A 144179-nucleotide genomic window follows, 5' to 3' on the forward strand; every position below is an offset into this window, starting at 1 on the left:
GGAACTTTAGCCTGTGCAGAAGTAAGCCAAGTCAATGGCTGATCCAAAGTAAATGGTACCAGGTAGGTTCCTGAATTCACCTTGCATTGGAGTATTCCATGGCACTGAGCACTCTACATCCAATATCTATACAGTTCCAAACCACCCAGTGTAGTTATGTACACAACCTTACCACAGAATGCATTGAATATAAAGTAATGCATTCAACTCAATGGAGTGTACAGTTCAATTTTGCTGATAACTACTATGTGCTAACATGATGTAAACATTGTTAGCACACTAACCATATGATTTAGAGTTGTCTGCAACCAATTTTATGTGTGCTACCTAATCTCCAGAAGTTACTTTCAGTAACATTACCTTCTCTACACAGTGGAACTTTAACCTGTTCAGAAGTAAACCAAGTCAATGGCTGATCCAAAGTAAATGGTACCAGGTAGGTTACTGAATTCACCTTGCATTGGAGTATTCCATGTCACTGAGCACTCTACATGCAATATCTATACAGTTCCAAACCACCCAGACTAGTTATGTACACAACTTTACCACAGAATACATTGAATAGAAAGTAATGCATTCAACTCAAAAGAGTGTACAGTTCAATTTTGCTGATAACCACTATGTGCTGACATGATGTAAACATTGCTAGCAAACTAACCATATGATTTAGAGTTGTCTGCAACCAATTTTATGAGTGTGTTACCTATGCTCCAGAAGTTACTTTCAGTAACTTTACCTTCTCTACACAGTGGAACTTTAGCCTGTGCAGAAGTAAGCCAAGTCAATGGCTGATCCAAAGTAAATGGTACCAGGTAGGTTCCTGAATTCACCTTGCATTGGAGTATTCCATGGCACTGAGCACTCTACATCCAATATCTATACAGTTCCAAACCACCCAGTGTAGTTATGTACACAACCTTACCACAGAATGCATTGAATATAAAGTAATGCATTCAACTCAATGGAGTGTACACTTCAATTTTGCTGATAACTACTATGTGCTAACATGATGTAAACATTGTTAGCACACTAACCATATGATTTAGAGTTGTCTGCAACCAATTTTATGAGTGTGCTACCTATTCTCAAGAAGTTACTTTCAGTAACATTACCTTCTCTACACAGTGGAACTTTAGCCTTTGCAGAAGTAAGCCAAGTCAATGGCTGATCCAAAGTAAATGGTACCAGGTAGGTTCCTGAATTCACCTTGCATTGGAGTATTCCATGGCACTGAGCACTCTACATGCAATATCTATACAGTTCCAAACCACCCAGAGTAGTTATGTACACAACCTTACCACAGAATGCATTGAATAGAAAGTAATGCATTCAACTCAATGGAGTGTACAGTTCAATTTTGCTAATAAGCACTATGTGCTAACATGATTAAACATTGTTAGCACACTCACCATATGACTTAGAGTTGTGTGCAACCAATTTTATGAGTGTGTTACCTATGCTCCAGAAGTTACTTTCAGTAACTTTACCTTCTCTACACAGTGGAACTTTAGCCTTTGCAGAAGTAAGCCAAGTCAATGGCTGATCCAAAGTAAATGGTACCAGGTAGGTTCCTGAATTCACCTTGCATTGGAGTATTCCATGGCACTGAGCACTCTACATGCAATATCTATACAGTTCCAAACCACCCAGTGTAGTTATGTACACAACGTTACCACAGAATGCATTGAAAAGAAAGTAATGCATTCAACTCAATGGAGTGTACAGTTCAATTTTGCTGATAACTTCTATGTGCTGACATGATGTAAACATTGCTAGCACACTAACCATGTGATTCAGAGTTGTCTGCAACCAATTTTATGAGTGTGCTCCCTACGCTCCAGAAGTTACTTTCAGTAACTTTACCTTCTCTACACAGTGGAAATTTAGCCTTTGCAGAAGTAAGCCAAGTCAATGGCTGATCCAAAGTAAATGGTACCAGGTAGGTTACTGAATTCACCTTGCATTGGAGTATTCCATGGCACTGAGCACTCTACATGCAATATCTATACAGTTCCAAACCACCCAGTGTAGTTATGTACACAACCTTACCACAGAATGCATTGAATATAAAGTAATGCATTCGACTCAATGGAGTGTACAGTTCAATTTTGCTGATAACTACTATGTGCTAACATGATGTAAACATTGTTAGCACACTAACCATATGATTTAGAGTTGTCTGCAACCAATTTTATGAGTGTGCTACCTATTCTCCAGAAGTTACTTTCAGTAACATTACCTTCTCTACACAGTGGAACTTTAGCCTTTGCAGAAGTAAGCCAAGTCAATGGCTGATCCAAAGTAAATGGTACCAGGTAGGTTACTGAATTCACCTTGCATTGGAGTATTCCATGGCACTGAGCACTCTACATGCAATATCTATACAGTTCCAAACCACCCAGACTAGTTATGTACACAACTTTACCACAGAATACATTGAATAGAAAGTAATGCATTCAACTCAATGGAGTGTACAGTTCAATTTTGCTGATAACCACTATGTGCTGACATGATGTAAACATTGCTAGCAAACTAACCATATGATTTAGAGTTGTCTGCAACCAATTTTATGAGTGTGTTACCTATGCTCCAGAAGTTACTTTCAGTAACTTTACCTTCTCTACACAGTGGAACTTTAGCCTGTGCAGAAGTAAGCCAAGTCAATGGCTGATCCAAAGTAAATGGTACCAGGTAGGTTCCTGAATTCACCTTGCATTGGAGTATTCCATGGCACTGAGCACTCTACATCCAATATCTATACAGTTCCAAACCACCCAGTGTAGTTATGTACACAACCTTACCACAGAATGCATTGAATATAAAGTAATGCATTCAACTCAATGGAGTGTACAGTTCAATTTTGCTGATAACTACTATGTGCTAACATGATGTAAACATTGTTAGCACACTAACCATATGATTTAGAGTTGTCTGCAACCAATTTTATGTGTGCTACCTAATCTCCAGAAGTTACTTTCAGTAACATTACCTTCTCTACACAGTGGAACTTTAACCTGTTCAGAAGTAAACCAAGTCAATGGCTGATCCAAAGTAAATGGTACCAGGTAGGTTACTGAATTCACCTTGCATTGGAGTATTCCATGTCACTGAGCACTCTACATGCAATATCTATACAGTTCCAAACCACCCAGACTAGTTATGTACACAACTTTACCACAGAATACATTGAATAGAAAGTAATGCATTCAACTCAAAAGAGTGTACAGTTCAATTTTGCTGATAACCACTATGTGCTGACATGATGTAAACATTGCTAGCAAACTAACCATATGATTTAGAGTTGTCTGCAACCAATTTTATGAGTGTGTTACCTATGCTCCAGAAGTTACTTTCAGTAACTTTACCTTCTCTACACAGTGGAACTTTAGCCTGTGCAGAAGTAAGCCAAGTCAATGGCTGATCCAAAGTAAATGGTACCAGGTAGGTTCCTGAATTCACCTTGCATTGGAGTATTCCATGGCACTGAGCACTCTACATCCAATATCTATACAGTTCCAAACCACCCAGTGTAGTTATGTACACAACCTTACCACAGAATGCATTGAATATAAAGTAATGCATTCAACTCAATGGAGTGTACACTTCAATTTTGCTGATAACTACTATGTGCTAACATGATGTAAACATTGTTAGCACACTAACCATATGATTTAGAGTTGTCTGCAACCAATTTTATGAGTGTGCTACCTATTCTCAAGAAGTTACTTTCAGTAACATTACCTTCTCTACACAGTGGAACTTTAGCCTTTGCAGAAGTAAGCCAAGTCAATGGCTGATCCAAAGTAAATGGTACCAGGTAGGTTCCTGAATTCACCTTGCATTGGAGTATTCCATGGCACTGAGCACTCTACATGCAATATCTATACAGTTCCAAACCACCCAGAGTAGTTATGTACACAACCTTACCACAGAATGCATTGAATAGAAAGTAATGCATTCAACTCAATGGAGTGTACAGTTCAATTTTGCTAATAAGCACTATGTGCTAACATGATTAAACATTGTTAGCACACTCACCATATGACTTAGAGTTGTGTGCAACCAATTTTATGAGTGTGTTACCTATGCTCCAGAAGTTACTTTCAGTAACTTTACCTTCTCTACACAGTGGAACTTTAGCCTTTGCAGAAGTAAGCCAAGTCAATGGCTGATCCAAAGTAAATGGTACCAGGTAGGTTCCTGAATTCACCTTGCATTGGAGTATTCCATGGCACTGAGCACTCTACATGCAATATCTATACAGTTCCAAACCACCCAGTGTAGTTATGTACACAACGTTACCACAGAATGCATTGAAAAGAAAGTAATGCATTCAACTCAATGGAGTGTACAGTTCAATTTTGCTGATAACTTCTATGTGCTGACATGATGTAAACATTGCTAGCACACTAACCATGTGATTCAGAGTTGTCTGCAACCAATTTTATGAGTGTGCTCCCTACGCTCCAGAAGTTACTTTCAGTAACTTTACCTTCTCTACACAGTGGAACTTTAGCCTTTGCAGAAGTAAGCCAAGTCAATGGCTGATCCAAAGTAAATGGTACCAGGTAGGTTCCTGAATTCACCTTGCATTGGAGTATTCCATGGCACTGAGCACTCTACATGCAATATCTATACAGTTCCAAACCACCCAGTGTAGTTATGTACACAACGTTACCACAGAATGCATTGAATAGAAAGTAATGCATTCAACTCAATGGAGTGTACAGTTCAATTTTGCTGATAACTACTATGTGCTGACATGATGTAAACATTGCTAGCACACTAACCATGTGATTTAGAGTTGTATGCAACCAATTATATGAGTGTGCTACCTATGCTCCAGAAGTTAGTTTCAGTAACATTACCTTCTCTACACAGTGGAACTTTAGCTTTTGCAGAATTGAACCTAGTCAATGGCTGTTCCACTGTAAATGGTACCAGGTAGGTTACTGAATTCAGCTTGCATTGGAGTATTCCATGGCACTGAGCACTCTACATGCAATATCTATACAGTTCCAAACCACCCAGAGTAGTTATGTACACAACCTTACCACAGAATGCATTGAATAGAAAGTAATGCATTCTACTCGAAGGAGTGTACAGTTCAATTTTGCTGATAACTACTATGTTCTAACATGATGTAAACATTGTTAGCACACTAACCATATGATGTAGAGTTGTCTGCAACCAATTTTATGAGTGTGCTACCTATTCTCCAGAAGTTACTTTCAGTAACATTACCTTCTCTACACAGTGGAACTTTAGCCTTTGCAGAAGTAAGCCAAGTCAATGGCTGATCCAAAGTAAATGGTACCAGGTAGGTTACTGAATTCACCTTGCATTGGAGTATTCCATGGCACTGAGCACTCTACATGCAATATCTATACAGTTCCAAACCACCCAGAGTAGTTATGTACACAACCTTACCACAGAATGCATTGAATAGAAAGTAATGCATTCAACTCAATGGAGTGTACAGTTCAATTTTGCTAATAAGCACTATGTGCTAACATGATTAAACATTGTTAGCACACTCACCATATGACTTAGAGTTGTGTGCAACCAATTTTATGAGTGTGCTACCTATGCTCCAGAAGTTACTTTCAGTAACTTTACCTTCTCTACACAGTGGAACTTTAGCCTTTGCAGAAGTAAGCCAAGTCAATGGCTGATCCAAAGTAAATGGTACCAGGTAGGTTCCTGAATTCACCTTGCATTGGAGTATTCCATGGCACTGAGCACTCTACATGCAATATCTATACAGTTCCAAACCACCCAGAGTAGTTATGTACACAACCTTACCACAGAATGCATTGAATAGAAAGTAATGCATTCTACTCGAAGGAGTGTACAGTTCAATTTTGCTGATAACTACTATGTTCTAACATGATGTAAACATTGTTAGCACACTAACCATATGATTTAGAGTTGTCTGCAACCAATTTTATGTGTGCTACCTAATCTCCAGAAGTTACTTTCAGTAACATTACCTTCTCTACACAGTGGAACTTTAACCTGTTCAGAAGTAAACCAACTCAATGGCTGATCCAAAGTAAATGGTACCAGGTAGGTTACTGAATTCACCTTGCATTGGAGTATTCCATGGCACTGAGCACTCTACATGCAATATCTATACAGTTCCAAACCACCCAGAGTAGTTATGTACACAACCTTACCACAGAATGCATTGAATAGAAAGTAATGCATTCAACTCAATGGAGTGTACAGTTCAATTTTGCTAATAAGCACTATGTGCTAACATGATTAAACATTGTTAGCACACTCACCATATGACTTAGAGTTGTGTGCAACCAATTTTATGAGTGTGTTACCTATGCTCCAGAAGTTACTTTCAGTAACTTTACCTTCTCTACACAGTGGAACTTTAGCCTTTGCAGAAGTAAGCCAAGTCAATGGCTGATCCAAAGTAAATGGTACCAGGTAGGTTCCTGAATTCACCTTGCATTGGAGTATTCCATGGCACTGAGCACTCTACATGCAATATCTATACAGTTCCAAACCACCCAGTGTAGTTATGTACACAACGTTACCACAGAATGCATTGAAAAGAAAGTAATGCATTCAACTCAATGGAGTGTACAGTTCAATTTTGCTGATAACTTCTATGTGCTGACATGATGTAAACATTGCTAGCACACTAACCATGTGATTCAGAGTTGTCTGCAACCAATTTTATGAGTGTGCTCCCTACGCTCCAGAAGTTACTTTCAGTAACTTTACCTTCTCTACACAGTGGAACTTTAGCCTTTGCAGAAGTAAGCCAAGTCAATGGCTGATCCAAAGTAAATCGTACCAGGTAGGTTTTCTGAATTCACCTTGCATTGGAGTATTCCATGGCACTGAGCACTCTACATGCAATATCTATACAGTTCCAAACCACCCAGTGTAGTTATGTACACAACGATACCACAGAATGCATGGAATAGAAAGTAATGCATTCAACTCAATGGAGTGTACAGTTCAATTTTACTGATAACTACTATGTGCTGACATGATGTAAACATTGCTAGCACACTAACCATGTGATTTAGAGTTGTATGCAACCAATTATATGAGTGTGCTACCTATGCTCCAGAAGTTAGTTTCAGTAACATTACCTTCTCTACACAGTGGAACTTTAGCTTTTGCAGAATTGAACCAAGTCAATGGCTGTTCCACTGTAAATGGTACCAGGTAGGTTACTGAATTCAGCTTGCATTGGAGTATTCCATGGCACTGAGCACTCTACATGCAATATCTATACAGTTCCAAACCACCCAGAGTAGTTATGTACACAACCTTACCACAGAATGCATTGAATAGAAAGTAATGCATTCTACTCGAAGGAGTGTACAGTTCAATTTTGCTGATAACTACTATGTTCTAACATGATGTAAACATTGTTAGCACACTAACCATATGATTTAGAGTTGTCTGCAACCAATTTTATGTGTGCTACCTAATCTCCAGAAGTTACTTTCAGTAACATTACCTTCTCTACACAGTGGAACTTTAACCAGTTCAGAAGTAAACCAAGTCAATGGCTGATCCAAAGTAAATGGTACCAGGTAGGTTACTGAATTCACCTTGCATTGGAGTATTCCATGGCACTGAGCACTCTACATGCAATATCTATACAGTTCCAAACCACCCAGACTAGTTATGTACACAACTTTACCACAGAATACATTGAATAGAAAGTAATGCATTCAACTCAAAAGAGTGTACAGTTCAATTTTGCTGATAACCACTATGTGCTGACATGATGTAAACATTGCTAGCAAACTAACCATATGATTTAGAGTTGTCTGCAACCAATTTTATGAGTGTGTTACCTATGCTCCAGAAGTTACTTTCAGTAACTTTACCTTCTCTACACAGTGGAACTTTAGCCTGTGCAGAAGTAAGCCAAGTCAATGGCTGATCCAAAGTAAATGGTACCAGGTAGGTTCCTGAATTCACCTTGCATTGGAGTATTCCATGGCACTGAGCACTCTACATCCAATATCTATACAGTTCCAAACCACCCAGTGTAGTTATGTACACAACCTTACCACAGAATGCATTGAATATAAAGTAATGCATTCGACTCAATGGAGTGTACAGTTCAATTTTGCTGATAACTACTATGTGCTAACATGATGTAAACATTGTTAGCACACTAACCATATGATGTAGAGTTGTCTGCAACCAATTTTATGAGTGTGCTACCTATTCTCCAGAAGTTACTTTCAGTAACATTACCTTCTTTACACAGTGGAACTTTAGCCTTTGCAGAAGTAAGCCAAGTCAATGGCTGATCCAAAGTAAATGGTACCAGGTAGGTTACTGAATTCACCTTGCATTGGAGTATTCCATGGCACTGAGCACTCTACATGCAATATCTATACAGTTCCAAACCACCCAGAGTAGTTATGTACACAACCTTACCACAGAATGCATTGAATAGAAAGTAATGCATTCAACTCAATGGAGTGTACAGTTCAATTTTGCTAATAAGCACTATGTGCTAACATGATTAAACATTGTTAGCACACTCACCATATGACTTAGAGTTGTGTGCAACCAATTTTATGAGTGTGCTACCTATGCTCCAGAAGTTACTTTCAGTAACTTTACCTTCTCTACACAGTGGAACTTTAGCCTTTGCAGAAGTAAGCCAAGTCAATGGCTGATCCAAAGTAAATGGTACCAGGTAGGTTCCTGAATTCACCTTGCATTGGAGTATTCCATGGCACTGAGCACTCTACATGCAATATCTATACAGTTCCAAACTACCCAGAGTAGTTATGTACACAACCTTACCACAGAATGCATTGAATAGAAAGTAATGCATTCTACTCGAAGGAGTGTACAGTTCAATTTTGCTGATAACTACTATGTTCTAACATGATGTAAACATTGTTAGCACACTAACCATATGATTTAGAGTTGTCTGCAACCAATTTTATGTGTGCTACCTAATCTCCAGAAGTTACTTTCAGTAACATTACCTTCTCTACACAGTGGAACTTTAACCTGTTCAGAAGTAAACCAAGTCAATGGCTGATCCAAAGTAAATGGTACCAGGTAGGTTACTGAATTCACCTTGCATTGGAGTATTCCATGGCACTGAGCACTCTACATGCAATATCTATACAGTTCCAAACCACCCAGAGTAGTTATGTACACAACCTTACCACAGAATGCATTGAATAGAAAGTAATGCATTCAACTCAATGGAGTGTACAGTTCAATTTTGCTAATAAGCACTATGTGCTAACATGATTAAACATTGTTAGCACACTCACCATATGACTTAGAGTTGTGTGCAAACAATTTTATGAGTGTGTTACCTATGCTCCAGAAGTTACTTTCAGTAACTTTACCTTCTCTACACAGTGGAACTTTAGCCTTTGCAGAAGTAAGCCAAGTCAATGGCTGATCCAAAGTAAATGGTACCAGGTAGGTTCCTGAATTCACCTTGCATTGGAGTATTCCATGGCACTGAGCACTCTACATGCAATATCTATACAGTTCCAAACCACCCAGTGTAGTTATGTACACAACGTTACCACAGAATGCATTGAAAAGAAAGTAATGCATTCAACTCAATGGAGTGTACAGTTCAATTTTGCTGATAACTTCTATGTGCTGACATGATGTAAACATTGCTAGCACACTAACCATGTGATTCAGAGTTGTCTGCAACCAATTTTATGAGTGTGCTCCCTACGCTCCAGAAGTTACTTTCAGTAACTTTACCTTCTCTACACAGTGGAACTTTAGCCTTTGCAGAAGTAAGCCAAGTCAATGGCTGATCCAAAGTAAATCGTACCAGGTAGGTTTTCTGAATTCACCTTGCATTGGAGTATTCCATGGCACTGAGCACTCTACATGCAATATCTATACAGTTCCAAACCACCCAGTGTAGTTATGTACACAACGATACCACAGAATGCATGGAATAGAAAGTAATGCATTCAACTCAATGGAGTGTACAGTTCAATTTTGCTGATAACTACTATGTGCTGACATGATGTAAACATTGCTAGCACACTAACCATATGATTTAGAGTTGTCTGCAACCAATTTTATGAGTGTGCTACCTATTCTCAAGAAGTTACTTTCAGTAACATTACCTTCTCTACACAGTGGAACTTTAGCGTTTGCAGAAGTAAGCCAAGTCAATGGCTGATCCAAAGTAAATGGTACCAGGTAGGTTCCTGAATTCACCTTGCATTGGAGTATTCCATGGCACTGAGCACTCTACATGCAATATCTATACAGTTCCAAACCACCCAGAGTAGTTATGTACACAACCTTACCAGAGAATGCATTGAATAGAAAGTAATGCATTCAACTCAATGGAGTGTACAGTTCAATTTTGCTGATAACTACTATGTGCTAACATGATGTAAACATTGTTAGCACACTAACCATATGATTTAGAGTTGTCTGCAACCAATTTTATGAGTGTGCTACCTATTCTCAAGAAGTTACTTTCAGTAACATTACCTTCTCTACACAGTGGAACTTCAGCCTTTGCAGAAGTAAGCCAAGTCAATGGCTGATCCAAAGTAAATGGTACCAGGTAGGTTCCTGAATTCACCTTGCATTGGAGTATTCCATGGCACTGAGCACTCTACATGCAATATCTATACAGTTCCAAACCACCCAGAGTAGTTATGTACACAACCTTACCACAGAATGCATTGAATAGAAAGTAATGCATTCAACTCAATGGAGTGTACAGTTCAATTTTGCTAATAAACACTATGTGCTAACATGATTAAACATTGTTAGCACACTCACCATATGACTTAGAGTTGTGTGCAACCAATTTTATGAGTGTGCTACCTATTCTCCAGAAGTTACTTTCAGTAACATTACCTTCTCTACACAGTGGAACTTTAGCTTTTGCAGAATTGAACCAAGTCAATGGCTGTTCCACTGTAAATGGTACCAGGTAGGTTCCTGAATTCACATTGCATTGGAGTATTCCATGGCACTGAGCACTCTACATGCAATATCTATACGGTTCCAAACCACCCAGTGTAGTTATGTACACAACGTTACCACAGAATGCATTGAATAGAAAGTAAAGCATTCAACTCAATGGAGTGTACAGTTCAATTTTGCTGATAACTACTATGTGCTGACATGATGTAAACATTGCTAGCACAATAACCATGTGATTTAGAGTTGTCTGCAACCAATTTTATGAGTGTGCTACCTACGCTCCAGAAGTTACTTTCAGTAACTTTACCTTCTCTACACAGTGGAACTTTAGCCTTTGCAGAAGTAAGCCAAGTCAATGGCTGATCCAAAGTAAATGGTACCAGGTAGGTTCCTGAATTCACCTTGCATTGGATTATTCCATGGCACTGAGCACTCTACATGCAATATCTATACAGTTCCAAACCACCCAGTGTAGTTATGTACACAACGTTACCACAGAATGCATTGAATAGAAAGTAAATGCATTCAACTCAATGGAGTGTATAGTTCAATTTTGCTGATAACTACTATGTGCTGACATGATGTAAACATTGCTAGCACACTAACCATATGATTTAGAGTTGTCTGCAACCAATTTTATGAGTGTGTTACCTATGCTCCAGAAGTTACTTTCAGTAACTTTACCTTCTCTACACAGTGGAACTTTAGCCTGTGCAGAAGTAAGCCAAGTCAATGGCTGATCCAAAGTAAATGGTACCAGGTAGGTTCCTGAATTCACCTTGCATTGGAGTATTCCATGGCACTGAGCACTCTACATGCAATATCTATACAGTTCCAAACCACCCAGAGTAGTTATGTACACAACCTTACCACAGAATGCATTGAATAGAAAGTAATGCATTCAACTCAATGGAGTGTACAGTTCAATTTTGCTAATAAACACTATGTGCTAACATGATTAAACATTGTTAGCACACTCACCATATGACTTAGAGTTGTGTGCAACCAATTTTATGAGTGTGCTACCTATGCTCCAGAAGTTACTTTCAGTAACTTTACCTTCTCTACACAGTGGAACTTTAGCCTTTGCAGAAGTAAGCCAAGTCAATGGCTGATCCAAAGTAAATGGTACCAGGTAGGTTCCTGAATTCACCTTGCATTGGAGTATTCCATGGCACTGAGCACTCTACATGCAATATCTATACAGTTCCAAACCACCCAGTGTAGTTATGTACACAACGTTACCACAGAATGCATTGAACAGAAAGTAATGCATTCAACTCAATGGAGTGTACAGTTCAATTTTGCTGATAACTACTATGTGCTGACATGATGTAAACATTGCTAGCACACTAACCATGTGATTTAGAGTTGTCTGCAACCAATTTTATGAGTGTGCTACCTATGCTCCAGAAGTTACTTTCAGTAACTTTACCTTCTCTACACAGTGGAACTTTAGCCTGTGCAGAAGTCAGCCAAGTCAATGGCTGATCCAAAGTAAATGGTACCAGGTAGGTTCCTGAATTCACCTTGCATTGGAGTATTCCATGGCACTGAGCACTCTACATCCAATATCTATACAGTTCCAAACCACCCAGTGTAGTTATGTACACAACCTTACCACAGAATGCATTGAATATAAAGTAATGCATTCAACTCAATGGAGTGTACAGTTCAATTTTGCTGATAACTACTATGTGCTAACATGATGTAAACATTGTTAGCACACTAACCATATGATTTAGAGTTGTCTGCAATCAATTTTATGAGTGTGCTACCTATTCTCCAGAAGTTACTTTCAGTAACATTACCTTCTCTACACAGTGGAACTTTAGCCTTTGCAGAAGTAAGCCAAGTCAATGGCTGATCCAAAGTAAATGGTACAAGATAGGTTCCTGAATTCACCTTGCATTGGAGTATTCCATGGCACTGAGCACTCTACATGCAATATCTATACAGTTCCAAACCACCCAGAGTAGTTATGTACACAACCTTACCACAGAATGCATTGAATAGAAAGTAAAGCATTCAACTCAATGGAGTGTACAGTTCAATTTTGCTGATAACTACTATGTGCTGACATGATGTAAACATTGCTAGCACAATAACCATGTGATTTAGAGTTGTCTGCAACCAATTTTATGAGTGTGCTACCTACGCTCCAGAAGTTACTTTCAGTAACTTTACCTTCTCTACACAGTGGAACTTTAGCCTTTGCAGAAGTAAGCCAAGTCAATGGCTGATCCAAAGTAAATAGTACCAGGTAGGTTCCTGAATTCACCTTGCATTGGAGTATTCCATGGCACTGAGCACTCTACATGCAATATCTATACAGTTCCAAACCACCCAGTGTAGTTATGTACACAACGTTACCACAGAATGCATTGAATAGAAAGTAAATGCATTCAACTCAATGGAGTGTATAGTTCAATTTTGCTGATAACTACTATGTGCTGACATGATGTAAACATTGCTAGCACACTAACCATATGATTTAGAGTTGTCTGCAACCAATTTTATGAGTGTGTTACCTATGCTCCAGAAGTTACTTTCAGTAACTTTACCTTCTCTACACAGTGGAACTTTAGCCTGTGCAGAAGTAAGCCAAGTCAATGGCTGATCCAAAGTAAATGGTACCAGGTAGGTTCCTGAATTCACCTTGCATTGGAGTATTCCATGGCACTGAGCACTCTACATGCAATATCTATACAGTTCCAAACCACCCAGATTAGTTATGTACACAACCTTACCACAGAATGCATTGAATAGAAAGTAATGCATTCAACTCAATGGAGTGTACAGTTCAATTTTGCTAATAAACACTATGTGCTAACATGATTAAACATTGTTAGCACACTCACCATATGACTTAGAGTTGTGTGCAACCAATTTTATGAGTGTGCTACCTATGCTCCAGAAGTTACTTTCAGTAACTTTACCTTCTCTACACAGTGGAACTTTAGCCTTTGCAGAAGTAAGCCAAGTCAATTGCTGATCCAAAGTAAATAGTACCAGGTAGGTTCCTGAATTCACCTTGCATTGGAGTATTCCATTGCACTGAGCACTCTACATGCAATATCTATACAGTTCCAAACCACCCAGTGTAGTTATGTACACAACGTTACCACAGAATGCATTGAATAGAAAGTAATGCATTCAACTCAATGGAGTGTACAGTTCAATTTTGCTGATAACTACTATGTGCTGACATGATGTAAACATTGCTAGCACACTAACCATGTGATTTAGAGTTGTCTGCAACCAATTTTATGAGTGTGCTACCTATGCTCCAGAAGTTACTTTCAGTAACATTACCTTCTCTGCACAGTGGAACTTTAGCGTTTGCAGAAGTAAGCCAAGTCAATGGCTGATCCAAAGTAAATGGTACCAGGTAGGTTCCTGAATTCACCTTGCATTGGAGTATTCCATGGCACTGAGCACTCTACATGCAATATCTATACAGTTCCAAACCACCCAGTGTAGTTATGTACACAACGTTACCACAGAATGCATTGAATAGAAAGTAATGCATTCTACTCGAAGGAGTGTACAGTTCAATTTTGCTGATAACTACTATGTGCTGACATGATGTAAACATTGCTAGCGCACTAACCATGTGATTTAGAGTTGTCTGCAACCAATTTTATGAGTGTGTTACCTATGCTCCAGAAGTTACTTTCAGTAACTTTACCTTCTCTACACAGTGGAACTTTAGCCTGTGCAGAAGTAAGCCAAGTCAATGGCTGATCCAAAGTAAATGGTACCAGGTAGGTTCCTGAATTCACCTTGCATTGGAGTATTCCATGGCACTGAGCACTCTACATCCAATATCTATACAGTTCCAAACCACCCAGTGTAGTTATGTACACAACCTTACCACAGAATGCATTGAATATAAAGTAATGCATTCAACTCAATGGAGTGTACAGTTCAATTTTGCTGATAACTACTATGTGCTAACATGATGTAAACATTGTTAGCACACTAACCATATGATTTAGAGTTGTCTGCAACCAATTTTATGAGTGTGCTACCTATTCTCCAGAAGTTACTTTCAGTAACATTACCTTCTCTACACAGTGGAACTTTAGCCTTTGCAGAAGTAAGCCAAGTCAATGGCTGATCCAAAGTAAATGGTACAAGATAGGTTCCTGAATTCACCTTGCATTGGAGTATTCCATGGCACTGAGCACTCTACATGCAATATCTATACAGTTCCAAACCACCCAGAGTAGTTATGTACACAACCTTACCACAGAATGCATTGAATAGAAAGTAAAGCATTCAACTCAATGGAGTGTACAGTTCAATTTTGCTGATAACTACTATGTGCTGACATGATGTAAACATTGCTAGCACAATAACCATGTGATTTAGAGTTGTCTGCAACCAATTTTATGAGTGTGCTACCTACGCTCCAGAAGTTACTTTCAGTAACTTTACCTTCTCTACACAGTGGAACTTTAGCCTTTGCAGAAGTAAGCCAAGTCAATGGCTGATCCAAAGTAAATGGTACCAGGTAGGTTCCTGAATTCACCTTGCATTGGATTATTCCATGGCACTGAGCACTCTACATGCAATATCTATACAGTTCCAAACCACCCAGTGTAGTTATGTACACAACGTTACCACAGAATGCATTGAATAGAAAGTAAATGCATTCAACTCAATGGAGTGTATAGTTCAATTTTGCTGATAACTACTATGTGCTGACATGATGTAAACATTGCTAGCACACTAACCATATGATTTAGAGTTGTCTGCAACCAATTTTATGAGTGTGTTACCTATGCTCCAGAAGTTACTTTCAGTAACTTTACCTTCTCTACACAGTGGAACTTTAGCCTGTGCAGAAGTAAGCCAAGTCAATGGCTGATCCAAAGTAAATGGTACCAGGTAGGTTCCTGAATTCACCTTGCATTGGAGTATTCCATGGCACTGAGCACTCTACATGCAATATCTATACAGTTCCAAACCACCCAGAGTAGTTATGTACACAACCTTACCACAGAATGCATTGAATAGAAAGTAATGCATTCAACTCAATGGAGTGTACAGTTCAATTTTGCTAATAAACACTATGTGCTAACATGATTAAACATTGTTAGCACACTCACCATATGACTTAGAGTTGTGTGCAACCAATTTTATGAGTGTGCTACCTATGCTCCAGAAGTTACTTTCAGTAACTTTACCTTCTCTACACAGTGGAACTTTAGCCTTTGCAGAAGTAAGCCAAGTCAATGGCTGATCCAAAGTAAATGGTACCAGGTAGGTTCCTGAATTCACCTTGCATTGGAGTATTCCATGGCACTGAGCACTCTACATGCAATATCTATACAGTTCCAAACCACCCAGTGTAGTTATGTACACAACGTTACCACAGAATGCATTGAACAGAAAGTAATGCATTCAACTCAATGGAGTGTACAGTTCAATTTTGCTGATAACTACTATGTGCTGACATGATGTAAACATTGCTAGCACACTAACCATGTGATTTAGAGTTGTCTGCAACCAATTTTATGAGTGTGCTACCTATGCTCCAGAAGTTACTTTCAGTAACTTTACCTTCTCTACACAGTGGAACTTTAGCCTGTGCAGAAGTCAGCCAAGTCAATGGCTGATCCAAAGTAAATGGTACCAGGTAGGTTCCTGAATTCACCTTGCATTGGAGTATTCCATGGCACTGAGCACTCTACATCCAATATCTATACAGTTCCAAACCACCCAGTGTAGTTATGTACACAACCTTACCACAGAATGCATTGAATATAAAGTAATGCATTCAACTCAATGGAGTGTACAGTTCAATTTTGCTGATAACTACTATGTGCTAACATGATGTAAACATTGTTAGCACACTAACCATATGATTTAGAGTTGTCTGCAACCAATTTTATGAGTGTGCTACCTATTCTCCAGAAGTTACTTTCAGTAACATTACCTTCTCTACACAGTGGAACTTTAGCCTTTGCAGAAGTAAGCCAAGTCAATGGCTGATCCAAAGTAAATGGTACAAGATAGGTTCCTGAATTCACCTTGCATTGGAGTATTCCATGGCACTGAGCACTCTACATGCAATATCTATACAGTTCCAAACCACCCAGAGTAGTTATGTACACAACCTTACCACAGAATGCATTGAATAGAAAGTAAAGCATTCAACTCAATGGAGTGTACAGTTCAATTTTGCTGATAACTACTATGTGCTGACATGATGTAAACATTGCTAGCACAATAACCATGTGATTTAGAGTTGTCTGCAACCAATTTTATGAGTGTGCTACCTACGCTCCAGAAGTTACTTTCAGTAACTTTACCTTCTCTACACAGTGGAACTTTAGCCTTTGCAGAAGTAAGCCAAGTCAATGGCTGATCCAAAGTAAATAGTACCAGGTAGGTTCCTGAATTCACCTTGCATTGGAGTATTCCATGGCACTGAGCACTCTACATGCAATATCTATACAGTTCCAAACCACCCAGTGTAGTTATGTACACAACGTTACCACAGAATGCATTGAATAGAAAGTAAATGCATTCAACTCAATGGAGTGTATAGTTCAATTTTGCTGATAACTACTATGTGCTGACATGATGTAAACATTGCTAGCACACTAACCATATGATTTAGAGTTGTCTGCAACCAATTTTATGAGTGTGTTACCTATGCTCCAGAAGTTACTTTCAGTAACTTTACCTTCTCTACACAGTGGAACTTTAGCCTGTGCAGAAGTAAGCCAAGTCAATGGCTGATCCAAAGTAAATGGTACCAGGTAGGTTCCTGAATTCACCTTGCATTGGAGTATTCCATGGCACTGAGCACTCTACATGCAATATCTATACAGTTCCAAACCACCCAGATTAGTTATGTACACAACCTTACCACAGAATGCATTGAATAGAAAGTAATGCATTCAACTCAATGGAGTGTACAGTTCAATTTTGCTAATAAACACTATGTGCTAACATGATTAAACATTGTTAGCACACTCACCATATGACTTAGAGTTGTGTGCAACCAATTTTATGAGTGTGCTACCTATGCTCCAGAAGTTACTTTCAGTAACTTTACCTTCTCTACACAGTGGAACTTTAGCCTTTGCAGAAGTAAGCCAAGTCAATTGCTGATCCAAAGTAAATAGTACCAGGTAGGTTCCTGAATTCACCTTGCATTGGAGTATTCCATTGCACTGAGCACTCTACATGCAATATCTATACAGTTCCAAACCACCCAGTGTAGTTATGTACACAACGTTACCACAGAATGCATTGAATAGAAAGTAATGCATTCAACTCAATGGAGTGTACAGTTCAATTTTGCTGATAACTACTATGTGCTGACATGATGTAAACATTGCTAGCACACTAACCATGTGATTTAGAGTTGTCTGCAACCAATTTTATGAGTGTGCTACCTATGCTCCAGAAGTTACTTTCAGTAACATTACCTTCTCTGCACAGTGGAACTTTAGCGTTTGCAGAAGTAAGCCAAGTCAATGGCTGATCCAAAGTAAATGGTACCAGGTAGGTTCCTGAATTCACCTTGCATTGGAGTATTCCATGGCACTGAGCACTCTACATGCAATATCTATACAGTTCCAAACCACCCAGTGTAGTTATGTACACAACGTTACCACAGAATGCATTGAATAGAAAGTAATGCATTCTACTCGAAGGAGTGTACAGTTCAATTTTGCTGATAACTACTATGTGCTGACATGATGTAAACATTGCTAGCGCACTAACCATGTGATTTAGAGTTGTCTGCAACCAATTTTATGAGTGTGTTACCTATGCTCCAGAAGTTACTTTCAGTAACTTTACCTTCTCTACACAGTGGAACTTTAGCCTGTGCAGAAGTAAGCCAAGTCAATGGCTGATCCAAAGTAAATGGTACCAGGTAGGTTCCTGAATTCACCTTGCATTGGAGTATTCCATGGCACTGAGCACTCTACATCCAATATCTATACAGTTCCAAACCACCCAGTGTAGTTATGTACACAACCTTACCACAGAATGCATTGAATATAAAGTAATGCATTCAACTCAATGGAGTGTACAGTTCAATTTTGCTGATAACTACTATGTGCTAACATGATGTAAACATTGTTAGCACACTAACCATATGATTTAGAGTTGTCTGCAACCAATTTTATGAGTGTGCTACCTATTCTCCAGAAGTTACTTTCAGTAACATTACCTTCTCTACACAGTGGAACTTTAGCCTTTGCAGAAGTAAGCCAAGTCAATGGCTGATCCAAAGTAAATGGTACAAGATAGGTTCCTGAATTCACCTTGCATTGGAGTATTCCATGGCACTGAGCACTCTACATGCAATATCTATACAGTTCCAAACCACCCAGAGTAGTTATGTACACAACCTTACCACAGAATGCATTGAATAGAAAGTAAAGCATTCAACTCAATGGAGTGTACAGTTCAATTTTGCTGATAACTACTATGTGCTGACATGATGTAAACATTGCTAGCACAATAACCATGTGATTTAGAGTTGTCTGCAACCAATTTTATGAGTGTGCTACCTACGCTCCAGAAGTTACTTTCAGTAACTTTACCTTCTCTACACAGTGGAACTTTAGCCTTTGCAGAAGTAAGCCAAGTCAATGGCTGATCCAAAGTAAATAGTACCAGGTAGGTTCCTGAATTCACCTTGCATTGGAGTATTCCATGGCACTGAGCACTCTACATGCAATATCTATACAGTTCCAAACCACCCAGTGTAGTTATGTACACAACGTTACCACAGAATGCATTGAATAGAAAGTAAATGCATTCAACTCAATGGAGTGTATAGTTCAATTTTGCTGATAACTACTATGTGCTGACATGATGTAAACATTGCTAGCACACTAACCATATGATTTAGAGTTGTCTGCAACCAATTTTATGAGTGTGTTACCTATGCTCCAGAAGTTACTTTCAGTAACTTTACCTTCTCTACACAGTGGAACTTTAGCCTGTGCAGAAGTAAGCCAAGTCAATGGCTGATCCAAAGTAAATGGTACCAGGTAGGTTCCTGAATTCACCTTGCATTGGAGTATTCCATGGCACTGAGCACTCTACATGCAATATCTATACAGTTCCAAACCACCCAGAGTAGTTATGTACACAACCTTACCACAGAATGCATTGAATAGAAAGTAATGCATTCAACTCAATGGAGTGTACAGTTCAATTTTGCTAATAAACACTATGTGCTAACATGATTAAACATTGTTAGCACACTCACCATATGACTTAGAGTTGTGTGCAACCAATTTTATGAGTGTGCTACCTATGCTCCAGAAGTTACTTTCAGTAACTTTACCTTCTCTACACAGTGGAACTTTAGCCTTTGCAGAAGTAAGCCAAGTCAATTGCTGATCCAAAGTAAATGGTACCAGGTAGGTTCCTGAATTCACCTTGCATTGGAGTATTCCATTGCACTGAGCACTCTACATGCAATATCTATACAGTTCCAAACCACCCAGTGTAGTTATGTACACAACGTTACCACAGAATGCATTGAATAGAAAGTAATGCATTCAACTCAATGGAGTGTACAGTTCAATTTTGCTGATAACTACTATGTGCTGACATGATGTAAACATTGCTAGCACACTAACCATGTGATTTAGAGTTGTCTGCAACCAATTTTATGAGTGTGCTACCTACGCTCCAGAAGTTACTTTCGGTAACTTTACCTTCTCTACACAGTGGAACTTTAGCCTTTGCAGAAGTAAGCCAAGTCAATGGCTGATCCAAAGTAAATGGTACCAGGTAGGTTCCTGAATTCACCTTGCATTGGAGTATTCCATGGCACTGAGCACTCTACATGCAATATCTATACAGTTCCAAACCACCCAGTGTAGTTATGTACACAACGTTACCACAGAATGCATTGAATAGAAAGTAATGCATTCAACTCAATGGAGTGTACAGTTCAATTTTGCTGATAACTACTATGTGCTGACATGATGTAAACATTGCTAGCACACTAACCATGTGATTTAGAGTTGTCTGCAACCAATTTTATGAGTGTGCTACCTATGCTCCAGAAGTTACTTTCAGTAACATTACCTTCTCTGCACAGTGGAACTTTAGCGTTTGCAGAAGTAAGCCAAGTCAATGGCTGATCCAAAGTAAATGGTACCAGGTAGGTTCCTGAATTCACCTTGCATTGGAGTATTCCATGGCACTGAGCACTCTACATGCAATATCTATACAGTTCCAAACCACCCAGTGTAGTTATGTACACAACGTTACCACAGAATGCATTGAATAGAAAGTAATGCATTCTACTCGAAGGAGTGTACAGTTCAATTTTGCTGATAACTACTATGTTCTAACATGATGTAAACATTGTTAGCACACTAACCATATGATTTAGAGTTGTCTGCAACCAATTTTATGAGTGTGCTACCTATTCTCAAGAAGTTACTTTCAGTAACATTACCTTCTCTACACAGTGGAACTTTAGCCTTTGCAGAAGTAAGCCAAGTCAATGGCTGATCCAAAGTAAATGGTACCAGGTAGGTTCCTGAATTCACCTTGCATTGGAGTATTCCATGGCACTGAGCACTCTACATGCAATATCTATACAGTTCCAAACCACCCAGTGTAGTTATGTACACAACGTTACCACAGAATGCATTGAACAGAAAGTAATGCATTCAACTCAATGGAGTGTACAGTTCAATTTTGCTGATAACTACTATGTGCTGACATGATGTAAACATTGCTAGCACACTAACCATGTGATTTAGAGTTGTCTGCAACCAATTTTATGAGTGTGTTACCTATGCTCCAGAAGTTACTTTCAGTAACTTTACCTTCTCTACACAGTGGAACTTTAGCCTTTGCAGAAGTAAGCCAAGTCAATGGCTGATCCAAAGTAAATGGGACCAGGTAGGTTCCTGAATTCACCTTGCATTGGAGTATTCCATGGCACTGAGCACTCTACATGCAATATCTATACAGTTCCAAACCACCCAGAGTAGTTATGTACACAACCTTACCACAGAATGCATTGAATAGAAAGTAATGCATTCAACTCAATGGAGTGTACAGTTCAATTTTGCTAATAAACACTATGTGTTAACATGATTAAACATTGTTAGCACACTCACCATATGACTTAGAGTTGTGTGCAACCAATTTTATGAGTGTGCTACCTATGCTCCAGAAGTTACTTTCAGTAACTTTACCTTCTCTACACAGTGGAACTTTAGCCTTTGCAGAAGTAAGCCAAGTCAATGGCTGATCCAAAGTAAATGGTACCAGGTAGGTTCCTGAATTCACCTTGCATTGGAGTATTCCATGGCACTGAGCACTCTACATGCAATATCTATACAGTTCCAAACCACCCAGTGTAGTTATGTACACAACCTTACCACAGAATGCATTGAATAGAAAGTAATGCATTCAACTCAATGGAGTGTACAGTTCAATTTTGCTAATAAACACTATGTGCTAACATGATTAAACATTGTTAGCACACTCACCATATGACTTAGAGTTGTGTGCAACCAATTTTATGAGTGTGCTACCTATGCTCCAGAAGTTACTTTCAGTAACTTTACCTTCTCTACACAGTGGAACTTTAGCCTGTGCAGAAGTAAGCCAAGTCAATGGCTGATCCAAAGTAAATGGTACCAGGTAGGTTCCTGAATTCACCTTGCATTGGAGTATTCCATGGCACTGAGCACTCTACATCCAATATCTATACAGTTCCAAACCACCCAGTGTAGTTATGTACACAACCTTACCACAGAATGCATTGAATATAAAGTAATGCATTCAACTCAATGGAGTGTACAGTTTAATTTTGCTGATAACTACTATGTGCTAACATGATGTAAACATTGTTAGCACACTAACCATATGATTTAGAGTTGTCTGCAACCAATTTTATGAGTGTGCTACCTATTCTCCAGAAGTTACTTTCAGTAACATTACCTTCTCTACACAGTGGAACTTTAGCCTTTGCAGAAGTAAGCCAAGTCAATGGCTGATCCAAAGTAAATGGTACAAAATAGGTTCCTGAATTCACCTTGCATTGGAGTATTCCATGGCACTGAGCACTCTACATGCAATATCTATACAGTTCCAAACCACCCAGAGTAGTTATGTACACAACCTTACCACAGAATGCATTGAATAGAAAGTAATGCATTCAACTCAATGGAGTGTACAGTTCAATTTTGCTAATAAGCACTATGTGCTAACATGATTAAACATTGTTAGCACACTCACCATATGACTTAGAGTTGTGTGCAACCAATTTTATGAGTGTGCTACCTATGCTCCAGAAGTTACTTTCAGTAACTTTACCTTCTCTACACAGTGGAACTTTAGCCTTTGCAGAAGTAAGCCAAGTCAATGGCTGATCCAAAGTAAATGGTACCAGGTAGGTTCCTGAATTCACCTTGCATTGGAGTATTCCATGGCACTGAGCACTCTACATGCAATATCTATACAGTTCCAAACCACTCAGTGTAGTTATGTACACAACGTTACCACAGAATGCATTGAATAGAAAGTAAAGCATTCAACTCAATGGAGTGTACAGTTCAATTTTGCTGATAACTACTATGTGCTGACATGATGTAAACATTGCTAGCACAATAACCATGTGATTTAGAGTTGTCTGCAACCAATTTTATGAGTGTGCTACCTACGCTCCAGAAGTTACTTTCAGTAACTTTACCTTCTCTACACAGTGGAACTTTAGCCTTTGCAGAAGTAAGCCAAGTCAATGGCTGATCCAAAGTAAATGGTACCAGGTAGGTTCCTGAATTCACCTTGCATTGGAGTATTCCATGGCACTGAGCACTCTACATGCAATATCTATACAGTTCCAAACCACCCAGTGTAGTTATGTACACAACGTTACCACAGAATGCATTGAATAGAAAGTAAATGCATTCAACTCAATGGAGTGTACAGTTCAATTTTGCTGATAACTACTATGTGCTGACATGATGTAAACATTGCTAGCACACTAACCATATGATTTAGAGTTGTCTGCAACCAATTTTATGAGTGTGTTACCTATGCTCCAGAAGTTACTTTCAGTAACTTTACCTTCTCTACACAGTGGAACTTTAGCCTGTGCAGAAATAAGCCAAGTCAATGGCTGATCCAAAGTAAATGGTACCAGGTAGGTTCCTGAATTCACCTTGCATTGGAGTATTCCATGGCACTGAGCACTCTACATGCAATATCTATACAGTTCCAAACCACCCAGAGTAGTTATGTACACAACCTTACCACAGAATGCATTGAATAGAAAGTAATGCATTCAACTCAATGGAGTGTACAGTTCAATTTTGCTAATAAACACTATGTGCTAACATGATTAAACATTGTTAGCACACTCACCATATGACTTAGAGTTGTGTGCAACCAATTTTATGAGTGTGCTACCTATGCTCCAGAAGTTACTTTCAGTAACTTTACCTTCTCTACACAGTGGAACTTTAGCCTTTGCAGAAGTAAGCCAAGTCAATTGCTGATGCAAAGTAAATGGTACCAGGTAGGTTCCTGAATTCACCTTGCATTGGAGTATTCCATTGCACTGAGCACTCTACATGCAATATCTATACAGTTCCAAACCACCCAGTGTAGTTATGTACACAACGTTACCACAGAATGCATTGAATAGAAAGTAATGCATTCAACTCAATGGAGTGTACAGTTCAATTTTCCTGATAACTACTATGTGCTGACATGATGTAAACATTGCTAGCACACTAACCATGTGATTTAGAGTTGTCTGCAACCAATTTTATGAGTGTGCTACCTACGCTCCAGAAGTTACTTTCAGTAACTTTACCTTCTCTACACAGTGGAACTTTAGCCTTTGCTGAAGTAAGCCAAGTCAATGGCTGATCCAAAGTAAATGGTACCAGGTAGGTTCCTGAATTCACCTTGCATTGGAGTATTCCATGGCACTGAGCACTCTACATGCAATATCTATACAGTTCCAAACCACCCAGTGTAGTTATGTACACAACGTTACCACAGAATGCATTGAATAGAAAGTAATGCATTCTACTCGAAGGAGTGTACAGTTCAATTTTGCTGATAACTACTATGTTCTAACATGATGTAAACATTGTTAGCACACTAACCATATGATTTAGAGTTGTCTGCAACCAATTTTATGAGTGTGCTACCTATTCTCAAGAAGTTACTTTCAGTAACATTACCTTCTCTACATAGTGGAACTTTAGCCTTTGCAGAAGTAAGCCAAGTCAATGGCTGATCCAAAGTAAATGGTACCAGGTAGGTTCCTGAATTCACCTTGCATTGGAGTATTCCATGGCACTGAGCACTCTACATGCAATATCTATACAGTTCCAAACCACCCAGAGTAGTTATGTACACAACCTTACCACAGAATGCATTGAATAGAAAGTAATGCATTCAACTCAATGGAGTGTACAGTTCAATTTTGCTAATAAACACTATGTGCTAACATGATTAAACATTGTTAGCACACTCACCATATGACTTAGAGTTGTGTGCAACCAATTTTATGAGTGTGCTACCTATGCTCCAGAAGTTACTTTCAGTAACTTTACCTTCTCTACACAGTGGAACTTTAGCCTTTGCAGAAGTAAGCCAAGTCAATTGCTGATCCAAAGTAAATGGTACCAGGTAGGTTCCTGAATTCACCTTGCATTGGAGTATTCCATTGCACTGAGCACTCTACATGCAATATCTATACAGTTCCAAACCACCCAGTGTAGTTATGTACACAACGTTACCACAGAATGCATTGAATAGAAAGTAATGCATTCAACTCAATGGAGTGTACAGTTCAATTTTGCTGATAACTACTATGTGCTGACATGATGTAAACATTGCTAGCACACTAACCATGTGATTTAGAGTTGTCTGCAACCAATTTTATGAGTGTGCTACCTACGCTCCAGAAGTTACTTTCGGTAACTTTACCTTCTCTACACAGTGGAACTTTAGCCTTTGCAGAAGTAAGCCAAGTCAATGGCTGATCCAAAGTAAATGGTACCAGGTAGGTTCCTGAATTCACCTTGCATTGGAGTATTCCATGGCACTGAGCACTCTACATGCAATATCTATACAGTTCCAAACCACCCAGTGTAGTTATGTACACAACGTTACCACAGAATGCATTGAATAGAAAGTAATGCATTCAACTCAATGGAGTGTACAGTTCAATTTTGCTGATAACTACTATGTGCTGACATGATGTAAACATTGCTAGCACACTAACCATGTGATTTAGAGTTGTCTGCAACCAATTTTATGAGTGTGCTACCTATGCTCCAGAAGTTACTTTCAGTAACATTACCTTCTCTGCACAGTGGAACTTTAGCGTTTGCAGAAGTAAGCCAAGTCAATGGCTGATCCAAAGTAAATGGTACCAGGTAGGTTCCTGAATTCACCTTGCATTGGAGTATTCCATGGCACTGAGCACTCTACATGCAATATCTATACAGTTCCAAACCACCCAGTGTAGTTATGTACACAACGTTACCACAGAATGCATTGAATAGAAAGTAATGCATTCTACTCGAAGGAGTGTACAGTTCAATTTTGCTGATAACTACTATGTTCTAACATGATGTAAACATTGTTAGCACACTAACCATATGATTTAGAGTTGTCTGCAACCAATTTTATGAGTGTGCTACCTATTCTCAAGAAGTTACTTTCAGTAACATTACCTTCTCTACACAGTGGAACTTTAGCCTTTGCAGAAGTAAGCCAAGTCAATGGCTGATCCAAAGTAAATGGTACCAGGTAGGTTCCTGAATTCACCTTGCATTGGAGTATTCCATGGCACTGAGCACTCTACATGCAATATCTATACAGTTCCAAACCACCCAGTGTAGTTATGTACACAACGTTACCACAGAATGCATTGAACAGAAAGTAATGCATTCAACTCAATGGAGTGTACAGTTCAATTTTGCTGATAACTACTATGTGCTGACATGATGTAAACATTGCTAGCACACTAACCATGTGATTTAGAGTTGTCTGCAACCAATTTTATGAGTGTGTTACCTATGCTCCAGAAGTTACTTTCAGTAACTTTACCTTCTCTACACAGTGGAACTTTAGCCTGTGCAGAAGTAAGCCAAGTCAATGGCTGATCCAAAGTAAATGGTACCAGGTAGGTTCCTGAATTCACCTTGCATTGGAGTATTCCATGGCACTGAGCACTCTACATCCAATATCTATACAGTTCCAAACCACCCAGTGTAGTTATGTACACAACCTTACCACAGAATGCATTGAATATAAAGTAATGCATTCAACTCAATGGAGTGTACAGTTCAATTTTGCTGATAACTACTATGTGCTGACATGATGTAAACATTGCTAGCACACTAACCATGTGATTTAGAGTTGTCTGCAACCAATTTTATGAGTGTGTTACCTATGCTCCAGAAGTTACTTTCAGTAACATTACCTTCTCTACACAGTGGAACTTTAGCCTTTGCAGAAGTAAGCCAAGTCAATGGCTGATCCAAAGTAAATGGTACCAGGTAGGTTCCTGAATTCACCTTGCATTGGAGTATTCCATGGCACTGAGCACTCTACATGCAATATCTATACAGTTCCAAACCACCCAGAGTAGTTATGTACACAACCTTACCACAGAATGCATTGAATAGAAAGTAATGCATTCAACTCAATGGAGTGTACAGTTCAATTTTGCTAATAAACACTATGTGTTAACATGATTAAACATTGTTAGCACACTCACCATATGACTTAGAGTTGTGTGCAACCAATTTTATGAGTGTGCTACCTATGCTCCAGAAGTTACTTTCAGTAACTTTACCTTCTCTACACAGTGGAACTTTAGCCTTTGCAGAAGTAAGCCAAGTCAATGGCTGATCCAAAGTAAATGGTACCAGGTAGGTTCCTGAATTCACCTTGCATTGGAGTATTCCATGGCACTGAGCACTCTACATGCAATATCTATACAGTTCCAAACCACCCAGTGTAGTTATGTACACAACCTTACCACAGAATGCATTGAATAGAAAGTAATGCATTCAACTCAATGGAGTGTACAGTTCAATTTTGCTAATAAACACTATGTGCTAACATGATTAAACATTGTTAGCACACTCACCATATGACTTAGAGTTGTGTGCAACCAATTTTATGAGTGTGCTACCTATGCTCCAGAAGTTACTTTCAGTAACTTTACCTTCTCTACACAGTGGAACTTTAGCCTTTGCAGAAGTAAGCCAAGTCAATGGCTGATCCAAAGTAAATGGTACCAGGTAGGTTCCTGAATTCACCTTGCATTGGAGTATTCCATGGCACTGAGCACTCTACATGCAATATCTATACAGTTCCAAACCACCCAGTGTAGTTATGTACACAACGTTACCACAGAATGCATTGAACAGAAAGTAATGCATTCAACTCAATGGAGTGTACAGTTCAATTTTGCTGATAACTACTATGTGCTGACATGATGTAAACATTGCTAGCACACTAACCATGTGATTTAGAGTTGTCTGCAACCAATTTTATGAGTGTGTTACCTATGCTCCAGAAGTTACTTTCAGTAACTTTACCTTCTCTACACAGTGGAACTTTAGCCTGTGCAGAAGTAAGCCAAGTCAATGGCTGATCCAAAGTAAATGGTACCAGGTAGGTTCCTGAATTCACCTTGCATTGGAGTATTCCATGGCACTGAGCACTCTACATCCAATATCTATACAGTTCCAAACCACCCAGTGTAGTTATGTACACAACCTTACCACAGAATGCATTGAATATAAAGTAATGCATTCAACTCAATGGAGTGTACAGTTTAATTTTGCTGATAACTACTATGTGCTAACATGATGTAAACATTGTTAGCACACTAACCATATGATTTAGAGTTGTCTGCAACCAATTTTATGAGTGTGCTACCTATTCTCCAGAAGTTACTTTCAGTAACATTACCTTCTCTACACAGTGGAACTTTAGCCTTTGCAGAAGTAAGCCAAGTCAATGGCTGATCCAAAGTAAATGGTACAAAATAGGTTCCTGAATTCACCTTGCATTGGAGTATTCCATGGCACTGAGCACTCTACATGCAATATCTATACAGTTCCAAACCACCCAGAGTAGTTATGTACACAACCTTACCACAGAATGCATTGAATAGAAAGTAATGCATTCAACTCAATGGAGTGTACAGTTCAATTTTGCTAATAAGCACTATGTGCTAACATGATTAAACATTGTTAGCACACTCACCATATGACTTAGAGTTGTGTGCAACCAATTTTATGAGTGTGCTACCTATGCTCCAGAAGTTACTTTCAGTAACTTTACCTTCTCTACACAGTGGAACTTTAGCCTTTGCAGAAGTAAGCCAAGTCAATGGCTGATCCAAAGTAAATGGTACCAGGTAGGTTCCTGAATTCACCTTGCATTGGAGTATTCCATGGCACTGAGCACTCTACATGCAATATCTATACAGTTCCAAACCACTCAGTGTAGTTATGTACACAACGTTACCACAGAATGCATTGAATAGAAAGTAAAGCATTCAACTCAATGGAGTGTACAGTTCAATTTTGCTGATAACTACTATGTGCTGACATGATGTAAACATTGCTAGCACAATAACCATGTGATTTAGAGTTGTCTGCAACCAATTTTATGAGTGTGCTACCTACGCTCCAGAAGTTACTTTCAGTAACTTTACCTTCTCTACACAGTGGAACTTTAGCCTTTGCAGAAGTAAGCCAAGTCAATGGCTGATCCAAAGTAAATGGTACCAGGTAGGTTCCTGAATTCACCTTGCATTGGAGTATTCCATGGCACTGAGCACTCTACATGCAATATCTATACAGTTCCAAACCACCCAGTGTAGTTATGTACACAACGTTACCACAGAATGCATTGAATAGAAAGTAAATGCATTCAACTCAATGGAGTGTACAGTTCAATTTTGCTGATAACTACTATGTGCTGACATGATGTAAACATTGCTAGCACACTAACCATATGATTTAGAGTTGTCTGCAACCAATTTTATGAGTGTGTTACCTATGCTCCAGAAGTTACTTTCAGTAACTTTACCTTCTCTACACAGTGGAACTTTAGCCTGTGCAGAAATAAGCCAAGTCAATGGCTGATCCAAAGTAAATGGTACCAGGTAGGTTCCTGAATTCACCTTGCATTGGAGTATTCCATGGCACTGAGCACTCTACATGCAATATCTATACACTTCCAAACCACCCAGAGTAGTTATGTACACAACCTTACCACAGAATGCATTGAATAGAAAGTAATGCATTCAACTCAATGGAGTGTACAGTTCAATTTTGCTAATAAACACTATGTGCTAACATGATTAAACATTGTTAGCACACTCACCATATGACTTAGAGTTGTGTGCAACCAATTTTATGAGTGTGCTACCTATGCTCCAGAAGTTACTTTCAGTAACTTTACCTTCTCTACACAGTGGAACTTTAGCCTTTGCAGAAGTAAGCCAAGTCAATTGCTGATGCAAAGTAAATGGTACCAGGTAGGTTCCTGAATTCACCTTGCATTGGAGTATTCCATTGCACTGAGCACTCTACATGCAATATCTATACAGTTCCAAACCACCCAGTGTAGTTATGTACACAACGTTACCACAGAATGCATTGAATAGAAAGTAATGCATTCAACTCAATGGAGTGTACAGTTCAATTTTCCTGATAACTACTATGTGCTGACATGATGTAAACATTGCTAGCACACTAACCATGTGATTTAGAGTTGTCTGCAACCAATTTTATGAGTGTGCTACCTACGCTCCAGAAGTTACTTTCAGTAACTTTACCTTCTCTACACAGTGGAACTTTAGCCTTTGCTGAAGTAAGCCAAGTCAATGGCTGATCCAAAGTAAATGGTACCAGGTAGGTTCCTGAATTCACCTTGCATTGGAGTATTCCATGGCACTGAGCACTCTACATGCAATATCTATACAGTTCCAAACCACCCAGTGTAGTTATGTACACAACGTTACCACAGAATGCATTGAATAGAAAGTAATGCATTCTACTCGAAGGAGTGTACAGTTCAATTTTGCTGATAACTACTATGTTCTAACATGATGTAAACATTGTTAGCACACTAACCATATGATTTAGAGTTGTCTGCAACCAATTTTATGAGTGTGCTACCTATTCTCAAGAAGTTACTTTCAGTAACATTACCTTCTCTACATAGTGGAACTTTAGCCTTTGCAGAAGTAAGCCAAGTCAATGGCTGATCCAAAGTAAATGGTACCAGGTAGGTTGCTGAATTCACCTTGCATTGGAGTATTCCATGGCACTGAGCACTCTACATGCAATATCTATACAGTTCCAAACCACCCAGAGTAGTTATGTACACAACCTTACCACAGAATGCATTGAATAGAAAGTAATGCATTCAACTCAATGGAGTGTACAGATCAATTTTGCTAATAAACACTATGTGCTATCATGATTAAACATTGTTAGCACACTCACCATATGACTTAGAGTTGTGTGCAACCAATTTTATGAGTGTGCTACCTATGCTCCAGAAGTTACTTTCAGTAACTTTACCTTCTCTACACAGTGGAACTTTAGCCTTTGCAGAAGTAAGCCAAGTCAATGGCTGATCCAAAGTAAATGGTACCAGGTAGGTTCCTGAATTCACCTTGCATTGGAGTATTCCATGGCACTGAGCACTCTACATGCAATATCTATACAGTTCCAAACCACCCAGTGTAGTTATGTACACAACCTTGCCACAGAATGCATTGAATAGAAAGTAATGCATTCAACTCAATGGAGTGTACAGTTCAATTTTGCTAATAAACACTATGTGCTAACATGATTAAACATGGTTAGCACACTCACCATATGACTTAGAGTTGTGTGCAAACAATTTTATGAGTGTGCTACCTATGCTCCAGAAGTTACTTTCAGTAACTTTACCTTCTCTACACAGTGGAACTTTAGCCTTTGCAGAAGTAAGCCAAGTCAATGGCTGATCCAAAGTAAATGGTACCAGGTAGGTTCCTGAATTCACCTTGCATTGGAGTATTCCATGGCACTGAGCACTCTACATGCAATATCTATACAGTTCCAAACCACCCAGAGTAGTTATGTACACAACCTTACCACAGAATGCATTGAATAGAAAGTAATGCATTCAACTCAATGGAGTGTACAGTTCAATTTTGCTGATAACTACTATGTGCTAACATTGTGTAAACATTGTTAGCACACTAACCATATGATTTAGAGTTGTCTGCAACCAATTTTATGAGTGTGCTACCTATTCTGCAGAAGTTACTTTCAGTAACATTACCTTCTCTACACAGTGGAACTTCAGCCTTTGCAGAATTGAACCAAGACAATGGCTGTCACACTGTAAATGGTACCAGGTAGGTTACTGAATTCTGCTTGCATTGGATTATTCCATGGCACTGAGCAGTCTACATGCAATATCTATACAGATCCAAATCACCCAGAGTAGTTATGTACACAACCTTACCACAAAATGCATTCAATAGAAAGTAATGCATTCTACTCGAAGGAGTGTACAGTTAAATTTTGCTGATAACTACTATGTTCTAACATGATGTAAACATTGTTAGCACACTAACCATATGATTTAGAGTTGTCTGCAACCAATTTTATGTGTGTGCTACCTATGCTCCAGAAGTTACTTTCAGTAACTTTACGTTCTCTGCGCAGTGGAAATTTAGCCATTGCAGAATTGAACCAAGTCAATGGCTGTCACACTGTAAATGGTACCAGGTAGGTTACTGAATTCTGCTTGCATTGGATTATTCCATGGCACTGAGCACTCTACATGCAATATCTATACAGTTCCATACCACCCAGTGTAGTTATGTACACAACCTTACCACAGAATGCATTAAATAGAAAGTAATGCATTCAACTCAATGGAGTGTACAGTTCAATTTTGCTAATAAACACTATGTGCTAACATGATCTAAACATTGTTAGCACACTAACCATATGACTTAGAGTTGTGTGCAACCAATTTTATAAGTGTGCTACCTATGCTCCAGAAGTTACTTTTAGTAACTTTACCTTCTCTACACAGTGGAACTTTAGCCTTTGCAGAAGTAAGCCAAGTCAATGGCTGATCCAAAGTAAATGGTACCAGGTAGGTTCCTGAATTCACCTTGCATTGGAGTATTCCATGGTACTGAGCACTCTACATGCAATATCTATACAGCTCCAAACCACCCAGTGTAGTTATGTACACAACCTTACCACAGAATGCATTAAATAGAAAGTAATGCATTCAACTCAATGGAGTGTACAGTTCAATTTTGCTAATAAACACTATGTGCTAACATGATCTAAACATTGTTAGCACACTAACCATATGACTTATAGTTGTGTGCAACCAATTTTATGAGTGTGCTACCGATGCTCCAGAAGTTACTTTCAGTAACTTTACCTTCTCTACACAGTGGAACATTAGCCTTTGCAGAAGTAAGCCAAGTCAATGGCTGATCCAAAGTAAATGGTACCAGGTAGGTTCCTGAATTCACCTTGCATTGGAGTATTCCATGGCACTGAGCACTCTACATGCAATATCTATACAGTTACAAACCACCCAGTGTAGTTATGTACACAACCTTACCACAGAATGCATTGAATAGAAAGTAATGCATTCAACTCAATGGAGTGTACAGTACAATTTTGCTGATAACTACTATGTACTAACATGATGTAAACATTGTTAGCACACTAACCATATGATTTAGAGTTGTCTGCAACCAATTTTATGAGTGTGCTACCTATTCTCAAGAAGTTACTTTCAGTAACATTACCTTCTCTACATAGTGGAACTTTAGCCTTTGCAGAAGTAAGCCAAGTCAATGGCTGATCCAAAGTAAATGGTACCAGGTAGGTTGCTGAATTCACCTTGCATTGGAGTATTCCATGGCACTGAGCACTCTACATGCAATATCTATACAGTTCCAAACCACCCAGAGTAGTTATGTACACAACCTTACCACAGAATGCATTGAATAGAAAGTAATGCATTCAACTCAATGGAGTGTACAGTTCAATTTTGCTAATAAACACTATGTGCTATCATGATTAAACATTGTTAGCACACTCACCATATGACTTAGAGTTGTGTGCAACCAATTTTATGAGTGTGCTACCTATGCTCCAGAAGTTACTTTCAGTAACTTTACCTTCTCTACACAGTGGAACTTTAGCCTTTGCAGAAGTAAGCCAAGTCAATGGCTGATCCAAAGTAAATGGTACCAGGTAGGTTCCTGAATTCACCTTGCATTGGAGTATTCCATGGCACTGAGCACTCTACATGCAATATCTATACAGTTCCAAACCACCCAGTGTAGTTATGTACACAACCTTACCACAGAATGCATTGAATAGAAAGTAATGCATTCAACTGAATGGAGTGTACAGTTCAATTTTGCTAATAAACACTATGTGCTAACATGATTAAACATTGTTAGCACACTCACCATATGACTTAGAGTTGTGTGCAAACAATTTTATGAGTGTGCTACCTATGCTCCAGAAGTTACTTTCAGTAACTTTACCTTCTCTACACAGTGGAACTTTAGCCTTTGCAGAAGTAAGCCAAGTCAATGGCTGATCCAAAGTAAATGGTACCAGGTAGGTTCCTGAATTCACCTTGCATTGGAGTATTCCATGGCACTGAGCACTCTACATGCAATATCTATACAGTTCCAAACCACCCAGTGCAGTTATGTGCACAACGTTACCACAGAATGCATTGAACAGAAAGTAATGCATTCAACTCAATGGAGTGTACAGTTCAATTTTGCTGATAACTACTATGTGCTGACATGATGTAAACATTGCTAGCACACTAACCATGTGATTTAGAGTTGTCTGCAACCAATTTTATGAGTGTGCTACCTATGCTCCAGAAGTTACTTTCAGTAACTTTACCTTCTCTACACAGTGGAACTTTAGCCTTTGCAGAAGTAAGCCAAGTCAATGGCTGATCCAAAGTAAATGGTACCAGGTAGGTTCCTGAATTCACCTTGCATTGGAGTATTCCATGGCACTGAGCACTCTACATGCAATATCTATACAGTTCCAAACCACCCAGTGTAGTTATGTACACAACGTTACCACAGAATGCATTGAATAGAAAGTAATGCATTCAACTCAATGGAGTGTACAGTTCAATTTTGCTGATAACTACTATGTGCTGACATGATGTAAACATTGCTAGCACACTAACCATGTGATTTAGAGTTGTCTGCAACCAATTTTATGAGTGTGCTACCTATGCTCCAGAAGTTACTTTCAGTAACATTACCTTCTTTACACAGTGGAACTTTAGCTTTTGCAGAATTGAACCAAGTCAATGGCTGTTCCACTGTAAATGGTACCAGGTAGGTTACTGAATTCAGCTTGCATTGGAATATTCCATGGCACTGAGCACTCTACATGCAATATCTATACAGTTCCAAACCACCCAGAGTAGTTATGTACACAACCTTACCACAGAATGCATTGAATAGAAAGTAATGCATTCTACTCGAAGGAGTGTACAGTTCAATTTTGCTGATAACTACTATGTTCTAACATGATGTAAACATTGTTAGCACACTAACCATATGATTTAGAGTTGTCTGCAACCAATTTTATGAGTGTGCTACCTATTCTCAAGAAGTTACTTTCAGTAACATTACCTTCTCTACACAGTGGAACTTTAGCCTTTGCAGAAGTAAGCCAAGTCAATGGCTGATCCAAAGTAAATGGTACCAGGTAGGTTACTGAATTCACCTTGCATTGGAGTATTCCATGGCACTGAGCACTCTACATGCAATATCTATACAGTTCCAAACCACCCAGAGTAGTTATGTACACAACCTTACCACAGAATGCATTGAATAGAAAGTAAAGCATTCAACTCAATGGAGTGTACAGTTCAATTTTGCTGATAACTACTATGTGCTGACATGATGTAAACATTGCTAGCACACTAACCATATGATTTAGAGTTGTCTGCAACCAATTTTATGAGTGTGTTACCTATGCTCCAGAAGTTACTTTCAGTAACTTTACCTTCTCTACACATTGGAACTTTAGCCTGTGCAGAAGTAAGCCAAGTCAATGGCTGATCCAAAGTAAATGGTACCAGGTAGGTTCCTGAATTCACCTTGCATTGGAGTATTCCATGGCACTGAGCACTCTACATCCAATATCTATACAGTTCCAAACCACCCTGTGTAGTTATGTACACAACCTTACCACAGAATGCATTGAATAGAAAGTAATGCATTCAACTCAATGGAGTGTACAGTTCAATTTTGCTGATAACTACTATGTGCTGACATGATGTAAACATTGCTAGCACACTATCCATGTGATTTAGAGTTGTCTGCAACCAATTTTATGAGTGTGCTACCTACGCTCCAGAAGTTACTTTCAGTAACTTTACCTTCTCTACACAGTGGAACTTTAGCCTTTGCAGAAGTAAGCCAAGTCAGTGGCTGATCCAAAGTAAATGGTACCAGGTAGGTTCCTGAATTCACCTTGCATTGGAGTATTCCATGGCACTGAGCACTCTACATGCAATATCTATACAGTTCCAAACCACCCAGAGTAGTTATGTACACAACCTTACCACAGAATGCATTGAATAGAAAGTAATGCATTCAACTCAATGGAGTGTACAGTTCAATTTTGCTGATAACTACTATGTGCTGACATGATGTAAACATTGCTAGCACACTAACCATGTGATTTAGAGTTGTCTGCAACCAATTTTATGAGTGTGCTACCTATGCTCCAGAAGTTACTTTCAGTAACATTACCTTCTCTACACAGTGGAACTTTAGCTTTTGCAGAATTGAACCAAGTCAATGGCTGTTCCACTGTAAATGGTACCAGGTAAGTTACTGAATTCAGCTTGCATTGGAGTATTCCATGGCACTGAGCACTCTACATGCAATATCTATACAGTTCCAAACCACCCAGAGTAGTTATGTACACAACCTTAACACAGAATGCATTCAATAGAAAGTAATGCATTCAACTCAATGGAGTGTACAGTTCAATTTTGCTAATAAACACTATGTGCTAACATGATTAAACATTGTTAGCACACTAACCATATTATTTAGAGTTGTCTGCAACCAATTTTATGAGTGTGCTACCTATTCTCAAGAAGTTACTTTCAGTAACATTACCTTCTCTACACAGTGGAACTTTAGCCATTGCAGAAGTAAGCCAAGTCAATGGCTGATCCAAAGTAAATTGTACCAGGTAGGTTCCTGAATTCACCTTGCATTGGAGTATTCCATGGCACTGAGCACTCTACATGCAATATCTATACAGCTCCAAACCACCCAGTGTAGTTATGTACACAACCTTACCACAGAATGCATTGAATAGAAAGTAATGCATTCAACACAATGGAGTGTACAGTTCCATTTTGCTGATAACTACTATGTGCTAACATGATGTAAACATTGTTAGAACACTAACCATATGATTTAGAGTTGTCTGCAACCAATTTTATGTGTGCTACCTAATCTCCAGAAGTTACTTTCAGTAACATTACCTTCTCTACACAGTGGAACTTTAACCTGTTCAGAAGTAAACCAAGTCAATGGCTGATCCAAAGTAAATGGTACCAGGTAGGTTACTGAATTCACCTTGCATTGGAGTATTCCATGGCACTGAGCACTCTACATGCAATATCTATACAGTTCCAAACCACCCAGAGTAGTTATGTACACAACCTTACCACAGAATGCATTGAATAGAAAGTAATGCATTCAACTCAATGGAGTGTACAGTTCAATTTTGCTGATAACTACTATGTGCTAACATTGTGTAAACATTGTTAGCACACTAACCATATGATTTAGAGTTGTCTGCAACCAATTTTATGAGTGTGCTACCTATTCTGCAGAAGTTACTTTCAGTAACATTACCTTCTCTACACAGTGGAACTTCAGCCTTTGCAGAATTGAACCAAGACAATGGCTGTCACACTGTAAATGGTACCAGGTAGGTTACTGAATTCTGCTTGCATTGGATTATTCCATGGCACTGAGCAGTCTACATGCAATATCTATACAGATCCAAATCACCCAGAGTAGTTATGTACACAACCTTACCACAAAATGCATTCAATAGAAAGTAATGCATTCTACTCGAAGGAGTGTACAGTTAAATTTTGCTGATAACTACTATGTTCTAACATGATGTAAACATTGTTAGCACACTAACCATATGATTTAGAGTTGTCTGCAACCAATTTTATGTGTGTGCTACCTATGCTCCAGAAGTTACTTTCAGTAACTTTACGTTCTCTGCGCAGTGGAAATTTAGCCATTGCAGAATTGAACCAAGTCAATGGCTGTCACACTGTAAATGGTACCAGGTAGGTTACTGAATTCTGCTTGCATTGGATTATTCCATGGCACTGAGCACTCTACATGCAATATCTATACAGTTCCATACCACCCAGTGTAGTTATGTACACAACCTTACCACAGAATGCATTAAATAGAAAGTAATGCATTCAACTCAATGGAGTGTACAGTTCAATTTTGCTGATAACTACTGTGTGCTAACATGAAGTAACCATTGTTAGCACACTAACCATATGATTTAGAGTTGTCTGCAACCAATTTTATGAGTGTGCTACCTATTCTCCAGAAGTTACTTTCAGTAACACTACCTTGTCTACACAGTGAAACTTTAGCCTGTGCAGAAGTACACCAAGTCAATGGCTGTTCCACTCTAAATAGTAACAGGTAGGTTATTGCATTCAGCTTGCATTGGAATATTCCATGGCACTGAGCACTCTACATGCAATATCTATACAGTTCAAAACCACCCAGAGTAGTTATGTACACAACCTTACCACAGAATGTATTGAATACAAAGTCATGCATTCAACTCAATGGAGTGTACAGTTCAATTTTGCTGATAACTACTATGTGCTAACATGATGTAAACATTGTTAGCACACTAACCATATGATTTAGAGTTGTGTGCAACCAATTTTATGAGTGTGCTACCTATTCTCCAGAAGTTACTTTCAGTAACATTACCTTCTCTACACAGTGGAACTTTAGCTTTTGCAGAATTGAACCAAGTCAATGGCTGTTCCACTGTAAATGGTACCAGGTAGGTTCCTGAATTCACCTTGCATTGGAGTATTCCATGGCACTGAGCACTCTACATGCAATATCTATACAGTTCCAAACCACCCAGTGTAGTTATGTACACAACCTTACCACAGAATGCATTGAATAGAAAGTAATGCATTCAACTCAATGGAGTGTACAGTTCAATTTTGCTGATAACTACTATGTGCTAACATGGTGTAAACATTGTTAGCACACTAACCATATGATTTAGAGTTGTCTGCAACCAATTTTATGAGTGTGCTACCTATTCTCCAGAAGTTACTTTCAGTAACATTACCTTCTCTACACAGTGGAACTTTAGCCTTTGCAGAAGTAAGCCAAGTCAATGGCTGATCCAAAGTAAATGGTACCAGGTAGGTTCCTGAATTCACCTTGCATTGGAGTATTCCATGGCACTGAGCACTCTACATGCAATATCTATACTGTTCCAAACCACCCAGAGTCGTTATGTACACAACCTTACCACAGAATGCATTGAATAGAAAGTAATGCATTCAACTCAATGGAGTGTACAGTTCAATTTTGCTAATAAACACTATGTGCTAACATGATCTAAACATTGTTAGCACACTAACCATATGACTTAGAGTTGTGTGCAACCAATTTTATGAGTGTGCTACCTATGCTCCAGAAGTTACTTTTAGTAACTTTACCTTCTCTACACAGTGGAACTTTAGCCTTTGCAGAAGTAAGCCAAGTCAATGGCTGATCCAAAGTAAATGGTACCAGGTAGGTTCCTGAATTCACCTTGCATTGGAGGATTCCATGGCACTGAGCACTCTACATGCAATATCTATACAGCTCCAAACCACCCGTTGTAGTTATGTACACAACCTTACCACAGAATGCATTGAATAGAAAGTAATGCATTCAACACAATGGAGTGTACAGTTCAATTTTGCTGATAACTACTATGTGCTAACATGATGTAAACATTGTTAGCACACTACCCATATGATTTAGAGTTGTCTGCAACCAATTTTATGAGTGTGCTACCTATTCTCGAGAAGTTACTTTCAGTAACATTACCTTCTCTACACAGTGGAACTTTAGCTTTTGCAGAATTGAACCAAGTCAATGGCTGTTCCACTGTAAATGGTACCAGGTAGGTTACTGAATTCAGCTTGCATTGGAGTATTCCATGGCACTGAGCACTCTACATGCAATATCTATACAGTTCCAAACCACCCAGAGTAGTTATGTACACAACCTTACCACAGAATGCATTGAATAGAAAGTAATGCATTCAACTCAATGGAGTGTACAGTTCAATTTTGCTGATAACTACTATGTGCTAACATGGTGTAAACATTGTTAGCACACTAACCATATGATTTAGAGTTGACTGCAACCAATTTTATGAGTGTGCTACCTATGCTCCAGAAGTTACTTTCAGTAACTTTACCTTCTCTACACAGTGGAACTTTAGCCTTTGCAGAAGTAAGCCAAGTCAATGGCTGATCCATAGTAAATGGTACCAGGTGGGTTCCTGAATTCACCTTGCATTGGAGTATTCCATGGCACTGAGCACTCTACATGCAATATCTATACAGTTCCAAACCACCCAGAGTAGTTATGTACACAACCTTACCACAGAATGCATTGAATAGAAAGTAATGCATTCTACTCGAAGGAGTGTACAGTTAACTTTTGCTGATAACTACTATGTTCTAACATGATGTAAACATTGTTAGCACACTAACCATATGATTTAGAGTTGTCTGCAACCAATTTTATGAGTGAGCTACCTATTCTCCAGAAGTTACTTTCAGTAACACTACCTTGTCTACACAGTGAAACTTTAGCCTGTGCAGAAGTACACCAAGTCAATGGCTGTTCCACTCTAAATAGTAACAGGTAGGTTATTGCATTCAGCTTGCATTGGAATATTCCATGGCACTGAGCACTCTACATGCAATATCTATACAGTTCCATACCACCCAGTGTAGTTATGTACACAACCTTACCACAGAATGCATTAAATAGAAAGTAATGCATTCAACTCAATGGAGTGTACAGTTCAATTTTGCTGATAACTACTGTGTGCTAACATGAAGTAACCATTGTTAGCACACTAACCATATGATTTAGAGTTGTCTGCAACCAATTTTATGAGTGTGCTACCTATTCTCCAGAAGTTACTTTCAGTAACACTACCTTGTCTACACAGTGAAACTTTAGCCTGTGCAGAAGTACACCAAGTCAATGGCTGTTCCACTCTAAATAGTAACAGGTAGGTTATTGCATTCAGCTTGCATTGGAATATTCCATGGCACTGAGCACTCTACATGCAATATCTATACAGTTCAAAACCACCCAGAGTAGTTATGTACACAACCTTACCACAGAATGTATTGAATACAAAGTCATGCATTCAACTCAATGGAGTGTACAGTTCAATTTTGCTGATAACTACTATGTGCTAACATGATGTAAACATTGTTAGCACACTAACCATATGATTTAGAGTTGTGTGCAACCAATTTTATGAGTGTGCTACCTATTCTCCAGAAGTTACTTTCAGTAACATTACCTTCTCTACACAGTGGAACTTTAGCTTTTGCAGAATTGAACCAAGTCAATGGCTGTTCCACTGTAAATGGTACCAGGTAGGTTCCTGAATTCACCTTGCATTGGAGTATTCCATGGCACTGAGCACTCTACATGCAATATCTATACAGTTCCAAACCACCCAGTGTAGTTATGTACACAACCTTACCACAGAATGCATTGAATAGAAAGTAATGCATTCAACTCAATGGAGTGTACAGTTCAATTTTGCTGATAACTACTATGTGCTAACATGGTGTAAACATTGCTAGCACACTAACCATGTGATTTAGAGTTGTCTGCAACCAATTTTATGAGTGTGCTACCTATGCTCCAGAAGTTACTTTCAGTAACTTTACCTTCTCTACACAGTGGAACTTTAGCCTTTGCAGAAGTAAGCCAAGTCAATGGCTGATCCAAAGTAAATGGTACCAGGTAGGTTCCTGAATTCACCTTGCATTGGAGTATTCCATGGCACTGAGCACTCTACATGCAATATCTATACAGTTCCAAACCACCCAGTGTAGTTATGTACACAACGTTACCACAGAATGCATTGAATAGAAAGTAATGCATTCAACTCAATGGAGTGTACAGTTCAATTTTGCTGATAACTACTATGTGCTGACATGATGTAAACATTGCTAGCACACTAACCATGTGATTTAGAGTTGTCTGCAACCAATTTTATGAGTGTGCTACCTATGCTCCAGAAGTTACTTTCAGTAACATTACCTTCTTTACACAGTGGAACTTTAGCTTTTGCAGAATTGAACCAAGTCAATGGCTGTTCCACTGTAAATGGTACCAGGTAGGTTACTGAATTCAGCTTGCATTGGAATATTCCATGGCACTGAGCACTCTACATGCAATATCTATACAGTTCCAAACCACCCAGAGTAGTTATGTACACAACCTTACCACAGAATGCATTGAATAGAAAGTAATGCATTCTACTCGAAGGAGTGTACAGTTCAATTTTGCTGATAACTACTATGTTCTAACATGATGTAAACATTGTTAGCACACTAACCATATGATTTAGAGTTGTCTGCAACCAATTTTATGAGTGTGCTACCTATTCTCAAGAAGTTACTTTCAGTAACATTACCTTCTCTACACAGTGGAACTTTAGCCTTTGCAGAAGTAAGCCAAGTCAATGGCTGATCCAAAGTAAATGGTACCAGGTAGGTTACTGAATTCACCTTGCATTGGAGTATTCCATGGCACTGAGCACTCTACATGCAATATCTATACAGTTCCAAACCACCCAGAGTAGTTATGTACACAACCTTACCACAGAATGCATTGAATAGAAAGTAAAGCATTCAACTCAATGGAGTGTACAGTTCAATTTTGCTGATAACTACTATGTGCTGACATGATGTAAACATTGCTAGCACACTAACCATATGATTTAGAGTTGTCTGCAACCAATTTTATGAGTGTGTTACCTATGCTCCAGAAGTTACTTTCAGTAACTTTACCTTCTCTACACATTGGAACTTTAGCCTGTGCAGAAGTAAGCCAAGTCAATGGCTGATCCAAAGTAAATGGTACCAGGTAGGTTCCTGAATTCACCTTGCATTGGAGTATTCCATGGCACTGAGCACTCTACATCCAATATCTATACAGTTCCAAACCACCCTGTGTAGTTATGTACACAACCTTACCACAGAATGCATTGAATAGAAAGTAATGCATTCAACTCAATGGAGTGTACAGTTCAATTTTGCTGATAACTACTATGTGCTGACATGATGTAAACATTGCTAGCACACTATCCATGTGATTTAGAGTTGTCTGCAACCAATTTTATGAGTGTGCTACCTACGCTCCAGAAGTTACTTTCAGTAACTTTACCTTCTCTACACAGTGGAACTTTAGCCTTTGCAGAAGTAAGCCAAGTCAGTGGCTGATCCAAAGTAAATGGTACCAGGTAGGTTCCTGAATTCACCTTGCATTGGAGTATTCCATGGCACTGAGCACTCTACATGCAATATCTATACAGTTCCAAACCACCCAGAGTAGTTATGTACACAACCTTACCACAGAATGCATTGAATAGAAAGTAATGCATTCAACTCAATGGAGTGTACAGTTCAATTTTGCTGATAACTACTATGTGCTGACATGATGTAAACATTGCTAGCACACTAACCATGTGATTTAGAGTTGTCTGCAACCAATTTTATGAGTGTGCTACCTATGCTCCAGAAGTTACTTTCAGTAACATTACCTTCTCTACACAGTGGAACTTTAGCTTTTGCAGAATTGAACCAAGTCAATGGCTGTTCCACTGTAAATGGTACCAGGTAAGTTACTGAATTCAGCTTGCATTGGAGTATTCCATGGCACTGAGCACTCTACATGCAATATCTATACAGTTCCAAACCACCCAGAGTAGTTATGTACACAACCTTAACACAGAATGCATTCAATAGAAAGTAATGCATTCAACTCAATGGAGTGTACAGTTCAATTTTGCTAATAAACACTATGTGCTAACATGATTAAACATTGTTAGCACACTAACCATATTATTTAGAGTTGTCTGCAACCAATTTTATGAGTGTGCTACCTATTCTCAAGAAGTTACTTTCAGTAACATTACCTTCTCTACACAGTGGAACTTTAGCCATTGCAGAAGTAAGCCAAGTCAATGGCTGATCCAAAGTAAATTGTACCAGGTAGGTTCCTGAATTCACCTTGCATTGGAGTATTCCATGGCACTGAGCACTCTACATGCAATATCTATACAGCTCCAAACCACCCAGTGTAGTTATGTACACAACCTTACCACAGAATGCATTGAATAGAAAGTAATGCATTCAACACAATGGAGTGTACAGTTCCATTTTGCTGATAACTACTATGTGCTAACATGATGTAAACATTGTTAGAACACTAACCATATGATTTAGAGTTGTCTGCAACCAATTTTATGTGTGCTACCTAATCTCCAGAAGTTACTTTCAGTAACATTACCTTCTCTACACAGTGGAACTTTAACCTGTTCAGAAGTAAACCAAGTCAATGGCTGATCCAAAGTAAATGGTACCAGGTAGGTTACTGAATTCACCTTGCATTGGAGTATTCCATGGCACTGAGCACTCTACATGCAATATCTATACAGTTCCAAACCACCCAGAGTAGTTATGTACACAACCTTACCACAGAATGCATTGAATAGAAAGTAATGCATTCAACTCAATGGAGTGTACAGTTCAATTTTGCTGATAACTACTATGTGCTAACATTGTGTAAACATTGTTAGCACACTAACCATATGATTTAGAGTTGTCTGCAACCAATTTTATGAGTGTGCTACCTATTCTGCAGAAGTTACTTTCAGTAACATTACCTTCTCTACACAGTGGAACTTCAGCCTTTGCAGAATTGAACCAAGACAATGGCTGTCACACTGTAAATGGTACCAGGTAGGTTACTGAATTCTGCTTGCATTGGATTATTCCATGGCACTGAGCAGTCTACATGCAATATCTATACAGATCCAAATCACCCAGAGTAGTTATGTACACAACCTTACCACAAAATGCATTCAATAGAAAGTAATGCATTCTACTCGAAGGAGTGTACAGTTAAATTTTGCTGATAACTACTATGTTCTAACATGATGTAAACATTGTTAGCACACTAACCATATGATTTAGAGTTGTCTGCAACCAATTTTATGTGTGTGCTACCTATGCTCCAGAAGTTACTTTCAGTAACTTTACGTTCTCTGCGCAGTGGAAATTTAGCCATTGCAGAATTGAACCAAGTCAATGGCTGTCACACTGTAAATGGTACCAGGTAGGTTACTGAATTCTGCTTGCATTGGATTATTCCATGGCACTGAGCACTCTACATGCAATATCTATACAGTTCCATACCACCCAGTGTAGTTATGTACACAACCTTACCACAGAATGCATTAAATAGAAAGTAATGCATTCAACTCAATGGAGTGTACAGTTCAATTTTGCTGATAACTACTGTGTGCTAACATGAAGTAACCATTGTTAGCACACTAACCATATGATTTAGAGTTGTCTGCAACCAATTTTATGAGTGTGCTACCTATTCTCCAGAAGTTACTTTCAGTAACACTACCTTGTCTACACAGTGAAACTTTAGCCTGTGCAGAAGTACACCAAGTCAATGGCTGTTCCACTCTAAATAGTAACAGGTAGGTTATTGCATTCAGCTTGCATTGGAATATTCCATGGCACTGAGCACTCTACATGCAATATCTATACAGTTCAAAACCACCCAGAGTAGTTATGTACACAACCTTACCACAGAATGTATTGAATACAAAGTCATGCATTCAACTCAATGGAGTGTACAGTTCAATTTTGCTGATAACTACTATGTGCTAACATGATGTAAACATTGTTAGCACACTAACCATATGATTTAGAGTTGTGTGCAACCAATTTTATGAGTGTGCTACCTATTCTCCAGAAGTTACTTTCAGTAACATTACCTTCTCTACACAGTGGAACTTTAGCTTTTGCAGAATTGAACCAAGTCAATGGCTGTTCCACTGTAAATGGTACCAGGTAGGTTCCTGAATTCACCTTGCATTGGAGTATTCCATGGCACTGAGCACTCTACATGCAATATCTATACAGTTCCAAACCACCCAGTGTAGTTATGTACACAACCTTACCACAGAATGCATTGAATAGAAAGTAATGCATTCAACTCAATGGAGTGTACAGTTCAATTTTGCTGATAACTACTATGTGCTAACATGGTGTAAACATTGTTAGCACACTAACCATATGATTTAGAGTTGTCTGCAACCAATTTTATGAGTGTGCTACCTATTCTCCAGAAGTTACTTTCAGTAACATTACCTTCTCTACACAGTGGAACTTTAGCCTTTGCAGAAGTAAGCCAAGTCAATGGCTGATCCAAAGTAAATGGTACCAGGTAGGTTCCTGAATTCACCTTGCATTGGAGTATTCCATGGCACTGAGCACTCTACATGCAATATCTATACTGTTCCAAACCACCCAGAGTCGTTATGTACACAACCTTACCACAGAATGCATTGAATAGAAAGTAATGCATTCAACTCAATGGAGTGTACAGTTCAATTTTGCTAATAAACACTATGTGCTAACATGATCTAAACATTGTTAGCACACTAACCATATGACTTAGAGTTGTGTGCAACCAATTTTATGAGTGTGCTACCTATGCTCCAGAAGTTACTTTTAGTAACTTTACCTTCTCTACACAGTGGAACTTTAGCCTTTGCAGAAGTAAGCCAAGTCAATGGCTGATCCAAAGTAAATGGTACCAGGTAGGTTCCTGAATTCACCTTGCATTGGAGGATTCCATGGCACTGAGCACTCTACATGCAATATCTATACAGCTCCAAACCACCCGTTGTAGTTATGTACACAACCTTACCACAGAATGCATTGAATAGAAAGTAATGCATTCAACACAATGGAGTGTACAGTTCAATTTTGCTGATAACTACTATGTGCTAACATGATGTAAACATTGTTAGCACACTACCCATATGATTTAGAGTTGTCTGCAACCAATTTTATGAGTGTGCTACCTATTCTCGAGAAGTTACTTTCAGTAACATTACCTTCTCTACACAGTGGAACTTTAGCTTTTGCAGAATTGAACCAAGTCAATGGCTGTTCCACTGTAAATGGTACCAGGTAGGTTACTGAATTCAGCTTGCATTGGAGTATTCCATGGCACTGAGCACTCTACATGCAATATCTATACAGTTCCAAACCACCCAGAGTAGTTATGTACACAACCTTACCACAGAATGCATTGAATAGAAAGTAATGCATTCAACTCAATGGAGTGTACAGTTCAATTTTGCTGATAACTACTATGTGCTAACATGGTGTAAACATTGTTAGCACACTAACCATATGATTTAGAGTTGACTGCAACCAATTTTATGAGTGTGCTACCTATGCTCCAGAAGTTACTTTCAGTAACTTTACCTTCTCTACACAGTGGAACTTTAGCCTTTGCAGAAGTAAGCCAAGTCAATGGCTGATCCATAGTAAATGGTACCAGGTGGGTTCCTGAATTCACCTTGCATTGGAGTATTCCATGGCACTGAGCACTCTACATGCAATATCTATACAGTTCCAAACCACCCAGAGTAGTTATGTACACAACCTTACCACAGAATGCATTGAATAGAAAGTAATGCATTCTACTCGAAGGAGTGTACAGTTAACTTTTGCTGATAACTACTATGTTCTAACATGATGTAAACATTGTTAGCACACTAACCATATGATTTAGAGTTGTCTGCAACCAATTTTATGAGTGAGCTACCTATTCTCCAGAAGTTACTTTCAGTAACACTACCTTGTCTACACAGTGAAACTTTAGCCTGTGCAGAAGTACACCAAGTCAATGGCTGTTCCACTCTAAATAGTAACAGGTAGGTTATTGCATTCAGCTTGCATTGGAATATTCCATGGCACTGAGCACTCTACATGCAATATCTATACAGTTCCATACCACCCAGTGTAGTTATGTACACAACCTTACCACAGAATGCATTAAATAGAAAGTAATGCATTCAACTCAATGGAGTGTACAGTTCAATTTTGCTGATAACTACTGTGTGCTAACATGAAGTAACCATTGTTAGCACACTAACCATATGATTTAGAGTTGTCTGCAACCAATTTTATGAGTGTGCTACCTATTCTCCAGAAGTTACTTTCAGTAACACTACCTTGTCTACACAGTGAAACTTTAGCCTGTGCAGAAGTACACCAAGTCAATGGCTGTTCCACTCTAAATAGTAACAGGTAGGTTATTGCATTCAGCTTGCATTGGAATATTCCATGGCACTGAGCACTCTACATGCAATATCTATACAGTTCAAAACCACCCAGAGTAGTTATGTACACAACCTTACCACAGAATGTATTGAATACAAAGTCATGCATTCAACTCAATGGAGTGTACAGTTCAATTTTGCTGATAACTACTATGTGCTAACATGATGTAAACATTGTTAGCACACTAACCATATGATTTAGAGTTGTGTGCAACCAATTTTATGAGTGTGCTACCTATTCTCCAGAAGTTACTTTCAGTAACATTACCTTCTCTACACAGTGGAACTTTAGCTTTTGCAGAATTGAACCAAGTCAATGGCTGTTCCACTGTAAATGGTACCAGGTAGGTTCCTGAATTCACCTTGCATTGGAGTATTCCATGGCACTGAGCACTCTACATGCAATATCTATACAGTTCCAAACCACCCAGTGTAGTTATGTACACAACCTTACCACAGAATGCATTGAATAGAAAGTAATGCATTCAACTCAATGGAGTGTACAGTTCAATTTTGCTGATAACTACTATGTGCTAACATGGTGTAAACATTGTTAGCACACTAACCATATGATTTAGAGTTGTCTGCAACCAATTTTATGAGTGTGCTACCTATTCTCCAGAAGTTACTTTCAGTAACATTACCTTCTCTACACAGTGGAACTTTAGCCTTTGCAGAAGTAAGCCAAGTCAATGGCTGATCCAAAGTAAATGGTACCAGGTAGGTTCCTGAATTCACCTTGCATTGGAGTATTCCATGGCACTGAGCACTCTACATGCAATATCTATACTGTTCCAAACCACCCAGAGTCGTTATGTACACAACCTTACCACAGAATGCATTGAATAGAAAGTAATGCATTCAACTCAATGGAGTGTACAGTTCAATTTTGCTAATAAACACTATGTGCTAACATGATCTAAACATTGTTAGCACACTAACCATATGACTTAGAGTTGTGTGCAACCAATTTTATGAGTGTGCTACCTATGCTCCAGAAGTTACTTTTAGTAACTTTACCTTCTCTACACAGTGGAACTTTAGCCTTTGCAGAAGTAAGCCAAGTCAATGGCTGATCCAAAGTAAATGGTACCAGGTAGGTTCCTGAATTCACCTTGCATTGGAGGATTCCATGGCACTGAGCACTCTACATGCAATATCTATACAGCTCCAAACCACCCGTTGTAGTTATGTACACAACCTTACCACAGAATGCATTGAATAGAAAGTAATGCATTCAACACAATGGAGTGTACAGTTCAATTTTGCTGATAACTACTATGTGCTAACATGATGTAAACATTGTTAGCACACTACCCATATGATTTAGAGTTGTCTGCAACCAATTTTATGAGTGTGCTACCTATTCTCGAGAAGTTACTTTCAGTAACATTACCTTCTCTACACAGTGGAACTTTAGCTTTTGCAGAATTGAACCAAGTCAATGGCTGTTCCACTGTAAATGGTACCAGGTAGGTTACTGAATTCAGCTTGCATTGGAGTATTCCATGGCACTGAGCACTCTACATGCAATATCTATACAGTTCCAAACCACCCAGAGTAGTTATGTACACAACCTTACCACAGAATGCATTGAATAGAAAGTAATGCATTCAACTCAATGGAGTGTACAGTTCAATTTTGCTGATAACTACTATGTGCTAACATGGTGTAAACATTGTTAGCACACTAACCATATGATTTAGAGTTGACTGCAACCAATTTTATGAGTGTGCTACCTATGCTCCAGAAGTTACTTTCAGTAACTTTACCTTCTCTACACAGTGGAACTTTAGCCTTTGCAGAAGTAAGCCAAGTCAATGGCTGATCCATAGTAAATGGTACCAGGTGGGTTCCTGAATTCACCTTGCATTGGAGTATTCCATGGCACTGAGCACTCTACATGCAATATCTATACAGTTCCAAACCACCCAGAGTAGTTATGTACACAACCTTACCACAGAATGCATTGAATAGAAAGTAATGCATTCTACTCGAAGGAGTGTACAGTTAACTTTTGCTGATAACTACTATGTTCTAACATGATGTAAACATTGTTAGCACACTAACCATATGATTTAGAGTTGTCTGCAACCAATTTTATGAGTGAGCTACCTATTCTCCAGAAGTTACTTTCAGTAACACTACCTTGTCTACACAGTGAAACTTTAGCCTGTGCAGAAGTACACCAAGTCAATGGCTGTTCCACTCTAAATAGTAACAGGTAGGTTATTGCATTCAGCTTGCATTGGAATATTCCATGGCACTGAGCACTCTACATGCAATATCTATACAGTTCAAAACCACCCAGAGTAGTTATGTACACAACCTTACCACAGACTGCATTGAATAGAAAGTAATGCATTCAACTCAATGGAGTGTACAGTTCAATTTTGCTAATAAACACTATGTGCTAACATGATCTAAACATTGTTAGCACACTAACCATATGACTTAGAGTTGTGTGCAACCAATTTTATGAGTGTGCTACCTATGCTCCAGAAGTTACTTTTAGTAACATTACCTTCTCTACACAGTGGAACTTCAGCCTTTGCAGAAGTAAGCCAAGTCAATGGCTGATCCAAAGTAAATGGTACCAGGTAGGTTCCTGAATTCACCTTGCATTGGAGTATTCCATGGTACTGAGCACTCTACATGCAATATCTATACAGCTCCAAACCACCCAGTGTAGTTATGTACACAACCTTACCACAGAATGCATTGAATAGAAAGTAATGCATTCAACACAATGGAGTGTACAGTTCCATTTTGCTGATAACTACTATGTGCTAACATGATGTAAACATTGTTAGAACACTAACCATATGATTTAGAGTTGTCTGCAACCAATTTTATGTGTGCTACCTAATCTCCAGAAGTTACTTTCAGTAACATTACCTTCTCTACACAGTGGAACTTTAACCTGTTCAGAAGTAAACCAAGTCAATGGCTGATCCAAAGTAAATGGTACCAGGTAGGTTACTGAATTCACCTTGCATTGGAGTATTCCATGGCACTGAGCACTCTACATGCAATATCTATACAGTTCCAAACCACCCAGAGTAGTTATGTACACAACCTTACCACAGAATGCATTGAATAGAAAGTAATGCATTCAACTCAATGGAGTGTACAGTTCAATTTTGCTGATAACTACTATGTGCTAACATTGTGTAAACATTGTTAGCACACTAACCATATGATTTAGAGTTGTCTGCAACCAATTTTATGAGTGTGCTACCTATTCTGCAGAAGTTACTTTCAGTAACATTACCTTCTCTACACAGTGGAACTTCAGCCTTTGCAGAATTGAACCAAGACAATGGCTGTCACACTGTAAATGGTACCAGGTAGGTTACTGAATTCTGCTTGCATTGGATTATTCCATTGCACTGAGCAGTCTACATGCAATATCTATACAGATCCAAATCACCCAGAGTAGTTATGTACACAACCTTACCACAAAATGCATTCAATAGAAAGTAATGCATTCTACTCGAAGGAGTGTACAGTTAAATTTTGCTGATAACTACTATGTTCTAACATGATGTAAACATTGTTAGCACACTAACCATATGATTTAGAGTTGTCTGCAACCAATTTTATGTGTGTGCTACCTATGCTCCAGAAGTTACTTTCAGTAACTTTACGTTCTCTGCGCAGTGGAAATTTAGCCATTGCAGAATTGAACCAAGTCAATGGCTGTCACACTGTAAATGGTACCAGGTAGGTTACTGAATTCTGCTTGCATTGGATTATTCCATGGCACTGAGCACTCTACATGCAATATCTATACAGTTCCATACCACCCAGTGTAGTTATGTACACAACCTTACCACAGAATGCATTAAATAGAAAGTAATGCATTCAACTCAATGGAGTGTACAGTTCAATTTTGCTAATAAACACTATGTGCTAACATGATCTAAACATTGTTAGCACACTAACCATATGACTTAGAGTTGTGTGCAACCAATTTTATAAGTGTGCTACCTATGCTCCAGAAGTTACTTTTAGTAACTTTACCTTCTCTACACAGTGGAACTTTAGCCTTTGCAGAAGTAAGCCAAGTCAATGGCTGATCCAAAGTAAATGGTACCAGGTAGGTTCCTGAATTCACCTTGCATTGGAGTATTCCATGGTACTGAGCACTCTACATGCAATATCTATACAGCTCCAAACCACCCAGTGTAGTTATGTACACAACCTTACCACAGAATGCATTAAATAGAAAGTAATGCATTCAACTCAATGGAGTGTACAGTTCAATTTTGCTAATAAACACTATGTGCTAACATGATCTAAACATTGTTAGCACACTAACCATATGACTTATAGTTGTGTGCAACCAATTTTATGAGTGTGCTACCGATGCTCCAGAAGTTACTTTCAGTAACTTTACCTTCTCTACACAGTGGAACATTAGCCTTTGCAGAAGTAAGCCAAGTCAATGGCTGATCCAAAGTAAATGGTACCAGGTAGGTTCCTGAATTCACCTTGCATTGGAGTATTCCATGGCACTGAGCACTCTACATGCAATATCTATACAGTTACAAACCACCCAGTGTAGTTATGTACACAACCTTACCACAGAATGCATTGAATAGAAAGTAATGCATTCAACTCAATGGAGTGTACAGTACAATTTTGCTGATAACTACTATGTACTAACATGATGTAAACATTGTTAGCACACTAACCATATGATTTAGAGTTGACTGCAACCAATTTTATGAGTGTGCTACCTATTCTCCAGAAGTTACTTTCAGTAACACTACCTTGTCTACACTGTGAAACTTTAGCCTGTGCAGAAGTACACCAAGTCAATGGCTGTTCCACTGTAAATGGTACCATGTAGGTTACTGAATTCTGCTTGCATTGGAGTATTCCATGGCACTGAGCACTCTACATGCAATATCTATGCAGTTCCAAATCACCCAGACTAGTTATGTACACAACCTTACCACAGAATGCATTGAATAGAAAGTAATGCATTCAACACAATGGAGTGTACAGTTCAATTTTGCTGATAACTACAATGTGCTAACATGATGTAAACATTGTTAGCACACTAACCATATGATTTAGAGTTGTCTGCAACCAATTTTATGAGTGTGCTACCTATGCTCCAGAAGTTACTTTCAGTAACTTTACCTTCTCTACACAGTGGAACTTTAACCTTTGCAGAAGTAAGCCAAGTCAATGGCTGATCCAAAGTAAATGGTACCAGGTAGGTTACTGAATTCAGCTTGCATTGGAGTATTCCATGGCACTGAGCACTCTACATGCAATATCTATACAGTTCAAAACCACCCAGTGTAGTTATGTACACAACCTTACCACAGAATGCATTGAATACAAAGTAATGCAATCAACTTAATGGAGTGTACAGTTCAATTTTGCTGATAACTGCTATGTGCTAACATGATGTAAACATTGTTAGCACACTAACCATATGATTTAGAGTTGCCTGCAACCAATTTTATGAGTGTGCTACCTATGCTCCAGAAGTTACTTTCAGTAACTCTACGTTCTCTGCTCAGTGGAACTTTAGCCTTTGCAGAATTGAACCAACTCATTGGCTGACACACTGTAAATGGTACCAGGTAGGTTACTGAATTCAGCTTGCATTGGAGTATTCCATGGCACTGAGCACTCAACATGCAATATCTATACAGTTCCAAATCACCCAGTGTAGTTATGTACACAACCTTACCACAGAATGCCTTGAATAGAAAGTAATGCATTCAACTCAATGGAGTGTACAGTTCAATTTTGCTGATAACTGCTATGTGCTAACATGGTGTAAAGATTGTTAGCACACTGACCATATGATTTAGAGTTGTCTGCAACCAATTTCATGAGTATGCTACCTATTCTACAGAAGTTACTTTCAGTAACACTACCTTGTCTACACAGTGAAACTTTAGCCTGTGCAGAAGTACACCAAGTCAATGGCTGTTCCACTCTAAATAGTAACAGGTAGGTTATTGCATTCAGCTTGCATTGGAATATTCCATGGCACTGAGCACTCTACATGCAATATCTATACAGTTCAAAACCACCCAGAGTAGTTATGTACACAACCTTACCAGAAAATGCATTCAATAGAAAGTAATGCATTCTACTCGAAGGAGTGTACAGTTAAATTTTGCTGATAACTACTATGTTCTAACATGATGTAAACATTGTTAGCACACTAACCATATGATTTAGAGTTGTCTGCAACCAATTTTATGAGTGTGCTACCTATGCTCCAGAAGTTACTTTCTGTAACATTATGTTCTCTACAAAGTGGAACTTTAGCCTTTGCAGAAGTAAACCAAGTGAATGGCTGTTCCACTGTAAATGGTACCAGGTAGTTTACTAAATTCAGCTTGCATTGGTGTAATCCATGACCCTGAGCATTCTACATGCAATATCTAAACAGTTCCAAATCACCCAGAGTAGTTATTTACACAACCTTACCACAGAATGCATTGAATAGAAAGTAATGCATTCAACTCAATGGAGTGTACAGTTCAATTTCGCTGATAACTTCTATGTGCTAACATGATGTAAACATTGTTAGCACACTAACCGTATGATTTAGAGTTGTCTGCAACCAATTTTATGAGTGTGCTACCTATTCTCCAGAAGTTAATTTCAGTAACATTACCTTCTCTACACAGTGGAACTTTAGCCTTTGCAGAAGTAAACCAAGTCAATGGCTGTTCCACTGTAAATGGTACCAGGTAGGTTACTGAATTCAGCTTGCATTGGAGTATTCCATTGCACTGAGCACTCTATATGCAAAATCTATAAAGTTCCAAACCCCCCAGAGTAGTTATCTACACGACCTTACCACAGAATGCATTGAATAGAAAGTAATGCATTCAACTCAATGGAGTGTACAGTTCAATTTTGCTGATAACTACTATGTGATGACATGATGTAAACATTGTTAGCACACTAACCATATGATTTAGAGTTGTCTGCAACGAATTTCATGAGAGTGCTACCTATTCTACAGAAGTTACTTTCAGTAACATTACCTTTTCTACACAGTGGAACTTTAGACTTTGCAGAAGTAAGCCAAGTCAATGGCTGATCCAAAGTAAATGGTACCAGGTAGGTTACTGAATTCAGCTTGCATTGGAGTATTCCATGGCACTGAGCACTCTACATGCAATATCTATACAGTTCAAAACCACCCAGTGTAGTTATGTACACAACGTTACCACAGAATGCATTGAATACAAAGTAATGCAATCAACTTAATGGAGTGTACAGTTCAATTTTGCTGATAACTGCTATGTGCTAACATGATGTAAACATTGTTAGCACACTAACCATATGATTTAGAGTTGTCTGCAACCAATTTTATGAGTGTGCTACCTATGCTCCAGAAGTTACTTTCAGTAACTTTACGTTCTCTGCTCAGTGGAACTTTAGCCTTTGCAGAATTGAACCAAGTCATTGGCTGTCACACTGTAAATGGTACCAGGTAGGTTACTGAATTCTGCTTGCATTGGAGTATTCCATGACCCTGAGCATTCTACATGCAATATCTAAACAGTTCCAAATCACCCAGAGTAGTTATGTACACAACTTTACCACAGAATGCATTGAATAGAAAGTAATGCATTCAACTCAATGGAGTGTACAGTTCACTTTTGCTGATAACTTCTATGTGCTAACATGATGTAAACATTGTTAGCACACTAACCGTATGATTTAGAGTTGCCTGCAACCAATTTTATGAGTGTGCTACCTATTCTCCAGTAGTTAATTTCAGTAACATTACCTTCTCTACACAGTGGAACTTTAGCCTTTGCAGAAGTAAACCAAGTCAATGGCTATTCCACTCTAAATGGTAACAGGTAGGTTACTGATTTCAGCTTTGCATTGAGTATTCCATGGCACTGAGCACTCTACATGCAATATCTATACAGTTCCAAACCACCCAGAGTAGTTATGTACACAACCTTACCACAGAATGCATTGAATAGAAAGTAATGCATTCAACTCAATGGAGTTTTTCGTTCAATTTTACTGATAACTACTATGCGCTAACATGATCTAAACATTGTTAGCACACTAACCGTATGATTTAGAGTTGTCTGCAACCAATTTTATGAGTGTGCTACCTATTCTCCAGAAGTTACTTTAAGTAACATTACCTTCTATAGACAATGGAATTTTAGCCTTTGCAGAAGTAAACGAAGTGAATGGCTGTTCCACTGTACATGGTACCAGGTAGGTTACTGAATTCAGCTTGCATTGGAGTATTCCATGGCACTGAGCACTCTACATGCAATATCTATACAGTTCAAAACCACCCAGTGTAGTTATGTACACAACGTTACCACAGAATGCATTGAATACAAAGTAATGCAATCAACCTAATGGAGTGTACAGTTCAATTTTGCTGATAACTGCTATGTGCTAACATGATGTAAACATTGTTAGCACACTAACCATATGATTTAGAGTTGTCTGCAACCAATTTTATGAGTGTGCTACCTATGCTCCAGAAGTTACTTTCAGTAACTTTACGTTCTCTGCTCAGTGGAACTTTAGCCTTTGCAGAATTGAACCAAGTCATTGGCTGTCACACTGTAAATGGTACCAGGTAGGTTACTGAATTCTGCTTGCATTGGAGTATTCCATGACCCTGAGCATTCTACATGCAATATCTAAACAGTTCCAAATCACCCAGAGTAGTTATGTACACAACTTTACCACAGAATGCATTGAATAGAAAGTAATGCATTCAACTCAATGGAGTGTACAGTTCACTTTTGCTGATAACTTCTATGTGCTAACATGATGTAAACATTGTTAGCACACTAACCGTATGATTTAGAGTTGCCTGCAACCAATTTTATGAGTGTGCTACCTATTCTCCAGTAGTTAATTTCAGTAACATTACCTTCTCTACACAGTGGAACTTTAGCCTTTGCAGAAGTAAACCAAGTCAATGGCTATTCCACTCTAAATGGTAACAGGTAGGTTACTGATTTCAGCTTTGCATTGAGTATTCCATGGCACTGAGCACTCTACATGCAATATCTATACAGTTCCAAACCACCCAGAGTAGTTATGTACACAACCTTACCACAGAATGCATTGAATAGAAAGTAATGCATTCAACTCAATGGAGTTTTTCGTTCAATTTTACTGATAACTACTATGCGCTAACATGATCTAAACATTGTTAGCACACTAACCGTATGATTTAGAGTTGTCTGCAACCAATTTTATGAGTGTGCTACCTATTCTCCAGAAGTTACTTTAAGTAACATTACCTTCTATAGACAATGGAATTTTAGCCTTTGCAGAAGTAAACGAAGTGAATGGCTGTTCCACTGTACATGGTACCAGGTAGGTTACTGAATTCAGCTTGCATTGGAGTATTCCATTGCACTGAGCACTCTATATGCAAAATCTATAAAGTTCCAAACCCCCCAGAGTAGTTATCTACACGACCTTACCACAGAATGCATTGAATAGAAAGTGATGCATTCAACTCAATGGAGTGTACAGTTCAATTTTGCTGATAACTACTATGTGATGACATGATGTAAACATTGTTAGCACACTAACCATATGATTTAGAGTTGTCTGCAACCAATTTCATGAGAGTGCTACCTATTCTACAGAAGTTACTTTCAGTACCATTATCTTTTCTACACAGTGGAACTTTAGCCTTTGCAGAAGTAAGCCAAGTCAATGGCTGATCCAAAGTAAATGGTACCAGGTAGGTTACTGAATTCAGCTTGCATTGGAGTATTCCATGGCACTGAGCACTCTACATGCAATATCTATACAGTTCAAAACCACCCAGTGTAGTTATGTACACAACCTTACCACAGAATGCATTGAATACAAAGTAATGCAATCAACTTAATGGAGTGTACAGTTCAATTTTGCTGATAACTGCTATGTGCTAACATGATGTAAACATTGTTAGCACACTAACCATATGATTTAGAGTTGTCTGCAACCAATTTTATGAGTGTGCTACCTATGCTCCAGAAGTTACTTTCAGTAACTTTACGTTCTCTGCTCAGTGGAACTTTAGCCTTTGCAGAATTGAAACAAGTCATTGCCTGTCACACTGTAAATGGTACCAGGTAGGTTACTGAATTCTGCTTGCATTGGAGTATTCCATGACCCTGAGCATTCAACATGCAATATCTAAACAGTTCCAAATCACCCAGAGTAGTTATGTACACACCTTTACCACAGAATGCATTGAATAGAAAGTAATGCATTCAACTCAATGGAGTGTACAGTTCACTTTTGCTGATAACTTCTATGTGCTAACATGATGTAAACATTGTTAGCACACTAACCGTATGATTTAGAGTTGCCTGCAACCAATTTTATGAGTGTGCTACCTATTCTCCAGAAGTTAATTTCAGTAACATTACCTTATCTACACAGTGGAACTTTAGCCTTTGTAGAAGTAAACCAAGTCAATGGCTGTTCCACTGTAAATGGTACCAGGTAGGTTACTGAATTCAGCTTGCATTGGAGTATTCCATGGCACTGAGCACTCTACATGCAAAATCCATAAAGTTCCAAACCCCCCAGAGTAGTTATCTACACGACCTTACCACAGAATGCATTGAATAGAAAGTAATGCATTCAACTCAATGGAGTGTACAGTTCAATTTTGCTGATAACTACTAAGTGATGACATGATGTAAACATTGTTAGCACACTAACCATATGATTTAGAGTTGTCTGCAACCAATTTTATGAGAGTGCTACCTATACTCCAGAAGTAACTTTCAGTAACATTACCTTCTCTAGACAGTGGAACTTTAGCCTTTGCAGAAGTAAACCAAGTTAATGGCTGTTCCACTGTAAATGGTACCAGGTAGGTTACTGAATTCAGCTTGCATTGGAGTATTCCATAACCCTGAGCATTCTACATGCAATATCTAAACAGTTCCAAATCACCCAGAGTAGTTATGTACACAACCTTACCACAGAATGCATTGAATAGAAAGTAATGCATTCAACTCAATGGAGTGTACAGTTCAATTTTGCTGATAACTTCTATGTGCTAACATGAGGTAAACATTGTTAGCACACTAAACGTATGATTTAGAGTTGTGTGCAACCAATTTTATGAGTGTGCTACCTATTCTCCAGAAGTTACTTTCAGTAACATTACCTACTCTACATGGAACATTAGCCTTTGCAGAAGTAAACCAAGTCAAAGGAATTTCCACTGTAAATGGTACCAGTTAGGTTACTGAATTCAGCTTGCATTGGAGTATTCCATGGCACTGAGCACTCTATATGCAATATCTATACAGTTCCAAATCACCCAGTGTAGTTATGTACACAACCTTACCACAGAATGCCTTGAATAGAAGGTAATGCTTTCAACTCAATGGAATGTACAGTTCAATTTTGCTGATAACTGCTATGTGCTAACATGATGTAAAGATTGTTAGCACACTAACCATATGATTTAGAGTTGTCTGCAACCAATTTCATGAGTATGCTACCTATTCTACAGAAGTTACTTTCAGTAACATTACCTTTTCTACACAGTGGAACTTTAGCCTTTGCAGAATTGAACAAGTCAATGGCTGTTCCACTCTAAATGGTACCAGTTAGGTTACTGAATTCAGCTTGCTTTGGAGTATTCCATGACCCTGAGCATTCTACATGCAATATCTAAACAGTTCCAAATCACCCAGAGTAGTTATGTACACAACCTTACCACAGAATGCATTGAATAGAAAGTAATGCATTCAACTCAATGGAGTGTACAGTTCAATTTTGCTGATAACTTCTATGTGCTAACATGATGTAAACATTGTTAGCACACTAACCGTATGATTTAGAGTTGTCTGCAACCAATTTTATGAGTGTGCTACCTATTCTCCAGAAGTTAATTTCAGTAACATTACCTTCTCTACACAGTGGAACTTTAGCCTTTGCAGAAGTAAACCAAGTCAATGGCTATTCCACTGTAAATGGTAACAGGTAGTTTACTGATTTCAGCTTCGCATTGGAGTATTCCATGGCACTGAGCACTCTACATGCAATATCTATACAGTTCCAAACCAGCCAGAGTAGTTATGTACACAACCTTACCACAGAATGCATTGATTAGGAAGTGATGCATTCAACTCAATGCAGTTTACCGTTCAATTTTACTGATAACTACTATGCGCTAACATGATCTAAACATTGTTAGCACACTAACCGTATGATTTAGAGTTGTCTGCAACCAATTTTATGAGTGTGCTACCTATTCTCCAGAAGTTACTTTCTGTAACATTACCTTCTCTACACAGTGGAACTTTAGCCTTTGCAGAAGTAAACCAAGTCAATGGCTGTTCCACTGTAAATGGTACCAGGTAGGTTACTGAATTCAGCTTGCATTGGAGTATTCCATGGCACTGAGCACTCTACATGCAAAATCTATAAAGCTCCAAACCCCCCAGAGTATTTATCTACACGACCTTACCACAGAATGCTTTGAATAGTAAGTAATGCATTCAACTCAATGGAGTGTACAGTTCAATTTTGCTGATAACTACTATGTGATGACATGATGTAAACATTGTTAGCACACTAACCATATGATTTAGAGTTGTCAGCAACCAATTTTATGAGAGTGCTACCTATACTCCAGAAGTAACTTTCTGTAACATTACCTTCTCTAGACAGTGGAACTTTAGCCTTTGCAGAAGTAAACCAAGTTAATGGCTGTTCCACTGTAAATGGTACCAGGTAGGTTTCTGAATTCAGCTTGCATTGGTGTATTCCATGGCACTGAGCACTCTACATGCAATATCTATACAGTTCCAAATCACCCAGTGTAGTTATGTACACAACCTTACCACAGAATGCCTTGAATAGAAAGTAATGCTTTCAACTCAATGGAGTGTACAGTTCAATTTTGCTGATAACTGCTATGTGCTAACATGATGTAAATATTGTTAGCACACTAACCATATGATTTAGAGTTGTCTGCAACCAATTTTATGAGCATGCTACCTATTCTACAGAAGTTACTTTCAGTAACATTTCCTTTTCTACACAGTGGAACTTTAGCCTTTGCAGAATTGAACAAGTCAATGGCTGATCCAAAGTAAATAGTACCAGGTAGGTTCCTGAATTCACCTTGCATTGGAGTATTCCATGGCACTGAGCACTCTACATGCAATATCTATACAGTTCCAAACCACCCACAGTAGTTATGTACACAACCTTACCACAGAATGCATTGATTAGGAAGTGATGCATTCAACTCAATGGAGTTTACCGTTCAATTTTACTGATACCTACTATGGGCTAACATGATCTAAACATTGTTAGCACACTAACCGTATGATTTAGAGTTGTCTGCAACCAATTTTATGAGTGTGCTACCTATTCTCCAGAAGTTACTTTCTGTAACATTACCTTCTCTAGACAGTGGAACTTTAGCCTTTGCAGAATTGAACCAAGTCAATGGCTGTTCCATTGTAAATGGTACCAGGTAGGTTACTGAATTCAGCTTGCATTGGAGTATTCCATGGCACTGAGCACTCTACATGCAAAATCTATAAAGTTCCAAACCCCCCAGAGTAGTTATCTACACGACCTTACCACAGAATGCATTGAATAGAAAGTAATGCATTCAACTCAATGGAGTGTACAGTTCAATTTTGCTGATAACTACTAAGTGATGACATGATGTAAACATTGTTAGCACACTAACCATATGATTTAGAGTTGTCTGCAACCAATTTTATGAGAGTACTACCTATACTCCAGAAGTAACTTTCTGTAACATTACCTTCTCTAGACAGTGGAACTTTAGCCTTTGCAGAAGTAAACCAAGTTAATGGCTGTTCCACTGTAAATGGTACCAGTTAGGTTACTGAATTCAGCTTGCTTTGGAGTATTCCATAACCCTGAGCATTCTACATGCAATATCTAAACAGTTCCAAATCACCCAGAGTAGTTATGTACACAACCTTACCACAGAATGCATTGAATAGAAAGTAATGCATTCAACTCAATGGAGTGTACAGTTCAATTTTGCTGATAACTTCTATGTGCTAACATGAGGTGAACATTGTTAGCACACTAAACGTATGATTTAGAGTTGTCTGCAACCAATTTTATGAGTGTGCTACCTATTCTCCAGAAGTTACTTTCAGTAACATTACCTTCTCTACATGGAACATTAGCCTTTGCAGAAGTAAACCAAGTCAAAGGCTGTTCCACTGTAAATGGTACCAGTTAGGTTACTGAATTCAGCTTGCATTGGAGTATTCCATGGCACTGAGCACTCTATATGCAATATCTATACAGTTCCAAATCACCCAGTGTAGTTATGTACACAACCTTACCACAGAATGCCTTGAATAGAAGGTAATGCTTTCAACTCAATGGAATGTACAGTTCAATTTTGCTGATAACTGCTATGTGCTAACATGATGTAAAGATTGTTAGCACACTAACCATATGATTTAGAGTTGTCTGCAACCAATTTCATGAGTATGCTACCTATTCTACAGAAGTTACTTTCAGTAACATTACCTTTTCTACACAGTGGAACTTTAGCCTTTGCAGAATTGAACAAGTCGATGGCTGTTCCACTGTAAATGGTACCAGTTAGGTTACTGAATTCAGCTTGCTTTGGAGTATTCCATGACCCTGAGCATTCTACATGCAATATCTAAACAGTTCCAAATCACCCAGAGTAGTTATGTACACAACCTTACCACAGAATGCATTGAATAGAAAGTAATGCATTCAACTCAATGGAGTGTACAGTTCAATTTTGCTGATAACTTGTATATGCTAACATGATGTAAACATTGTTAGCACACTAACCGTATGATTTAGAGTTGTCTGCAACCAATTTTATGAGTGTGCTACCTATTCTCCAGAAGTTAATTTCAGTAACATTACCTTCTCTACACAGTGGAACTTTAGCCTTTGCAGAAGTAAACCAAGTCAATGGCTGTTCCATTGTAAATGGTACCAGGTAGGTTACTGAATTCAGCTTGCATTGGAGTATTCCATGGCACTGAGCACTCTACATGCAAAATCTATAAAGTTCCAAACCCCCCAGAGTAGTTATCTACACGACCTTACCACAGAATGCATTGAATAGAAAGTAATGCATTCAACTCAATGGAGTGTACAGTTCAATTTTGCTGATAACTTCTATGTGCTAACATGAGGTAAACATTGTTAGCACACTAAACGTATGATTTAGAGTTGTCTGCAACCAATTTTATGAGTGTGCTACCTATTCTCAAGAAGTTACTTTCAGTAACATTACCTTCTCTACATGGAACATTAGCCTTTGCAGAAGTAAACCAAGTCAAAGGCTGTTCCACTGTAAATGGTACCAGTTAGGTTACTGAATTCAGCTTGCATTGGAGTATTCCATGGCACTGAGCACTCTATATGCAATATCTATACAGATCCAAATCACCCAGTGTAGTTATGTACACAACCTTACCACAGAATGCCTTGAATAGAAGGTAATGCTTTCAACTCAATGGAATGTACAGTTCAATTTTGCTGATAACTGCTATGTGCTAACATGATGTAAAGATTGTTAGCACACTAACCATATGATTTAGAGTTGTCTGCAACCAATTTCATGAGTATGCTACCTATTCTACAGAAGTTACTTTCAGTAACATTACCTTTTCTACACAGTGGAACTTTAGCCTTTGCAGAATTGAACAAGTCGATGGCTGTTCCACTGTAAATGGTACCAGTTAGGTTACTGAATTCAGCTTGCTTTGGAGTATTCCATGACCCTGAGCATTCTACATGCAATATCTAAACAGTTCCAAATCACCCAGAGTAGTTATGTACACAACCTTACCACAGAATGCATTGAATAGAAAGTAATGCATTCAACTCAATGGAGTGTACAGTTCAATTTTGCTGATAACTTGTATATGCTAACATGATGTAAACATTGTTAGCACACTAACCGTATGATTTAGAGTTGTCTGCAACCAATTTTATGAGTGTGCTACCTATTCTCCAGAAGTTAATTTCAGTAACATTACCTTCTCTACACAGTGGAACTTTAGCCTTTGCAGAAGTAAACCAAGTCAATGGCTATTCCACTGTAAATGGTAACAGGTAGGTTACTGAATTCAGCTTGCATTGGAGTATTCAATGGCACTGAGCACTCTACATGCAAAATCTATAAAGCTCCAAACCCCCCAGAGTATTTATCTACACGACCTTACCACAGAATGCTTTGAATAGTAAGTAATGCATTCAACTCAATGGAGTGTACAGTTCAATTTTGCTGATAACTACTATGTGATGACATGATGTAAACATTGTTAGCACACTAACCATATGATTTAGAGTTGTCAGCAACCAATTTTATGAGAGTGCTACCTATACTCCAGAAGTAACTTTCTGTAACATTACCTTCTCTAGACAGTGGAACTTTAGCCTTTGCAGAAGTAAACCAAGTTAATGGCTGTTCCACTGTAAATGGTACCAGGTAGGTTTCTGAATTCAGCTTGCATTGGTGTATTCCATGGCACTGAGCACTCTACATGCAATATCTGTACAGTTCCAAATCACCCAGTGTAGTTATGTACACAACCTTACCACAGAATGCCTTGAATAGAAAGTAATGCTTTCAACTCAATGGAGTGTACAGTTCAATTTTGCTGATAACTGCTATGTGCTAACATGATGTAAAGATTGTTAGCACACTAACCATATGATTTAGAGTTGTCTGCAACCAATTTTATGAGTGTGCTACCTATTCTCCAGAAGTTAATTTCAGTAACATTACCTTCTCTACACAGTGGAACTTTAGCCTTTGCAGAAGTAAACCAAGTCAATGGCTATTCCACTGTAAATGGTAACAGGTAGGTTACTGAATTCAGCTTGCATTGGAGTATTCAATGGCACTGAGCACTCTACATGCAAAATCTATAAAGCTCCAAACCCCCCAGAGTATTTATCTACACGACCTTACCACAGAATGCATTGAATAGAAAGTAATGCATTCAACACAATGGAGTGTACAGTTCAATTTTGCTGATAACTGCTATGTGCTAACATGATGTAAAGATTGTTAGCACACTAACCATATGATTTAGAGTTGTCTGCAACCAATTTTATGAGCATGCTACCTATTCTACGGAAGTTACTTTCTGGAACATTACCTTTTCTACACAGTGGAACTTTAGCCTTTGCAGAATTGAACAAGTCAATGGCTGTTCCACTCTAAATGGTACCAGTTAGGTTACTGAATTCAGCTTGCTTTGGAGTATTCCATGACCGTGAGCATTCTACATGCAATAACTAAACAGTTCCAAATCACCCAGAGTAGTTATGTACACAACCTTACCACAGAATGCATTGAATAGAAAGTAATGCATTCAACTCAATGGAGTGTACAGTTCAATTTTGCGGATAACTTCTATGTGCTAACATGATGGAAACATTGTTAGCACACTAACCGTATGATTTAGAGTTGTCTGCAACCAATTTTATGAGTGTGCTACCTATTCTCCAGAAGTTACTTTCTGTAACATTACCTTCTCTACACAGTGGAACTTTAGCCTTTGCAGAAGTCAACCAAGTCAATGGCTGTTCCACTGTAAATGGTACCAGGTAGGTTACTGAATTCAGCTTGCATTGGAGTATTCCATAACCCTGAGCATTCTACATGCAATATCTAAACAGTTCCAAATCACCCAGAGTAGTTATGTACACAACCTTACCACAGAATGCATTGAATAGAAAGTAATGCATTCAACTCAATGGAGTGTACAGTTCAATTTTGCTGATACCTACTATGTGCTAACAATGTGTAAACATTGTTAGCACACTAACCATATGATTTAGAGTTGTCTGCAACCAATTTTATGAGTGTGCTACCTATTCTCCAGAAGTTACTTTCAGTAACATTACCTTTTCTACACAGTGGAACTTTAGCCTTTGCAGAATTGAACAAGTCAATGGCTGTTCCACTGTAAATGGTACCAGTTAGGTTACTGAATTCAGCTTGCTTTGGAGTATTCCATGACCCTGAGCATTCTACATGCAATATCTAAACAGTTCCAAATCACCCAGAGTAGTTATGTACACAACCTTACCACAGAATGCATTGAATAGAAAGTAATGCATTCAACACAATGGAGTGTACAGTTCAATTTTGCTGATAACTGCTATGTGCTAACATGATGTAAAGATTGTTAGCACACTAACCATATGATTTAGAGTTGTCTGCAACCAATTTTATGAGCATGCTACCTATTCTACAGAAGTTACTTTCAGTAACATTACCTTTTCTACACAGTGGAACTTTAGCCTTTGCAGAATTGAACAAGTCAATGGCTGTTCCACTGTAAATGGTACCAGTTAGGTTATTGAATTCAGCTTGCTTTGGAGTATTCCATGACCGTGAGCATTCTACATGCAATATCTAAACAGTTCCAAATCACCCAGAGTAGTTATGTACAGAACCTTACCACAGAATGCATTGAATAGAAAGTAATGCATTCAACTCAATGGAGTGTACAGTTCAATTTTTCTGATAACTACTATGTGATGACTTGATGTAAACATTGTTAGCAGACTAACCATATGATTTAGAGTTGTCTGCAACCAATTTCATGAGAGTGCTACCTATTCTACAGAAGTTACTTTCAGTAACATTACCTTTTCTACACAGTGGAACTTTAGCCTTTGCAGAATTGAACAAGTCAATGGCTGTTCCACTGTAAATGGTACCAGTTAGGTTACTGAATTCAGCTTGCTTTGGAGTATTCCATGACCCTGAGCATTCTACATGCAATAACTAAACAGTTCCAAATCACCCAGAGTAGTTATGTACACAACCTTACCACAGAATGCATTGAATAGAAAGTAATGCATTGAATACAATGGAGTGAACAGTTGAATTTTGCTGATAACTTCTATGTGCTAACATGATGTAAACATTGTTAGCACACTAACCGTATGATTTAGAGTTGTCTGCAACCAATTTAATGAGTGTGCTACCTATTCTCCAGAAGTTACTTTCTGTAACATTACCTTCTCTACACAGTGGAACTTTAGCCTTTGCAGAAGTAAACCAAGTCAATGGCTGTTCCACTGTAAATGGTACCAGGTAGGTTACTGAATTCAGCTTGCATTGGAGTATTCCATGGCACTGAGCAATCTACATGCAAAATCTATAAAGCTCCAAACCCCCCAGAGTATTTATCTACACGACCTTACCACAGAATGCTTTGAATAGAAAGTAATGCATTCAACTCAATGGAGTGTACAGTTCAATTTTGCTGATAACTACTATGTGATGACATGATGTAAACATTGTTAGCACACTAACCATATGATTTAGAGTTGTCAGCAACCAATTTTATGAGAGTGCTACCTATACTCCAGAAGTAACTTTCTGTAACATTACCTTCTCTAGACAGTGGAACTTTAGCCTTTGCAGAAGTAAACCAAGTTAATGGCTGTTCCACTGTAAATGGTACCAGGTAGGTTTCTGAATTCAGCTTGCATTGGTGTATTCCATGGCACTGAGTACTCTACATGCAATATCTATACAGTTCCAAATCACCCAGTGTAGTTATGTACAGAACCTTACCACAGAATGCATTGAATAGAAAGTAATGCTTTCAACTCAATGGAGTGTACAGTTCAATTTTGCTGATAACTGCTATGTGCTAACATGATGTAAAGATTGTTAGCACACTAACCATATGATTTAGAGTTGTCTGCAACCAATTTTATGAGCATGCTACGTATTCTACAGAAGTTACTTTCAGTAACATTACCTTTTCTACACAGTGGAACTTTAGCCTTTGCAGAATTGAACAAGTCAATGGCTGTTCCACTGTAAATGGTACCAGTTAGGTTATTGAATTCAGCTTGCTTTGGAGTATTCCATGACCGTGAGCATTCTACATGCAATATCTAAACAGTTCCAAATCACCCAGAGTAGTTATGTACACAACCTTACCACAGAATGCATTGAATAGAAAGTAATGCATTCAACTCAATGGAGTGTACAGTTCAATTTTGCTGATAACTACTATGTGATGACTTGATGTAAACATTGTTAGCAGACTAACCATATGATTTAGAGTTGTCTGCAACCAATTTCATGAGAGTGCTACCTATTCTACAGAAGTTACTTTCGGTAACATTACCTTTTCTACACAGTGGAACTTTAGCCTTTGCAGAATTGAACAAGTCAATGGCTGTTCCACTGTAAATGGTACCAGTTAGGTTACTGAATTCAGCTTGCTTTGGAGTATTCCATGACCCTGAGCATTCTACATGCAATATCTAAACAGTTCCAAATCACCCAGAGTAGTTATGTACACAACCTTACCACAGAATGCATTGAATAGAAAGTAATGCATTCAACTCAATGGAGTGTACAGTTCAATTTTGCGGATAACTTCTATGTGCTAACATGATGGAAACATTGTTAGCACACTAACCGTATGATTTAGAGTTGTCTGCAACCAATTTTATGAGTGTGCTACCTATTCTCCAGAAGTTACTTTCAGTAACATTACCTTCTCTACATGGAACATTAGCCTTTGCAGAAGTAAACCAAGTCAAAGCCTGTTCCACTGTAAATGGTACCAGGTAGGTTACTGAATTCAGCTTGCATTGGAGTATTCCATGGCACTGAGCACACTACATGCAATATCTATACAGTTCCAAACCACCCAGAGTAGTTATGTACACAACCTTACCACAGAATGCATTGATTAGGAAGTGATGCATTCAACTCAATGGAGTGTACAGTTCAATTTTGCTGATAACTACTATGTGATGACTTGATGTAAACATTGTTAGCAGACTAACCATATGATTTAGAGTTGTCTGCAACCAATTTCATGAGGGTGCTACCTATTCTACGGAAGTTACTTTCTGTAACATTACCTTTTCTACACAGTGGAACTTTAGCCTTTGCAGAATTGAACAAGTCAATGGCTGTTCCACTGTAAATGGTACCAGTTAGGTTACTGAATTCAGCTTGCTTTTGAGTATTCCATAACCCTGGGCATTCTACATGCAATAACTAAACAGTTCCAAATCACCCAGAGTAGTTATGTACACAACCTTACCACAGAATGCATTGAATAGAAAGTAATGCATTCAACTCAATGGAGTGTACAGTTCAATTTTGCGGATAACTTCTATGTGCTAACATGATGGAAACATTGTTAGCACACTAACCATATGATTTAGAGTTGTCTGCAACCAATTTTATGAGAGTGCTACCTATACTCCAGAAGTAACTTTCTGTAACATTACCTTCTCCAGACAGTGGAACTTTAGCCTTTGCAGAAGTAAACCAAGTTAATGGCTGTTCCACTGTAAATGGTACCAGGTAGGTTACTGAATTCAGCTTGCATTGGAGTATTCCATGGCACGGAGCACTCTACATGCAATATCTATACAGTTCCAAATCACCCAGTGTAGTTATGTACACAACCTTACCACAGAATGCCTTGAATAGAAGGTGATGCTTTCAACTCAATGGAGTGTACAGTTCAATTTTGCTGATAACTGCTATGTGGTAACATGATGTAAAGATTGTTAGCACACTAACCATATGATTTAGAGTTGTCTGCAACCAATTTCATGAGTGTGCTACCTATGCTCCAGAAGTTACTTTCAGTAACTTTACGTTCTCTGCTCAGTGGAACTTTAGCCTTTGCAGAATTGAACCAAGTCATTGGATGTCACACTGTAAATGGTACCAGTTAGGTTACTGAATTCTGCTTGCATTGGAGTATTCCATGACCCTGAGCATTCTACATGCAATATCTAAACAGTTCCAAATCACCCAGAGTAGTTATGTACACAACTTTACCACAGAATGCATTGAATAGAAAGTAATGCATTCAACTCAATGGAGTGTACAGTTCAATTTTGCTGATAACTTCTATGTGCTAACATGATGTAAACATTGTTAGCACACTAACCGTATGATTTAGAGTTGCCTGCAACCAATTTTATGAGTGTGCTACCTATTCTCCAGAAGTTAATTTCAGTAACATTACCTTCTCTACACAGTGGAACTTTAGCCTTTGCAGAAGTAAACCAAGTCAATGGCTATTCCATTGTAAATGGTAACAGGTAGGTTAGTGATTTCAGCTTTGCATTGGAGTATTCCATGGCACTGAGCACTGTACATGCAATATCTATACAGTTCCAAACCACCCAGAGTAGTTATGTACACAACCTTACCACAGAATGCATTGAATAGAAAGTAATCCATTCAACTCAATGGAGTTTATCGTTCAATTTTGCTGATAACTACTATGTGATGACATGATGTAAACATTGTTAGCACACTAACCATATGATTTAGAGTTGTCGGCAACCAATTTTATGAGAGTGCTACCTATACTCCAGAAGTAACTTTCAGTAACATTACCTTCTCTAGACCGTGGAACTTTAGCCTTTGCAGAAGTAAACCAAGTTAATGGCTGTTCCACTGTAAATGGTACCAGGTAGGTTACTGAATTCAGCTTGCATTGGAGTATTCCATGGCACTGAGCACTCTACATGCAATATCTATACAGTTCCATATCACCCACTGTAGTTATGTACACAACCTTACCACAGAATGCCTTGAATAGAAAGTAATGCTTTCAACTCAATGGAGTGTACAGTTCAATTTTGCTGATAACTGCTATGTGCTAACATGATGTAAAGATTGTTAGCACACTAACCGTATGATTTAGAGTTGTCTGCAACCAATTTTATGAGTGTGCTACCTATTCTCCAGAAGTTACTTTCTGTAACATTACCTTCTCTACACAGTGGAACTTTAGCCTTTGCAGAATTGAACAAGTCAATGGCTGTTCCACTGTAAATGGTACCAGTTAGGTTACTGAATTCAGCTTGCTTTGGAGTATTCCATGACCCTGAGCATTCGACATGCAATAACTAAACAGTTCCAAATCACCCAGAGTAGTTATGTACACAACCTTACCACAGAATGCATTGAATAGAAAGTAATGCATTCAACACAATGGAGTGTACAGTTCAATTTTGCTGATAACTGCTATGTGCTAACATGATGTAAAGATTGTTAGCACACTAACCATATGATTTAGAGTTGTCTGCAACCAATTTTATGAGCATGCTACCTATTCTACAGAAGTTACTTTCAGTAACATTACCTTTTCTACACAGTGGAACTTTAGCCTTTGCAGAATTGAACAAGTCAATGGCTGTTCCACTGTAAATGGTACCAGTTAGGTTATTGAATTCAGCTTGCTTTGGAGTATTCCATGACCGTGAGCATTCTACATGCAATATCTAAACAGTTCCAAATCACCCAGAGTAGTTATGTACACAACCTTACCACAGAATGCATTGAATAGAAAGTAATGCATTCAACTCAATGGAGTGTACAGTTCAATTTTGCTGATAACTACTATGTGATGACTTGATGTAAACATTGTTAGCAGACTAACCATATGATTTAGAGTTGTCTGCAACCAATTTCATGAGGGTGCTACCTATTCTACGGAAGTTACTTTCTGTAACATTACCTTTTCTACACAGTGGAACTTTAGCCTTTGCAGAATTGAACAAGTCAATGGCTGTTCCACTGTAAATGGTACCAGTTAGGTTACTGAATTCAGCTTGCTTTTGAGTATTCCATAACCCTGGGCATTCTACATGCAATAACTAAACAGTTCCAAATCACCCAGAGTAGTTATGTACACAACCTTACCACAGAATGCATTGAATAGAAAGTAATGCATTCAACTCAATGGAGTGTACAGTTCAATTTTGCGGATAACTTCTATGTGCTAACATGATGGAAACATTGTTAGCACACTAACCATATGATTTAGAGTTGTCTGCAACCAATTTTATGACAGTGCTACCTATACTCCAGAAGTAACTTTCTGTAACATTACCTTCTCCAGACAGTGGAACTTTAGCCTTTGCAGAAGTAAACCAAGTTAATGGCTGTTCCACTGTAAATGGTACCAGGTAGGTTACTGAATTCAGCTTGCATTGGAGTATTCCATGGCACGGAGCACTCTACATGCAATATCTATACAGTTCCAAATCACCCAGTGTAGTTATGTACACAACCTTACCACAGAATGCCTTGAATAGAAGGTGATGCTTTCAACTCAATGGAGTGTACAGTTCAATTTTGCTGATAACTGCTATGTGCTAACATGATGTAAAGATTGTTAGCACACTAACCATATGATTTAGAGTTGTCTGCAACCAATTTCATGAGTGTGCTACCTATGCTCCAGAAGTTACTTTCAGTAACTTTACGTTCTCTGCTCAGTGGAACTTTAGCCTTTGCAGAATTGAACCAAGTCATTGGATGTCACACTGTAAATGGTACCAGTTAGGTTACTGAATTCTGCTTGCATTGGAGTATTCCATGACCCTGAGCATTCTACATGCAATATCTAAACAGTTCCAAATCACCCAGAGTAGTTATGTACACAACTTTACCACAGAATGCATTGAATAGAAAGTAATGCATTCAACTCAATGGAGTGTACAGTTCAATTTTGCTGATAACTTCTATGTGCTAACATGATGTAAACATTGTTAGCACACTAACCGTATGATTTAGAGTTGCCTGCAACCAATTTTATGAGTGTGCTACCTATTCTCCAGAAGTTAATTTCAGTAACATTACCTTCTCTACACAGTGGAACTTTAGCCTTTGCAGAAGTAAACCAAGTCAATGGCTATTCCATTGTAAATGGTAACAGGTAGGTTAGTGATTTCAGCTTTGCATTGGAGTATTCCATGGCACTGAGCACTCTACATGCAATATCTATACAGTTCCATATCACCCACTGTAGTTATGTACACAACCTTACCACAGAATGCCTTGAATAGAAAGTAATGCTTTCAACTCAATGGAGTGTACAGTTCAATTTTGCTGATAACTGCTATGTGCTAACATGATGTAAAGATTGTTAGCACACTAACCGTATGATTTAGAGTTGTCTGCAACCAATTTTATGAGTGTGCTACCTATTCTCCAGAAGTTACTTTCTGTAACATTACCTTCTCTACACAGTGGAACTTTAGCCTTTGCAGAATTGAACAAGTCAATGGCTGTTCCACTGTAAATGGTACCAGTTAGGTTACTGAATTCAGCTTGCTTTGGAGTATTCCATGACCCTGAGCATTCTACATGCAATATCTATACAGTTCCAAACCACCCAGAGTAGTTATGTACACAACCTTACCACAGAATGCATTGAATAGAAAGTAATCCATTCAACTCAATGGAGTTTATCGTTCAATTTTGCTGATAACTACTATGTGATGACATGATGTAAACATTGTTAGCACACTAACCATATGATTTAGAGTTGTCGGCAACCAATTTTATGAGAGTGCTACCTATACTCCAGAAGTAACTTTCAGTAACATTACCTTCTCTAGACCGTGGAACTTTAGCCTTTGCAGAAGTAAACCAAGTTAATGGCTGTTCCACTGTAAATGGTACCAGGTAGGTTACTGAATTCAGCTTGCATTGGAGTATTCCATGGCACTGAGCACTCTACATGCAATATCTATACAGTTCCATATCACCCACTGTAGTTATGTACACAACCTTACCACAGAATGCATTGAATAGAAAGTAATGCATTCAACACAATGGAGTGTACAGTTCAATTTTGCTGATAACTGCTATGTGCTAACATGATGTAAAGATTGTTAGCACACTAACCATATGATTTAGAGTTGTCTGCAACCAATTTTATGAGCATGCTACCTATTCTACAGAAGTTACTTTCAGTAACATTACCTTTTCTACACAGTGGAACTTTAGCCTTTGCAGAATTGAACAAGTCAATGGCTGTTCCACTGTAAATGGTACCAGTTAGGTTATTGAATTCAGCTTGCTTTGGAGTATTCCATGACCGTGAGCATTCTACATGCAATATCTAAACAGTTCCAAATCACCCAGAGTAGTTATGTACACAACCTTACCACAGAATGCATTGAATAGAAAGTAATGCATTCAACTCAATGGAGTGTACAGTTCAATTTTGCTGATAACTACTATGTGATGACTTGATGTAAACATTGTTAGCAGACTAACCATATGATTTAGAGTTGTCTGCAACCAATTTCATGAGGGTGCTACCTATTCTACGGAAGTTACTTTCTGTAACATTACCTTTTCTACACAGTGGAACTTTAGCCTTTGCAGAATTGAACAAGTCAATGGCTGTTCCACTGTAAATGGTACCAGTTAGGTTACTGAATTCAGCTTGCTTTTGAGTATTCCATAACCCTGGGCATTCTACATGCAATAACTAAACAGTTCCAAATCACCCAGAGTAGTTATGTACACAACCTTACCACAGAATGCATTGAATAGAAAGTAATGCATTCAACTCAATGGAGTGTACAGTTCAATTTTGCGGATAACTTCTATGTGCTAACATGATGGAAACATTGTTAGCACACTAACCATATGATTTAGAGTTGTCTGCAACCAATTTTATGAGAGTGCTACCTATACTCCAGAAGTAACTTTCTGTAACATTACCTTCTCCAGACAGTGGAACTTTAGCCTTTGCAGAAGTAAACCAAGTTAATGGCTGTTCCACTGTAAATGGTACCAGGTAGGTTACTGAATTCAGCTTGCATTGGAGTATTCCATGGCACGGAGCACTCTACATGCAATATCTATACAGTTCCAAATCACCCAGTGTAGTTATGTACACAACCTTACCACAGAATGCCTTGAATAGAAGGTGATGCTTTCAACTCAATGGAGTGTACAGTTCAATTTTGCTGATAACTGCTATGTGCTAACATGATGTAAAGATTGTTAGCACACTAACCATATGATTTAGAGTTGTCTGCAACCAATTTCATGAGTGTGCTACCTATGCTCCAGAAGTTACTTTCAGTAACTTTACGTTCTCTGCTCAGTGGAACTTTAGCCTTTGCAGAATTGAACCAAGTCATTGGATGTCACACTGTAAATGGTACCAGTTAGGTTACTGAATTCTGCTTGCATTGGAGTATTCCATGACCCTGAGCATTCTACATGCAATATCTAAACAGTTCCAAATCACCCAGAGTAGTTATGTACACAACTTTACCACAGAATGCATTGAATAGAAAGTAATGCATTCAACTCAATGGAGTGTACAGTTCAATTTTGCTGATAACTTCTATGTGCTAACATGATGTAAACATTGTTAGCACACTAACCGTATGATTTAGAGTTGCCTGCAACCAATTTTATGAGTGTGCTACCTATTCTCCAGAAGTTAATTTCAGTAACATTACCTTCTCTACACAGTGGAACTTTAGCCTTTGCAGAAGTAAACCAAGTCAATGGCTATTCCATTGTAAATGGTAACAGGTAGGTTAGTGATTTCAGCTTTGCATTGGAGTATTCCATGGCACTGAGCACTGTACATGCAATATCTATACAGTTCCAAACCACCCAGAGTAGTTATGTACACAACCTTACCACAGAATGCATTGAATAGAAAGTAATCCATTCAACTCAATGGAGTTTATCGTTCAATTTTGCTGATAACTACTATGTGATGACATGATGTAAACATTGTTAGCACACTAACCATATGATTTAGAGTTGTCGGCAACCAATTTTATGAGAGTGCTACCTATACTCCAGAAGTAACTTTCAGTAACATTACCTTCTCTAGACCGTGGAACTTTAGCCTTTGCAGAAGTAAACCAAGTTAATGGCTGTTCCACTGTAAATGGTACCAGGTAGGTTACTGAATTCAGCTTGCATTGGAGTATTCCATGGCACTGAGCACTCTACATGCAATATCTATACAATTCCATATCACCCACTGTAGTTATGTACACAACCTTACCACAGAATGCCTTGAATAGAAAGTAATGCTTTCAACTCAATGGAGTGTACAGTTCAATTTTGCTGATAACTGCTATGTGCTAACATGATGTAAAGATTGTTAGCACACTAACCGTATGATTTAGAGTTGTCTGCAACCAATTTTATGAGTGTGCTACCTATTCTCCAGAAGTTACTTTCTGTAACATTACCTTCTCTACACAGTGGAACTTTAGCCTTTGCAGAATTGAACAAGTCAATGGCTGTTCCACTGTAAATGGTACCAGTTAGGTTACTGAATTCAGCTTGCTTTGGAGTATTCCATGACCCTGAGCATTCTACATGCAATAACTAAACAGTTCCAAATCACCCAGAGTAGTTATGTACACAACCTTACCACAGAATGCATTGAATAGAAAGTAATGCATTCAACTCAATGGAGTGTACAGTTCAATTTTGCGGATAACTTCTATGTGCTAACATGATGGAAACATTGTTAGCACACTAACCGTATGATTTAGAGTTGTCTGCAACCAATTTTATGAGTGTGCTACCTATTCTCCAGAAGTTACTTTCAGTAACATTACCTTCTCTACATGGAACATTAGCCTTTGCAGAAGTAAACCAAGTCAAAGCCTGTTCCACTGTAAATGGTACCAGGTAGGTTACTGAATTCAGCTTGCATTGGAGTATTCCATGGCACTGAGCACACTACATGCAATATCTATACAGTTCCAAACCACCCAGAGTAGTTATGTACACAACCTTACCACAGAATGCATTGATTAGGAAGTGATGCATTCAACTCAATGGAGTTTACCGTTCAATTTTACTGATAACTACTATGCGCTAACATGATCTAAACATTGTTAGCACGCTAACCATATGATTTAGAGTTGTCTGCAACCAATTTCATGAGTATGCTACCTATTCTACAGAAGTTACTTTCAGTAACATTAACTTTTCTACACAGTGGAACTTTAGCCTTTGCAGAATTGAACAAGTCAATGGCTGTTCCACTCTAAATGGTACCAGTTAGGTTACTGAATTCAGCTTGCTTTGGAGTATTCCATGACCCTGAGCATTCTACATGCAATATCTAAACAGTTCCAAATCACCCAGAGTAGTTATGTACACAACCTTACCACAGAATGCATTGAATAGAAAGTAATGCATTCAACACAATGGAGTGTACAGTTCAATTTTGCTGATAACTGCTATGTGCTAACATGATGTAAAGATTGTTAGCACACTAACCATATGATTTAGAGTTGTCTGCAACCAATTTTATGAGCATGCTACCTATTCTACAGAAGTTACTTTCAGTAACATTACCTTTTCTACACAGTGGAACTTTAGCCTTTGCAGAATTGAACAAGTCAATGGCTGTTCCACTGTAAATGGTACCAGTTAGGTTATTGAATTCAGCTTGCTTTGGAGTATTCCATGACCGTGAGCATTCTACATGCAATATCTAAACAGTTCCAAATCACCCAGAGTAGTTATGTACACAACCTTACCACAGAATGCATTGAATAGAAAGTAATGCATTCAACTCAATGGAGTGTACAGTTCAATTTTGCTGATAACTACTATGTGATGACTTGATGTAAACATTGTTAGCAGACTAACCATATGATTTAGAGTTGTCTGCAACCAATTTCATGAGAGTGCTACCTATTCTACGGAAGTTACTTTCTGTAACATTACCTTTTCTACACAGTGGAACTTTAGCCTTTGCAGAATTGAACAAGTCAATGGCTGTTCCACTGTAAATGGTACCAGTTAGGTTACTGAATTCAGCTTGCTTTGGAGTATTCCATGACCCTGAGCATTCTACATGCAATAACTAAACAGTTCCAAATCACCCAGAGTAGTTATGTACACAACCTTACCACAGAATGCATTGAATAGAAAGTAATGCATTCAACTCAATGGAGTGTACAGTTCAATTTTGCGGATAACTTCTATGTGCTAACATGATGGAAACATTGTTAGCACCCTAACCGTATGATTTAGAGTTGTCTGCAAACAATTTTATGAGTGTGCTACCTATTCTCCAGAAGTTACTTTCTGTAACATTACCTTCTCTACACAGTGGAACTTTAGCCTTTGCAGAAGTCAACCAAGTCAATGGCTGTTCCACTGTAAATGGTACCAGGTAGGTTACTGAATTCAGCTTGCATTGGAGTATTCCATGGCACTGAGCACTCTACATGCAAAATCTATAAACTTCCAAACCCCCCAGAGTAGTTATCTACACGACCTTACCACAGAATGCATTGAATGGAAAGTAATGCATTCAACTCAATGGAGTATACAGTTCAATTTTGCTGATAACTACTAAGTGATGACATGATGTAAACATTGTTAGCACACTAACCATATGATTTAGAGTTGTCAGCAACCAATTTTATGAGAGTGCTAACTATACTCCAGAAGTAACTTTCTGTAACATTACCTTCTCTAGACAGTGGAACTTAAGCCTTTGCAGAAGTAAACCAAGTTAATGGCTGTTCCACTGTAAATGGTACCAGGTAGGTTTCTGAATTCAGCTTGCATTGGTGTATTCCATGGCACTGAGCACTCTACATGCAATATCTATACAGTTCCAAATCACCCAGTGTAGTTATGTACACAACCTTATCACAGAATGCCTTGAATAGAAAGTAATGCTTTCAACTCAATGGAGTGTACAGTTCAATTTTGCTGATAACTGCTATGTGCTAACATGACGTAAAGATTGTTAGCACACTAACCATATGATTTAGAGTTGTCTGCAACCAATTTTATGAGCATGCTACCTATTCTACAGAAGTTACTTTCAGTAACATTACCTTTTCTACACAGTGGAACTTTAGCCTTTGCAGAATTGAACAAGTCAATGGCTGTTCCACTGTAAATGGTACCAGTTAGGTTATTGAATTCAGCTTGCTTTGGAGTATTCCATGACCGTGAGCATTCTACATGCAATATCTAAACAGTTCCAAATCACCCAGAGTAGTTATGTACACAACCTTACCACAGAATGCATTGAATAGAAAGTAATGCATTCAACTCAATGGAGTGTACAGTTCAATTTTGCTGATAACTACTATGTGATGACTTGATGTAAACATTGTTAGCAGACTAACCATATGATTTAGAGTTGTCTGCAACCAATTTCATGAGAGTGCTACCTATTCTACAGAAGTTACTTTCGGTAACATTACCTTTTCTACACAGTGGAACTTTAGCCTTTGCAGAATTGAACAAGTCAATGGCTGTTCCACTGTAAATGGTACCAGTTAGGTTACTGAATTCAGCTTGCATTGGAGTATTCCATGGCACTGAGCACACTACATGCAATATCTATACAGTTCCAAACCACCCAGAGTAGTTATGTACACAACCTTACCACAGAATGCATTGATTAGGAAGTGATGCATTCAACTCAATGGAGTTTACCGTTCAATTTTACTGATAACTACTATGCGCTAACATGATCTAAACATTGTTAGCACACTAACCATATGATTTAGAGTTGTCTGCAACCAATTTCATGAGTATGCTACCTATTCTACAGAAGTTACTTTCAGTAACATTACCTTTTCTACACAGTGGAACTTTAGCCTTTGCAGAATTGAACAAGTCAATGGCTGTTCCACTGTAAATGGTACCAGTTAGGTTACTGAATTCAGCTTGCTTTGGAGTATTCCATGACACTGAGCATTCTACATGCAATATCTAAACAGTTCCAAATCACCCAGAGTAGTTATGTACACAACCTTACCACAGAATGCATTGAATAGAAAGTAATGCATTCAACACAATGGAGTGTACAGTTCAATTTTGCTGATAACTGCTATGTGCTAACATGATGTAAAGATTGTTAGCACACTAACCATATGATTTAGAGTTGTCTGCAACCAATTTTATGAGCATGCTACCTATTCTACAGAAGTTACTTTCAGTAACATTACCTTTTCTACACAGTGGAACTTTAGCCTTTGCAGAATTGAACAAGTCAATGGCTGTTCCACTGTAAATGGTACCAGTTAGGTTATTGAATTCAGCTTGCTTTGGAGTATTCCATGACCGTGAGCATTCTACATGCAATATCTAAACAGTTCCAAATCACCCAGAATAGTTATGTACACAACCTTACCACAGAATGCATTGAATAGAAAGTAATGCATTCAACTCAATGGAGTGTACAGTTCAATTTTGCGGATAACTTCTATGTGCTAACATGATGGAAACATTGTTAGCACACTAACCGTATGATTTAGAGTTGTCTGCAACCAATTTTATGAGTGTGCTACCTATTCTCCAGAAGTTACTTTCTGTAACATTACCATCTCTACACAGTGGAACTTTAGCCTTTGCAGAAGTCAACCAAGTCAATGGCTGTTCCACTGTAAATGGTACCAGGTAGGTTACTGAATTCAGCTTGCATTGGAGTATTCCATGGCACTGAGCACTCTACATGCAAAATCTATAAAGTTCCAAACCCCCCAGAGTAGTTATCTACACGACCTTACCACAGAATGCATTGAATAGAAAGTAATGCATTCAACTCAATGGAGTATACAGTTCAATTTTGCTGATAACTACTAAGTGATGACATGATGTAAACATTGTTAGCACACTAACCATATGATTTAGAGTTGTCTGCAACCAATTTAATGAGAGTGCTACCTATACTCCAGAAGTAACTTTCTGTAACATTACCTTCTCCAGACAGTGGAACTTTAGCCTTTGCAGAAGTAAACCAAGTTAATGGCTGTTCCACTGTAAATGGTACCAGGTAGGTTACTGAATTCAGCTTGCATTGGAGTATTCCATGGCACTGAGCACTCTACATGCAATATCTATACAGTTCCAAATCACCCAGTGTAGTTATGTACACAACCTTACCACAGAATGCCTTGAATAGAAGGTAATGCTTTCAACTCAATGGAGTGTACAGTTCAATTTTGCTGATAACTTCTATGTGCTAACATGATGTAAACATTGTTAGCACACTAACCGTATGATTTAGAGTTGCCTGCAACCAATTTTATGAGTGTGCTACCTATGCTCCAGAAGTTACTTTCAGTAACTTTACGTTCTCTGCTCAGTGGAACTTTAGCCTTTGCAGAATTGAACCAAGTCATTGGATGTCACACTGTAAATGGTACCAGGTAGGTTACTGAATTCTGCTTGCATTGGAGTATTCCATGACCCTGAGCATTCTACATGCAATATCTAAACAGTTCCAAATCACCCAGAGTAGTTATGTACACAACTTTACCACAGAATGCATTGAATAGAAAGTAATGCATTCAACTCAATGGAGTGTACAGTTCAATTTTGCTGATAACTGCTATGTGCTAACATGATGTAAACATTGTTAGCACACTAACCGTATGATTTAGAGTTGTCTGCAACCAATTTTATGAGTGTGCTACCTATTCTCCAGAAGTTACTTTCTGTAACATTACCTTCTCTACACAGTGGAACTTTAGCCTTTGCAGAATTGAACAAGTCAATGGCTGTTCCACTGTAAATGGTACCAGTTAGGTTACTGAATTCAGCTTGCTTTGGAGTATTCCATGACCCTGAGCATTCGACATGCAATAACTAAACAGTTCCAAATCACCCAGAGTAGTTATGTACACAACCTTACCACAGAATGCATTGAATAGAAAGTAATGCATTCAACACAATGGAGTGTACAGTTCAATTTTGCTGATAACTGCTATGTGCTAACATGATGTAAAGATTGTTAGCACACTAACCATATGATTTAGAGTTGTCTGCAACCAATTTTATGAGCATGCTACCTATTCTACAGAAGTTACTTTCAGTAACATTACCTTTTCTACACAGTGGAACTTTAGCCTTTGCAGAATTGAACAAGTCAATGGCTGTTCCACTGTAAATGGTACCAGTTAGGTTATTGAATTCAGCTTGCTTTGGAGTATTCCATGACCGTGAGCATTCTACATGCAATATCTAAACAGTTCCAAATCACCCAGAGTAGTTATGTACACAACCTTACCACAGAATGCATTGAATAGAAAGTAATGCATTCAACTCAATGGAGTGTACAGTTCAATTTTGCTGATAACTACTATGTGATGACTTGATGTAAACATTGTTAGCAGACTAACCATATGATTTAGAGTTGTCTGCAACCAATTTCATGAGGGTGCTACCTATTCTACGGAAGTTACTTTCTGTAACATTACCTTTTCTACACAGTGGAACTTTAGCCTTTGCAGAATTGAACAAGTCAATGGCTGTTCCACTGTAAATGGTACCAGTTAGGTTACTGAATTCAGCTTGCTTTTGAGTATTCCATAACCCTGGGCATTCTACATGCAATAACTAAACAGTTCCAAATCACCCAGAGTAGTTATGTACACAACCTTACCACAGAATGCATTGAATAGAAAGTAATGCATTCAACTCAATGGAGTGTACAGTTCAATTTTGCGGATAACTTCTATGTGCTAACATGATGGAAACATTGTTAGCACACTAACCATATGATTTAGAGTTGTCTGCAACCAATTTTATGACAGTGCTACCTATACTCCAGAAGTAACTTTCTGTAACATTACCTTCTCCAGACAGTGGAACTTTAGCCTTTGCAGAAGTAAACCAAGTTAATGGCTGTTCCACTGTAAATGGTACCAGGTAGGTTACTGAATTCAGCTTGCATTGGAGTATTCCATGGCACGGAGCACTCTACATGCAATATCTATACAGTTCCAAATCACCCAGTGTAGTTATGTACACAACCTTACCACAGAATGCCTTGAATAGAAGGTGATGCTTTCAACTCAATGGAGTGTACAGTTCAATTTTGCTGATAACTGCTATGTGCTAACATGATGTAAAGATTGTTAGCACACTAACCATATGATTTAGAGTTGTCTGCAACCAATTTCATGAGTGTGCTACCTATGCTCCAGAAGTTACTTTCAGTAACTTTACGTTCTCTGCTCAGTGGAACTTTAGCCTTTGCAGAATTGAACCAAGTCATTGGATGTCACACTGTAAATGGTACCAGTTAGGTTACTGAATTCTGCTTGCATTGGAGTATTCCATGACCCTGAGCATTCTACATGCAATATCTAAACAGTTCCAAATCACCCAGAGTAGTTATGTACACAACTTTACCACAGAATGCATTGAATAGAAAGTAATGCATTCAACTCAATGGAGTGTACAGTTCAATTTTGCTGATAACTTCTATGTGCTAACATGATGTAAACATTGTTAGCACACTAACCGTATGATTTAGAGTTGCCTGCAACCAATTTTATGAGTGTGCTACCTATTCTCCAGAAGTTAATTTCAGTAACATTACCTTCTCTACACAGTGGAACTTTAGCCTTTGCAGAAGTAAACCAAGTCAATGGCTATTCCATTGTAAATGGTAACAGGTAGGTTAGTGATTTCAGCTTTGCATTGGAGTATTCCATGGCACTGAGCACTCTACATGCAATATCTATACAGTTCCATATCACCCACTGTAGTTATGTACACAACCTTACCACAGAATGCCTTGAATAGAAAGTAATGCTTTCAACTCAATGGAGTGTACAGTTCAATTTTGCTGATAACTGCTATGTGCTAACATGATGTAAAGATTGTTAGCACACTAACCGTATGATTTAGAGTTGTCTGCAACCAATTTTATGAGTGTGCTACCTATTCTCCAGAAGTTACTTTCTGTAACATTACCTTCTCTACACAGTGGAACTTTAGCCTTTGCAGAATTGAACAAGTCAATGGCTGTTCCACTGTAAATGGTACCAGTTAGGTTACTGAATTCAGCTTGCTTTGGAGTATTCCATGACCCTGAGCATTCTACATGCAATATCTATACAGTTCCAAACCACCCAGAGTAGTTATGTACACAACCTTACCACAGAATGCATTGAATAGAAAGTAATCCATTCAACTCAATGGAGTTTATCGTTCAATTTTGCTGATAACTACTATGTGATGACATGATGTAAACATTGTTAGCACACTAACCATATGATTTAGAGTTGTCGGCAACCAATTTTATGAGAGTGCTACCTATACTCCAGAAGTAACTTTCAGTAACATTACCTTCTCTAGACCGTGGAACTTTAGCCTTTGCAGAAGTAAACCAAGTTAATGGCTGTTCCACTGTAAATGGTACCAGGTAGGTTACTGAATTCAGCTTGCATTGGAGTATTCCATGGCACTGAGCACTCTACATGCAATATCTATACAGTTCCATATCACCCACTGTAGTTATGTACACAACCTTACCACAGAATGCATTGAATAGAAAGTAATGCATTCAACACAATGGAGTGTACAGTTCAATTTTGCTGATAACTGCTATGTGCTAACATGATGTAAAGATTGTTAGCACACTAACCATATGATTTAGAGTTGTCTGCAACCAATTTTATGAGCATGCTACCTATTCTACAGAAGTTACTTTCAGTAACATTACCTTTTCTACACAGTGGAACTTTAGCCTTTGCAGAATTGAACAAGTCAATGGCTGTTCCACTGTAAATGGTACCAGTTAGGTTATTGAATTCAGCTTGCTTTGGAGTATTCCATGACCGTGAGCATTCTACATGCAATATCTAAACAGTTCCAAATCACCCAGAGTAGTTATGTACACAACCTTACCACAGAATGCATTGAATAGAAAGTAATGCATTCAACTCAATGGAGTGTACAGTTCAATTTTGCTGATAACTACTATGTGATGACTTGATGTAAACATTGTTAGCAGACTAACCATATGATTTAGAGTTGTCTGCAACCAATTTCATGAGGGTGCTACCTATTCTACGGAAGTTACTTTCTGTAACATTACCTTTTCTACACAGTGGAACTTTAGCCTTTGCAGAATTGAACAAGTCAATGGCTGTTCCACTGTAAATGGTACCAGTTAGGTTACTGAATTCAGCTTGCTTTTGAGTATTCCATAACCCTGGGCATTCTACATGCAATAACTAAACAGTTCCAAATCACCCAGAGTAGTTATGTACACAACCTTACCACAGAATGCATTGAATAGAAAGTAATGCATTCAACTCAATGGAGTGTACAGTTCAATTTTGCGGATAACTTCTATGTGCTAACATGATGGAAACATTGTTAGCACACTAACCATATGATTTAGAGTTGTCTGCAACCAATTTTATGAGAGTGCTACCTATACTCCAGAAGTAACTTTCTGTAACATTACCTTCTCCAGACAGTGGAACTTTAGCCTTTGCAGAAGTAAACCAAGTTAATGGCTGTTCCACTGTAAATGGTACCAGGTAGGTTACTGAATTCAGCTTGCATTGGAGTATTCCATGGCACGGAGCACTCTACATGCAATATCTATACAGTTCCAAATCACCCAGTGTAGTTATGTACACAACCTTACCACAGAATGCCTTGAATAGAAGGTGATGCTTTCAACTCAATGGAGTGTACAGTTCAATTTTGCTGATAACTGCTATGTGCTAACATGATGTAAAGATTGTTAGCACACTAACCATATGATTTAGAGTTGTCTGCAACCAATTTCATGAGTGTGCTACCTATGCTCCAGAAGTTACTTTCAGTAACTTTACGTTCTCTGCTCAGTGGAACTTTAGCCTTTGCAGAATTGAACCAAGTCATTGGATGTCACACTGTAAATGGTACCAGTTAGGTTACTGAATTCTGCTTGCATTGGAGTATTCCATGACCCTGAGCATTCTACATGCAATATCTAAACAGTTCCAAATCACCCAGAGTAGTTATGTACACAACTTTACCACAGAATGCATTGAATAGAAAGTAATGCATTCAACTCAATGGAGTGTACAGTTCAATTTTGCTGATAACTTCTATGTGCTAACATGATGTAAACATTGTTAGCACACTAACCGTATGATTTAGAGTTGCCTGCAACCAATTTTATGAGTGTGCTACCTATTCTCCAGAAGTTAATTTCAGTAACATTACCTTCTCTACACAGTGGAACTTTAGCCTTTGCAGAAGTAAACCAAGTCAATGGCTATTCCATTGTAAATGGTAACAGGTAGGTTAGTGATTTCAGCTTTGCATTGGAGTATTCCATGGCACTGAGCACTGTACATGCAATATCTATACAGTTCCAAACCACCCAGAATAGTTATGTACACAACCTTACCACAGAATGCATTGAATAGAAAGTAATCCATTCAACTCAATGGAGTTTATCGTTCAATTTTGCTGATAACTACTATGTGATGACATGATGTAAACATTGTTAGCACACTAACCATATGATTTAGAGTTGTCGGCAACCAATTTTATGAGAGTGCTACCTATACTCCAGAAGTAACTTTCAGTAACATTACCTTCTCTAGACCGTGGAACTTTAGCCTTTGCAGAAGTAAACCAAGTTAATGGCTGTTCCACTGTAAATGGTACCAGGTAGGTTACTGAATTCAGCTTGCATTGGAGTATTCCATGGCACTGAGCACTCTACATGCAATATCTATACAGTTCCATATCACCCACTGTAGTTATGTACACAACCTTACCACAGAATGCCTTGAATAGAAAGTAATGCTTTCAACTCAATGGAGTGTACAGTTCAATTTTGCTGATAACTGCTATGTGCTAACATGATGTAAAGATTGTTAGCACACTAACCGTATGATTTAGAGTTGTCTGCAACCAATTTTATGAGTGTGCTACCTATTCTCCAGAAGTTACTTTCTGTAACATTACCTTCTCTACACAGTGGAACTTTAGCCTTTGCAGAATTGAACAAGTCAATGGCTGTTCCACTGTAAATGGTACCAGTTAGGTTACTGAATTCAGCTTGCTTTGGAGTATTCCATGACCCTGAGCATTCTACATGCAATAACTAAACAGTTCCAAATCACCCAGAGTAGTTATGTACACAACCTTACCACAGAATGCATTGAATAGAAAGTAATGCATTCAACTCAATGGAGTGTACAGTTCAATTTTGCGGATAACTTCTATGTGCTAACATGATGGAAACATTGTTAGCACACTAACCGTATGATTTAGAGTTGTCTGCAACCAATTTTATGAGTGTGCTACCTATTCTCCAGAAGTTACTTTCAGTAACATTACCTTCTCTACATGGAACATTAGCCTTTGCAGAAGTAAACCAAGTCAAAGCCTGTTCCACTGTAAATGGTACCAGGTAGGTTACTGAATTCAGCTTGCATTGGAGTATTCCATGGCACTGAGCACACTACATGCAATATCTATACAGTTCCAAACCACCCAGAGTAGTTATGTACACAACCTTACCACAGAATGCATTGATTAGGAAGTGATGCATTCAACTCAATGGAGTTTACCGTTCAATTTTACTGATAACTACTATGCGCTAACATGATCTAAACATTGTTAGCACGCTAACCATATGATTTAGAGTTGTCTGCAACCAATTTCATGAGTATGCTACCTATTCTACAGAAGTTACTTTCAGTAACATTACCTTTTCTACACAGTGGAACTTTAGCCTTTGCAGAATTGAACAAGTCAATGGCTGTTCCACTCTAAATGGTACCAGTTAGGTTACTGAATTCAGCTTGCTTTGGAGTATTCCATGACCCTGAGCATTCTACATGCAATATCTAAACAGTTCCAAATCACCCAGAGTAGTTATGTACACAACCTTACCACAGAATGCATTGAATAGAAAGTAATGCATTCAACACAATGGAGTGTACAGTTCAATTTTGCTGATAACTGCTATGTGCTAACATGATGTAAAGATTGTTAGCACACTAACCATATGATTTAGAGTTGTCTGCAACCAATTTTATGAGCATGCTACCTATTCTACAGAAGTTACTTTCAGTAACATTACCTTTTCTACACAGTGGAACTTTAGCCTTTGCAGAATTGAACAAGTCAATGGCTGTTCCACTGTAAATGGTACCAGTTAGGTTATTGAATTCAGCTTGCTTTGGAGTATTCCATGACCGTGAGCATTCTACATGCAATATCTAAACAGTTCCAAATCACCCAGAGTAGTTATGTACACAACCTTACCACAGAATGCATTGAATAGAAAGTAATGCATTCAACTCAATGGAGTGTACAGTTCAATTTTGCTGATAACTACTATGTGATGACTTGATGTAAACATTGTTAGCAGACTAACCATATGATTTAGAGTTGTCTGCAACCAATTTCATGAGAGTGCTACCTATTCTACGGAAGTTACTTTCTGTAACATTACCTTTTCTACACAGTGGAACTTTAGCCTTTGCAGAATTGAACAAGTCAATGGCTGTTCCACTGTAAATGGTACCAGTTAGGTTACTGAATTCAGCTTGCTTTGGAGTATTCCATGACCCTGAGCATTCTACATGCAATAACTAAACAGTTCCAAATCACCCAGAGTAGTTATGTACACAACCTTACCACAGAATGCATTGAATAGAAAGTAATGCATTCAACTCAATGGAGTGTACAGTTCAATTTTGCGGATAACTTCTATGTGCTAACATGATGGAAACATTGTTAGCACCCTAACCGTATGATTTAGAGTTGTCTGCAAACAATTTTATGAGTGTGCTACCTATTCTCCAGAAGTTACTTTCTGTAACATTACCTTCTCTACACAGTGGAACTTTAGCCTTTGCAGAAGTCAACCAAGTCAATGGCTGTTCCACTGTAAATGGTACCAGGTAGGTTACTGAATTCAGCTTGCATTGGAGTATTCCATGGCACTGAGCACTCTACATGCAAAATCTATAAACTTCCAAACCCCCCAGAGTAGTTATCTACACGACCTTACCACAGAATGCATTGAATGGAAAGTAATGCATTCAACTCAATGGAGTATACAGTTCAATTTTGCTGATAACTACTAAGTGATGACATGATGTAAACATTGTTAGCACACTAACCATATGATTTAGAGTTGTCAGCAACCAATTTTATGAGAGTGCTAACTATACTCCAGAAGTAACTTTCTGTAACATTACCTTCTCTAGACAGTGGAACTTAAGCCTTTGCAGAAGTAAACCAAGTTAATGGCTGTTCCACTGTAAATGGTACCAGGTAGGTTTCTGAATTCAGCTTGCATTGGTGTATTCCATGGCACTGAGCACTCTACATGCAATATCTATACAGTTCCAAATCACCCAGTGTAGTTATGTACACAACCTTATCACAGAATGCCTTGAATAGAAAGTAATGCTTTCAACTCAATGGAGTGTACAGTTCAATTTTGCTGATAACTGCTATGTGCTAACATGACGTAAAGATTGTTAGCACACTAACCATATGATTTAGAGTTGTCTGCAACCAATTTTATGAGCATGCTACCTATTCTACAGAAGTTACTTTCAGTAACATTACCTTTTCTACACAGTGGAACTTTAGCCTTTGCAGAATTGAACAAGTCAATGGCTGTTCCACTGTAAATGGTACCAGTTAGGTTATTGAATTCAGCTTGCTTTGGAGTATTCCATGACCGTGAGCATTCTACATGCAATATCTAAACAGTTCCAAATCACCCAGAGTAGTTATGTACACAACCTTACCACAGAATGCATTGAATAGAAAGTAATGCATTCAACTCAATGGAGTGTACAGTTCAATTTTGCTGATAACTACTATGTGATGACTTGATGTAAACATTGTTAGCAGACTAACCATATGATTTAGAGTTGTCTGCAACCAATTTCATGAGAGTGCTACCTATTCTACAGAAGTTACTTTCGGTAACATTACCTTTTCTACACAGTGGAACTTTAGCCTTTGCAGAATTGAACAAGTCAATGGCTGTTCCACTGTAAATGGTACCAGTTAGGTTACTGAATTCAGCTTGCATTGGAGTATTCCATGGCACTGAGCACACTACATGCAATATCTATACAGTTCCAAACCACCCAGAGTAGTTATGTACACAACCTTACCACAGAATGCATTGATTAGGAAGTGATGCATTCAACTCAATGGAGTTTACCGTTCAATTTTACTGATAACTACTATGCGCTAACATGATCTAAACATTGTTAGCACACTAACCATATGATTTAGAGTTGTCTGCAACCAATTTCATGAGTATGCTACCTATTCTACAGAAGTTACTTTCAGTAACATTACCTTTTCTACTCAGTGGAACTTTAGCCTTTGCAGAATTGAACAAGTCAATGGCTGTTCCACTGTAAATGGTACCAGTTAGGTTACTGAATTCAGCTTGCTTTGGAGTATTCCATGACACTGAGCATTCTACATGCAATATCTAAACAGTTCCAAATCACCCAGAGTAGTTATGTACACAACCTTACCACAGAATGCATTGAATAGAAAGTAATGCATTCAACACAATGGAGTGTACAGTTCAATTTTGCTGATAACTGCTATGTGCTAACATGATGTAAAGATTGTTAGCACACTAACCATATGATTTAGAGTTGTCTGCAACCAATTTTATGAGCATGCTACCTATTCTACAGAAGTTACTTTCAGTAACATTACCTTTTCTACACAGTGGAACTTTAGCCTTTGCAGAATTGAACAAGTCAATGGCTGTTCCACTGTAAATGGTACCAGTTAGGTTATTGAATTCAGCTTGCTTTGGAGTATTCCATGACCGTGAGCATTCTACATGCAATATCTAAACAGTTCCAAATCACCCAGAATAGTTATGTACACAACCTTACCACAGAATGCATTGAATAGAAAGTAATGCATTCAACTCAATGGAGTGTACAGTTCAATTTTGCGGATAACTTCTATGTGCTAACATGATGGAAACATTGTTAGCACACTAACCGTATGATTTAGAGTTGTCTGCAACCAATTTTATGAGTGTGCTACCTATTCTCCAGAAGTTACTTTCTGTAACATTACCATCTCTACACAGTGGAACTTTAGCCTTTGCAGAAGTCAACCAAGTCAATGGCTGTTCCACTGTAAATGGTACCAGGTAGGTTACTGAATTCAGCTTGCATTGGAGTATTCCATGGCACTGAGCACTCTACATGCAAAATCTATAAAGTTCCAAACCCCCCAGAGTAGTTATCTACACGACCTTACCACAGAATGCATTGAATAGAAAGTAATGCATTCAACTCAATGGAGTATACAGTTCAATTTTGCTGATAACTACTAAGTGATGACATGATGTAAACATTGTTAGCACACTAACCATATGATTTAGAGTTGTCTGCAACCAATTTTATGAGAGTGCTACCTATACTCCAGAAGTAACTTTCTGTAACATTACCTTCTCCAGACAGTGGAACTTTAGCCTTTGCAGAAGTAAACCAAGTTAATGGCTGTTCCACTGTAAATGGTACCAGGTAGGTTACTGAATTCAGCTTGCATTGGAGTATTCCATGGCACTGAGCACTCTACATGCAATATCTATACAGTTCCAAATCACCCAGTGTAGTTATGTACACAACCTTACCACAGAATGCCTTGAATAGAAGGTAATGCTTTCAACTCAATGGAGTGTACAGTTCAATTTTGCTGATAACTTCTATGTGCTAACATGATGTAAACATTGTTAGCACACTAACCGTATGATTTAGAGTTGCCTGCAACCAATTTTATGAGTGTGCTACCTATGCTCCAGAAGTTACTTTCAGTAACTTTACGTTCTCTGCTCAGTGGAACTTTAGCCTTTGCAGAATTGAACCAAGTCATTGGATGTCACACTGTAAATGGTACCAGGTAGGTTACTGAATTCTGCTTGCATTGGAGTATTCCATGACCCTGAGCATTCTACATGCAATATCTAAACAGTTCCAAATCACCCAGAGTAGTTATGTACACAACTTTACCACAGAATGCATTGAATAGAAAGTAATGCATTCAACTCAATGGAGTGTACAGTTCAATTTTGCTGATAACTTCTATGTGCTAACATGATGTAAACATTGTTAGCACACTAACCGTATGATTTAGAGTTGCCTGCAACCAATTTTATGAGTGTGCTACCTATTCTCCAGAAGTTAATTTCAGTAACATTACCTTCTCTACACAGTGGAACTTTAGCCTTTGCAGAAGTAAACCAAGTCAATGGCTATTCCACTGTAAATGGTAACAGGTAGGTTAGTGATTTCAGCTTTGCATTGGAGTATTCCATGGCACTGAGCACTGTACATGCAATATCTATACAGTTCCAAACCACCCAGAGTAGTTATGTACACAACCTTACCACAGAATGCATTGAATAGAAAGTAATGCATTCAACTCAATGGAGTTTATCGTTCAATTTTGCTGATAACTACTATGTGATGACATGATGTAAACATTGTTAGCACACTAACCATATGATTTAGAGTTGTCGGCAACCAATTTTATGAGAGTGCTACCTATACTCCAGAAGTAACTTTCAGTAACATTACCTTCTCTAGACAGTGGAACTTTAGCCTTTGCAGAAGTAAACCAAGTTAATGGCTGTTCCACTGTAAATGGTACCAGGTAGGTTACTGAATTCAGCTTGCATTGGAGTATTCCATGGCACTGAGCACTCTACATGCGATATCTATACAGTTCCATATCACCCACTGTAGTTATGTACACAACCTTACCACAGAATGCCTTGAATAGAAAGTAATGCTTTCAACTCAATGGAGTGTACAGTTCAATTTTGCTGATAACTGCTATGTGCTAACATGATGTAAAGATTGTTAGCACACTAACCGTATGATTTAGAGTTGTCTGCAACCAATTTTATGAGTGTGCTACCTATTCTCCAGAAGTTACTTTCTGTAACATTACCTTCTCTACACAGTGGAACTTTAGCCTTTGCAGAAGTAAACCAAGTCAATGGCTGTTCCACTGTAAATGGTACCACGTAGGTTACTGAATTCAGCTTGCATTGGAGCATTCCATGGCACTGAGCACTCTACATGCAAAATCTATAAAGTTCCAAACCCCCCAGAGTAGTTATCTACACGACCTTACCACAGAATGCATTGAATAGAAAGTAATGCATTCAACTCAATGGAGTGTACAGTTCAATTTTGCTGATAACTACTAAGTGATGACATGATGTAAACATTGTTAGCACACTAACCATATGATTTAGAGTTGTCTGCAACCAATTTTATGAGAGAGCTACCTATACTCCAGAAGTAACTCTCTGTAACATTACCTTCTCTAGACAGTGGAACTTTAGCCTTTGCAGAAGTAAACCAAGTCATTGGATGTCACACTGTAAATGGTACCAGGTAGGTTACTGAATCCAGCTTGCATTGGAGTATTCCATGGCACTGAGCACTCTACATGCAATATCTATACAGTTCCAAATCACCCAGTGTAGTTATGTACACAACCTTACCACAGAATGCCTTGAATAGAAGGTAATGCTTTCAACTCAATGGAGTGTACAGTTCAATTTTGCTGATAACTGCTATGTGCTAACATGATGTAAAGATTGTTAGCACACTAACCATATGATTTAGAGTTGTCTGCAACCAATTTCATGAGTATGCTACCTATTCTACAGAAGTTACTTTCAGTAACATTACCTTTTCTACACAGTCGAACTTTAGCCTTTGCAGAATTGAACAAGTCAATGGCTGTTCCACTGTAAATGGTACCAGTTAGGTTACTGAATTCAGCTTGCTTTGGAGTATTCCATGACCCTGAGCATTCTACATGCAATATCTAAACAGTTCCAAATCACCCAGAGTAGTTATGTACACAACCTTACCACAGAATGCATTGAATAGAAAGTAATGCATTCAACACAATGGAGTGTACAGTTCAATTTTGCTGATAACTGCTATGTGCTAACATGATGTAAAGATTGTTAGCACAATAACCATATGATTTAGAGTTGTCTGCAACTAATTTTATGAGCATGCTACCTATTCTACAGAAGTTACTTTCAGTAACATTACCTTTTCTACACAGTGGAACTTTAGCCTTTGCAGAATTGAACAAGTCAATGGCTGTTCCACTGTAAATGGTACCAGTTAGGTTATTGAATTCAGCTTGCTTTGCAGTATTCCATGACCGTGAGCATTCTACATGCAATATCTAAACAGTTCCAAATCACCCAGAGTAGTTATGTACACAACCTTACCACAGAATGCATTGAATAGAAAGTAATGCATTCAACTCAATGGAGTGTACAGTTCAATTTTGCGGATAACTTCTATGTGCTAACATGATGGAAACATTGTTAGCACACTAACCGTATGATTTAGAGTTGTCTGCAACCAATTTTATGAGTGTGCTACCTATTCTCCAGAAGTTACTTTCAGTAACATTACCTTCTCTACATGGAACATTAGCCTTTGCAGAAGTAAACCAAGTCAAAGCCTGTTCCACTGTAAATGGTACCAGGTAGGTTACTGAATTCAGCTTGCATTGGAGTATTCCATGGCACTGAGCACTCTACATGCAATATCTATACAGTTCCATATCACCCACTGTAGTTATGTACACAACCTTACCACAGAATGCCTTGAATAGAAAGTAATGCTTTCAACTCAATGGAGTGTACAGTTCAATTTTGCTGATAACTGCTATGTGCTAACATGATGTAAAGATTGTTAGCACACTAACCGTATGATTTAGAGTTGTCTGCAACCAATTTTATGAGTGTGCTACCTATTCTCCAGAAGTTACTTTCTGTAACATTACCTTCTCTACACAGTGGAACTTTAGCCTTTGCAGAAGTAAACCAAGTCAATGGCTGTTCCACTGTAAATGGTACCACGTAGGTTACTGAATTCAGCTTGCATTGGAGCATTCCATGGCGCTGAGCACTCTACATGCAAAATCTATAAAGTTCCAAACCCCCCAGAGTAGTTATCTACACGACCTTACCACAGAATGCATTGAATAGAAAGTAATGCATTCAACTCAATGGAGTGTACAGTTCAATTTTGCTGATAACTACTAAGTGATGACATGATGTAAACATTGTTAGCACACTAACCATATGATTTAGAGTTGTCTGCAACCAATTTTATGAGAGTGCTACCTATACTCCAGAAGTAACTCTCTGTAACATTACCTTCTCTAGACAGTGGAACTTTAGCCTTTGCAGAAGTAAACCAAGTTAATGGCTGTTCCACTGTAAATGGTACCAGGTAGGTTACTGAATTCAGCTTGCATTGGAGTATTCCATGGCACTGAGCACTCTACATGCAATATCTATACAGTTCCAAATCACCCAGTGTAGTTATGTACACAACCTTACCACAGAATGCCTTGAATAGAAGGTAATGCTTTCAACTCAATGGAGTGTACAGTTCAATTTTGCTGATAACTGCTATGTGCTAACATGATGTAAAGATTGTTAGCACACTAACCATATGATTTAGAGTTGTCTGCAACCAATTTCATGAGTATGCTACCTATTCTACAGAAGTTACTTTCAGTAACATTACCTTTTCTACACAGTGGAACTTTAGCCTTTGCAGAATTGAACACGTCAATGGCTGTTCCACTGTAAATGGTACCAGTTAGGTTACTGAATTCAGCTTGCTTTGGAGTATTCCATGACCCTGAGCATTCTACATGCAATATCTAAACAGTTCCAAATCACCCAGAGTAGTTATGTACACAACCTTACCACAGAATGCATTGAATAGAAAGTAATGCATTCAACACAATGGAGTGTACAGTTCAATTTTGCTGATAACTGCTATGTGCTAACATGATGTAAAGATTGTTAGCACAATAACCATATGATTTAGAGTTGTCTGCAACTAATTTTATGAGCATGCTACCTATTCTACAGAAGTAACTTTCAGTAACATTACCTTTTCTACACAGTGGAACTTTAGCCTTTGCAGAATTGAACAAGTCAATGGCTGTTCCACTGTAAATGGTACCAGTTAGGTTATTGAATTCATCATGCTTTGGAGTATTCCATGACCGTGAGCATTCTACATGCAATATCTAAACAGTTCCAAATCACCCAGAGTAGTTATGTACACAACCTTACCACAGAATGCATTGAATAGAAAGTAATGCATTCAACTCAATGGAGTGTACAGTTCAATTTTGCTGATAACTACTATGTGATGACTTGATGTAAACATTGTTAGCAGACTAACCATATGATTTAGAGTTGTCTGCAACCAATTTCATGAGAGTGCTACCTATTCTACAGAAGTTACTTTCGGTAACATTACCTTTTCTACACAGTGGAACTTTAGCCTTTGCAGAATTGAACAAGTCAATGGCTGTTCCACTGTAAATGGTACCAGTTAGGTTACTGAATTCAGCTTGCTTTGGAGTATTCCATGACCCTGAGCATTCTACATGCAATAACTAAACAGTTCCAAATCACCCAGAGTAGTTATGTACACAACCTTACCACAGAATGCATTGAATAGAAAGTAATGCATTCAACTCAATGGAGTGTACAGTTCAATTTTGCGGATAACTTCTATGTGCTAACATGATGGAAACATTGTTAGCACACTAACCGTATGATTTAGAGTTGTCTGCAACCAATTTTATGAGTGTGCTACCTATTCTCCAGAAGTTACTTTCAGTAACATTACCTTCTCTACATGGAACATTAGCCTTTGCAGAAGTAAACCAAGTCAAAGCCTGTTCCACTGTAAATGGTACCAGGTAGGTTACTGAATTCAGCTTGCATTGGAGTATTCCATGGCACTGAGCACACTACATGCAATATCTATACAGTTCCAAACCACCCAGAGTAGTTATGTACACAACCTTACCACAGAATGCATTGAATAGAAAGTAATGCATTCAACACAATGGAGTGTACAGTTCAATTTTGCTGATAACTGCTATGTGCTAACATGATGTAAAGATTGTTAGCACAATAACCATATGATTTAGAGTTGTCTGCAACTAATTTTATGAGCATGCTACCTATTCTACAGAAGTAACTTTCAGTAACATTACCTTTTCTACACAGTGGAACTTTAGCCTTTGCAGAATTGAACAAGTCAATGGCTGTTCCACTGTAAATGGTACCAGTTAGGTTATTGAATTCATCTTGCTTTGGAGTATTCCATGACCGTGAGCATTCTACATGCAATATCTAAACAGTTCCAAATCACCCAGAGTAGTTATGTACACAACCTTACCACAGAATGCATTGAATAGAAAGTAATGCATTCAACTCAATGGAGTGTACAGTTCAATTTTGCTGATAACTACTATGTGATGACTTGATGTAAACATTGTTAGCAGACTAACCATATGATTTAGAGTTGTCTGCAACCAATTTCATGAGAGTGCTACCTATTCTACAGAAGTTACTTTCGGTAACATTACCTTTTCTACACAGTGGAACTTTAGCCTTTGCAGAATTGAACAAGTCAATGGCTGTTCCACTGTAAATGGTACCAGTTAGGTTACTGAATTCAGCTTGCTTTGGAGTATTCCATGACCCTGAGCATTCTACATGCAATAACTAAACAGTTCCAAATCACCCAGAGTAGTTATGTACACAACCTTACCACAGAATGCATTGAATAGAAAGTAATGCATTCAACTCAATGGAGTGTACAGTTCAATTTTGCGGATAACTTCTATGTGCTAACATGATGGAAACATTGTTAGCACACTAACCGTATGATTTAGAGTTGTCTGCAACCAATTTTATGAGTGTGCTACCTATTCTCCAGAAGTTACTTTCAGTAACATTACCTTCTCTACATGGAACATTAGCCTTTGCAGAAGTAAACCAAGTCAAAGCCTGTTCCACTGTAAATGGTACCAGGTAGGTTACTGAATTCAGCTTGCATTGGAGTATTCCATGGCACTGAGCACACTACATGCAATATCTATACAGTTCCAAACCACCCAGAGTAGTTATGTACACAACCTTACCACAGAATGCATTGATTAGGAAGTGATGCATTCAACTCAATGGAGTTTACCGTTCAATTTTACTGATAACTACTATGCGCTAACATGATCTAAACATTGTTAGCACACTAACCATATGATTTACAGTTGTCTGCAACCAATTTCATGAGTATGCTACCTATTCTACAGAAGTTACTTTCAGTAACATTACCTTTTCTACACAGTGGAACTTTAGCCTTTGGAGAATTGAACAAGTCAATGGCTGTTCCACTCTAAATGGTACCAGTTAGGTTACTGAATTCAGCTTGCTTTGGAGTATTCCATGACCGTGAGCATTCTACATGCAATATCTAAACAGTTCCAAATCACCCAGAGTAGTTATGTACACAACCTTACCACAGAATGCATTGAATAGAAAGTAATGCATTCAACTCAATGGAGTGTACAGTTCAATTTTGCTGATAACTACTATGTGATGACTTGATGTAAACATTGTTAGCAGACTAACCATATGATTTAGAGTTGTCTGCAACCAATTTCATGAGAGTGCTACCTATTCTACGGAAGTTACTTTCTGTAACATTACCTTTTCTACACAGTGGAACTTTAGCCTTTACAGAATTGAACAAGTCAATGGCTGTTCCACTGTAAATGGTTCCAGTTAGGTTACTGAATTCAGCTTGCTTTGGAGTATTCCATGACCCTGAGCATTCTACATGCAATAACTAAACAGTTCCAAATCACCCAGAGTAGTTATGTACACAACCATACCACAGAATGCATTGAATAGAAAGTAATGCATTCAACTCAATGGAGTGTACAGTTCAATTTTGCGGATAACTTCTATGTGCTAACATGATGGAAACATTGTTAGCACACTAACCGTATGATTTAGAGTTGTCTGCAACCAATTTTATGAGTGTGCTACCTATTCTCCAGAAGTTACTTTCTGTAACATTACCTTCTCTACACAGTGGAACTTTAGCCTTTGCAGAAGTCAACCAAGTCAATGGCTGTTCCACTGTAAATGGTACCAGGTAGGTTACTGAATTCAGCTTGCATTGGAGTATTCCATGGCACTGAGCACTCTACATGCAAAATCTATAAAGTTCCAAACCCCCCAGAGTAGTTATCTACGCGACCTTACCACAGAATGCATTGAATGGAAAGTAATGCATTCAACTCAATGGAGTATACAGTTCAATTTTGCTGATAACTACTAAGTGATGACATGATGTAAACATTGTTAGCACACTAACCATATGATTTAGAGTTGTCTGCAACCAATTTTATGAGAGTGCTACCTATACTCCAGAAGTAACTTTCTGTAACATTACCTTCTCCAGACAGTGGAACTTTAGCCTTTGCAGAAGTAAACCAAGTCAATGGCTGTTCCGCTGTAAATGGTACCAGGTAGGTTACTGAATTCAGCTTGCATTGGAGTATTCCATGGCACTGAGCACTCTACATGCAATATCTATACAGTTCCAAATCACCCAGTGTAGTTATGTACACAACCTTACCACAGAATGCCTTGAATAGAAGGTAATGCTTTCAACTCAATGGAGTATACAGTTCAATTTTGCTGATAACTGCTATGTGCTAACATGATGTAAAGATTGTTAGCACACTAACCATATGATTTAGAGTTGTCTGCAACCAATTTCATGAGTATGCTACCTATTCTACAGAAGTTACTTTCAGTAACATTACCTTTTCTACACAGTGGAACTTTAGCCTTTGTAGAATTGAACAAGTCAATGGCTGTTCCACTGTAAATGGTACCAGTTAGGTTACTGAATTCAGCTTGCTTTGGAGTATTCCATGACCCTGAGCATTCTACATGCAATATCTAAACAGTTCCAAATCACCCAGAGTAGTTATGTACACAACCTTACCACAGAATGCATTGAATAGAAAGTAATGCATTCAACACAATGGAGTGTACAGTTCAATTTTGCTGATAACTGCTATGTGCTAACATGATGTAAAGATTGTTAGCACACTAACCATATGATTTAGAGTTGTCTGCAACCAATTTTATGAGCATGCTACCTATTCTACAGGTTACTTTCAGTAACATTACCTTTTCTACACAGTGGAACTTTAGCCTTTGCAGAATTGAACAAGTCAATGGCTGTTCCACTGTAAATGGTACCAGTTAGGTGATTGAATTCAGCTTGCTTTGGAGTATTCCATGACCGTGAGCATTCTACATGCAATATCTAAACAGTTCCAAATCACCCAGAGTAGTTATGTACAGAACCTTACCACAGAATGCATTGAATAGAAAGTAATGCATTCAACTCAATGGAGTGTACAGTTCAATTTTGCTGATAACTACTATGTGATGACTTGATGTAAACATTGTTAGCAGACTAACCATATGATTTAGAGCTGTCTGCAACCAATTTCATGAGAGTGCTACCTATTCTACAGAAGTTACTTTCAGTAACATTACCTTTTCTACACAGTGGAACTTTAGCCTTTGCAGAATTGAACAAGTCAATGTCTGTTCCACTGTAAATGGTACCAGTTAGGTTACTGAATTCAGCTTGCTTTGGAGTATTCCATGACCCTGAGCATTCTACATGCAATAACTAAACAGTTCCAAATCACCCAGAGTAGTTATGTACACAACCTTACCACAGAATGCATTGAATAGAAAGTAATGCATTCAACACAATGGAGTGTACAGTTCAATTTTGCTGATAACTTCTATGTGCTAACATGATGTAAACATTGTTAGCACACTAACCGTATGATTTAGAGTTGTCTGCAACCAATTTTATGAGTGTGCTACCTATTCTCCAGAAGTTACTTTCTGTAACATTACCTTCTCTACACAGTGGAACTTTAGCCTTTGCAGAAGTAAACCAAGTCAATGGCTGTTCCACTGTAAATGGTACCAGGTAGGTTACTGAATTCAGCTTGCATTGGAGTATTCCATGGCACTGAGCACTCTACATGCAAAATCTATAAAGCTCCAAACCCCCCAGAGTATTTATCTACACGACCTTACCACAGAATGCTTTGAATAGAAAGTAATGCATTCAACTCAATGGAGTGTACAGTTCAATTTTGCTGATAACTACTATGTGATGACATGATGTAAACATTGTTAGCACACTAACCATATGATTTAGAGTTGTCAGCAACCAATTTTATGAGAGTGCTACCTATACTCCAGAAGTAACTTTCTGTAACATTACCTTCTCTAGACAGTGGAACTTTAGCCTTTGCAGAAGTAAACCAAGTTAATGGCTGTTCCACTGTAAATGGTACCAGGTAGGTTTCTGAATTCAGCTTGCATTGGTGTATTCCATGGCACTGAGCACTCTACATGCAATATCTATACAGTTCCAAATCACCCAGTGTAGTTATGTACACAACCTTACCACAGAATGCCTTGAATAGAAAGTAATGCTTTCAACTCAATGGAGTGTACAGTTCAATTTTGCTGATAACTGCTATGTGCTAACATGATGTAAAGATTGTTAGCACACTAACCATATGATTTAGAGTTGTCTGCAACCAATTTTATGAGCATGCTACCTATTCTACAGAAGTTACTTTCAGTAACATTACCTTTTCTACACAGTGGAACTTTAGCCTTTGCAGAATTGAACAAGTCAATGGCTGTTCCACTGTAAATGGTACCAGTTAGGTTACTGAATTCAGCTTGCATTGGAGTATTCCATGGCACTGAGCACACTACATGCAATATCTATACAGTTCCAAACCACCTAGAGTAGTTATGTACACAACCTTACCACAGAATGCATTGATTAGGAAGTGATGCATTCAACTCAATGGAGTTTACCGTTCAATTTTACTGATAACTACTATGCGCTAACATGATCTAAACATTGTTAGCACACTAACCATATGATTTAGAGTTGTCTGCAACCAATTTCATGAGTATGCTACCTATTCTACAGAAGTTACTTTCAGTAACATTACCTTTTCTACACAGTGGAACTTTAGCCTTTGCAGAATTGAACAAGTCAATGGCTGTTCCACTGTAAATGGTACCAGTTAGGTTACTGAATTCAGCTTGCTTTGGAGTATTCCATGACACTGAGCATTCTACATGCAATATCTAAACAGTTCCAAATCACCCAGAGTAGTTATGTACACAACCTTACCACAGAATGCATTGAATAGAAAGTAATGCATTCAACACAATGGAGTGTACAGTTCAATTTTGCTGATAACTGCTATGTGCTAACATGATGTAAAGATTGTTAGCACAATAACCATATGATTTAGAGTTGTCTGCAACTAATTTTATGAGCATGCTACCTATTCTACAGAAGTTACTTTCAGTAACATTACCTTTTCTACACAGTGGAACTTTAGCCTTTGCAGAATTGAACAAGTCAATGGCTGTTCCACTGTAAATGGTACCAGTTAGGTTATTGAATTCATCTTGCTTTGGAGTATTCCATGACCGTGAGCATTCTACATGCAATATCTAAACAGTTCCAAATCACCCAGAGTAGTTATGTACACAACCTTACCACAGAATGCATTGAATAGAAAGTAATGCATTCAACTCAATGGAGTGTACAGTTCAATTTTGCTGATAACTACTATGTGATGACTTGATGTAAACATTGTTAGCAGACTAACCATATCATTTAGAGTTGTCTGCAACCAATTTCATGAGAGTGCTACCTATTCTACAGAAGTTACTTTCGGTAACATTACCTTTTCTACACAGTGGAACTTTAGCCTTTGCAGAATTGAACAAGTCAATGGCTGTTCCACTGTAAATGGTACCAGTTAGGTTACTGAATTCAGCTTGCTTTGGAGTATTCCATGACCCTGAGCATTCTACATGCAATAACTAAACAGTTCCAAATCACCCAGAGTAGTTATGTACACAACCTTACCACAGAATGCATTGAATAGAAAGTAATGCATTCAACTCAATGGAGTGTACAGTTCAATTTTGCGGATAACTTCTATGTGCTAACATGATGGAAACATTGTTAGCACACTAACCGTATGATTTAGAGTTGTCTGCAACCAATTTTATGAGTGTGCTACCTATTCTCCAGAAGTTACTTTCTGTAACATTACCATCTCTACACAGTGGAACTTTAGCCTTTGCAGAAGTCAACCAAGTCAATGGCTGTTCCACTGTAAATGGTACCAGGTAGGTTACTGAATTCAGCTTGCATTGGAGTATTCCATGGCACTGAGCACTCTACATGCAAAATCTATAAAGTTCCAAACCCCCCAGAGTAGTTATCTACACGACCTTACCACAGAATGCATTGAATAGAAAGTAATGCATTCAACTCAATGGAGTATACAGTTCAATTTTGCTGATAACTACTAAGTGATGACATGATGTAAACATTGTTAGCACACTAACCATATGATTTAGAGTTGTCTGCAACCAATTTTATGAGAGTGCTACCTATACTCCAGAAGTAACTTTCTGTAACATTACCTTCTCCAGACAGTGGAACTTTAGCCTTTGCAGAAGTAAACCAAGTTAATGGCTGTTCCACTGTATATGGTACCAGGTAGGTTACTGAATTCAGCTTGCATTGGAGTATTCCATGGCACTGAGCACTCTACATGCAATATCTATACAGTTCCAAATCACCCAGTGTAGTTATGTACACAACCTTACCACAGAATGCCTTGAATAGAAGGTAATGCTTTCAACTCAATGGAGTGTACAGTTCAATTTTGCTGATAACTGCTATGTGCTAACATGATGTAAAGATTGTTAGCACACTAACCATATGATTTAGAGTTGTCTGCAACCAATTTCATGAGTGTGCTACCTATGCTCCAGAAATTACTTTCAGTAACTTTACGTTCTCTGCTCAGTGGAACTTTAGCCTTTGCAGAATTGAACCAAGTCATTGGATGTCACACTGTAAATGGTACCAGGTAGGTTACTGAATTCTGCTTGCATTGGAGTATTCCATGACCCTGAGCATTCTACATGCAATATCTAAACAGTTCCAAACCACCCAGAGTAGTTATGTACACAACCTTACCACAGAATGCATTGAATAGAAAGTAATGCATTCAACTCAATGGAGTGTACAGTTCAATTTTGCTGATAACTACTATGTGATGACATGATGTAAACATTGTTAGCACACTAACCATATGATTTAGAGTTGTCTGCAACCAATTTTATGAGAGTGCTACCTATACTCCAGAAGTAACTTTCTGTAACATTACCTTCTCTAGACAGTGGAACTTTAGCCTTTGCAGAAGTAAACCAAGTTAATGGCTGTTCCACTGTAAATGGTACCAGGTAGGTTACTGAATTCAGCTTGCATTGGAGTATTCCATGGCACTGAGCACTCTACATGCAATATCTATACAGTTCCAAATCACCCAGTGTAGTTATGTACACAACCTTACCACAGAATGCCTTGAATAGAAGGTAATGCTTTCAACTCAATGGAGTGTACAGTTCAATTTTGCTGATAACTGCTATGTGCTAACATGATGTAAAGATTGTTAGCACACTAACCATATGATTTAGAGTTGTCTGCAACCAATTTCATGAGTATGCTACCTATTCTACAGAAGTTACTTTCAGTAACATTACCTTTTCTACACAGTGGAACTTTAGCCTTTGCAGAATTGAACAAGTCAATGGCTGTTCCACTGTAAATGGTACCAGTTAGGTTACTGAATTCAGCTTGCTTTGGAGTATTCCATGACCCTGAGCATTCTACATGCAATATCTAAACAGTTCCAAATCACCCAGAGTAGTTATGTACACAACCTTACCACAGAATGCATTGAATAGAAAGTAATGCATTCAACACAATGGAGTGTACAGTTCAATTTTGCTGATAACTGCTATGTGCTAACATGATGTAAAGATTGTTAGCACAATAACCATATGATTTAGAGTTGTCTGCAACTAATTTTATGAGCATGCTACCTATTCTACAGAAGTTACTTTCAGTAACATTACCTTTTCTACACAGTGGAACTTTAGCCTTTGCAGAATTGAACAAGTCAATGGCTGTTCCACTGTAAATGGTACCAGTTAGGTTATTGAATTCATCTTGCTTTGCAGTATTCCATGACCGTGAGCATTCTACATGCAATATCTAAACAGTTCCAAATCACCCAGAGTAGTTATGTACACAACCTTACCACAGAATGAATTGAATAGAAAGTAATGCATTCAACTCAATGGAGTGTACAGTTCAATTTTGCGGATAACTTCTATGTGCTAACATGATGGAAACATTGTTAGCACACTAACCGTATGATTTAGAGTTGTCTGCAACCAATTTTATGAGTGTGCTACCTATTCTCCAGAAGTTACTTTCAGTAACATTACCTTCTCTACATGGAACATTAGCCTTTGCAGAAGTAAACCAAGTCAAAGGCTGTTCCACTGTAAATGGTTCCAGGTAGGTTACTGAATTCAGCTTGCATTGGAGTATTCCATGGCACTGAGCACAGTACATGCAATATCTATACAGTTCCAAACCACCCAGAGTAGTTATGTACACAACCTTACCACAGAATGCATTGATTAGGAAGTGATGCATTCAACTCAATGGAGTTTACCGTTCAATTTTACTGATAACTACTATGCGCTAACATGATCTAAACATTGTTAGCACACTAACCGTATGATTTAGAGTTGTCTGCAACCAATTTTATGAGTGTGCTACCTATTCTCCAGAAGTTACTTTCTGTAACATTACCTTCTCTACACAGTGGAACTTTAGCCTTTGCAGAAGTAAACCAAGTCAATGGCTGTTCCACTGTAAATGGTACCACGTAGGTTACTGAATTCAGCTTGCATTGGAGCATTCCATGGCACTGAGCACTCTACATGCAAAATCTATAAAGTTCCAAACCCCCCAGAGTAGTTATCTACACGACCTTACCACAGAATGCATTGAATAGAAAGTAATGCATTCAACTCAATGGAGTGTACAGTTCAATTTTGCTGATAACTACTAAGTGATGACATGATGTAAACATTGTTAGCACACTAACCATATGATTTAGAGTTGTCTGCAACCAATTTTATGAGAGTGCTACCTATACTCCAGAAGTAACTTTCTGTAACATTACCTTCTCTAGACAGTGGAACTTTAGCCTTTGCAGAAGTAAACCAAGTTAATGGCTGTTCCACTGTAAATGGTACCAGGTAGGTTACTGAATTCAGCTTGCATTGGAGTATTCCATGGCACTGAGCACTCTACATGCAATATCTATACAGTTCCAAATCACCCAGTGTAGTTATGTACACAACCTTACCACAGAATGCCTTGAATAGAAGGTAATGCTTTCAACTCAATGGAGTGTACAGCTCAATTTTGCTGATAACTGCTATGTGCTAACATGATGTAAAGATTGTTAGCACACTAACCATATGATTTAGAGTTGTCTGCAACCAATTTCATGAGAGTGCTACCTATTCTACAGAAGTTACTTTCAGTAACATTACCTTTTCTACACAGTGGAACTTTAGCCTTTGCAGAATTGAACAAGTCAATGGCTGTTCCACTGTAAATGGTACCAGTTAGGTTACTGAAATTCAGCTTGCTTTGGAGTATTCCATGACCCTGAGCATTCTACATGCAATATCTAAACAGTTCCAAATCACCCAGAGTAGTTATGTACACAACCTTACCACAGAATGCATTGAATAGAAAGTAATGCATTCAACACAATGGAGTGTACAGTTCAATTTTGCTGATAAATGCTATGTGCTAACATGATGTAAAGATTGTTAGCACAATAACCATATGATTTAGAGTTGTCTGCAACTAATTTTATGAGCATGCTACCTATTCTACAGAAGTTACTTTCAGTAACATTACCTTTTCTACACAGTGGAACTTTAGCCTTTGCAGAATTGAACAAGTCAATGGCTGTTCCACTGTAAATGGTACCAGTTAGGTTATTGAATTCATCTTGCTTTGGAGTATTCCATGACCGTGAGCATTCTACATGCAATATCTAAACAGTTCCAAATCACCCAGAGTAGTTATGTACACAACCTTACCACAGAATGCATTGAAAAGAAAGTAATGCATTCAACTCAATGGAGTGTACAGTTCAATTTTGCTGATAACTACTATGTGATGACTTGATGTAAACATTGTTAGCAGACTAACCATATGATTTAGAGTTGTCTGCAACCAATTTCATGAGAGTGCTACCTATTCTACAGAAGTTACTTTCAGTAACATTACCTTTCCTACACAGTGGAACTTTAGCCTTTGCAGAATTGAACAAGTCAATGGCTGTTCCCCTGTAAATGGTACCAGTTAGGTTACTGAATTCAGCTTGCTTTGGAGTATTCCATGACCCTGATCATTCTACATGCAATAACTAAACAGTTCCAAATCACCCAGAGTAGTTATGTACACAACCTTACCACAGAATGAATTGAATAGAAAGTAATGCATTCAACTCAATGGAGTGTACAGTTCAATTTTGCGGATAACTTCTATGTGCTAACATGATGGAAACATTGTTAGCACACAAACCGTATGATTTAGAGTTGTCTGCAACCAATTTTATGAGTGTGCTACCTATTCTCCAGAAGTTACTTTCAGTAACATTACCTTCTCTACATGGAACATTAGCCTTTGCAGAAGTAAACCAAGTCAAAGGCTGTTCCACTGTAAATGGTACCAGGTAGGTTACTGAATTCAGCTTGCATTGGAGTATTCCATGGCACTGAGCACAGTACATGCAATATCAATACAGTTCCATCCACCCAGAGTAGTTATGTACACAACCTTACCACAGAATGCATTGATTAGGAAGTGATGCATTCAACTCAATGGAGTTTACCGTTCAATTTTACTGATAACTACTATGCGCTAACATGATCTAAACATTGTTAGCACACTAACCGTATGATTTAGAGTTGTCTGCAACCAATTTTATGAGTGTGCTACCTATTCTCCAGAAGTTACTTTCTGTAACATTACCTTCTCTAGACAGTGGAACTTTAGCCTTTGCAGAAGTAAACCAAGTTAATGGCTGTTCCACTGTAAATGGTACCAGGTAGGTTACTGAATTCAGCTTGCATTGGAGTATTCCATGGCACTGAGCACTCTACATGCAATATCTATACAGTTCCAAATCACCCAGTGTAGTTATGTACACAACCTTACCACAGAATGCCTTGAATAGAAGGTAATGCTTTCAACTCAATGGAGTGTACAGTTCAATTTTGCTGATAACTGCTATGTGCTAACATGATGTAAAGATTGTTAGCACACTAACGATATGATTTAGAGTTGTCTGCAACCAATTTCATGAGTATGCTACCTATTCTACAGAAGCTACTTTCAGTAACATTACCTTTTCTACACAGTGGAACTTAGCCTTTGCAGAATTGAACAAGTCAATGGCTGTTCCACTGTAAATGTTACCAGTTAGGTTACTGAATTCAGCTTGCTTTGGAGTATTCCATGACCCTGAGCATTCTACATGCAATATCTAAACAGTTCCAAATCACCCAGAGTAGTTATGTACACAACCTTACCACAGAATGCATTGAATAGAAAGTAATGCATTCAACTCAAAAGAGTGTACAGTTCAATTTTGCTGATAACTACTATGTGTTGACATGATGTAAACATTGTTAGCACACTAACCATATGATTTCGAGTTGTCTGCAACCAATTTTATGAGTGTGCTACCTATTCTCCAGAAGTTAATTTCAGTAACATTACCTTCTCTGCACAGTGGAACTTTAGCCTTTGCAGAAGTAAACCAAGTCAATGGCTATTCCACTGTAAATGGTAACAGGTAGGTTACTGATTTCAGCTTCGCATTGGAGTATTCCATGGCACTGAGCACTCTACATGCAATATCTATACACTTCCAAACCACCCAGAGTAGTTATGTACACAACCTTACCACAGAATGCATTGATTAGAAAGTGATGCATTCAACTCAATGCAGTTTACCGTTCAATTTTACTGATAACTACTATGCGCTAACATGATCTAAACATTGTTAGCACACTAACCGTATGATTTAGAGTTGTCTGCAACCAATTTTGTGAGTGTGCTACCTATTCTCCAGAAGTTACTTTCTGTAACATTACCTTCTCTACACAGTGGAACTTTTGCCTTTGCAGAAGTAAACCAAGTCAATGGCTGTTCCACTGTAAATGGTACCAGGTAGGTTACTGAATTCAGCTTGCATTGGAGTATTCCATGGCACTGAGCACTCTATATGCAAAATCTATAAAGTTCCAAACCCCCCAGAGTAGTTATCTACACGACCTTACCACAGAATGCATTAAATAGAAAGTAATGCATTCAACTCAATGGAGTGTACAGTTCAATTTTGCTGATAACTACTATGTGATGACATGATGTAAACATTGTTAGCAGACTAACCATATGATTTAGAGTTGTCTGCAACCAATTTCATGAGAGTGCTACCTATTCTACAGAAGTTACTTTCAGTAACATTACCTTTTCTACACAGTGGAACTTTAGCCTTTGCAGAATTGAACAAGTCAATGGCTGTTCCACTGTAAATGGTACCAGTTAGGTTACTGAATTCAGCTTGCTTTGGAGTATTCCATGACCCTGAGCATTCTACATGCAATAACTAAACAGTTCCAAATCACCCAGAGTAGTTATGTACACAACCTTACCACAGAATGCATTGAATAGAAAGTAAAGCATTCAACTCAATGGAGTGTACAGTTTAATTTTGCGGATAACTTCTATGTGCTAACATGATGGAAACATTGTTAGCACACTAACCATATGATTTAGAGTTGTCTGCAACCAATTTTATGAGTGTGCTACCTATTCTCCAGAAGTTTCTTTCAGTAACATTACCTTCTCTACATGGAACATTAGCCTTTGCAGAAGTAAACCAAGTCAAAGGCTGTTCCACTGTAAATGGTACCAGGTAGGTTACTGAATTCAGCTTGCATTGGAGTATTCCATGTCACTGAGCACACTACATGCAATATCTATACAGTTCCAAACCACCCAGAGTAGTTATGTACACAACCTTACCACAGAATGCATTGATTAGGAAGTGATGCATTCAACTCAATGGAGTGTACAGTTCAATTTTGCTGATATCTACTAAGTGATGACATGATGTAAACATTCTTAGCACACTAACCATATGATTTAGAGTTGTCTGCAACCAATTTTATGAGAGTGCTACCTATACTCCAGAAGTAACTTTCTGTAACATTACCTTCTCTAGACAGTGGAACTTTAGCCTTTGCAGAAGTAAACCAAGTTAATGGCTGTTCCACTGTAAATGGTACCAGGTAGGTTACTGAATTCAGCTTGCATTGGGGTATTCCATGGCACTGAGCACTCTACATGCAATATCTATACAGTTCCAAATCACCCAGTGTAGTTATGTACACAACCTTACCACAGAATGCCTTGAATAGAAGGTAATGCTTTCAACTCAATGGAGTGTACAGTTCAATTTTGCTGAGAACTGCTATGTGCTAACATGATGTAAAGATTGTTAGCACACTAACCATATGATTTAGAGTTGTCTGCAACCAATTTCATGAGTATGCTACCTATTCTACAGAAGTTACTTTCAGTAACATTACCTTTTCTACACAGTGGAAATTTAGCCTTTGCAGAATTGAACAAGTCAATGGCTGTTCCACTGTAAATGGTACCAGTTAGGTTACTGAATTCAGCTTGCTTTGGAGTATTCCATGACACTGAGCATTCTACATGCAATATGTAAACAGTTCCAAATCACCCAGAGTAGTTATTTACACAACCTTACCACAGAATGCATTGAATAGAACGTAATGCATTCAACTCAATGGAGTGTACAGTTCAATTTTGCTGTTAACTTCTATGTGCTAACATGATGTAAACATTGTTAGCTCACTAACCGTATGATTTAGAGTTGCCTGCAACCAATTTTATGAGTGTGCTACCTATTCTCCAGAAGTTACTTTCAGTAACATTACCTTCTCTACACAGTGGAACTTTAGCCTTTGCAGAATTGAACAAGTCAATGGCTGTTCCACTGTAAATGGTACCAGTTAGGTTACTGAATTCAGCTTGCTTTGGAGAATTCCATGACCCTGAGCATTCTACATGCAATATCTAAACAGTTCCAAATCACCCAGAGTAGTTATGTACACAACCTTACCACAGAATGCATTGAATAGAGAGTAATGCATTCAACTCAATGGAGTGTACAGTTCAATTTTGCTGATAAGTTCTATGTGCTAACATGAGGTAAACATTGTTAGCACACTAACCGAATGATTTAGAGTTGTCTGCAACCAATTTTATGAGTGTGCTACCTATTCTCCAGAAGTTACTTTCAGTAACATTACCTTCTCTACATGGAACATTAGCCTTTGCAGAAGTAAACCAAGTCAAAGGCTGTTCCACTGTAAATGGTACCAGGTAGGTTACTGAATTCAGCTTGCATTGGAGTATTCCATGGCAATGAGCACTCTACATGTAAAATCTATAAAGTTCCAAACCCCCAAGTGTAGTTATGTACACAACCTTACCACAGAATGCATTGAATAGAAAGTAATGCATTCAACTCAAAAGAGTGTACAGTTCAATTTTGCTGATAACTACTATCTGTTGACATGATGTAAACATTGTTAGCACACTAACCATATGATTTCGAGTTGTCTGCAACCAATTTTATGAGTGTGCTACCTATGCTCCAGAAGTTACTTTCTGTAACATTATGTTCTCTACACAGTGGAACTTTAGCCTTTGCACACGTAAACCAAGTGAATGGCTGTTCCACTGTAAATGGTACCAGGTAGGTTACTAAATTCAGCTTGCATTGGTGTATTCCATGACCCTGAGCATTCTACATGCAATATCTAAACAGTTCAAAATCACCCAGAGTAGCTATTTACACAACCTTACCACAGAATGCATTGAATAGAAAGTAATGCATTCAACTCAATGGAGTGTACAGTTCAATTTTGCTGATAACTTCTATGTGCTAACATGATGTAAACATTGTTAGCACACTAACCATATGATTTAGAGTTGTCTGCAACCAATTTCATGAGAGTGCTACCTATTCTACAGAAGTTACTTTCAGTAAGATTACCTTTTCTACACAGTGGAACTTTAGCCTTTGCAGAATTGAACAAGTCAATGGCTGTTCCACTGTCAATGGTACCAGTCAGGTTACTGAATTCAGCTTGCTTTGGAGTATTCCATGACCCTGAGCATTCTACATGCAATATCTAAACAGTTCCAAATCACCCAGAGTAGTTATGTACACAACCTTACCACAGAATGCATTGAATAGAAAGTAATGCATTCAACTCAATGGAGTGTACAGTTCAATTTTGCTGATAATTACTATGTGCTAACATGGTGTAAACATTGTTAGCACACTAACCATATGATTTAGAGTTGTCTGCAACCAATTTTATGAGTGTGCTACCTATTCTCCAGAAGTTACTTTCAGTAACATTACCTTCTCTACACGGAACATTAGCCTTTGCAGAAGTAAACCAAGTCAATGGCTGTCACAGTGTAAATGGTACCAGGTAGGTTACAGAATTCTGCTTGCATTGGAGTATTCCATGGCCCTGAGCACTCTACATGCAATATCTATGCAGTTCCACATCACCCAGACTAGTTATGTACACAACCTTACCACAGAATGCATTGAATAGAAAGTAATGCATTCAACACAATGTACAGTTCAATTTTGCTGATAACTACTATGTGCTAACATGATGTAAACATTGTTAGCACACTAACCATATGATTTAGAGTTGTCTGCAACCAATTTTATGAGTGTGCTACCTATGCTCCAGAAGTTACTTTCAGTAACTTTACGTTCTCTGCTCAGTGGAACTTTAGCCTTTGCAGAATTGAACCAAGTCATTGGCTGTCACACTGTAAATGGTACCAGGTAGGTTACTGATTTCAGCTTTGCATTGGAGTATTCCATGGCACTGAGCACTCTACATGCAATATCTATACAGTTCCAAACCACCCAGAGTAGTTATGTACACAACCTCACCACAGAATGCATTGAATAGAAAGTAATGCATTCAACTCAATGGAGTGTACAGTTCAATTTTGCTGATAACTTCTATGTGCTAACATGATGTAAACATTGTTAGCACACTAACCGTATGATTTAGAGTTGCCTGCAACCAATTTTATGAGAGTGCTACCTATACTCCAGAAGTAACTTTCTGTAACATTACCTTCTCTAGACAGTGGAACATTAGCCTTTGCAGAAGTAAACCAAGTTAATGGCTGTTCCACTGTAAATGGTACCAGTTAGGTTATTGAATTCAGCTTGCTTTGGAGTATTCCATGACCGTGAGCATTCTACATGCAATATCTAAACAGTTCCAAATCACCCAGAGTAGTTATGTACACAACCTTACCACAGAATGCATTGAATAGAAAGTAATGCATTCAACTCAATGGAGTGTACAGTTCAATTTTACTGATAACTACTATGTGATGACTTGATGTAAACATTGTTAGCAGACTAACCATATGATTTAGAGTTGTCTGCCACCAATTTCATGAGAGTGCTACCTATTCTACAGAAGTTACTTTCGGTAACATTACCTTTTCTACACAGTGGAACTTTAGCCTTTGCAGAATTGAACAAGTCAATGGCTGTTCCACTGTAAATGGTACCAGATAGGTTACTGAATTCAGCTTGCTTTGGAGTATTCCATGACCCTGAGCATTCTACATGCAATAACTAAACAGTTCCAAATCACCCAGAGTAGTTATGTACACAACCTTACCACAGAATGCATTGAATAGAAAGTAATGCATTCAACTCAATGGAGTGTACAGTTCAATTTTGCTGATAATTACTATGTGCTAACATGGTGTAAACATTGTTAGCACACTAACCATATGATTTAGAGTTGTCTGCAACCAATTTTATGAGTGTGCTACCTATTCTCCAGAAGTTACTTTCAGTAACATTACCTTCTCTACACGGAACATTAGCCTTTGCAGAAGTAAACCAAGTCAATGGCTGTCACAGTGTAAATGGTACCAGGTAGGTTACAGAATTCTGCTTGCATTGGAGTGTTCCATGGCCCTGAGCACTCTACATGCAATATCTATGCAGTTCCACATCACCCAGACTAGTTATGTACACCACCTTACCACAGAATGCATTGATTAGGAAGTGATGCATTCAACTCAATGGAGTTTACCGTTCAATTTTACTGATAACTACTGTGCGCTAACATGATCTAAACATTGTTAGCACACTAACCATATGATTTAGAGTTGTCTGCAACCAATTTTATGAGTGTGCAACCTATGCTCCAGAAGTTACTTTCAGTAACACTACCTTGTCTACACAGTGAAACTTTAGCCTGTGCAGAAGTACACCAAGTCAATGGCTGTTCCACTCTAAATAGTAACAGGTAGGTTATTGCATTCAGCTTGCATTGGAATATTCCATGGCACTGAGCACTCTACATGCAATATCTATACAGTTCAAAACCACCCAGAGTAGTTATGTACACAACCTTACCACAGACTGCATTGAATAGAAAGTAATGCATTCAACTCAATGGAGGGTACAGTTCAATTTTGCTGATAACTACTATGTGCTAACATAGTGTAAACATTGTTAGCACAATAACCATATGATTTAGAGTTGTCTGCAACCAATTTTATGAGTGTGCTACCTATTCTCCAGAAGTTACTTTCAGTAACATTACCTTCTCTACACAGTGGAACTTTAGCCTTTGCAGAAGTAAGCCAAGTCAATGGCTGATCCAAAGTAAATGCTACCAGATAGGTTCCTGAATTCTCCTTGCATTGGAGTATTCCATGGCACTGAGCACTCTACATGCAATATCTATACTGTTCCAAACCACCCAGAGTCGTTATGTACACAACCTTACCACAGAATGCATTGAATAGAAAGTAATGCATTCAACTCAATGGAGTGTACAGTTCAATTTTGCTAATAAACACTATGTGCTAACATGATCTAAACATTGTTAGCACACTAACCATATGACTTAGAGTTGTGTGCAACCAATTTTATGAGTGTGCTACCTATGCTCCAGAAGTTACTTTTAGTAACTTTACCTTCTCTACACAGTGGAACTTTAGCCTTTGCAGAAGTAAGCCAAGTCAATGGCTGATCCAAAGTAAATGGTACCAGGTAGGTTCCTGAATACACCTTGCATTGTAGTATTCCATGGCACTGAGCACTCTACATGCAATATTTATACAGCTCCAAACCACCCAGTGTAGTTATGTACACATCCTTACCACAGAATGCATTGAATAGAAAGTAATGCATTCAACTCAAGGGAGTGTACAGTTCAATTTTGCTGATACCTACTATGTGCTAACATGATGTAAAGATTGTTAGCACAATAACCATATGATTTAGAGTTGTCTGCAACTAATTTTATGAGCATGCTACCTATTCTACAGAAGTTACTTTCAGTAACATTACCTTTTCTACACAGTGGAACTTTAGCCTTTGCAGAATTGAACAAGTCAATGGCTGTTCCACTGTAAATGGTACCAGTTAGGTTATTGAATTCATCTTGCTTTGGAGTATTCCATGACCGTGAGCATTCTACATGCAATATCTAAACAGTTCCAAATCACCCAGAGTAGTTATGTACACAACCTTACCACAGAATGCATTGAATAGAAAGTAATGCATTCAACTCAATGGAGTGTACAGTTCAATTTTGCTGATAACTACTATGTGATGACTTGATGTAAACATTGTTAGCAGACTAACCATATGATTTAGAGTTGTCTGCAACCAATTTCATGAGAGTGCTACCTATTCTACAGAAGTTACTTTCGGTAACATTACCTTTTCTACACAGTGGAACTTTAGCCTTTGCAGAATTGAACAAGTCAATGGCTGTTCCACTGTAAATGGTACCAGTTAGGTTACTGAATTCAGCTTGCTTTGGAGTATTCCATGACCCTGAGCATTCTACATGCAATAACTAAACAGTTCCAAATCACCCAGAGTAGTTATGTACACAACCTTACCACAGAATGCATTGAATAGAAAGTAATGCATTCAACTCAATGGAGTGTACAGTTCAATTTTGCGGATAACTTCTATGTGCTAACATGATGGAAACATTGTTAGCACACTAACCGTATGATTTAGAGTTGTCTGCAACCAATTTTATGAGTGTGCTACCTATTCTCCAGAAGTTACTTTCAGTAACATTACCTTCTCTACATGGAACATTAGCCTTTGCAGAAGTAAACCAAGTCAAAGCCTGTTCCACTGTAAATGGTACCAGGTAGGTTACTGAATTCAGCTTGCATTGGAGTATTCCATGGCACTGAGCACACTACATGCAATATCTATACAGTTCCAAACCACCCAGAGTAGTTATGTACACAACCTTACCACAGAATGCATTGATTAGGAAGTGATGCATTCAACTCAATGGAGTTTACCGTTCAATTTTACTGATAACTACTATGCGCTAACATGATCTAAACATTGTTAGCACACTAACCATATGATTAAGAGTTGTCTGCAACCAATTTCATGAGTATGCTACCTATTCTACAGAAGTTACTTTCAGTAACATTACCTTTTCTACACAGTGGAACTTTAGCCTTTGCAGAATTGAACAAGTCAATGGCTGTTCCACTGTAAATGGTACCAGTTAGGTTACTGAATTCAGCTTGCTTTGGAGTATTCCATGACCCTGAGCATTCTACATGCAAAATCTATAAAGTTCCAAACCCCCCAGAGTAGTTATCTACACGACCTTACCACAGAATGCATTGAATAGAAAGTAATGCATTCAACTCAATGGAGTGTACAGTTCAATTTTGCTGATAACTACTAAGTGATGACATGATGTAAACATTGTTAGCACACTAACCATATGATTTAGAGTTGTCTGCAACCAATTTTATGAGAGTGCTACCTATACTCCAGAAGTAACTTTCTGTAACATTACCTTCTCTAGACAGTGGAACTTTAGCCTTTGCAGAAGTAAACCAAGTTAATGGCTGTTCCACTGTAAATGGTACCAGGTAGGTTACTGAATTCAGCTTGCATTGGAGTATTCCATGGCACTGAGCACTCTACATGCAATATCTATACAGTTCCAAATCACCCAGTGTAGTTATGTACACAACCTTACCACAGAATGCCTTGAATAGAAGGTAATGCTTTCAACTCAATGGAGTGTACAGTTCAATTTTGCGGATAACTTCTATGTGCTAACATGAGGTAAACATTGTTAGCACACTAACCGCATGATTTAGAGTTGTCTGCAACCAATTTTATGAGTGTGCTACCTATTCTCCAGAAGTTACTTTCAGTAACATTACCTTCTCTACATGGAACATTAGCCTTTGCAGAAGTAAACCAAGTCAAAGGCTGTTCCACTGTAAATGGTACCAGGTAGGTTACTGAATTCAGCTTGCATTGGAGTATTCCATGGCAATGAGCACTCTACATGCAAAATCTATAAAGTTCCAAACCCCCAAGAGTAGTTATGTACACAACCTTACCACAGAATACATTGAATAGAAAGTAATGCATTCAACTCAAAAGAGTGCACAGTTCAATTTTGCTGATAACTACTATGTGTTGACATGATGTAAACATTGTTAGCACACTAACCATATGATTTCGAGTTGTCTGCAACCAATTTTATGAGTGTGCTACCTATGCTCCAGAAGTTACGTTCTGTAACATTATGTTCTCTACACAGTGGAACTTTAGCCTTTGCAGACGTAAACCAAGTTAATGGCTGTTCCACTGTAAATGGTACCAGGTAGGTTACTGCATTCAGCTTGCATTGGAGTATTCCATGGCACTGAGCACTCTACATGCAAAATCTATAAAGTTCCAAACCCCCCAGAGTAGTTATCTACACGACCTTACCACAGAATGCATTGAATAGAAAGTAATGCATTCAACTCAATGGAGTGTACAGTTCAATTTTGCTGATAAACACTATGTGCTAACATGATCTAAACATTGTTAGCACACTAACCATATGACTTAGAGTTCTCTGCAACCAATTTTATGAGTGTGCTACCTATGCTCCAGAAGTTACTTTCAGTAACATTACCTTTTCTACACAGTGGAACTTTAGCCTTTGCAGAATTGAACAAGTCAATGGCTGTTCCACTGTAAATGGTACCAGTTAGGTTACTGAATTCAGCTTGCTTTGGAGTATTCCATGACCCTGAGCATTCTACATGCAATATCTAAACAGTTCCAAATCACCCAGAGTAGTTATGTACACAACCTTACCACAGAATGCATTGAATAGAAAGTAATGCATTCAACTCAATGGAGTGTACAGTTCAATTTTGCTGATAACTTCTATGTGCAAACATGAGGTAAACATTGTTAGCACACTAACCGTATGATTTAGAGTTGTCTGCAACCAATTTTATGAGTGTGCTACCTATTCTCCAGAAGTTACTTTCAGTAACATTACCTTCTCTACATGGAACATTAGACTTTGCTGAAGTAAACCAAGTCAAAGGCTGTTCCACTGTAAATGGTACCAGGTAGGTTACTGAATTCAGCTTGCATTGGAGTATTCCATGGCAATGAGCACTCTACATGCAAAATCTATACACTTCCAAACCACCCAGAGTAGTTATGTACACAACCTTACCACAGAATGCATTGAATAGAAAGTAATGCATTCAACTCAAAAGAGTGTACATTTCAATTTTGCTGATAACTACTATGTGTTGACATGATGTAAACATTGTTAGCACACTAACCATATGATTTCGAGTTGTCTGCAACCAATTTTATGAGTGTGCTACCTATGATCCAGAAGTTACTTTCTGTAACATTATGTTCTCTACACAGTGGAACTTTAACCTTTGCAGACGTAAACCAAGTGAATGGCTGTTCCACTGTAAATGGTACCAGGTAGGTTACTAAATTCAGCTTGCATTGGTGTATTCCATGACCCTGAGCATTCTACATGCAATATCTAAACAGTTCCAAATCACCCAGAGTAGTTATTTACACAACCTTACCACAGAATGCATTGAATAGAAAGTAATGCATTCAACTCAATGGAGTGTACAGTTCAATTTTGCTGATAACTTCTATGTGCTAACATGATGTAAATATTGTTAGCACACTAACCGTATGATTTAGAGTTGTCTGCAACCAATTTTATGAGTGTGCTACCTATTCTCCAGAAGTTAATTTCAGTAACATTACCTTCTCTACACAGTGGAACTTTAGCCTTTGCAGAAGTAAACCAAGTCAATGGCTATTCCAGTGTAAATGGTAACAGGTAGGTTACTGATTTCAGCTTCGCATTGGAGTATTCCATGGCACTGAGCACTCTACATGCAATATGTATACAGTTCCAAACCACCCAGAGTAGTTATGTACACAACCTTACCACAGAATGCATTGATTAGGAAGTGATGCATTCAACTCAATGCAGTTTACCGTTCAATTTTACTGATAACTACTATGCGCTAACATGATCTAAACATTGTTAGCACACTAACCGTATGATTTAGAGTTGTCTGCAACCAATTTTATGAGTGTGCTACCTATTCTCCAGAAGTTACTTTCTGTAACATTACCTTCTCTACACAGTGGAACTTTTGCCTTTACAGAAGTAAACCAAGTCAATGGCTTTTCCACTGTAAATGGTACCAGGTAGGTTACTGAATTCAGCTTGCATTGGAGTATTCCATGGCACTGAGCACTCTATATGCAAAATCTATAAAGTTCCAAACCCCCCAGAGTAGTTATCTACACGACCTTACCACAGAATGCATTAAATAGAAAGTAATGCATTCAACTCAATGGAGTGTACAGTTCAATTTTGCTGATAACTACTATGTGATGACATGATGTAAACATTGTTAGCACACTAACCATATGATTTAGAGTTGTCTGCAACCAATTTCATGAGAGTGCTACCTATTCTACAGAAGTTACTTTCAGTAACATTACCTTTTCTACACAGTGGAACTTTAGCCTTTGCAGAATTGAACAAGTCAATGGCTGTTCCACTGTAAATGGTACCAGTTAGGTTACTGAATTCAGCTTGCTTTGGAGCATTCCATGACCCTGAGCATTCTACATGCAATATCTAAACAGTTCCAAATCACCCAGAGTAGTTATGTACACAACCTTACCACAGAATGCATTGAATAGAAAGTAATGCATTCAACTCAATGGAGTGTACAGTTCAATTTTGCTGATAACTTCTATGTGCTAACATGAGGTAAACATTGTTAGCACACTAACCGTATCATTTAGAGTTGTCTGCAACCAATTTTATGAGTGTGCTACCCATTCTCCAGAAGTTACTTTCAGTAACATTACCTTCTCTACATGGAACATTAGTCTTTGCAGAAGTAAACCAAGTCAAAGGCTGTTCCACTGTAAATGGTACCAGGTAGGTTACTGAATTCAGCTTGCATTGGAGTATTCCATGGCAATGAGCACTCTACATGCAAAATCTATAAAGTTCCAAACCCCCAAGAGTAGTTATGTACACAACCTTACCACAGAATGCATTGAATAGAAAGTAATGCATTCAACTCAAAAGAGTGTACATTTCAATTTTGCTGATAACTACTATGTGTTGACATGATGTAAACATTGTTAGCACACTAACCATATGATTTCGAGTTGTCTGCAACCAATTTTATGAGTGTGCTACCTATGCTCCAGAAGTTACTTTCTGTAACATTATGTTCTCTACACAGTGGAACTTTAACCTTTGCAGACGTAAACCAAGTGAATGGCTGTTCCACTGTAAATGGTACCAGGTAGGTTACTAAATTCAGCTTGCATTGGTGTATTCCATGACCCTGAGCATTCTACATGCAATATCTAAACAGTTCCAAATCACCCAGAGTAGTTATTTACACAACCTTACCACAGAATGCATTGAATAGAAAGTAATGCATTCAACTCAATGGAGTGTACAGTTCAATTTTGCTGATAACTTCTATGTGCTAACATGATGTAAATATTGTTAGCACACTAACCGTATGATTTACAGTTGTCTGCAACCAATTTTATGAGTGTGCTACCTATTCTCCAGAAGTTAATTTCAGTAACATTACCTTCTCTACACAGTGGAACTTTAGCCTTTGCAGAAGTAAACCAAGTCAATGGCTATTCCAGTGTAAATGGTAACAGGTAGGTTACTGATTTCAGCTTCGCATTGGAGTATTCCATGGCACTGAGCACTCTACATGCAATATGTATACAGTTCCAAACCACCCAGAGTAGTTATGTACACAACCTTACCACAGAATGCATTGATTAGGAAGTGATGCATTCAACTCAATGCAGTTTACCGTTCAATTTTACTGATAACTACTATGTGATGACATGATGTAAACATTGTTAGCACACTAACCATATGATTTAGAGTTGTCTGCAACCAATTTCATGAGAGTGCTACCTATTCTACAGAAGTTACTTTCAGTAACATTACCTTTTCTACACAGTGGAACTTTAGCCTTTGCAGAATTGAACAAGTCAATGGCTGTTCCACTGTAAATGGTACCAGTTAGGTTACTGAATTCAGCTTGCTTTGGAGCATTCCATGACCCTGAGCATTCTACATGCAATATCTAAACAGTTCCAAATCACCCAGAGTAGTTATGTACACAACCTTACTACAGAATGCATTGAATAGAAAGTAATGCATTCAACTCAATGGAGTGTACAGTTCAATTTTGCTGATAACTTCTATGTGCTAACATGAGGTAAACATTGTTAGCACACTAACCGTATGATTTAGAGTTGTCTGCAACCAATTTTATGAGTGTGCTACCCATTCTCCAGAAGTTACTTTCAGTAACATTACCTTCTCTACATGGAACATTAGCCTTTGCAGAAGTAAACCAAGTCAAAGGCTGTTCCACTGTAAATGGTACCAGGTAGGTTACTGAATTTAGCTTGCATTGGAGTATTCCATGGCAATGAGCACTCTACATGCAAAATCTATAAAGTTCCAAATCCCCAAGAGTAGTTATGTACACAACCTTACCACAGAATGCATTGAATAGAAAGTAATGCATTCAACTCAAAAGAGTGTACAGTTCAATTTTGCTGATAACTACTATGTGTTGACATGATGTAAACATTGTTAGCACACTAACCATATGATTTAGAGTTGTCTGCAACCAATTTTATGAGAGTGCTACCTATACTCCAGAAGTAACTTTCTGTAACATTACCTTCTCTAGACAGTGGAACTTTAGACTTTGCAGAAGTAAACCAAGTTAATGGCTGGTCCACTGTAAATGGTACCAGGTAGGTTACTGAATTCAGCTTGCATTGCAGTATTCCATGGCACTGAGCACTCTACATGCAATATCTATACAGTTCCAAATCACCCAGTGTAGTTATGTACACAACCTTACCACAGAATGCCTTGAATAGAAGGTAATGCTTTCAACTCAAAGGAGTGAACAGTTCAATTTTGCTGATAACTGCTATGTGCTAACATGATGTAAAGATTGTTAGCACACTAACCATATGATTTAGAGTTGTCTGCAACCAATTTCATGAGTATGCTACCTATTCTACAGAAGTTACTTTCAGTAACATTACCTTTTCTACACAGTGGAACTTTAGCCTTTGCAGAATTGAACAAGTCAATGGCTGTTCCACTGTAAATGGTACCAGTTAGGTTACTGAATTCAGCTTGCTTTGGAGTATTCCATGACCCTGAGCATTCTACATGCAATATCTAAACAGTTCCAAATCACCCAGAGTAGTTATGTACACAACCTTACCACAGAATGCATTGAATAGAAAGTAATGCATTCAACTCAATGGAGTGTACAGTTCAATTTTGCTGATAACTTCTATGTGCTAACATGAGGTAAACATTGTTAGCACACTAACCGTATGATTTAGAGTTGTCTGCAACCAATTTTATGAGTGTGCTACCTATTCTCCAGAAGTTACTTTCAGTAACATTACCTTCTCTACATGGAACATTAGCCTTTGCAGAAGTAAACCAAGTCAAAGGCTGTTCCACTGTAAATGGTACCAGGTAGGTTACTGAATTCAGCTTGCATTGGAGTATTCCATGGCAATGAGCACTCTACATGCAAAATCTATAAAGTTCCAAACCCCCAAGAGTAGTTATGTACACAACCTTACCACAGAATGCATTGAATAGAAAGTAATGCATTCAACTCAAAAGAGTGTACATTTCAATTTTGCTGATAACTACTATGTGTTGACATGATGTAAACATTGTTAGCACACTAACCATATGATTTCGAGTTGTCTGCAACCAATTTTATGAGTGTGCTACCTATGCTCCAGAAGTTACTTTCTGTAACATTATGTTCTCTACACAGTGGAACTTTAACCTTTGCAGACGTAAACCAAGTGAATGGCTGTTCCACTGTAAATGGTACCAGGTAGGTTACTAAATTCAGCTTGCATTGGTGTATTCCATGACCCTGAGCATTCTACATGCAATATCTAAACAGTTCCAAATCACCCAGAGTAGTTATTTACACAACCTTACCACAGAATGCATTGAATAGAAAGTAATGCATTCAACTCAATGGAGTATACAGTTCAATTTTGCTGATAACTTCTATGTGCTAACATGATGTAAATATTGTTAGCACACTAACCGTATGATTTACAGTTGTCTGCAACCAATTTTATGAGTGTGCTACCTATTTTCCAGAAGTTAATTTCAGTAACATTACCTTCTCTACACAGTGGAACTTTAGCCTTTGCAGAAGTAAACCAAGTCAATGGCTATTCCAGTGTAAATGGTAACAGGTAGGTTACTGATTTCAGCTTTGCATTGGAGTATTCCATGGCACTGAGCACTCTACATGCAATATGTATACAGTTCCAAACCACCCAGAGTAGTTATGTACACAACCTTACAACAGAATGCATTGATTAGGAAGTGATGCATTCAACTCAATGCAGTTTACCGTTCAATTTTACTGATAACTACTATGCGCTAACATGATCTAAACATTGTTAGCACACTAACCGTATGATTTAGAGTTGTCTGCAACCAATTTTATGAGTGTGCTACCTATTCTCCAGAAGTTACTTTCTGTAACATTACCTTCTCTACACAGTGGAACTTTTGCCTTTACAGAAGTAAACCAAGTCAATGGCTTTTCCACTGTAAATGGTACCAGGTAGGTTACTGAATTCAGCTTGCATTGGAGTATTCCATGGCACTGAGCACTCTATATGCAAAATCTATAAAGTTCCAAACCCCCCAGAGTAGTTATCTACACGACCTTACCACAGAATGCATTAAATAGAAAGTAATGCATTCAACTCAATGGAGTGTACAGTTCAATTTTGCTGATAACTACTATGTGATGACATGATGTAAACATTGTTAGCACACTAACCATATGATTTAGAGTTGTCTGCAACCAATTTCATGAGAGTGCTACCTATTCTACAGAAGTTACTTTCAGTAACATTACCTTTTCTACACAGTGGAACTTTAGCCTTTGCAGAATTGAACAAGTCAATGGCTGTTCCACTGTAAATGGTACCAGTTAGGTTACTGAATTCAGCTTGCTTTGGAGCATTCCATGACCCTGAGCATTCTTCATGCAATATCTAAACAGTTCCAAATCACCCAGAGTAGTTATGTACACAACCTTACCACAGAATGCATTGAATAGAAAGTAATGCATTCAACTCAATGGAGTGTACAGTTCAATTTTGCTGATAACTTCTATGTGCTAACATGAGGTAAACATTGTTAGCACACTAACCGTATGATTTAGAGTTGTCTGCAACCAATTTTATGAGTGTGCTACCCATTCTCCAGAAGTTACTTTCAGTAACGTTACCTTCTCTACATGGAACATTAGCCTTTGCAGAAGTAAACCAAGTCAAAGGCTGTTCCACTGTAAATGGTACCAGGTAGGTTACTGAATTCAGCTTGCATTGGAGTATTCCATGGCAATGAGCACTCTACATGCAAAATCTATAAAGTTCCAAATCCCCAAGAGTAGTTATGTACACAACCTTACCACAGAATGCATTGAATAGAAAGTAATGCATTCAACTCAAAAGAGTGTACAGTTCAATTTTGCTGATAACTACTATGTGTTGACATGATGTAAACATTGTTAGCACACTAACCATATGATTTCGAGTTGTCTGCAACCAATTTTATGAGAGTGCTACCTATACTCCAGAAGTAACTTTCTGTAACATTACCTTCTCTAGACTGTGGAACTTCAGCCTTTGCAGAAGTAAACCAAGTTAATGGCTGTTCCACTGTAAATGGTACCAGGTAGGTTACTGAATTCAGCTTGCATTGGAGTATTCCATGGCACTGAGCACTCTACATGCAATATCTATACAGTTCCAAATCACCCAGTGTAGTTATGTACACAACCTTACCACAGAATGCCTTGAATAGAAGGTAATGCTTTCAACTCAATGGAGTGTACAGTTCAATTTTGCTGATAACTGCTATGTGCTAACATGATGTAAAGATTGTTAGCACACTAACCATATGATTTAGAGTTGTCTGCAACCAATTTCATGAGTATGCTACCTATTCTACAGAAGTTACTTTCAGTAACATTACCTTTTCTACACAGTGGAACTTTAGCCTTTGCAGAATTGAACAAGTCAATGGCTGTTCCACTGTAAATGGTACCAGTTAGGTTACTGAATTCAGCTTGCTTTGGAGTATTCCATGACCCTGAGCATTCTACATTCAATATCTAAACAGTTCCAAATCACCCAGAGTAGTTATGTACACAACCTTACCACAGAATGCATTGAATAGAAAGTAATGCATTCAACTCAATGGAGTGTACAGTTCAATTTTGCTGATAACTTCTATGTGCTAACATGAGGTAAACATTGTTAGCACACTAACCGTATGATTTAGAGTTGTCTGCAAACAATTTTATGAGTGTGCTACCTATTCTCCAGAAGTTACTTTCAGTAACATTACCTTCTCTACATGGAACATTAGCCTTTGCAGAAGTAAACCAAGTCAAAGGCTGTTCCACTGTAAATGGTACCAGGTAGGTTACTGAATTCAGCTTGCATTGGAGTATTCCATGGCACTGAGCACTCTACATGCAAAATCTATAAAGTTCCAAACCCCCCAGAGTAGTTATCTACACGACCTTACCACAGAATGCATTGAATAGAAAGTAATGCATTCAACTCAATGGAGTGTACAGTTCAATTTTGCTGACAACTACTAAGTGATGACATGATGTAAACATTGTTAGCACACTAACCATATGATTTAGAGTTGTCTGCAACCAATTTTATGAGTGTGCTACCTATGCTCCAGAAGTTACTTTCTGTAACATTATGTTCTCTACACAGTGGAACTTTAACCTTTGCAGACGTAAACCAAGTGAATGGCTGTTCCACTGTAAATGGTACCAGGTAGGTTACTAAATTCAGCTTGCATTGGTGTATTCCATGACCCTGAGCATTCTACATGCAATATCTAAACAGTTCCAAATCACCCAGAGTAGTTATTTACACAACCTTACCACAGAATGCATTGAATAGAAAGTAATGCATTCAACTCAATGGAGTGTACAGTTCAATTTTGCTGATAACTTCTATGTGCTAACATGATGTAAATATTGTTAGCACACTAACCATATGATTTAGAGTTGTCTGCAACCAATTTTATGAGTGTGCTACCTATTCTCCAGAAGTTAATTTCAGTAACATTACCTTCTCTACACAGTGGAACTTTAGCCTTTGCAGAAGTAAACCAAGTCAATGGCTATTCCAGTGTAAATGGTAACAGGTAGGTTACTGATTTCAGCTTCGCATTGGAGTATTCCATGGCACTGAGCACTCTACATGCAATATGTATACAGTTCCAAACCACCCAGAGTAGTTATGTACACAACCTTACAACAGAATGCATTGATTAGGAAGTGATGCATTCAACTCAATGCAGTTTACCGTTCAATTTTACTGATAACTACTATGCGCTAACATGATCTAAACATTGTTAGCACACTAACCGTATGATTTAGAGTTGTCTGCAACCAATTTTATGAGTGTGCTACCTATTCTCCAGAAGTTACTTTCTGTAACATTACCTTCTCTACACAGTGGAACTTTTGCCTTTACAGAAGTAAACCAAGTCAATGGCTTTTCCACTGTAAATGGTACCAGGTAGGTTACTGAATTCAGCTTGCATTGGAGTATTCCATGGCACTGAGCACTCTATATGCAAAATCTATAAAGTTCCAAACCCCCTAGAGTAGTTATCTACACGACCTTACCACAGAATGCATTAAATAGAAAGTAATGCATTCAACTCAATGGAGTGTACAGTTCAATTTTGCTGATAACTACTATGTGATGACATGATGTAAACATTGTTAGCACACTAACCATATGATTTAGAGTTGTCTGCAACCAATTTCATGAGAGTGCTACCTATTCTACAGAAGTTACTTACAGTAACATTACCTTTTCTACACAGTGGAACTTTAGCCTTTGCAGAATTGAACAAGTCAATGGCTGTTCCACTGTAAATGGTACCAGTTAGGTTACTGAATTCAGCTTGCTTTGGAGCATTCCATGACCCTGAGCATTCTACATGCAATATCTAAACAGTTCCAAATCACCCAGAGTAGTTATGTACACAACCTTACCACAGAATGCATTGAATAGAAAGTAATGCATTCAACTCAATGGAGTGTACAGTTCAATTTTGCTGATAACTTCTATGTGCTAACATGAGGTAAACATTGTTAGCACACTAACCGTATGATTTAGAGTTGTCTGCAACCAATTTTATGAGTGTGCTACCCATTCTCCAGAAGTTACTTTCAGTAACATTACCTTCTCTACATGGAACATTAGCCTTTGCAGAAGTAAACCAAGTCAAAGGCTGTTCCACTGTAAATGGTACCAGGTAGGTTACTGAATTCAGCTTGCATTGGAGTATTCCATGGCACTGAGCACTCTACATGCAAAATCTATAAAGTTCCAAACCCCCCAGAGTAGTTATCTACACGACCTTACCACAGAATGCATTGAATAGAAAGTAATGCATTCAACTCAATGGAGTGTACAGTTCAATTTTGCTGATAACTACTAAGTGATGACATGATGTAAACATTGTTAGCACACTAACCATATGATTTAGAGTTGTCTGCAACCAATTTTATGAGAGTGCTACCTATACTCCAGAAGTAACTTTCTGTAACATTACCTTCTCTAGACAGTGGAACTTTAGCCTTTGCAGAAGTAAACCAAGTTAATGGCTGTTCCACTGTAAATGGTACCAGGTAGGTTACTGAATTCAGCTTGCATTGGAGTATTCCATGGCACTGAGCACTCTACATGCAATATGTATACAGTTCCAAATCACCCAGTGTAGTTATGTACACAACCTTACCACAGAATGCCTTGAATAGAAGGTAATCCTTTCAACTCAATGGAGTGTACAGTTCAATTTTGCGGATAACTTCTATGTGCTAACATGATGGAAACTTTGTTAGCACACTAACCGTATGATTTAGAGTTGTCTGCAACCAATTTTATGAGTGTGCTACCTATTCTCCAGAAGTTACTTTCTGTAACATTACCTTCTCTACACAGTGGAACGTTAGCCTTTGCAGAAGTAAACCAAGTCAATGGCTGTTCCACTGTAAATGGTACCAGGTAGGTTACTGAATTCAGCTTGCATTGGAGTATTCCATGGCACTGAGCACTCTACATGCAAAATCTATAAAGTTCCAAACCCCCCAGAGTAGTTATCTACACGACCTTACCACAGAATGCATTGAATAGAAAGTAATGCATTCAACTCAATGGAGTGTACAGTTCAATTTTGCTGATAACTACTAAGTGATGACATGATGTAAACATTGTTAGCACACTAACCATATGATTTAGAGTTGTCTGCAACCAATTTTATGAGAGTGCTACCTATACTCCAGAAGTAACTTTCTGTAACATTACCTTCTCTAGACAGTGGAACTTTAGCCTTTGCAGAAGTAAACCAAGTTAATGGCTGTTCCACTGTAAATGGTACCAGGTAGGTTACTGAATTCAGCTTGCATTGGAGTATTCCATGGCACTGAGCACTCTACATGCAATATCTATACAGTTCCAAATCACCCAGTGTAGTTATGTACACAACCTTACCACAGAATGCCTTGAATAGAAGGTAATGCTTTCAACTCAATGGAGTGTACAGTTCAATTTTGCTGATAACTGCTATGTGCTAACATGATGTAAAGATTGTTAGCACACTAACCATATGATTTAGAGTTGTCTGCAACCAATTTCATGAGTATGCTACCTATTCTACAGAAGTTACTTTCAGTAACATTACCTTTTCTACACAGTGGAACTTTAGCCTTTGCAGAATTGAACAAGTCAATGGCTGTTCCACTGTAAATGGTACCAGTTAGGTTACTGAATTCAGCTTGCTTTGGAGTATTCCATGACCCTGAGCATTCTACATGCAATATCTAAACAGTTCCAAATCACCCAGAGTAGTTATGTACACAACCTTACCACAGAATGCATTGAATAGAAAGTAATGCATTCAACTCAATGGAGTGTACAGTTCAATTTTGCTAATAACTTCTATGTGCTAACATGAGGTAAACATTGTTAGCACACTAACCGTATGATTTAGAGTTGTCTGCAACCAATTTTATGAGTGTGCTACCTATTCTCCAGAAGTTACTTTCAGTAACATTACCTTCTCTACATGGAACATTAGCCTTTGCAGAAGTAAACCAAGTCAAAGGCTGTTCCACTGTAAATGGTACCAGGTAGGTTACTGAATTCAGCTTGCATTGGAGTATTCCATGGCAATGAGCACTCTACATGCAAAATCTATAAAGTTCCAAACCCCCCAGAGTAGTTATCTACACGACCTTACCACAGAATGCATTGAATAGAAAGTAATGCATTCAACTCAATGGAGTGTACAGTTCAATTTTGCTGATAACTACTAAGTGATGACATGATGTAAACATTGTTAGCACACTAACCATATGATTTAGAGTTGTCTGCAACCAATTTTATGAGAGTGCTACCTATACTCCAGAAGTAACTTTCTGTAACATTACCTTCTCTAGACAGTGGAACTTTAGCCTTTGCAGAAGTAAACCAAGTTAATGGCTGTTCCACTGTAAATGGTACCAGGTAGGTTACTGAATTCAGCTTGCATTGGAGTATTCCATGGCACTGAGCACTCTACATGCAATATCTATACAGTTCCAAATCACCCAGTGTAGTTATGTACACAACCTTACCACAGAATGCCTTGAATAGAAGGTAATGCTTTCAACTCAATGGAGTGTACAGTTCAATTTTGCTGATAACTGCTATGTGCTAACATGATGTAAAGATTGTTAGCACACTAACCATATGATTTAGAGTTGTCTGCAACCAATTTTATGAGAGTGCTACCTATACTCCAGAAGTAACTTTCTGTAACATTACCTTCTCTAGACAGTGGAACTTTAGCCTTTGCAGAAGTAAACCAAGTTAATGGCTGTTCCACTGTAAATGGTACCAGGTAGGTTACTGAATTCAGCTTGCATTGGAGTATTCCATGCCACTGAGCACTCTACATGCAATATCTATACAGTTCCAAATCACCCAGTGTAGTTATGTACACAACCTTACCACAGAATGCCTTGAATGGAAGGTAATGCTTTCAACTCAATGGAGTGTACAGTTCAATTTTGCGGATAACTTCTATGTGCTAACATGATGGAAACTTTGTTAGCACACTAACCGTATGATTTAGAGTTGTCTGCAACCAATTTTATGAGTGTGCTACCTATTCTCCAGAAGTTACTTTCAGTAACATTACCTTCTCTACATGGAACATTAGCCTTTGCAGAAGTAAACCAAGTCAAAGGCTGTTCCACTGTAAATGGTACCAGGTAGGTTACTGAATTCAGCTTGCATTGGAGTATTCCATGCCACTGAGCACTCTACATGCAATATCTATACAGTTCCAAACCACCCAGAGTAGTTATGTACACAACCTTACCACAGAATGCATTGATTAGGAAGTGATGCATTCAACTCAATGGAGTTTACCGTTCAATTTTACTGATAACTACTATGCGCTAACATGATCTAAACATTGTTAGCACACTAACCGTATGATTTAGAGTTGTCTGCAAACAATTTTATGAGTGTGCTTCCTATTCTCCAGAAGTTACTTTCTGTAACATTACCTTCTCTACACAGTGGAACGTTAGCCTTTGCAGAAGTAAACCAAGTCAATGGCTGTTCCACTGTAAATGGTACCAGGTAGGTTACTGAATTCAGCTTGCATTGGAGTATTCCATGGCACTGAGCACTCTACATGCAATATCTATACAGTTCCAAATCACCCAGTGTAGTTATGTACACAACCTTACCACAGAATGCCTTGAATAGAAGGTAATGCTTTCAACTCAATGGAGTGTACAGTTCAATTTTGCTGATAACTGCTATGTGCTAACATGATGTAAAGATTGTTAGCACACTAACCATATGATTTAGAGTTGTCTGCAACCAATTTCATGAGTATGCTACCTATTCTACAGAAGTTACTTTCAGTAACATTACCTTTTCTACACAGTGGAACTTTAGCCTTCGCAGAATTGAACAAGTCAATGGCTGTTCCACTGTAAATGGTACCAGTTAGGTTACTGAATTCAGCTTGCTTTGGAGTATTCCATGACCCTGAGCATTCTACATGCAATATCTAAACAGTTCCAAATCACCCAGAGTAGTTATGTACACAACCTTACCACAGAATGCATTCAATAGAAAGTAATGCATTCAACTCAATGGAGTGTACAGTTCAATTTTGCTGATAACTTCTATGTGCTAACATGAGGTAAACATTGTTAGCACACTAACCGTATGATTTAGAGTTGTCTGCAACCAATTTTATGAGTGTGCTACCTATTCTCCAGAAGTTACTTTCAGTAACATTACCTTCTCTACATGGAACATTAGCCTTTGCAGAAGTAAACCAAGTCAAAAGCTGTTCCACTGTAAATGGTACCAGGTAGGTTACTGAATTCAGCTTGCATTGGAGTATTCCATGGCAATGAGCACTCTACATGCAAAATCTATAAAGTTCCAAACCCCCAAGAGTAGTTATGTACACAACCTTACCACAGAATGCATTGAATAGAAAGTAATGCATTCAACTCAAAAGAGTGCACAGTTCAATTTTGCTGATAACTACTATGTGTTGACATGATGTAAACATTGTTAGCACACTAACCATATGATTTCGAGTTGTCTGCAACCAATTTTATGAGTGTGCTACCTATGCTCCAGAAGTTACTTTCTGTAACATTATGTTCTCTACACAGTGGAACTTTAGCCTTTGCAGACGTAAACCAAGTGAATGGCTGTTCCACTGTAAATGGTACCAGGTAGGTTACTGAATTCAGCTTGCATTGGAGTATTCCATGGCACTGAGCACTCTACATGCAAAATCTATAAAGTTCCAAACACCCCAGAGTAGTTATCTACACGACCTTACCACAGAATGCATTGAATAGAAAGTAATGCATTCAACTCAATGGAGTGTACAGTTCAATTTTGCTGATAACTACTAAGTGATGACATGATGTAAAGATTGTTAGCACACTAACCATATGATTTAGAGTTGTCTGCAACCAATTTTATGAGAGTGCTACCTATACTCCAGAAGTAACTTTCTGTAACATTACCTTCTCTAGACAGTGGAACTTTAGCCTTTGCAGAAGTAAACCAAGTTAATGGCTGTTCCACTGTAAATGGTACCAGGTAGGTTACTGCATTCAGCTTGCATTGGAGTATTCCATGGCACTGAGCACTCTACATGCAATATCTATACAGTTCCAAATCACCCAGTGTAGTTATGTACACAACCTTACCACAGAATGCCTTGAATAGAAGGTAATGCTTTCAACTCAATGGAGTGTACAGTTCAATTTTGCTGATAACTGCTATGTGCTAACATGATGTAAAGATTGTTAGCACACTAACCATATGATTTAGAGTTGTCTGCAACCAATTTTATGAGAGTGCTACCTATACTCCAGAAGTAACTTTCTGTAACATTACCTTCTCTAGACAGTGGAACTTTAGCCTTTGCAGAAGTAAACCAAGTTAATGGCTGTTCCACTGTAAATGGTACCAGGTAGGTTACTGAATTCAGCTTGCATTGGAGTATTCCATGGCACTGAGCACTCTACATGCAATATCTATACAGTTCCAAATCACCCAGTGTAGTTATGTACACAACCTTACCACAGAATGCCTTGAATAGAAGGTAATGCTTTCAACTCAATGGAGTGTACAGTTCAATTCTGCGGATAACTTCTATGTGCTAACATGATGGAAACTTTGTTAGCACACTAACCGTATGATTTAGAGTTGTCTGCAACCAATTTTATGAGTGTGCTACCTATTCTCCAGAAGTTACTTTCAGTAACATTACCTTCTCTACATGGAACATTAGCCTTTGCAGAAGTAAACCAAGTCAAAGGCTGTTCCACTGTAAATGGTACCAGGTAGGTTACTGAATTCAGCTTGCATTGGAGTATTCCATGCCACTGAGCACACTACATGCAATATCTATACAGTTCCAAACCACCCAGAGTAGTTATGTACACAACCTTACCACAGAATGCATTGATTAGGAAGTGATGCATTCAACTCAATGGAGTTTACCGTTCAATTTTACTGATAACTACTATGCGCTAACATGATCTAAACATTGTTAGCACACTAACCGTATGATTTAGAGTTGTCTGCAACCAATTTTATGAGAGTGCTACCTATACTCCAGAAGTAACTTTCTGTAACATTACCTTCTCTAGACAGTGGAACTTTAGCCTTTGCAGAAGTAAACCAAGTTAATGGCTGTTCCACTGTAAATGGTACCAGGTAGGTTACTGAATTCAGCTTGCATTGGAGTATTCCATGGCACTGAGCACTCTACATGCAATATCTATACAGTTCCAAACCACCCAGTGTAGTTATGTACACAACCTTACCACAGAATGCATTGATTAGGAAGTGATGCATTCAACTCAATGGAGTTTACCGTTCAATTTTACTGATAACTACTATGCGCTAACATGATCTAAACATTGTTAGCACACTAACCGTATGATTTAGAGTTGTCTGCAACCAATTTTATGAGTGTGCTACCTATTCTCCAGAAGTTACTTTCTGTAACATTACCTTCTCTACACAGTGGAACGTTAGCCTTTGCAGAAGTAAACCAAGTCAATGGCTGTTCCACTGTAAATGGTACCAGGTAGGTTACTGAATTCAGCTTGCATTGGAGTATTCCATGGCACTGAGCACTCTACATGCAAAATCTATAAAGTTCCAAACCCCCCAGAGTAGTTATCTACACGACCTTACCACAGAATGCATTGAATAGAAAGTAATGCATTCAACTCAATGGAGTGTACAGTTCAATTTTGCTGATAACTACTAAGTGATGACATGATGTAAACATTGTTAGCACACTAACCATATGATTTAGAGTTGTCTGCAACCAATTTTATGAGAGTGCTACCTATACTCCAGAAGTAACTTTCTGTAACATTACCTTCTCTAGACAGTGGAACTTTAGCCTTTGCAGAAGTAAACCAAGTTAATGGCTGTTCCACTGTAAATGGTACCAGGTAGGTTACTGAATTCAGCTTGCATTGGAGTATTCCATGGCACTGAGCACTCTACATGCAATATCTATACAGTTCCAAATCACCCAGTGTAGTTATGTACACAACCTTACCACAGAATGCCTTGAATAGAAGGTAATGCTTTCAACTCAATGGAGTGTACAGTTCAATTTTGCTGATAACTGCTATGTGCTAACATGATGTAAAGATTGTTAGCACACTAACCATATGATTTAGAGTTGTCTGCAACCAATTTTATGAGAGTGCTACCTATACTCCAGAAGTAACTTTCTGTAACATTACCTTCTCTAGACAGTGGAACTTTAGCCTTTGCAGAAGTAAACCAAGTTAATGGCTGTTCCACTGTAAATGGTACCAGGTAGGTTACTGAATTCAGCTTGCATTGGAGTATTCCATGGCACTGAGCACTGTACATGCAATATCTATACAGTTCCAAATCACCCAGTGTAGTTATGTGCACAACCTTACCACAGAATGCCTTGAATAGAAGGTAATGCTTTCAACTCAATGGAGTGTACAGTTCAATTCTGCGGATAACTTCTATGTGCTAACATGATGGAAACTTTGTTAGCACACTAACCGTATGATTTAGAGTTGTCTGCAACCAATTTTATGAGTGTGCTACCTATTCTCCAGAAGTTACTTTCAGTAACATTACCTTCTCTACATGGAACATTAGCCTTTGCAAAAGTAAACCAAGTCAAAGGCTGTTCCACTGTAAATGGTACCAGGTAGGTTACTGAATTCAGCTTGCATTGGAGTATTCCATGGCACTGAGCACACTACATGCAATATCTATACAGTTCCAAACCACCCAGAGTAGTTATGTACACAACCTTACCACAGAATGCATTGATTATGAAGTGATGCATTCAACTCAATGGAGTTTACCGTTCAATTTTACTGATAACTACTATGCGCTAACATGATCTAAACATTGTTAGCACACTAACCGTATGATTTAGAGTTGTCTGCAACCAATTTTATGAGTGTGCTACCTATTCTCCAGAAGTTACTTTCTGTAACATTACCTTCTCTACACAGTGGAACGTTAGCCTTTGCAGAAGTAAACCAAGTCAATGGCTGTTCCACTGTAAATGGTACCAGGTAGGTTACTGAATTCAGCTTGCATTGGAGTATTCCATGGCACTGAGCACTCTACATGCAAAATCTATAAAGTTCCAAACCCCCCAGAGTAGTTATCTACACGACCTTACCACAGAATGCATTGAATAGAAAGTAATGCATTCAACTCAATGGAGTGTACAGTTCAATTTTGCTGATAACTACTAAGTGATGACATGATGTAAACATTGTTAGCACACTAACCATATGATTTAGAGTTGTCTGCAACCAATTTTATGAGAGTGCTACCTATACTCCAGAAGTAACTTTCTGTAACATTACCTTCTCTAGACAGTGGAACTTTAGCCTTTGCAGAAGTAAACCAAGTTAATGGCTGTTCCACTGTAAATGGTACCAGGTAGGTTACTGAATTCAGCTTGCATTGGAGTATTCCATGGCACTGAGCACTCTACATGCAATATCTATACAGTTCCAAATCACCCAGTGTAGTTATGTACACAACCTTACCACAGAATGCCTTGAATAGAAGGTAATGCTTTCAACTCAATGGAGTGTACAGTTCAATTTTGCTGATAACTGCTATGTGCTAACATGATGTAAAGATTGTTAGCACACTAACCATATGATTTAGAGTTGTCTGCAACCAATTTCATGAGTATGCTACCTATTCTACAGAAGTTACTTTCAGTAACATTACCTTTTCTACACAGTGGAACTTTAGCCTTTGCAGAATTGAACAAGTCAATGGCTGTTCCACTGTAAATGGTACCAGTTAGGTTACTGAATTCAGCTTGCTTTGGAGTATTCCATGACCCTGAGCATTCTACATGCAATATCTAAACAGTTCCAAATCACCCAGAGTAGTTATGTACACAACCTTACCACAGAATGCATTGAATAGAAAGTAATGCATTCAACTCAATGGAGTGTACAGTTCAATTTTGCTAATAACTTCTATGTGCTAACATGAGGTAAACATTGTTAGCACACTAACCGTATGATTTAGAGTTGTCTGCAACCAATTTTATGAGTGTGCTACCTATTCTCCAGAAGTTACTTTCAGTAACATTACCTTCTCTACATGGAACATTAGCCTTTGCAGAAGTAAACCAAGTCAAAGGCTGTTCCACTGTAAATGGTACCAGGTAGGTTACTGAATTCAGCTTGCATTGGAGTATTCCATGGCAATGAGCACTCTACATGCAAAATCTATAAAGTTCCAAACCCCCCAGAGTAGTTATCTACACGACCTTACCACAGAATGCATTGAATAGAAAGTAATGCATTCAACTCAATGGAGTGTACAGTTCAATTTTGCTGATAACTACTAAGTGATGACATGATGTAAACATTGTTAGCACACTAACCATATGATTTAGAGTTGTCTGCAACCAATTTTATGAGAGTGCTACCTATACTCCAGAAGTAACTTTCTGTAACATTACCTTCTCTAGACAGTGGAACTTTAGCCTTTGCAGAAGTAAACCAAGTTAATGGCTGTTCCACTGTAAATGGTACCAGGTAGGTTACTGAATTCAGCTTGCATTGGAGTATTCCATGGCACTGAGCACTCTACATGCAATATCTATACAGTTCCAAATCACCCAGTGTAGTTATGTACACAACCTTACCACAGAATGCCTTGAATAGAAGGTAATGCTTTCAACTCAATGGAGTGTACAGTTCAATTTTGCTGATAACTGCTATGTGCTAACATGATGTAAAGATTGTTAGCACACTAACCATATGATTTAGAGTTGTCTGCAACCAATTTTATGAGAGTGCTACCTATACTCCAGAAGTAACTTTCTGTAACATTACCTTCTCTAGACAGTGGAACTTTAGCCTTTGCAGAAGTAAACCAAGTTAATGGCTGTTCCACTGTAAATGGTACCAGGTAGGTTACTGAATTCAGCTTGCATTGGAGTATTCCATGGCACTGAGCACTCTACATGCAATATCTATACAGTTCCAAATCACCCAGTGTAGTTATGTACACAACCTTACCACAGAATGCCTTGAATGGAAGGTAATGCTTTCAACTCAATGGAGTGTACAGTTCAATTTTGCGGATAACTTCTATGTGCTAACATGATGGAAACTTTGTTAGCACACTAACCGTATGATTTAGAGTTGTCTGCAACCAATTTTATGAGTGTGCTACCTATTCTCCAGAAGTTACTTTCAGTAACATTACCTTCTCTACATGGAACATTAGCCTTTGCAGAAGTAAACCAAGTCAAAGGCTGTTCCACTGTAAATGGTACCAGGTAGGTTACTGAATTCAGCTTGCATTGGAGTATTCCATGCCACTGAGCACTCTACATGCAATATCTATACAGTTCCAAACCACCCAGAGTAGTTATGTACACAACCTTACCACAGAATGCATTGATTAGGAAGTGATGCATTCAACTCAATGGAGTTTACCGTTCAATTTTACTGATAACTACTATGCGCTAACATGATCTAAACATTGTTAGCACACTAACCGTATGATTTAGAGTTGTCTGCAAACAATTTTATGAGTGTGCTTCCTATTCTCCAGAAGTTACTTTCTGTAACATTACCTTCTCTACACAGTGGAACGTTAGCCTTTGCAGAAGTAAACCAAGTCAATGGCTGTTCCACTGTAAATGGTACCAGGTAGGTTACTGAATTCAGCTTGCATTGGAGTATTCCATGGCACTGAGCACTCTACATGCAATATCTATACAGTTCCAAATCACCCAGTGTAGTTATGTACACAACCTTACCACAGAATGCCTTGAATAGAAGGTAATGCTTTCAACTCAATGGAGTGTACAGTTCAATTTTGCTGATAACTGCTATGTGCTAACATGATGTAAAGATTGTTAGCACACTAACCATATGATTTAGAGTTGTCTGCAACCAATTTCATGAGTATGCTACCTATTCTACAGAAGTTACTTTCAGTAACATTACCTTTTCTACACAGTGGAACTTTAGCCTTCGCAGAATTGAACAAGTCAATGGCTGTTCCACTGTAAATGGTACCAGTTAGGTTACTGAATTCAGCTTGCTTTGGAGTATTCCATGACCCTGAGCATTCTACATGCAATATCTAAACAGTTCCAAATCACCCAGAGTAGTTATGTACACAACCTTACCACAGAATGCATTCAATAGAAAGTAATGCATTCAACTCAATGGAGTGTACAGTTCAATTTTGCTGATAACTTCTATGTGCTAACATGAGGTAAACATTGTTAGCACACTAACCGTATGATTTAGAGTTGTCTGCAACCAATTTTATGAGTGTGCTACCTATTCTCCAGAAGTTACTTTCAGTAACATTACCTTCTCTACATGGAACATTAGCCTTTGCAGAAGTAAACCAAGTCAAAAGCTGTTCCACTGTAAATGGTACCAGGTAGGTTACTGAATTCAGCTTGCATTGGAGTATTCCATGGCAATGAGCACTCTACATGCAAAATCTATAAAGTTCCAAACCCCCAAGAGTAGTTATGTACACAACCTTACCACAGAATGCATTGAATAGAAAGTAATGCATTCAACTCAAAAGAGTGCACAGTTCAATTTTGCTGATAACTACTATGTGTTGACATGATGTAAACATTGTTAGCACACTAACCATATGATTTCGAGTTGTCTGCAACCAATTTTATGAGTGTGCTACCTATGCTCCAGAAGTTACTTTCTGTAACATTATGTTCTCTACACAGTGGAACTTTAGCCTTTGCAGACGTAAACCAAGTGAATGGCTGTTCCACTGTAAATGGTACCAGGTAGGTTACTGAATTCAGCTTGCATTGGAGTATTCCATGGCACTGAGCACTCTACATGCAAAATCTATAAAGTTCCAAACACCCCAGAGTAGTTATCTACACGACCTTACCACAGAATGCATTGAATAGAAAGTAATGCATTCAACTCAATGGAGTGTACAGTTCAATTTTGCTGATAACTACTAAGTGATGACATGATGTAAACATTGTTAGCACACTAACCATATGATTTAGAGTTGTCTGCAACCAATTTTATGAGAGTGCTACCTATACTCCAGAAGTAACTTTCTGTAACATTACCTTCTCTAGACAGTGGAACTTTAGCCTTTGCAGAAGTAAACCAAGTTAATGGCTGTTCCACTGTAAATGGTACCAGGTAGGTTACTGCATTCAGCTTGCATTGGAGTATTCCATGGCACTGAGCACTCTACATGCAATATCTATACAGTTCCAAATCACCCAGTGTAGTTATGTACACAACCTTACCACAGAATGCCTTGAATAGAAGGTAATGCTTTCAACTCAATGGAGTGTACAGTTCAATTTTGCTGATAACTGCTATGTGCTAACATGATGTAAAGATTGTTAGCACACTAACCATATGATTTAGAGTTGTCTGCAACCAATTTTATGAGAGTGCTACCTATACTCCAGAAGTAACTTTCTGTAACATTACCTTCTCTAGACAGTGGAACTTTAGCCTTTGCAGAAGTAAACCAAGTTAATGGCTGTTCCACTGTAAATGGTACCAGGTAGGTTACTGAATTCAGCTTGCATTGGAGTATTCCATGGCACTGAGCACTCTACATGCAATATCTATACAGTTCCAAATCACCCAGTGTAGATATGTACACAACCTTACCACAGAATGCCTTGAATAGAAGGTAATGCTTTCAACTCAATGGAGTGTACAGTTCAATTCTGCGGATAACTTCTATGTGCTAACATGATGGAAACTTTGTTAGCACACTAACCGTATGATTTAGAGTTGTCTGCAACCAATTTTATGAGTGTGCTACCTATTCTCCAGAAGTTACTTTCAGTAACATTACCTTCTCTACATGGAACATTAGCCTTTGCAGAAGTAAACCAAGTCAAAGGCTGTTCCACTGTAAATGGTACCAGGTAGGTTACTGAATTCAGCTTGCATTGGAGTATTCCATGCCACTGAGCACACTACATGCAATATCTATACAGTTCCAAACCACCCAGAGTAGTTATGTACACAACCTTACCACAGAATGCATTGATTAGGAAGTGATGCATTCAACTCAATGGAGTTTACCGTTCAATTTTACTGATAACTACTATGCGCTAACATGATCTAAACATTGTTAGCACACTAACCGTATGATTTAGAGTTGTCTGCAACCAATTTTATGAGAGTGCTACCTATACTCCAGAAGTAACTTTCTGTAACATTACCTTCTCTAGACAGAGGAACTTTAGCCTTTGCAGAAGTAAACCAAGTTAATGGCTGTTCCACTGTAAATGGTACCAGGTAGGTTACTGAATTCAGCTTGCATTGGAGTATTCCATGGCACTGAGCACTCTACATGCAATATCTATACAGTTCCAAATCACCCAGTGTAGTTATGTACACAACCTTACCACAGAATGCCTTGAATAGAAGGTAATGCTTTCAACTCAATGGAGTGTACAGTTCAATTTTGCGGATAACTTCTATGTGCTAACATGATGGAAACTTTGTTAGCACACTAACCGTATGATTTAGAGTTGTCTGCAACCAATTTTATGAGTGTGCTACCTATTCTCCAGAAGTTACTTTCTGTAACATTACCTTCTCTACATGGAACATTAGCCTTTGCAAAAGTAAACCAAGTCAAAGGCTGTTCCACTGTAAATGGTACCAGGTAGGTTACTGAATTCAGCTTGCATTGGAGTATTCCATGGCACTGAGCACTCTACATGCAATATCTATACAGTTCCAAACCACCCAGTGTAGTTATGTACACAACCTTACCACAGAATGCATTGATTAGGAAGTGATGCATTCAACTCAATGGAGTTTACCGTTCAATTTTACTGATAACTACTATGCGCTAACATGATCTAAACATTGTTAGCACACTAACCGTATGATTTAGAGTTGTCTGCAACCAATTTTATGAGTGTGCTACCTATTCTCCAGAAGTTACTTTCTGTAACATTACCTTCTCTACACAGTGGAACGTTAGCCTTTGCAGAAGTAAACCAAGTCAATGGCTGTTCCACTGTAAATGGTACCAGGTAGGTTACTGAATTCAGCTTGCATTGGAGTATTCCATGGCACTGAGCACTCTACATGCAAAATCTATAAAGTTCCAAACCCCCCAGAGTAGTTATCTACACGACCTTACCACAGAATGCATTGAATAGAAAGTAATGCATTCAACTCAATGGAGTGTACAGTTCAATTTTGCTGATAACTACTAAGTGATGACATGATGTAAACATTGTTAGCACACTAACCATATGATTTAGAGTTGTCTGCAACCAATTTTATGAGAGTGCTACCTATACTCCAGAAGTAACTTTCTGTAACATTACCTTCTCTAGACAGTGGAACTTTAGCCTTTGCAGAAGTAAACCAAGTTAATGGCTGTTCCACTGTAAATGGTACCAGGTAGGTTACTGAATTCAGCTTGCATTGGAGTATTCCATGGCACTGAGCACTCTGCATGCAATATCTATACAGTTCCAAATCACCCAGTGTAGTTATGTACACAACCTTACCACAGAATGCCTTGAATAGAAGGTAATGCTTTCAACTCAATGGAGTGTACAGTTCAATTTTGCTGATAGCTGCTATGTGCTAACATGATGTAAAGATTGTTAGCACACTAACCATATGATTTAGAGTTGTCTGCAACCAATTTCATGAGTATGCTACCTATTCTACAGAAGTTACTTTCAGTAACATTACCTTTTCTACACAGTGGAACTTTAGCCTTTGCAGAATTGAACAAGTCAATGGCTGTTCCACTGTAAATGGTACCAGTTAGGTTACTGAATTCAGCTTGCTTTGGAGTATTCCATGACCCTGAGCATTCTACATGCAATATCTAAACAGTTCCAAATCACCCAGAGTAGTTATGTACACAACCTTACCACAGAATGCATTGAATAGAAAGTAATGCATTCAACTCAATGGAGTGTACAGTTCAATTTTTCTGATAACTTCTATGTGCTAACATGAGGTAAACATTGTTAGCACACTAACCGTATGATTTAGAGTTGTCTGCAACCAATTTTATGAGTGTGCTACCTATTCTCCAGAAGTTACTTTCAGTAACATTACCTTCTCTACATGGAAAATTAGCCTTTGCAGAAGTAAACCAAGTCAAAGGCTGTTCCACTGTAAATGGTACCAGGTAGGTTACTGAATTCAGCTTGCATTGGAGTATTCCATGGCAATGAGCACTCTACATGCAAAATCTATAAAGTTCCAAACCCCCAAGAGTAGTTATGTACACAACCTTACCACAGAATGCATTGAATAGAAAGTAATGCATTCAACTCAAAAGAGTGCACAGTTCAATTTTGCTGATAACTACTATGTGTTGACATGATGTAAACATTGTTAGCACACTAACCATATGATTTCGAGTTGTCTGCAACCAATTTTATGAGTGTGCTACCTATGCTCCAGAAGTTACTTTCTGTAACATTATGTTCTCTACACAGTGGAACTTTAGCCTTTGCAGACGTAAACCAAGTGAATGGCTGTTCCACTGTAAATGGTACCAGGTAGGTTACTGAATTCAGCTTGCATTGGAGTATTCCATGGCACTGAGCACTCTACATGCAAAATCTATAAAGTTCCAAACCCCCCAGAGTAGTTATCTACACGACCTTACCACAGAATGCATTGAATAGAAAGTAATGCATTCAACTCAATGGAGTGTACAGTTCAATTTTGCTGATAACTACTAAGTGATGACATGATGTAAACATTGTTAGCACACTAACCATATGATTTAGAGTTGTCTGCAACCAATTTTATGAGAGTGCTACCTATACTCCAGAAGTAACTTTCTGTAACATTACCTTCTCTAGACAGTGGAACTTTAGCCTTTGCAGAAGTAAACCAAGTTAATGGCTGTTCCACTGTAAATGGTACCAGGTAGGTTACTGAATTCAGCTTGCATTGGAGTATTCCATGGCACTGAGCACTCTACATGCAATATCTATACAGTTCCAAATCACCCAGTGTAGTTATGTACACAACCTTACCACAGAATGCCTTGAATAGAAGGTAATGCTTTCAACTCAATGGAGTGTACAGTTCAATTTTGCTGATAACTGCTATGTGCTAACATGATGTAAAGATTGTTAGCACACTAACCATATGATTTAGAGTTGTCTGCAACCAATTTTATGAGAGTGCTACCTATACTCCAGAAGTAACTTTCTGTAACATTACCTTCTCTAGACAGTGGAACTTTAG

The sequence above is a fragment of the Hypanus sabinus genome, chromosome 25 (assembly GCF_030144855.1).
Source record: "Hypanus sabinus isolate sHypSab1 chromosome 25, sHypSab1.hap1, whole genome shotgun sequence".
Lineage (NCBI taxonomy): Eukaryota > Metazoa > Chordata > Chondrichthyes > Myliobatiformes > Dasyatidae > Hypanus > Hypanus sabinus.